The 121,350-nt window shown below is 36.5% G+C and overlaps 6 protein-coding genes across 10 annotated transcripts in view; 5 read left to right on the top strand and 1 right to left on the bottom strand.

Annotated features, from left to right (window-relative positions):
- LOC128234720 (40S ribosomal protein S19) overlaps positions 1 to 4,414 on the top strand; it is a 9,107-nt gene extending 4,693 nt beyond the window's left edge. Inside the window, exons 4-5 of the mRNA XM_052949149.1 lie at positions 3,810 to 3,924; positions 4,289 to 4,414. Coding sequence (XP_052805109.1) covers positions 3,810 to 3,924; positions 4,289 to 4,385 — 212 coding nt within the window. The 3' untranslated portion in view covers positions 4,386 to 4,414. The remainder of the gene's footprint in view (positions 1 to 3,809; positions 3,925 to 4,288) is intronic.
- Positions 4,415 to 9,073: 4,659 nt separating this feature from the next.
- On the top strand, positions 9,074 to 19,647 carry LOC128233645 (uncharacterized). The gene is made up of 13 exons (XM_052947426.1): positions 9,074 to 9,627; positions 10,106 to 10,752; positions 11,014 to 11,222; positions 14,067 to 14,238; positions 14,545 to 14,771; positions 15,044 to 15,225; positions 15,640 to 15,736; positions 16,169 to 16,352; positions 16,630 to 16,755; positions 17,045 to 17,178; positions 17,341 to 18,133; positions 18,520 to 18,676; positions 19,381 to 19,647. Exons 2-13 carry the CDS (start codon positions 10,155 to 10,157, stop codon positions 19,529 to 19,531), a joined length of 3,030 nt encoding a protein of 1,009 aa, XP_052803386.1. The 5' UTR covers positions 9,074 to 9,627; positions 10,106 to 10,154; the 3' UTR covers positions 19,532 to 19,647.
- Positions 19,648 to 22,963: 3,316 nt separating this feature from the next.
- LOC128234807 (ABC transporter G family member 20-like) lies at positions 22,964 to 42,132 on the top strand. 2 transcript variants are annotated; one of them, XM_052949331.1, is made up of 20 exons: positions 22,964 to 23,098; positions 23,643 to 23,878; positions 24,113 to 24,272; positions 24,599 to 24,753; positions 25,146 to 25,253; positions 25,342 to 25,441; positions 26,034 to 26,108; positions 27,174 to 27,254; positions 27,462 to 27,673; positions 28,313 to 28,475; positions 29,000 to 29,109; positions 29,526 to 29,599; positions 29,940 to 30,055; positions 31,352 to 31,422; positions 32,195 to 32,283; positions 32,795 to 32,898; positions 34,950 to 35,022; positions 35,292 to 35,378; positions 35,809 to 35,913; positions 38,018 to 42,132. In XM_052949331.1, exons 2-20 carry the CDS (start codon positions 23,688 to 23,690, stop codon positions 38,122 to 38,124), a joined length of 2,181 nt encoding a protein of 726 aa, XP_052805291.1. In that variant the 5' UTR covers positions 22,964 to 23,098; positions 23,643 to 23,687; the 3' UTR covers positions 38,125 to 42,132. The 2 variants fall into 2 exon arrangements, with proteins under 2 accessions (XP_052805291.1, XP_052805290.1); XM_052949330.1 differs by lacking the exon at positions 22,964 to 23,098 and having other exon boundaries at positions 23,415 to 23,878.
- Positions 42,133 to 48,989: 6,857 nt separating this feature from the next.
- On the bottom strand, positions 48,990 to 61,483 carry LOC128233525 (uncharacterized). 2 transcript variants are annotated; one of them, XM_052947231.1, is made up of 7 exons: positions 61,284 to 61,483; positions 57,806 to 58,114; positions 57,194 to 57,343; positions 55,529 to 55,654; positions 54,987 to 55,265; positions 54,235 to 54,363; positions 48,990 to 52,569 (listed from the first exon to the last, which is right to left on the bottom strand). In XM_052947231.1, the coding sequence occupies exons 1-7, from the start codon at positions 61,387 to 61,389 to the stop codon at positions 52,517 to 52,519; spliced, it is 1,152 nt and encodes a 383-aa protein (XP_052803191.1). In that variant the 5' UTR covers positions 61,390 to 61,483; the 3' UTR covers positions 48,990 to 52,516. The 2 variants fall into 2 exon arrangements, with proteins under 2 accessions (XP_052803191.1, XP_052803192.1); XM_052947232.1 differs by lacking the exon at positions 54,235 to 54,363.
- A 6,040-nt stretch (positions 61,484 to 67,523) lies between these two features.
- On the top strand, positions 67,524 to 90,700 carry LOC128234352 (zinc finger and BTB domain-containing protein 11-like). 3 transcript variants are annotated; one of them, XM_052948548.1, is made up of 3 exons: positions 67,524 to 67,599; positions 79,319 to 79,544; positions 85,340 to 90,700. In XM_052948548.1, the coding sequence occupies exons 2-3, from the start codon at positions 79,356 to 79,358 to the stop codon at positions 88,346 to 88,348; spliced, it is 3,198 nt and encodes a 1,065-aa protein (XP_052804508.1). In that variant the 5' UTR covers positions 67,524 to 67,599; positions 79,319 to 79,355; the 3' UTR covers positions 88,349 to 90,700. The 3 variants fall into 3 exon arrangements, with proteins under 3 accessions (XP_052804508.1, XP_052804509.1, XP_052804510.1); XM_052948549.1 differs by lacking the exon at positions 67,524 to 67,599 and adding an exon at positions 67,605 to 67,657; XM_052948550.1 differs by lacking the exon at positions 67,524 to 67,599 and adding an exon at positions 70,226 to 70,276.
- Positions 90,701 to 106,443: 15,743 nt separating this feature from the next.
- On the top strand, positions 106,444 to 120,757 carry LOC128235110 (uncharacterized). Its single transcript, XM_052949846.1, has 4 exons — positions 106,444 to 106,913; positions 113,144 to 113,227; positions 118,788 to 118,888; positions 120,400 to 120,757. Exons 1-3 carry the CDS (start codon positions 106,723 to 106,725, stop codon positions 118,876 to 118,878), a joined length of 366 nt encoding a protein of 121 aa, XP_052805806.1. The 5' UTR covers positions 106,444 to 106,722; the 3' UTR covers positions 118,879 to 118,888; positions 120,400 to 120,757.
- The last annotated feature ends 593 nt before the right edge of the window (positions 120,758 to 121,350 follow it).

The following is a 121,350-nucleotide window of genomic DNA, read 5'->3' as shown; positions in this document are numbered from 1 at the left end:
CAAACATATTAAAGTAGAGATAATCAGATGAAGTTGCAAATATAAGTTAAACATGCACATTATAGACATTTTTCTTTGGGTTTTTACTAAATGCAACAAAAAATCTGTTCATAGGCTCCAGGCCCCTTCCCTAAATTCATGAAAAGAAAAAAACCTAACTGTTCTAAATGTGTTCTAAATGATGATATGTTTGATCTCTATGCTTACTGAGAGCTAAAACTGATTTAATGAGTCTGATAAGAACACATTGAGAACTTGATTCCATATAAGAGCCTGTTCGTCCTGCAGAATAAGTGTCTGCCAATTTTAACCTCCTCGATACAATGATGTATGCTCAACAGCTCCTGCGAATATGCTAGATGATGATAGATTGGTCTTGATTTACAAAGTGAGATTAATTTTAACTGATTTAATTCTGACACTGGCATGTGGAGGCTGTGATTAAGTGATTGTAGGAACAATTGTGTGTAAAAGAAAGTATAAAAACTCTCACTTGAAATCAGGATTCATTCTGAAATTAGTAATTTAAGTTTAACGTGTTGGGATTGCAATGAAAGTGTTGATATCATTCAGTGGCATACTTATTACTTTACGAAATAGAAGCCAGACCCACTGGGAACACAATCATATATTGAGTATTCCCACTTGGTCACTCTTGGATGCAAAACTTTAATATATATAATAGGTATTCTTTGTTTTCATTCTTTGTACTCTTTATAATGCAGCAGACATCAAAAGTTGAGTGAACTGTGAATTTGGCAATATAGTCACATTCCTAAGTTGTTTTGGCGGTGTTCTGTCTCGATGATGTCACCTTTCCCTGTAAGTTATTGTACTTTCAAAGTGTTCTAAATGATGATATTCTTGATCTCTATTTATAGTGAGAGCAAATACTGATTTAATGAGTCTGATTAGAACACATCTCAAAAGTAGGGCTGTTAATAGTACATGTAGATGTATAATGGAATATGCAGATGAATGTGATTCAACAAAACATTTTAAGCTGCATCCCTACACAATGTTTTCAGCAAGCATACCAGGTGATGAAAAAATCAGTCTTGATTTGATTCAGTGAGAGCAAAATAACTGATTCTGATACTGGAATGTTATGGCTTCCAAAGATTTATCTTGTTATTTTATGTTGATGAATGCATGTACTTGATTTAAGACCATTTTATTATACATGTAAATAAAAACAAAATACTTAATAGTCCTATTTAAAGTTTCTCAATGGTCGAAGTTAAACCTGGAAGGTTTGCTTGTACAAGACTTGCAAAAGAATAGTGACTGAAACTTTGTGAGCTTATATACCCTTGCAAATAACAGGCATGCCAAATGATGATACATCAGACTTGATTTACCAAGTGAGAGCTTCTATAACTGATTTAATTCTGACACTGGCATGAGGTACTGTTATGTGCTGTCAATTGAACAGGCTTAGAAGGGGTAAAATAGTTAGCTAAGGGTTACACCTTTTTCAAAAAATGGTAGGTTTGGTAGGCTTTTTTTGTGGTTGTTTTTTATTATTAGGCTTTATATTAAAACTTAATTCTTGTCATTGGAGAATGATGTTAAAGTTACCTTTTGTATCAATCTTGAAAGGTTTTAAACTACATATTATAACATACTCTTAAAAAATAAAATATATATATATATATAATATATATATATATATATATTGTGAGTAAGGTCAAGTAACCAAAATCAAATGTATTTTTTTAGGCCTGGGATGGGAAAACCTGTTCTGAAAAAAATATTATTGTCCATATATTTTGTATAATACTATTGTTTTCATTCATTCAAAGTCTGACATGAATGTTGCCAAGAAAGTTACACAATACAAGTAAACTGTTTCGCCTTGAACAAACAATAGCGCCACATGCCTTTTAGTTTAAATAATAATAAAAGCAGTTTAATTTTTACGAAGAAATGTTTCAGGGTTGACAGTGAAATAGGTGTTGTCTGGTAACTGTAACTACTTAAGAAATATAACACACCACTGAGGGTCATATGACATATGGACCGGCCAGTCAGCCCCCGAAAGTGTATATGGACCGAGGTGTTAGCCGAGGTCCATTCACATCGGGGGCTGACTGACCAATCCTTATAATGCCATATGACCTGAAGTGGTGTGTTATATTTCTTATAATATACCGAACATTTTTTATTATCATTCAATATTTTTATAGCGATTTAAATGTGTTTTATTGAACAAAGCTAATAATGTTTACTTGCGACAATTTTTCGCTGTTGTGAAAATAGCAACCGCTGACGTCATAAAACTGGATTTCCATCAAAATACAGTGATATACAGACCGATCGTGTTTATATATACAAAGAAGGGACACATTTATGTGAGGTATAATATAACATTATATTCCCCTGATTGAGTTATTGTAAAAACAATTTCGTGCAAAAGAATCCCTGACAAACTGCAGGGATGCCAGATGATGATACATCAGACTTGATTTACCAAGTGAGAGCTTCTAAAACTGATTTAATTCTGACACTGGCTTCAACTAAAAGATTAAATTTAATATTCTTGACTGAAAAACAGTATAATTCTATGGTATTTTCTTTATGACGAGAAGTTACAGACTTCTAACTTAAAAAGTCTACTTCTTTTTGAAGCAAACTGCATTACAATATGTGTTTAAGTAACTAAATTGGAACTTTATGGTGTGGGGATTGCTATGAAACTGTAAATAATTTTTATCATGCAGTGGCATTCTTTATTATATGACGTAAAAAAGAAACCAAACTTTAACAGAGAATAATCATACTAATATTGAGTTTTCCAACTCTTCGTCTCTCATGGATGCAAAACATAGTATTCTTTATATTTTAACAAAGGTTAAGGTCACATTCCAAAGAAGTCTTGTGCAGTGTTGATCTGTCTCAATATTGTAGCCTTTCAATAGTGATTATTGTATTTTTTCTATTGTTAGTGTTCTAAATGATGATATTCTTGATCTCTATTTATAGTGAGAGCAAATACTGATTTAATGAGTCTGATTAGAACACATCTCAAAAGTAGGGCTGTTAATAGTACATGTAGATGTATAATGGAATATGCAGATGAATGTGATTCAACAAAACATTTTAAGCTGCATCCCTACACAATGTTTTCAGCAAGCATACCAGGTGATGAAAAAATCAGTCTCGATTTGATTCAGTGAGAGCAAAATAACTGATTCTGATACTGGAATGTTATGGCTTCCAAAGATTTATCTTGTTATTTTATGTTGATGAATACATGTACTTGATTTAAGACCATTTTATTATACATGTAAATAAAAACAAAATACTTAATAGTCCTATTTAAAGTTTCTCAATGGTCGAAGTTAAACCTGGAAGGTTTGCTTGTACAAGACTTGTAAAAGAATAGTGACTGAAACTTTGTGAGCTTATATACCCTTGCAAATAACAGGCATGCCAAATGATGATACATCAGACTTGATTTACCAAGTGAGAGCTTCTATAACTGATTTAATTCTGACACTGGCATGTTTAGGCTATTCTGTTTACATGAATTTAATGTGACCATTTACCAATTGAATGATATGCTTATGCGATAGTTTAATGATTTTACCATCTTGATTTGTTGACTATAGCTCAATATTGAAGTCATTGAAATATTTGAAACAAATCCAGTTATCAAATTTGGCAATGATTTCAGTTTTTAAAACATCAAAATTGTGTTAATCTCTTGATCTCCTTGACATGAATTAAGTGTGACCATTTATCAACTGAATCATATGCTTTTGTGATAGTTAAATGATATGACTATCTTGATTTGTTGATTAAAGGTCGCCGTAGGCGCGGAACAGCCCCCAGCCACTTCTGCAAGGCTAACGGCTCAATCTCCCGCAGACTCCTCCAGAGTCTTGAGGGGCTCAAAATTGTCGAGAAGGATCCCAACGGGTAGGTAGCACAGTCAAGATGAGTGTTTTTTTACGCAAATTGTAAGGAACATTATATTTGTGAAGGTTATTTTAGTTTGAAAATGTTGACAAGAACAACATGCTAACATGTATTTATTAATCTTATTAATCTTCAATGTTTATTGAATCAAAGTTGTCAACTAGGTTAATGGCAGCATTATGTTGTACATTGTGACTGAGAGGTATACATTACTTTTATGTAACTGTGGAATGGTAGATATTTTATGTAACTTTGTTTCCTTCATCAGTGCAGCTCTTTCGGGGATATTCTGGATTTTAAATATATGCTTTGATAGTTGTTGGTTTGAAGTATTTTGTAAACTTAAGTGCTTGTATACTTTCAGTGGTCGCCGCCTGACCTCCCAGGGCCGCCGTGATCTTGACAGAATAGCCGCCCAAATTGCCCCAAAGAGGGCACCATCAGCACCCAAAACTGTTTGATCTGTTGTAAATAAAGAGAAAAAACACTAGTCCCCATTATATTTCTACATAAGAAACCTTCTTTTGAATGGTATTTTGTTACTTGCTCAAAATTACTAGTCAAACAAGCAAGTGACAGTAAGAGAGACTGAGAAATGTGAAAAGGTTTCATTGGCAATTGGTCGTAGTGGCATAAAAATGATTCGTACAAGCCCTCGAGACTTGGAGAATGTACAATGCATTTTGTAAGTTGAAAAAATACTTTGTCATTAGAAGCATTCATCTTGTTAGCCATAATTTCTCGTGACCAAGTTCAAGGAAGATGCAGGAATACCATTTGGTTGTTTCTTTGCACACACGCTTAGTCTGGGTTTGCATTTTTGTCCGATGTGTACTTTGAATCTACCATACGTATTAAAGGGCATTGCTGAATTTTCAATTTCATATTGTACTTTCGAGTGGACGTGCAATATTCCATTTGAAAGCGCCAGACCAAGGTCAATGTTGCTAAAATCAGTAGGAGGTTGAAACATCGGTTTCGATGCAACTCGGAAGATTGATGCACTAGATCGCATACAAAAACATCTGATTGGAACTTGGTCAACGAAGGGTTCATGTCACAAGTTTAGATTGCTCGGTATCCAATCGTGTTAAAACCTGCACAACACATCAATAAGATGCATAATCAGTTCTATTTTGTATAGGATATAAACGACTAAAGGAAATCCTTTAAATAGTCTGGGATTCCATTTTAGAACTTGGAAGTATAAACTTGTCATCTATTTTGGAAGTTCTGTTAATGGCATGGTCTAGTTTGCAACCAGAGGCCTCTGGTAGTAGTGCTTCTAACTGATAACGCGGTGGTTTAACAACACTGCACCATTTCATAGATATATTTTCTTTCAGTTACAAATTTATCAGGATTGAAAAAGACGATCAATATTGGTCGAAAGATAGTTCGTGTAAAGTATTGCGGACACTCGTTAAATACATTGAAGGGTTTATTTTTATTCTATTTTGAGTAGTCGCTATTGAAAGGTAGTTAATTTAATAAGAAGTAATAGGCTTAATTTCATTGTCGTTTTAGGTTAAACTTCATGACGTTTTGGGAAACCCAATATGTTTGTAAAAACGAGAAAATATTTCACTTTCCAACGCGATAATTTCTAGAAATGAAAGTCATGATGGGGTGACAACTCTGTAAAGTTGAAGATACGCCAACAAACTGTTTGCTTCCGAAACTGCATGCATTTTCTACCTGGACGCTCGAGCCCATTTCGTACGTACAGATGATTATCGATATAAGAATTTGAAAACCGACCATTTTGGAAGGTGATTTTGTGTACATACGTGCACTTGAATCGTGCGAGAGGGTTTTCTATTTTCGTCTGCACGTTAACTAGCCAGCAACTAGTAGAATGGGCATAGCCGTACCTCCTACCAGATAAATTACAAAGCTATTCACTTTTATACCGGTCACACACCGCTCAGATAGTAACGTAGTAATCCGCATCGAAACGTACCTCAACGTATCAATCCGTACCAGCACTGGGTCAAAACATAATTATTCAAGACTTACCAGCCTTGCAAGTTACTCCCTACTGTTTGACCATACATGTGATAACGTCCCGGACGTCCGGGATTGTCCCGGAAATCGTATCTCTGTCACGGAGTCACGGAGGGTGCATGTTTGTCCCGGAAAGTCATAAAAAAAAAAAACGAAAAAAAAATATCGGAATCGGAATCGATTATCTTAATTTTACCAATGTAAGTCAGCTATTTTGCCTGTCCGGGACACTGGTCGTAAAACACAGGACATGTTGACACTGATCCGTTAATTGGTACGTGTGTCGTCGAGGTCATCGTCAATCACCCGATAATTGATCTATCGGCCTATTGTTGTGCTTAACGAGTGGGGGAGGGTTCTTGTATACTAATTCATTGTTTTCATATGGATTTGTTTGGTCTTATGAATGATAGCTTTTAATTGATGAATTGATATTTTTCACACATTTTACCAACAAACGAGCATGAAGGTAAGTTCAAAGAAAGTGACAAAATGAGTAAAAAACCAAAATTAAAACACGGAAAACATCCCATATTCCTTTCAAATTTCAAAGTCGATACGTCGTTATACTTTAAACAACTTACGCGTGTATATGGAATTTTAGTGTTTTGACCTTTTTTCCGAACTATCGTGTGAATTTTTACGTATTATTACGCCGAAATAAAACTGACGATATGGGGTTTACAGGTGGTTATATAGAGTGCTTTAATCACGTGACCATGGTAAGTCACGTGATCCCTTTATACAGCCGAATGTTGACACGTCTCTATCAAAATTATATGCATCTCCAAACGGAAAAAAGCTCATCGACTGGAAAATCTTCTTTATCGTCTGGAAAATATTGTGTGTCATAAATTGCAAACGTTTTAAATGTGATGAAAAAATAAATATTTTGTAACGCATGTTCTCAAAAGCGCGGGAAAACAGGTGCCCGTATAGTTGTTTATTTCCTGTTTTGATGAAACCGAAAGTAGACTGCATATCCTCCTGGTTAGCACTTAATTTAAAGCCTGGGAAAATATCTGGTGGTTTTATTTTTTCAAGAAAATGCAGAAAAAAACAACCATGTCAAGTAAAAAATACGTTTTGGCAGTCACAATAGGTACATTTTCCCGACGTTAAAAATGACTAAAATAGCCCCAGATATGCTATAGAATGCAACACAGACGTTCCCCATTTAAAAAAAATCCGGGGGGGCATGCGGACATTACGACGAGTGTCCCGGAATCGACCCAAGAAATTATCACATGTATGTGTTTGACCATTCACAATCCGTGGCGATTTGGGCGTAACTCGCGGACATATCTGTGAACGTGACAGTACAATTTTACCGCGCTCTATTTATTGAACGTTGTCCTTGAAAACTTGTACACCACAATTACGTAACCCGCACCCGTCGTGATTGATTGTACACCACAATTAAGTAACCCGCACCCGTCGTGATTGATTGTACACCACAATTACGTAACCCGCACCCGTCGTGATTGATACTATTGACTCGTACAGAAGCTTTTATGTGTAATTACATAATTCGGGTTGTGGATGCCGTAACTATAACATACCAATATTATGTGAAAGGGGGATAAGTCTGTCAACTCCAAAATTATCTTTAATATTTTTTAAAAAAAGTGAGATAAAATTGATTCAAACTTTTGGATAACAATCCAACAATAACTCATTTACATGTTTAAACTTTTTGAAACATTGTGTAAAGAAATGTTTATTGGATTTTCCGTTTGACCATTTGTACCGCAAAATAAGTCAACACCAGAAAAGTCGCATAACACGCACAATTCAGGATATATTAAATGTTAACGATATTTTGCAATTATGATTTTACTTCTTGTGTATTTATTCTTGAAAAAAAAAACACGTGAAAATCATGAAAACTAACGATTACCCAGCACATTTTATTGTATTCCTCTAAACTCACTGATGTTACCTCTGGTTGCACATTACTGATAGAAAGAAATAAACATGCCAAATATACAGGTCATTTTTAGTCCTTTACTGGAAAAATGTCCACTCCAATAAATGCTAGCTAGGTTGCCAGATGGGACTACAGGCTTTCCCCCGTCCGGATAAAAATGTACGCTGCAATAACTCGAGCCATATGCAGCTGGAACTTGGTGTGTGGGTAGAGGGCATTTACTAGAATGTGCCCATCATTTTCTATTGTGAAGCAAAAAAAGTGTTTATTAAACAACTGTGAAAGAGAAGCACAAGTGGTAGCGACGGTTACAGGGGAAGTCCGATCGGGTTCTGTGTGCGTCACCTAGGTTCATGCGCAATGAATGTCCCCAAACGAAGGCGTAGAGCCACAATGATGTTTGAGGTTTGGTCCTTATGAGATTATGCACGTCCTTATATTTTGTCGGACGTAGTTTGAAGATGCTATGACAACTGAAACAGTGTGAATGTCCTCTAATCCACCCGGAAACAAAGGATCCTGGGATAACACCAGTCGGAAATTATGCTTATATTTAAAAAAAGAAGATATTGTTAGTATGCATGGGAACGGAACAATTGTATTCAATACTCAGCGACTTGTTCCTAAAATGTGGCTATCATAGTAACATATTTGAACTTCAAGGCTTTAATTTTGAAAGTTTTAGTCCCTTTTAGGGAAGTAATTTATATGTCCAAATGTCCCTTGGTTCACTCGTTCCGACTGCCTGGTTTTAATTTTACAATTACATTGAAGTTCTGTTCTTTTTCTCGGGCTTTGAAAATGTACGTGCGTTCGTTTTGTAAGATATCACATTCTTGAGTCTTTTATATGACAGCGTCGTCTAGAATGTCGATAGTTAGATATAACATTTCTTAACTATAAGGGATTATTTGGTGTTCACTGAAACCAAGTTTTAATATGAATACGTCATAATTCAATGAAGCACTTTGTAAGTTATTGAGACTAGCGGTGTTGGCGCCGTCCGCTCGCTAATTAACATCGACTTAACGTCGTCCCGGATGTGTTCAATTAAGACCTAATATTAAAGCACCGCATAACCGCAGGCACATTATTCTATATCCGACGTATTCGCAATATTACTTTATGAGACATCAAAATGTCTATTAAGAATGTTTTAGATCCTATATCCCGGGGATTTTTTTTTATCAGCTCACTTAAAAGCACGTTTTGCTTTTATCATGAAATACGTGACGGGAATAATTCCATGTAATGAGCGATGTACATGTATTTGGAAATACGGGTCCATACATTCTGGAAAATGTTTGTTGCAAAGGTATTTTTGTTTTAAAGTGTTTGAAAGACCACATTTACGGGCATACCCAAACAACTAAAACAAGACATTCCAATTTAAGACAAGAATACAATTTTAAAACCCGAGGATAAGTTCTTGATTCATTGTTTTGAAATGTAACCGAAAAGAAGAACGTGTACCTTAAAAGTTTAACCAGTTTATTAAAACTAAAACAAACGGCATCAGATGGCAATGCAACCGGAAGCACGGTCCACCACGTCACTTTCATTGGTTATCATACTCCTGATTTATGGGTCTTTTGGAGCAATGAATCAATTGATTATTAACCGCGTTTCCAGAGAAGCGATTGTCGTCTGCTGATGACGTGACGTCAGCGCTAGGTTTGCCATCCCCAATATGGTGATTATTACAAGAATGAGATAAAATGGAGCTAATATCATAGCTGGCTAGGATATCAACCACTGTGTTTTGGGTATGTTCTTTTTACTTACTTAAATATTTGTAAACATAGTTTTTTTGTGTAGAATCTATGAACAATTCATTAAAGCTGAAACTTCTCTTAAATATGGTAGAATTGCCATGTTTTCCCCGATATTGGCACCACTGTGGCTTTGTTTCCATACAACACTGGTAGAGAATTACTGTATTGATCCGTCTATGGTCAAAACAAATACACAATGCCCTCGGCATTCTTTATGTGTCAGGTACTGCGATTTGGGCCCTGCCTCTATTTGTAGTATCTTTTCGGAGTCCGTTACAAGTCCATATAACAGTGTACAATCAATTACCTGAAACACAACACTGCTTACCAAAAACGTGAGTCCGGAATAAATAAGTTCTGAGAAATGGTCTGTGTAACTTGTGTATGTTAATTATTTGGATATACCTGATATTTTTAAAGAAACGTGTTGTTATTAACATACGTACTAAATAGTCCCTTTTGAACTTAGGTAACACGATTAAACAAGGGTCTCGAACTCATGTTAGACCGGAAGCAGAATGCCTGCGCTCGAGAACGGAGACGGCTCGCTGGACATGCGCGTATTGTATAGCAGAGGCGGCAAGAAGAACGGTTACCATGGTATCGGCGCCGACATTGATCATTCGACGGGATGGGACGACGACGATTCCGACGAGGGTGAAGTGTTTATGCAAGGTTCCAGACTGGACAGGTCGTCAGCATCTAAGCCGCTAATGTTTCCCCGTGCTCGGGCTAAAACCCACGTGGGACACGGGCCATGTGCTCGATGTCGGCCTATTGTTAACGCTGTCTGCTGTTTCTTTTTCTTGGTGCTTTCGTTAGGGTCTCTAATGGGCCTTGTTGTCTATTTTGTAAATAAACATAATCATAAAATCAACAGCACATTGACTACAATTGAGCCTGGTCCTGTTTTGCCAGACATTAAACAAACAAGTGCTTTCGAGTTTATAAAACAACATAAGATGCCGGATTTTAGTGACGTTATCGGGTGTGATAACGTCAAAGTCGAGGACGTTTGGACGATGGGTTTCCCGAAACTGCTGACGGAATCTGCGTTTCGGCCGCTGGATGTCAACGGGGACGGTGTACTTGACGTCATTCTTGGCTTTGCAACAGGTGTGGTATTTGAACATATTTAAATTTAAGAGTATCAGATATCGATGGAGCGGCCGCAAAAACTACATGGGTCCATTGTCTAAGAATCTTTTCTCATAATCAACAAGTGTTCACTTGTTTCATGAAAAAAAAATCACTTTTATTTTTTGTAAACTATTTATTTTATATGTTTGTCATAATGTCTTTTTGAATTGTGTTATATATATATTGATAGTTCTTAACATTTGAATCCAATTTTCAAATTTCACTTGACATCTGTAGGCTCGGACGGTATAAAGGTGCCTGGTATCGTGTGTGACATTTACTTCGACGGCCGCTATCCGTGCTTCGGTGGGCTGCTGGCGCTGGAGGGCGGCACCGGAAGGGAGATCTGGCGCCACTACACCGACCACGAGCTGTACGGTCTTAACTGTGAGGCTGACCTTGACCAAGATGACGTCCACGACTGTTTAGCGGGAGGCAGAGCCGGGGTATACAAAATTAAATCTTTAGAATACAAACCTCATTGAAAATTTATTTTTGTCTGTACATTTGTATAAAAATATATTATTCCTGGAGGCGTGCAAAATGCACGGATCTCTATTTGGGTGATTGTCATAACTTCGACTTGACTAACTGACAGTGTCGAACGCCGGGTCACTATATACCAACTGACAGTGTCGAACGCCGGGTCACCATAGCCCAACTGACAGTGTCGAACGCCGGGTCACCATAGACCAACTGACAGTGGCGAACGCCGGGTCACTATAGACCAGCTGAAAGTGTCGAACGCCGGGTCACCATAGACCAACTGAAAGTGTCGAACGCCGGGTCACCATAGACCAACGGACAGTGTTGAACGCCGGGTCACTATAGGCCAACGGACAGTGGCGAACGCCGGGTCACCATAGACCAACGGACAGTGGCGAACGCCGGGTCACCATAGACCAACGGACAGTGGCGAACGCCGGGTCACCATAGACCAACTGACAGTGTCGAACGCCGGGTCACCATAGACCAACTGACATTGTCGAACGCCGGGTCACCATAGACCAACTGACAGTGTCGAAAGCCGAGTCACCATAGACCAACGGACAGGGTCGAACGCCGGATCACCATAGACCAACTGACAGTGTCGAACGCCGGGTCACCGTAGACCAACTGACAGTGTCGAGCGCCGGGCCACCAGAGACCAACTGACAGTGTCGAACGCCGGGTCACTATAGACCATCTGACAGTGTCGAGCGCCGGGCCACCAGAGACCAACTGACAGTGTCGAACGCCGGGTCACTATAGACCATCTGACAGTGTCGAACGCCGGGCCACCAGAGACCAACTGACAGTGTCGAACGCCGGGTCACTATAGACCATCTGACAGTGTCGAACGCCGGGTCACTATAGACCATCTGACAGTGTCGAACACCGGGTCACTATAGACCAACTGACAGTGTCGAACACCGGGTCACTATAGACCAACGGACAGTGTCGAACACCGGGTCACTATAGACCAACGGACAGTGTCGAACGCCGGGTCACTATAGACCAACTGACAGTGTCGAACGCCGGGTCACTATAGACCAACGGACAGTGTCGAACGCCGGGTCACTATAGACCAACTGACAGTGTCGAACGCCGGGTCACTATAGACCAACGGACAGTGTCGAACACCGGGTCACTATAGACCAACTGACAGTGTCGTACGCCGGGTCACTATAGACCATCTGACAGTGTCGAACACCGGGTCACTATAGACCAACTGACAGTGTCGAACGCCGGGTCACTATAGACCAACGGACAGTGTCGAACACCGGGTCACTATAGACCAACTGACAGTGTCGAACGCCGGGTCACTATAGACCATCTGACAGTGTCGAACACCGGGTCACTATAGACCAACTGACAGTGTCGAACACCGGGTCACTATAGACCAACGGACAGTGTCGAACACCGGGTCACTATAGACCATCTGACAGTGTCGAACGCCGGGTCACTATAGACCATCTGACAGTGTCGAACGCCGGGTCACTATAGACCAACGGACAGTGTCGAACACCGGGTCACTATAGACCAACTGACAGTGTCGAACGCCGGGTCACTATAGACCATCTGACAGTGTCGAACACCGGGTCACTATAGACCATCTGACAGTGTCGAACACCGGGTCACTATAGACCAACGGACAGTGTCGAACACCGGGTCACTATAGACCAACTGACAGTGTCGAACGCCGGGTCACTATAGACCATCTGACAGTGTCGAACACCGGGTCACTATAGACCAACGGACAGTGTCGAACACCGGGTCACTATAGACCAACGGACAGTGTCGAACACCGGGTCACTATAGACCAACGGACAGTGTCGAACGCCGGGTCACTATAGACCAACTGACAGTGTCGAACGCCGGGTCACTATAGACCATCTGACAGTGTCGAACACCGGGTCACTATAGACCAACGGACAGTGTCGAACACCGGGTCACTATAGACCAACGGACAGTGTCGAACGCCGGGTCACTATAGACCATCTGACAGTGTCGAACACCGGGTCACTATAGACCAACGGACAGTGTCGAACGCCGGGTCACTATAGACCAACGGACAGTGTCGAACACCGGGTCACTATAGACCAACTGACAGTGTCGAACGCCGGGTCACTATAGACCATCTGACAGTGTCGAACGCCGGGTCACTATAGACCAACTGACAGTGTCGAACACCGGGTCACTATAGACCAACGGACAGTGTCGTACGCCGGGTCACTATAGACCAACTGACGGTGTCGAACGCCGGGTCACTATAGACCAACGGACAGTGTCGAACGCCGGGTCACTATAGACCAACGGACAGTGTCGAACGCCGGGTCACTATAGACCTATTGACAGTGTCGAACGCCGGGTCACTATAGACCAACGGACAGTGTCGTACGCCGGGTCACTATAGACCAACGGACAGTGTCGTACGCCGGGTCACTATAGACCTATTGACAGTGTCGAACGCCGGAACACTTTAGACGGCAAATACTTTTTTTGTTTCCGAGGCATGTTTCACAACAAAATAGAAAGTTAAGTATATAAAGTTTATTTTGTAAAATATATCTTATCATAAAGGAAATATATCAAATTAAATCAATTTCAGCATGTCTGCATGTTTCTTTGTTATGTAACAAAATATCTGGTATCATAATTATAAACATATATATATATATATATATATATATATATATATATATATATATATATATATATATATATGTTTATAATTATGATACCAGATACCAGATATATATATAACGGTCCTTAACAAATAGCCAACGCACGCTTAAATTTGGTTGTAGGCGTTTGAGGCGGTGAGCGGACGGACGGGCGAGCGGATATGGACATTCGGGAAACAGGAAGCTAAAAATGAAATTATGAACCTGTACACGGCGCAGCTCATACCAGATATGGACGAAGACGGCGTGGTAGACATCCTGGCCATCCATGGTGGAGACCCGCTTCAGGAGCCCGGTACGCGCGTCTCCTTGATTAAACAATGCTTAATGATGTGTTTACGAAGCTGCATATACCAATGTTCTGCCAAATCGCCAGAGTTCTGACGCTCAATTTGCAGATTGTTTTACTGTCATTTTCGTGAGAAAATATGTACTTGGGGAAAACATACTTGTGTTAGTTTTGAGTATTAAAACGTTTTGGATGTGTTAACCATAATCAGTTGTTGGATAAAAAATAATAATTGTGGCATATGAAAAAACGCGCGATTATTTAGCGTTTCAGTTTTATTTCCGAAAACATAATTCAGTTCATTGATTGCAGGCAGCGAGTACCGACTATCTGGCCGTATCTTGCTGATGAGTGGACGAACGGGGCACGTGCTGCAATGGCTTGGAGTGCCAGACGGGCGCGAGTCGTACTATTCCCCTCAGGTGTACACCTGGCCGGACGGGTCGCGCCTTGTACTGTTTGGCACGGGTGGAGAGACGCACGGGGGCTCACTCTGGGTCATCAAGCTGAATGACCTTATTCGGGGTGATATTAAAAAGGTTAACAATGTAATGTTTTGATCATATGTATATTATTATAAATGCATTGGAAATAAATTAAAAACAGACAGACACTACTTCTATTAGTAATAATCTACAGATGCTTCTGCAATTTGGCCATTGTGCATAAAGTCATTTTCGTAAACAAAAGTTAGAACAACTAAATCACAATGTTTTTGAAGACGTTAACATGACGTATAGAGATTTAAACGAATATGGCATTTTTAATCATTTAAATATTTTCTTTTTAAATACATACAATTATATACAAGGCGCGGGCGTTATACACGGACAAATTCAAGGGTGTGATGACGCCACCTGTGCTTGCTGACGTCACCCAGGACGGGGTGGAGGATATCATACTGCCCATGTTCAACTCGTCCGTCCTCGCTATTGACGGACTGGACTTCCATATCATTTGGAACTACACGTTCCCCATGTCCGAGTCTTACCAGTACGTGAACACAAGATTCTGACCTAAACGTCAGTGGTTATTAATGGAAGCGGTATACATTGCATTTAAGCTGTTGTACATTTTCAACATTCTTGATTACTTTTAATTTCTTTTTATGTGTCTTTTTTAAATTGAAAAGGTAAAATATAAGCTTCTTTTCAATGATCTGACGTTTATTATGACGTCATCTTACCAAACATATATCTTTTACTTATTTGTACAAAATTCCTCACAATATCACAATTTGACTGACACTCGGGGGCAGTCGGAAACGAGTTCCTAGGTTGCCAATAATTACTGGTATTTCAAAGAAAGCAAACTTTTGCAGAGTGTATCCTAATAAAATAACTTTATGGAATATTCTTGTTGCATTAAAATCGGTTGTCAGAGTCAAGCCTCTACTACAATTTCCAGCACCCCGTCCCCCGGCTACTATAACGACGATGACGTGCCCGACTTCTTGGTGAAGAACGCCCGCGGACCGGGATTTCCAGTCTACTACTACTCACAGGTATTCATTATCGCTGTTCATTATTTTACAACTATTCTAGTGATAGTTCTGAGAGAATGATTATAAGCCAAACAACGTGTTATGGCTCAATGGAAGTGGGCGCACACTCTGCAAAAGTATGGTACGTTTGTCTAACGACGCCCGGGAAATTCATCCATACGTGTAGGTGACCAATATGGTCAATGGCTCAATAGATCACGCGTCAGTTCTTTTAAACTTTTTAAGTGATTGATGCGTCATAATGTCGTCGAGATAAACGCAATACCATCGGCAATAGGAAATGGATAGTCTTTGTACGCTGATTCTGAACGGATTGAAAATGGAAACGCATTCGGTATTAAAAGTTAATAAAAGTTTTTTTTTATATGTTTACGTGTTTACCGGCCTTTAACTAATCGTTGACGATAAACTGTTCCCGGCTATTTCTCTTAGACAACTGTGCTGGATGGGCGGACGGGGCGGCCACTAGTATTGCCGGCGATGCAGGACGCCGTGGGTGCCCAAGCTTCTGGTCTCACGGTGAGCATGGAGGGTCGCGGGAACGACCTCTTCCTGTACTGGGCGGCGGACTGCCTCAAACACGAGGGACAGGGAGGCCAGTACCGCTTTATTGAAGGTAAGCTTGGAATTATATTGCGAGGCGAGTGTATGTATGCGCATGCGCACGAAACTAGTCATTAAGTCAGGGAATGCCAAATATTTTTAATTCAGTACAAGTTATAAACAATACCAACCCGTTACATTGAGTACAACATTACTTTAGGTTGGTTCGAACTTCCCTCCGTTACAACGTTGATTCTCTTAAAAATAATAAAATGATGCCTTTAAAACACTATTCTAAAGTTGCAAAAAAGAATCATGTAAAACCGAAGCCAACGTTTAATACCTTCCAGGAACCAACGTTCACGAGCAGAGCCGCTCAGATTTCTGTCGGCTGCGCTTCAAGACGAAGGGTTACAGCAAGATATTCGCCATCAGCAGTAACATCCGTCCACCCGGAACTACAGTATATTATTCCGGTAAGACTGGATTTGATTGAAGTTCTTCATTTAAAATTCATATTAGAGCGGATGGTTCAGCTATCAGTTGAAAAGGGACTCTGTCCCGTTTATAAAAAGAATGTAAAACAGAGTCAATATTGCTCTTCAAAATACCTTGCAGCATTATTCACACTAATTAAGTCACGTTCATTGCTGCATTTAGAGTTTTATGAGTGGTCTTGTATATGTACACAGTCAGGAAGAAATTTCTCGCTCGGCAGTTAAACATTTACTGTGTCACGTGATATGATTTTCTTCTTTACTTCAGAGGAACGCAAGGCCGTGGAACATGACAGCTGGCAGAACACGACCCAGATGGGGATTGACTTCGTCCTGGCGCACCCAGAGTACCTGCCCGAATACAGGAAGTTTACCCTCCTAGACGCCGACGAGGAACCGGAAGTAAGGCCATCAGTGTTGGTATTGTACCTCAAGTGCGCTAATAACAAAACCTTGGCTGATAATAACTCACTAAATCTATTAGTTTCAAGTGTTAAATAGTTTTACTTTTATTTCTTAATGTAATCATAATTGGTATTTTGTTCACAGCTTCTGATATTTTAGGAAGACGATATTGACAACCTTCAAGATTTGATGACGAACGAAGGCACTGAATCTCTTTTTGAAACACCTGTGCTCGATGATTCAGAGAGAACAACGTATAAAAAGGGGCCTTCAAGACCGGTTTACAACCCTGATTACAGAAAACCTCGACCCTTCGGGTTTGAGGATCTAGATTATGAATCCCCTTATAATTCCGACCCCTACAATGACATTACGGAAGAGGAACTTGAACCCAGACGCCGGGGACCAGAACTGGGATCGAGGGGACGGAAACCCCTACAGGAATATGGGGATTACTTTCAGACAACACAGCGCACTCCAAACTATGGACAGTTTGGTAGAGGGCATCCAACTGGAAGACGAAAAACATCAGGACGATACGCAAGTTTGGTTAGAAATGAAGGTGAGGTAAAACCTATCGCTATGCGTGACACTAGTGACATGTTTAACCGTGATATTTATACTAACAATAGACAAAGAAGAAAAACAGATTCAGTGCAAGGAAAAACTAGCTTCAAAGGTCATTCCAGGAAAAATAATAAGAGAAAAGGCCGTGTGCGAAAGCGTCGTCATGTGGGACCACACGACGAAGATGGCCTACAGCGTCTTCTGTCAACTGGGAGTTTGATGCCTACGTCACTGCCGGTGGAACACCCAAACTACAACAATTCCATAGACTTTGTGTTTGCGACTTACTGGTTCTTTCCGGCTAAAACAAGAGCGATTCTCCCTGAGGACCAGAAATGCATAGAAAAGAAAATGTCGGAGGAAACGATTCGCTTTGACCCCAAGAGTAAGTTATTATACTATATTCAGATTTTTCATGAAACTTAAACACTATAATCAGTATATCATTGGTTTTAAACATACAGACTAGGAGTCATTCGGAACTCCTCGGCCATTTTATCGAAAAAAACGTTGTTTTTGAAAAAATGGCCGAGTCGCTCCGAATGACTAGGAGTGTTTTATTTGAAGACCATGTTTAACCTCTAAAAATGATGTACACATAAAAAACTGATCCCGCATCTTGTGACAGTAACTTAGGTATGGAACCACGACGCTTATGCTTACGGATGGATAATTGTGACGGAGCGTCGCCATGGCCTTTATGACGGAAGTGGCTTTAATATTGTAGAAAATGTCGATTTAAATAAAGATTTTATTATGTAACTACCAAAGGTTTGTACTACGGTATGGACCACGACGCATACGAGCACGCCATCACGGACGAGTGTGTGACGGAGGGGCACCACGACCTCCCGGACGGAGGAACGTTTGAAAGCCAGACTCGCTACAACCCATTCAACATCCATATGGGTCAGATGACCGTCTACAGGTATGAGATCTTACAGTTTCAGACAATATTCTTATCGCGCATTGTGGTTTTCAAATTTTGTATTTCACAAGATGTTGATTCAAAATGAGAAATGGTTGTACATTCTAATAAGCATGTATATAGCACATGAAGGATCGGTTTAAGCATAAGTTGTGTGATTTCATTTGATATTTGATTTTTTAGATGAAGGGACTCACTCATGTGTTGTAAAATCATAATGCACTTTTTATTCCGAAATAAATTGCGGCAAATCATTAACAGTGTTAATTAAAACTAAGATACTGTCAGATGGAACTCTTTAGGAAATGTTAATATTGTGTCAAATATCGTCTTTAAAGACCACCATTTTCAATATTGTTACTAACGGGATTCAGCGATTCGTTGCTGTGTGATTAGTTGATTGACATTATCACGTAATGTTATCAATGTATTTTAAAAGGTCAAGATATCCATCCCTGTTGTATAATCCGCGGCTTAGTGGATAAGTATAATGATAAAACTTATTTTTGGTCCAAAACACCAAGTCCCTCTAATCTTTCGTTTGGAAAGGCATTATTTGTTTGTAAATATATAGCGCACTAGGTTATGTCTCGTGTGAATTCTAATGTACTAGCTTATTTTTGTTTGAAGGTTATTTCATTGTAAACTTGGCAAATCACTGATCATTTGAACATAAAAAGTGGAAAATTTCTTTTTGTCAACAGAGTACGTTTGACATGCACGTGTAGTAACATGTCGTCACTGGCACGAAGCGGACGGCGATGCGGGCGCGTGCTACCGTTTCCACGACAACAGTGGACTGGGTACATGGGTAACCATGCCAACAGTCACTGGAAACCAAGACATGGGGACTGACATAATAGTATCTGATAGATGTATTTAAACCATGAAGTCAATGTTATTTTAAAATTTGTTTGTTGTATTGGAGTGTTTTAAAAGGTTTTAGTTTGATTAAATGAAATGTATGTGTCTATGTTATATCATGTTATATTACAGTTGGTTTCTCATTCAGGTTGATGAATTGAATATATTTATAATAATATGTGTATATATAATATGCGCTGGTGTTTAACAAATTACAGCAAATGATCGAGTGGTGTATACACTCGATATCTCATTATGTCTCCCCCTCTCTGGGGGAGACATATTGTTTTTGCCCTGTCCGTCAGTCCGGTAGTCCGTCAGTCCGTCAGTCCGTCCGTACGTCACACTTCGTTTCCGATCGATAACTGGAAAACCGCATGACCTAGGATCACCAAACTTGGTAGGGAGGTTGGTCGTGAGGTGTAGAGGATCCCTATTGTTTTTGGGGTCACTAGGTCAAAGGTCAAGGTCGCGGCGACCCCCAATATAAAAACATTTCTGCTCAAAATCTTGAGAACGGTTTGACCTAGGTTCACCAAACTTGGTAGGGAGGTTGGTCATGAGGTGTAGAAGATCCCTATTGTTTTTGGGGTCACTAGGTCAAAGGTCAAGGTCGCGGCGACCCCCAATGTAAAAAACATTTCCGCTCAATATCTTGAGAATGGTTTGACCTAGGTTCACCAAACTTGGTAGGGAGGTTGATCATGAGGTTTAGAAAACTCCTATATTTTGGGGGGTCACAAGGTCAAAGGTCAACGTCGCTGTGACCTCTAATGTAAAAAAATATTTCCGTGCAATATCAGGAGAATGCTTTGATCTAGGTTCACCAAACTTTGAAGTGAGGTTGGTCATGATGTCTAGATGATCCCAATTGTTTTGGGGGTAACAAGGTCAATAGTCAAGGTCGTGGTGACCTTCCATGTAAAAATCATTTGCGTGTAATATCTTTATGTCTCCCCCATTCATGGGGAGACATATTGTTTTTGCCCTGTCCGTCAGTCAGTCCATCAGTCTGTCAGTCAGTCAGTCAGTACGTCACACTTCGTTTCCGCCCAATAACTATAGAACTCTTAGACCCAGGAACTTCATACTTGGTATGCTAGTTGGTCATGACTAGTAGATGACCCCTATTGAATTTGGGGTCACTAGGTCAAAGATCAGGGTCAACGTGACCTTGAGGTGAAGAAACGGTTTCCACTCAATAACTAAAGATCCTTTGGGTGCAGGAACTTCATACTTGGTATGCTAGTTGTTCATGACTATTACATGACTCCTATTGATTTTGAAATCAAAAGGTCAAAGGTCAAGGTTACCTTCAGGTAAAAAATGTTATGTTGGCAGTGACCTTAAGCTTAAAAATGGTTTCTGCTCAATAACTAAAGAAAGCTTGTACCCAGGAACTTCATAGTTGTTCATGACTAGTAGATGACTCCTATTGATTTTGAGATCAGTAGGTCAATGGTCAAGGTCACCGTGACCTTGAGGTGAAGAAACTGTTTCCGCTCAATAACTAGAGAACGCTTGCAACCAGGAATTTCATACTTGGTATGCTAGTTGGTCATGACTAGAAGATGACCCATATTGATTTTGAGATCACTAGGTCAAAGGTCAAGGTTGCCATGACCTTGAAGTGAAGAAAAAGTTTCCGCTCAATAACTAAAGATCCTTTGGTTTCAGGAACTTCATACTTGGTAAGCTAGTTGTTCATGACTAGAAGATGACCCCTATTGATTTTCAGATCAAAAGGTCAAAGGTCAAGGTTACCTTCAGGTAAAAAATGATACGTTGGCGGTGACCTTAAGCTTAAAAATGGTTTCTGCTCAATAACTTAAGAACGCTTGTACCCAGGAACTTCATTCTTGGTACGCTAGTCGGTCATGACTAGTAGATGACCCCTATTGATTTTGAGATCAGTAGGTCAAAGGTCAAGGTTGCCATGACCTTGAGTTGAAGAAATGGTTACCGCTCAGTAACTAAAGAACACTTGCACCCAAGAACTTAATACTTGGTATGCAAGTTGGTTATGTAGATGATCCCTATTGATGTTGTGATCAGTAGGTAAAAGGTCATGGTCACGATGACTGTGAGCTGAAAAATGGTTTCCGATCAATAATTGAATAACGCTTGCGCCCAGGAACTTCATACAATGCAAACTTCGTTTACATTTTCCATGATTAATCAACAACACTTTCTTCTCTTCACTATTTAATATAATCGAATAAACCAAACTTCACTGTTGGTTTGTCTCCAGTCCAAAGTTACAAATTTCATGTCCATCATTTATTTTTTCTCAGCTACGACCACACAATAGGGGAGACAAGCGCTTTTTCAAAAAAGCAATCTCTAGTTTCTAAACAAATATATCAAACAACAAGGTCAATCGTCAAAATACTTTCAAAAGACACACTGCTTCCACAAATAATTCAGTCATTAGGCAGGAAGGCTTCGAACATTTGTATTGTTAACTAAACCTGCTTGACTGAAAATTCCGTGTTTGTACGCTCATTTGTTAGAAATGGATTGTTATGTAAAACAGTACATATATTATTAATTTCATGGTGTTGTGAAATATTTTGAATGTCTGTTTGAACACTCGTTTATATTGTGTCTACAGTGTCTACAGTATTCACTCTGCATAAATCATAAAATGTGTTAATTGAGTGTTTATAAACATATATTGTGCAACTCTTTATCGTAAATGAAAACCATATCATCCTGTGTATTGCGGCAGTGAATTAACACAAATAAAAACGTTATCATTATTGTTGATTACTATTTTTACAATGCACAGTGTTCCAATGTTGCTTAATTACCACATACTCTCCAATGTGAATCGACCGTGACCGTATTCCCCAAAACGCTGCAGCTTCACACCGAAGATGTTTAAATTGTAGCATGCAGTTACTCCCTCCCTATCCATGGCTTTAAGGGGTGGTCCTGGGATATTTGGAGTACATGTATGAGTACTGTCTCATCCACGCTGCTGTCCATTTCATGTCCAAAACCTAGATAACCCTCTTGCATTCACGTTTATAGCTATATTTATTACTCAGAGCATTTGAGTGGATTTTTAAACAAAGGCACGTACATAATAAGCGTGTGAACTTGTATACGAAGAAGAGCGCACGTGTGTGTATGCACGAATTTAAGTGAGTTTATCTACGCTACAAGAGTTTCTCCTAAGAAGCAATGAAGATTCCACAGAAACAGAAACATGGCTTTAGGTTAGTCTAAAATAATAGACGTGTTATACGGGATTCTTTGCCATATCAAAAATCGTAAAAAAATCCGTCAACTTACAATTATTTGGACTAGGCTTTAGGTGAGAGAACTTACTAGTAAGAAAATCGTACTTGTTTGGTTTTATATCATAGTGGTACGTATCCCAGGGTTGTGCGGTAAGGGCACTAAAACGAGGCCTACTTTCACTATTACTTACTCGCTTACGAAGGATTAATGTTTATCTTTCCAATTTACTTTTAAATTATCACGTATCGTTGACTGTATAGTCCCTACGAAAATATTGTTCCTATAATTAGTGGTTTACATCGAGTATCCGTTAAGTATCAATCTGATTACTGTTTTATATGGATGTTTCTGATTCGCCCCTACATCATTTCGCACCATCTTTTCGAACCAAATTAATTGTAAATTAATGTACGATTTCTAAAAGTTGCGTTGATTTTACCTTCTTAAATTTTACAAAGAGATAACTCTAATGCACAATGCATTCTATTTATATCGGAGCTACATTGTGGTTTGGAGATTTAAACCTGATATTATTTGATTTGCAAGTTATTTTAGCCCGGGCACAGATGACATTCTTGAAGTGGCCTCAGCCCCCCCCCCCCCCCCCCCCCCCCGCCCCTCTTCCTATACCCCGTACACACTTTATTAAACTGTTGAACTGACTGTGATCGATTAAAACATAACACAGAACTCTCAATATTAACAATAAAAATTCTGTCTCAGATTTGTGTCCACTTATCTCTTGACATTCAACTTTACATGAATAAATCTTGTGAGGGATATATAGGTGTCCATGTATATATAAGTGGTGTAAAATCTGATTTTATAAAAAAGTCAATAAATTAATTTTCAGAAAGAAATACAAAACTGAAGTTTATTGTCAAAAGTAGTTGTAGAAATGGCTGCAAGAGTGGATTTAGACTCTGGAAGTCTAGCAGAGCGTAGACCCTCAGGTCCAAGACGATCATTGGCCAGACTTAACAGATTTCGTCAAGAGCCAGCAGTAGTATGGGGAAGACAGATCACCAAGTCTTATGGAAAACTGCAAGTTCTCAACAGCCTGAATATCAATGTACCGAGGGGTTGCATGTAATTCACTTTGATTTATTTGCATCTTTTGAATTAGTAAACCCTTTTAATGAAAAACTCATTCATTGGCTTTACTGTTGTTTCTATGCTATAAAACTATATTATAAACTTTGTAATATCAAACATCAAGAAATTTAGTGACCCTAAAACAACTGATAACTGCAATGTCAGTGAAAAACTCCATTTGCTTGATTTTACACCAACCCTCTTTCATGTTGTTTATCTGCCATCTAGTTATGGCCTGCTGGGTCCTAGTGGTTGTGGAAAGACGACCCTACTGCGGAGTGTTCTAGGACGTTTACAGGTGGACAGCGGTCATGTTGTGGTTCTGGGAGACAAGCCCGGAGCACATGGTCACAAGGTGCCAGGCAGTATGGTTGGCTATATGCCACAGGTGAGTGCCATAGAGGTGTAAACGTAAAAAATAACATCTTCTTATAGTTGTTTCTTTATTAGAAAATTTAAATACATGTAGCTTGGACTGTAAGTGTTACTTGTGTAAGCCTACGTGTTTTATGTGTATCCCTGCTGAAAATAAAACATCTATCAGTTTTAAACAGTTTTTAATATTTGCATAAAAGTTGCAGGTATGTGGAATTTAAAGAAAGCATTAAGATTTTAATGCATTAAGTAAATTAAATTGAAATGGAGAGCTACTGACTGTTTTTACATGATTTATTCTACCATTTCATGGTATAAAATATTGAATAACATTTTTAGGAGACGGCCCTGTTTGTGGACCTGACTATTGCTGAGACACTGCAGTATTATGGTCGGTTACACAAGATGACCTCACAACTCATACAAACACGCTCTGACTTCCTGGTAGAGTTTCTGTCGCTGCCCGATAAACATCGACTTGTCTCACAACTTAGGTTAATAGAACTTCTTATTTGATTTAATTGTCAATACTTTTTCAATTACAAGCTTAGTAATTGAAAATATACACCACAATATATTTGTTAGCCGTAATCATGACTATAATAGTTTTTTTATAAAAAATACGATGTATACATAAATTACCATTGAGGCCCCAAATTTTGACCACCAATGTATTGAGTTTCAAAGATCATGGGTTTTAGACTTGACTTAGCCCTGTGAGGAACAATTGTCTAAGAATGTTGGACATATATTGTTTAATTTGTAGCATAACCATAGTCAAAACTAGGCAGATGCTAAAGCTTACTCTGTGGAGAACCTAATTTTCCACTTTTAATATGCAAAAAAAGTATATCAATGTTTAAATATTTTAATTCTCCATCCACAGCGGAGGTCAGATGCGGCGTGTGTCATTCTGTGTGGCTCTACTTCATGAACCAGAGCTACTTATTCTCGATGAGCCCACAGTAGGTGTCGACCCCTTACTCAGAGAGAGGTCAGTTTTGTTAAGGTTCCCAGTTATTGTCATACAATCGCTGCATTTATATTTTCTTTTACTGATATAAACTAAAATAAATTTACAGGATATGGGACCACCTTATAAATATCACAAGCCACACAGGAAACCAGACAACCATAATTCTCACCACCCACTACATCGAGGAGGCCAAGCAGGCAGATAAGGTGAGCAAAAAAATGGCTAGAAAACTACAAAAATATCTGTTTCAAGATTGTTGCTACCGTGACAATAACTGTTTGGATCACAACCAAAATAGTTTAGAGTTAGAGCAAAGCTTTTACCTCAAGAGGTCCCAAATCAATTCACAGACTGACTGTACCATACCAAAGATGATACATGTAGAAAAGTGGTACTGGGGCTTGAGTACTTATTACTAGGTATAGCCAGAAAAGATGTCTCCGAAATTGACGTTTCATTCTAGCAGAGTAGTTAAAGAAAGGGTCTATTTGAAAATAGCTAGGGTGTGACTGCATGGTGTCTATTCTGCTCAGCTTATTTTCATTCAAATACATGTACGAATACAATGTACCCCATTTGATACAATTAGTTATCACAGAAGATATTAATTTGAATGAAAACATTATAACCTCCAAAACACAACATTTTCATCTTCATATATTTATTTACGTCAGTTTTTCAGAACAATGTGTTTTTGATTTCTTTCAATTATAAAAACAGTCATGAATGATAAGATAATAATGTTGAATTGAGCTGTGGTTCGCCTCTAATATAGCAGTTCTTATTTGCTTACTTTAGGTTGGGTTTATGAGATATGGAAGGATTTTAGCAGAAGAGGAGCCGCTGAAGGCTATAGAGAGGTTCAACATGACTGTAAGTGTACATATATCAATACGGGTATGGTATAAGATACTGGGTAAGAGGAGCCACTGAAGGCTATAGATAGGTTCAACATGACTGAGTGTAGTGAGTGTACATATATTTATATGGGTATGGTATAAGATATGGGATAAGAGGAGCCACTGAAGGCTAAAGAGAGGTTCAACTTGAATGAGTGTTCATATAAATGTATAAATACTGGTATGGTATAAGGTACGGGGGTAAGAGGAGCGACTGAAGGCTATAGAGGAATTCAACTGTCTGTGAGTGTACATATATAAACTCTGGTATGGTAAAAGATACAGGGTTAAGAGGAGCCACTGAAGGCTATAGAGGAATTCAACTGTCTGTGAGTGAACATATATAAATACTGGGCTAGTATAAGATACAGGGGTAAGAGGAGCCACTAAGGGCTATAGAGGAATTCAACTGTCTGTGAGTGTACATATATAAATACTGGTATGGTAAAAGATACAGGGTTAAGAGGAGCCACTGAAGGCTATAGAGGAATTCAACTGTCTGTGAGTGAACATATATAAATACTGGGCTAGTATAAGATACAGGGGTAAGAGGAGCCACTAAGGGCTATAGAGGAATTCAACTGTCTGTGAGTGTACATATATAAATACTGGTATGGTAAAAGATACAGGGTTAAGAGGAGCCACTGAAGGCTATAGAGGAATTCAACTGTCTGTGAGTGAACATATATAAATACTGGGCTAGTATAAGATACAGGGGTAAGAGGAGCCACTAAGGGCTATAGAGGAATTCAACTGTCTGTGAGTGTACATATATAAACACTGGTATGGTAAAAGATACATGGTTAAGAGGAGCCACTGAAGGCTATAGAGCTATCAGTACAGGTCTGGTACAGTACATGAGTCTGTGATGCCTGTGTGCACTACAGCTTATTCCATACTAACATGAAGCTGCATTTTGTTGAAGTTAGCAACATGTTTACAGAGCCTTGAGTTGTCTGTGATACGTGTGTGCTCTGCCGCCTACATGGTTTTATAATGTGATTCCCTACCTTGTTCAATGCTGTCTTGTGTTATGCAGAGCCTTGAGAATGTATTCCTGAGGCTGTGTGAGGAGGATTGTGAGGGAACTCTGCCTGAACCCAGGCTGCCACGTAATGAGGTAGAGACTCACTATGTAATTAATAGAATAATGAATGTCAATGCATTAATGACAGCTTTCAACTTACAGCTTAAAAATTGAACGATTGACCCTTAATTTTTTTAAAACTTTCCTGTAATTTCTGCTGATCATTTATTTCATGGACAAGTATTTAGAGTTTTTTTTAATATATACAAGAAGGTAGATTTTTCATCTCCATTTCTGTAGTACTCCAAGACCAGCCTGAACACCGAAGATGAAGATAACGTTAAGCCTGTGATTGATGACGATGACGAGCCCCTCTTGGATGTGACAATGGGTGGGGACCTGGAGCCCCCTCTACCCGCTCACAGATTTGCTTTCCCCATTGGGCTTCCCAGCGCCAACAACATCTTTGCCCAGTTTATGAAAAACATACATTTACTCAGGAGAAGAATTGGGTTGGTTAAAGAGACGGGCCAGTTTGGTGTTTAAATGAACATTAATATTATCCAGTCTTTATTATTTAAATTAATATTTAACATGTACATGTAACTTTTTATTCAAATACACGGGTCAAAAACATTTCTAGAGAGCGCTGGTGCATTTTATTATTTTTGTTTGCTTGTCCTGTATTGACTACTCATGAACTTTGTGCACCCCTTCAGTAGAAAAACAAACAAAGATGCCACTAAGGTTGCTCTTGTTTCAAGAAGAGAAAAAGTATACTTTTGACCACGTTATAGGCAATCATTGCAGGGATTGCCAAGAATGAGTTCATACATTTTATTACATTATAGGCATCTCACTGTATAGACTGAGCGTCCAAAAGATAAAGACCACTTAAAAATGTTAAACATACTTGTTCATTGATATACTTTAAAACTTTAACAAATACACATATATAATTCAATTCAATTCAAAAGATAATGTTTGATGTGGAAAAAATTGTAATTGTGGATCTGTGAAAAAAATGTCATGGGTTGTTTCTATTGGTTAGATCCAATACTCTTAATTGTGTAACATTTTCAATGTATGCATTAAGTGAAGAAAATAACACAGTACAATGTTATATAGACCTCCTCATTTCTTCTCGGCAGATTCCTGTTGTTCCAGTTCATGTTGCCGCTTGTGGAGATCGTTTTGTTCTGCCTTTGTATTGGCAATGACCCCTTCGGCCTCCATCTTTCCATCGTCAATGAGGATACCGGACCCTTGGGTGCAGCCTTCCTCTCTCATCTAGATAATCATTCTATTGTGCAGGTGTGGAACTGGAAATGAATCTTTACGATATTTGACATTCTATTAAAAAACAAGAGCACCACTGAGTGATGCTAACACCCATCTGTATGTTGTTTCAGTCTTAAAAGTATTAACTTTATTGTGTATAAATTTAACTTAAATCCATGGAATACTTTAATTTCTATCATTGTTTTTTAAAACTCTAAGATCACATCGTGTGCCAACATTCATCTGACCTTTTTTCAGTCAAACAAGGGGCATGACTGGAACAATTTAAAGCCATTGTTGTGGGTCTAAAGAAGTGCTACACATGTGTGCATTGTTACTCACAAAATATGCGCCTTGTTTCATGTTTCAATATTATGAACAATTTTCGATTTAGCCTTGGGTTTTTTGGTCACATGAATGGCCACTATAATGATATGGGTATATACCAATATGATGTTTTGATGTTTTTGCACATTTAATTTTGTTATTTCCACATTTTTCATTTATACCGTAGGTCAAATATTCTTTAACGCCTTTCTAACATAATTTAATTCCAGGACAATTACACTGGCCGAGGTTGCGCAGAAGCATACCATTCCGTAAAGCAGGGTGAATCATGGGGAGTTATACATATCAGTGAAAACTTCTCCACAGATCTCCAAATAAGGTGGCTATGAAGAATATATCTGAGGTTACCATAATGCAGTTAAATCTATGTATGTGTGAGGTTTGGACGAACAAATGTATGATGACATGGATTCATTAGATACTCTTTATTTGTAGAATCTATCACATTTACAATCTTGCATTTATACAAAACTTGTCTTTTCCTGGGTGTATGTCAATTTAATCTAGGGTAAGAAACATAAGCTGAGTGTTTATGACTTTTTGCTTGGGTTTATAGTTTCTTAACAATAAATATTGTAACCGATGTTTATTACATATTTATCAGTATTCATTTTGAGTACTAGTTTGATTATTGTTGTGCAGCAGACATCATAGCATAAACAGCTACTGTTAAAATTGTATGCAAATGTTAAAAGAATGTGTTTTTTCTACTAAAACAAAACTGTTCTCTTGTAGATTCCTAGGAGGCATGAATATTAGTGATTCTGTGATCAATGGTAGCTCTGTGAAAATACAGATGGATTCCACAAGTAGGCAGAATATGTAAATTTGCTATAACGTAAATTGTTTTTTTATATAATCTCTTGGTTGAAATGATTTCAGTTGTGTTATAGAATCCTTACTTTAGTTTTGTGTCATATGACCTTAGAACCATTACATCTACATGCATATACAATAAACACAGTGTTAAGTCTAAGATAAGTCTTAGATAAACATGTTTTCAATGCTTCCAAGTTAATTTCATATATAATATCCTTTTTTATCAAACAACCAAGTTTATGAAGTTGTATTTGCTGTTTGTTGTAAGCTCTACTTTCTTTGATTATTAAACAAAAGGCTTGTGGTTGATTATACAGACTTCTGTTTCAGATGAACAAATAGCGATAGTCTTAATAAAGAAGATAACGGACGGGTTTGAAGCATTTGCAGGTGAAACACTGAAAGCATTTGGGAAGAACCCGAAACTGGCTAGTTTACCTATATTGGTAAGTATATAAGATTTTCTTATTAATAGGAAAGCAACATTTTCAAATAATGCCTTCATACAAAGAAAAACATATCAAATATCATTAAAGAAAATAGATCAAAATCAGTTACTGGTATGTTTTAGATCAAACTTAGGTTTCAAGGTTTTTCAATATCTGGTTAAAATGATTTATTTTAAGACTTAGGTGTTGAGAGAGTTATGGGAAAGTTGCGCATGGCATTGTACAGCTCATTACGGCATTGTACAGCTCATTACCAGCTTATGTTTATGTTTATAGTAAATGTCAAGTGCTGTATATTAAACTAAAACAAATGCAGCTCAGCCTGTTGCTCGTCATTGTCATTCAAAGTCACGGTTTTCTTCATTTACCAGGTATATTAAATTAATGCAATGCATTCTGGGATCACATTAACACATGAGTGTTATGTTATCTATCTTAATATATTGATCGAGATTCCATGAACATAGAACACGGCGATTGTTTATGATACTTTGTCGAGGGATTATTCACATGTTTGTAATTAATCAGATTTTGGGCATTGTGTGTTTTTCTGTGTTTGTATAAGAAACATTCAAAATGACTCAATGAGTGTTTGAAATTATTTTACTTTCATAATCAGTGTTAAGTTTCTTAAAAAAAAGGGTTTAGTTATAATTCATGCTGTAACTACCTGAGTAATTGAAATTATACACAAGAGCATTGTGCAGGTTGTAGAACTTCAATGACGAGAGTACAGGGTGTAGTGACGAGAGTACAGGGTGTAGTGACTGTTTTGTACCATATTTTGTTGAGAACAGTGTTCAATAACTAGATGGTGGTATAAGTAAATAGCATAGTAATTTTGCACAAGCTCTTTATTGCACAGTAAAAGCCATGCCTATTGATTATCATTGACATTCTGATATGAGAATTAATGAATGAACAAAAAAGCTTTCCAATGTGATATAAACGTCAATGTATGGTAGGTTTACCAGGTTTATCTCTGGGTTGATTTCAGTTTGTATACTTACTGTTGGTGGAAGGTGGTGTGATTTTCTCCTAAAATTACATGATTCCATTAGTCTGAGGCTCTGAGCACGGAAAGGCATGTTTTTATGAGAGGTGGGTCAATGGTGAAAAATGGCTTTCGGTGCTGCTCCACCTACCCGGTATGCTAACTCAATGAAATATAATCAATATCTCATTGAAACAAACAGTTGCGCTATGATATTATTTAAATTTGAAGAAAATATGAGCAAATTAGTACATGAATGTAATAGCTGTTAAAATTTATTGTTTGACTTTTTTAAAAAGATGGAGAAATCAGTGTATGGGAACCAAGATGCCACTTTTACTGAGTTCATGGCCCCTGGTGTAATGATCTCGTGAGTATGACTTGTGCTAGTGTTATATTGTTATAATTGTTAATTTGTTAGCTTGGTATTAGAATAGTTATGGATCTGAATAGCTTTGTTCATTAACTGAGGTTTGTAACGAAGATTCACATGAAATACTGTAGAAATGCATGGTTAGGGTAAACATTATATGGAGTATTTGCAATTATGTTAAGAAGAATAATTTACCCTTGTTTAAAACGTATGCGATGACCGGATTATTTCCCTCTAAAACTTGTTTCCATTGGCATCACAAAGCCGTTGCCCTCTATAGTGCTATCTTCTAGAATATCAGTCAAATAAGTAGTTATTGTCAGAAACCCAAATCAAATTTTAGTGTGCGAATTAAAAAACACTAAAATAATGTGTTTAAAAATCATTTACAGATGATATGACTGACCATCCTCGTTTTTGTTATATGATTTCAAAGTGACATTTTTTCTGGCCACTGGACTGACCACCCTTGTGTTTGTTATGTGATTTCAGAGTAACATTTTTCCTTATCGCTGGACTGACCACTGGACTGACCACCCATGTTTGTTATGTGATTTCAGAGTAACATTTTTCCTTATCGCTGGACTGACCACTGGACTGACCACCCATGTTTGTTATGTGATTTCAGAGTAACATTTTTCCTTATCGCTGGACTGACCACTGGACTGACCACCCTTGTGTTTGTTATGTGATTTCAGAGTAAAATTGTTTCCTTATCGCTGGACTGACCACTGGACTGACCACCCGTGTGTTTGTTATGTGATTTCAGAGTGACATTTTTCCTGGCCACAGGACTGACAACCCTTGTGTTTGTAATGGACAAGAAGATGGGCCTGCTGGACAGGTGTCTCGCATCAGGTGGGATCACTTCATTTGTACTATAATAAGTAATTAATAGGGACCTTAAGCTTTGTTTACAGATAAACCAAATTTTACCTGGAAAATAAAGAACATCTACTCAATATCATATGATAAGCTATTAATGATAAGCTAGAATTCAGTACGGTCATTTTACTGGTTAGGAAGCAATACTGGCGAATTTATATATGAGAAGCTCAGGAATGTGCCTTTATAAGAAATTGAAACCGTGCATGTTTTTGATGTGAAGTGTTCACCTATTAATGTATCACTAGTATAGAGATTTTTGTGCTTGTGTATTTACAATGACACATGGGTTAATGACATGGAGCTAGTTTCTCGGAAAAACCCAGTTGAAACTAGTTTCTCATTGCTGCCAAGTCGTATAATGACAATACTTGGACTTTTTGTTTTAAAAACAGATGAGATAAAAAATGATTTTAACATTTGCTAGGATAAGAAAGTACCTGATTTTGTGAATGTAAGAGTTGTAATTGATGTGTGCTGACAGGGATGGTGTCGTTTGAGATCATGTTGGCTCACATGGTGACCCAGATGTTGATCGTGGTCGTCCAGGTGGCTGTGCTGCTCAGTGTTGCTCTCCTCATATTCAAGGTGAGATTGGGCTTATCAGCAGAGTTAAATCTAGCTGAGTTATGCAATCTTGTTGTTGCAATTTGGAGTTGTACAATATCATGTACAGGTATAACTTAAATGAAAACAAATACATTTTTTGTTAATGTTTACATTCCTTAAAATTTAAAGGCTTTGTATTTGAAATGATACTTGAAAATGATTAATTTTGTATACTTTTATACATATATGTATAGTTACATCACTTCATTCAGTCGCTTTTTACATGATGTCTTTATGGCTATCAGAATAAGATGCAGTGTAAAACATCTGTTTAATCGCATTTATGGAAAAAAAAATCTCTTACTTTACATATTAATCTTTTAAGTAAAGTGTTTTTTTGTTTTTAGCTCTACTGGCCAAAGGCCAGAAGAGCTTATGCGATGGTAATGTGTACGTAGTATGTGCATCCGTGCGGTCGTGCGTCTGTAAACAATTGGTCGTGAACACGATACAGTCTTCAGTTTTGATTGTATCTCGATGAAACTTGTACAGTATCTAGATATCCATTAGAGCTCGGTTCCTTTCGAAAACCAGCCAGATCCGCCCATAAATGCCTAGATTATGGGCCATGAAAGTTTTAAAGAAATGCTTTCTATTTTTAGCCAGGTCTGCATGAGCGAATTCTATTTTTAGCCAAGTTTACATGTACATGTAAATTCAAGTCTAGAGTTAAGGGAGACAATTTGCAAGTCTAGGATTTTGAGAGACAATTTGCTTTTTGCTTCTGCAGTTGATTTTGTGAATTACTCTGCCTTGTTCTTGTTGAAAGCCCAAAGGCCATTTTTTAGCTTTAAGTTCTGTAGTTTGCGCATTCATCTTAAAGTGACACTCTTATTCAAAATCAATGCACATACAAGTAAATAACAAACATCCATTTTATGTGTTAAATATTTTACTACTTACTAAATAATGCATTTATGGATTATTTTTTTTACTGATATCAAGATTGTAACCGTGTATTTAATAGCTGAAAACGCACAAAAATTAAATGATTGGTGAGTGCTAAAATATTTACTGATATCTCCTATCGTCTCATAAGGTAGAAATTCCGTGTTTCCTGCACCTTTCTTTCAAATTAAAGTGGTCCTTCATAAGAACCATTGTTTTCGACATTTATTCATCCTTTTTGGTGTATTACAACAAATGTATTAATTGTGGTAAATCTTATATGGGAGTAAGAGTGCATCTTTAACAAAATTGGTTGTGAATGTTTAAGTTATGCACCTGGTGTCATTACTGGCCACACCCAGGGTTCACAGGTTTGGTAAACATAAATCTGGAAAGGTTTGAAAATCTTTTTGTGTGTTCGTGCATCCATCTCGGCACAATTGATTGTGAATGTTTGTTCAAATTGATCAATGTTGTCCTAGGATGCCCTTGACTTTGACCTTTTGACCAATTTTTTTTAACTTTTAAAACTACAGAAATTTTTACTATGAGTACAGTTTTGAAAGCATTTTTTTTTTGTCAGATGACTTTTACTTGGCACATATTAAAATAGTTCATGCAACTAATCTGCTTACAATACTTTCTGGGCTCAGATGTTGAACGTGCTACGTTTTCAGGTAACCCAAACACAAAACATAAACTATATGTCTGTTGCCTTTTACCCATACATACATGCTGTAGATTGATATGACCACAAAAGCCATGCCAGTAGAGCATAGGCCCTTTTGGGCCTCTTGTTTTAAACATCAGTCTCAGACTTGACAAAAGGTTATTTAGTACTATGCTAGTACATGTATACTAGTTGCTTATATGTAACATCTTAGTTACTCATCTTTTAAATTCACATAAAATTGTATGCAAAATACAAACTATGAGATGAAATTTCATATGAGGTGGCATAAAGATATTAATGGTAGAACATGCATTCCCACTTTCCTGTGCCCCTTTGAATTCTAAACCAATTAACCCTTAAATGGAGTTATGTCTGCCTTAAGCTGTCCTGTCCTGTTATAGGCGAGACAAAGAATAAGGCTCAAAGTTTCCTTCTTAACTTTGTTTCATATTTCTGTATTCATTTCCAGGTTCCATGTCTAGGTCCTCTGATTTGGGTGATACTATTGCTGCTGATACAGGGGTTTCTGGGCATGGCATTAGGTAAGTAGATTTATACTCTAGTCTCTAGTGATGTAGAAACACCTATTAAAATTTTGTGTCCTCTACTTATGAGGACTTTTCCTTGTTTGAATAAGTTGATCTACCAGTATCCTTGCTAATCTGGGGGAGAGTGCATGTTGAGCATGGTTCTAAAAGCTAAAGGCTTTTGTCACAATCAAGCTGAACAAAATGTAACTACTGTGTAATGTAAAGTTTGACCACCATTTTGTAGCATATGTTTGGTGCATGTGTTAGTGACCATGTTGCAGGTGTGTTGTACTCAGCCATCTGCAGCGACGAGAACTCGGCTATACAGCTGGCCCTGGGGTCGTATTTCCCCTTGCTGCTCATTAGTGGTAGGTATACCTTGACAGCATACTGTTGTATTGGAATGAATGCCTTCAAATCATCTCATTTAGTGAAAGATGTAGTTTGTCCTCTTATAAGGGACCATTTGAGGTGTGTGCAAAACATATACATATTGAGTTTTAAATCATTTCTTTAAACTCATGTATTTAAAGGTACATATTAAGAAGAAATTTTGTACTGGGTGTTTAATTACTGTTATTGTACATAAAATAGTTATAATTATAATTTATGAGCCACTGGTCAGCCACTGATCTTATATAGGCAGATATTGGACAGTAAAAAATGTAGCATATATAGGAGAAAAAGTTCATAGTGTTAGAAAAAAAAATCTGCTGTGATATATGAGAAAGTCATAATATTTGTTACACTTGTGTACATTTATTATGTATAACAACTCTAGGATTAGGACCATTTCAGGTATTTTATGGCCAATGGAAGCTATGCCACACTGGCTGAGGATTGTGGGATACATCTCTCCTATGACGTTTGCTTGTGAGGGAATGAGATGTATTCTGGCTAGGGGTGAGGATTTATGGAATACGTGTTGTTGGGTCATGTTGTTTATGAGCTGCAAGTGAATTTGAAACTCATATGTAGATGGCACCATTTAAAAATGCCGAACCTACAATTTTGTTGGTTTTGTCAGGAATTTCTATTTCTATATCTGGTCTTTACTGAAAATGCTCGATTCACAATTCAGTAGTATAGGACCAAAGTAATAATGTGTCGAAATACCAAACACTCGTTGCACTTGCAGAGGATACCATAACTTGTGTAGTAGTTAAGGCATTTTTTGTTATATTTCTGGCAGTTATTTTTGGCTGAAGCTCCATGCCTTCTTGTTTACCAAATAAAATAATACAAATAAACCTAGTTATAAAAGGAAAACTATGGTATTTCTTTAGTATTAAATCTTCTTACTAAAGGAAGTAGTTGCTGATTAATTTATTGATGACTGTTTTTATTAGCTCGACTATTCGCAGAATAAGGAGAGCTATACTACTCACCCAAGCGTCGGCTTCAACGTCGGCGTCACCCCTTGGTTAAGGTTTTGCGTGCAAGCACACGTAGGTTAATATCTCAGCAACTACTTGAGGTATTGAGACTTAATACAATGGTACTCAACCATCCAACCTACTTAATTAACCAAGTTTGATAACTCTACTTTGCATTTAATGCCAATAATAGGCCTTTATTATTTGACTTAGAAGTTCTGGTTAAGGTTTTGCGTGCAAGCACACATAGGTTAATATCTCAGCAACTACTTGAGGTATTGCATTGAGACTTGATACAATGGTACTCAACCATCCAACCTACTCAATTAACCAAGTTTGATAACTCTAGTTTGCATTTAATGCAAATAATAGGCCTTTATTATTTGACTTAGAAATTCTGGTTAAGGTTTTGCGTGCAAGCACACATAGGTTAATATCTCAGCAACTGCTTGAGGTATTGCATTGAGATTTGATGCAATGGTACTCAACCATCCAACCTACTTAATTTACCAAGTTAGATAACTCTAGTTTGCATTTAATGCAAATAATTGCCCTTTATTATTCGACTCAGAAATTCTGGTTAAGGTTTTGCATGTAAGCACACATAGGTTAATATCTCAGCAACTACTGGATGAATTGCATTGAGACTTTATAAAATGGTACTCAACCATCCAATCTACTTAAATAACCAAGTAAGATAACTCTAGTTTGCATTAAGTTCAAAAAATGTCCCCTTTTTTATTCAACATAGAAATTCTGGTTAAGGTTTTGCATGTAACCACTTTTAAGTCATAGCTTCAGCAAATACATCATGTATTGCATTGAAACTTTACACACAGGCTCCCAACCATTTTACCTTCTTATTTAATCAAGTAAGATAACTCTATCTTTCATATTATATACTTTTTGCCCCTTTATTATGCAAATTAGAAATTCTGGTTTAGGTCTTGCATGTTAGCACACATAGGATAATATCTCAGCAACTACTTGATGTATTGCATTGAGACTTTATACACTGGTATTCAACCACCCAACCTAATTGAATAATTAAGTTAGATAACTGTGTTTTGCAAATAATGGCCCTTTATTATTACACTTAAAAATTCTGGTTAAAATTTTGCATGTAACCACATTTATGTTAATATCTCCGCACATCATGTATTGCATTGAAATCTAATCTAACAGTGATCCATGCATGTTTCGCCAAAACTTTTCAATCCTTACACTGAAAAGTGGCGGAATAGTCGAGCGTGCTGTCTCTGTGACAGCTCTTGTTTTGGCTGGGATTGGCTCCCATTGTATCTGTTAAACAAATGTATATAAACATTTTTTTTCTAAATGCTCATAAACACTGTTGTCATACAAAATTAGTTGATTGTTGATGTTGTCTTGTATATGTCATATTGCTTTTTCCACTGACAGCAATGCGGATTTTAAATGATTTTGTAGGTGTGGCTTTTTTTATTTTTTGCAGACTCAGCGAAAATTTGGTTGCTTCTGGAAATTATGTTGTTGCATTTTTAAAAGGTGCCATCGATATATACATGTGAAAAAAATACCCTAGGGGCACATTAAGATTGAGTATTTCTTTTAAATTAACCAGGAAAAATCATTCATTGTTTGCCTTCCAGGGCTGGATATTACTTACTACATGGTGTGGCGTGGCTACCTGGTGTCTTCAGGCTGGTGCGTGTTCATCGTCATCCTTGGGGGAGTCATTCTCAAGGTCAGGGAATGACCACAGATATGGTTTCCTCATGTAGAGGAAGGACGGACAGTATTTGATCCTGGACAGCAGATCTCATCAGAGCTTTGTAGGTTGCAGGTTGACAGTCTTTCACAAACACAAGTCGCTTTAGAGTTTTTCAAATTAAAATTATATTTGTAAGTTCTTAGGTGTAAAAATGCCCCAAAAGAAGGAAAAAGTTTGCTTTGCAGAAGTATCCCATTGCAAATCCATTTAAAAGCTAAAACTGCTAAGAAACTTTTTGATTAAGCATGATGATTTGAACCAGGGGCTGGTTTCATAAAATATCTAAACTTGTAGGTTATCGCTTAGTCTATTTTATGAATTGCATTTTTTTGGTAAAAGAGAACCCTTATCTTTAATGGTAGAGTGGTATAGTGGTAAAGATGTACCACTCTTTTCTCACTTGACAAACCCCAGCTGTGTGGCTTTCAAGGGACTTCTTATGATTCAAGTTTCTTCGCAGTCAATGGTCTGAGACTGTTCTTGCTATTTTGATAACAATCCTAACATAATAAATCACTGTGAATTAGGTTAGAAATGTTCATGCTGTTTCCTAACTTCCATGACAAAATGAGATAAAAGATTGATGTTCCCCTTACAGTTCATACTTATGTCCATCCCTAGCAGACATTACTCATGCACCCAAAAGAGGGCATATTAAATAGCACCATCAGTCCGTCCAGGTTTTCCGTTTTCTGGCAGTAACTTTGTCATGCAGGAAGGGATTAATTGGCACATGTGTTTGTTACATAAAGGTGACATATCAACTGCTAGACCTACGTCCCTACCTCTTACTGCATTACTCCTCAAGACTTGAAGCCAACGATCATTTGTGCCGGCATATGGTTAAAAGTTTATGATAGATCTTCCTTACTGTAGTCATATTAGTAATTGTAATCCATTGACATGGATGGTACTTTAGGGGCATTCCTCACTTACTGTAACAGCTATTGTTTTTTATTGTTCTGTTTGCAATGGTCTGACGAGATTATATCAGTCGGTCAATAGAAAGAAATTAGATTCTATGACTTTACACTTACACCAGCAAAGAGATCATAAAAAGATTCTAATTACCGGTAATTTTATTGTATCAACTGGGCCACCGCAAATGCATAATTTTTGATGGATGAAAATTCCAGATTCATAGATTGTTATCTTTGTCTTGTTATTGTTTTTTGTGTTCTACATGCATATGTATCATAGTCAAGATGTTTCAAAGACATGTGATATTTATATAAAGTGTGATATCAAAAAGAATCTCGAAGTTGCTATCTTCTGATTTTAGCATGATTAGCATCATTATTCCCAGTTTGTTGTGTAATCTCATCAAAAGATATATATTCAAAAAAATTATAAGTATCTTCCATGGCCGAGAGTGTAAGATAGGTTCATCCCGACCCTCGCGCAGGGTGTTTTGCAGAAACGAAGTTTACCGAGTGCGAGGGTCGGGACAAACCTATCTTACACGAGCGGCTATGGTAGATGCTTTTTCTCCCACCTCAGTTAAACAAAATAAAGTAAAAATGTGTTTTTTTGCTGGAACTCTTTTGTGCTTAGTGAAAATAATTGCGTATGGATATGCGATAATTCGTGGTTGTCATAGATATGCGCGCAGCGATTCCGATTATATTAATAGTCAAATCGGTCTTTAAATAGTCCTAAGGAGAGTGAAGCATTATTTCTTGAATGGTGCGTGAAAAATGTTTTATGGTGACATTCGAAGTGAGAAATAATTAACTAGCGTTCTAAATATTTCCATGATGCTACAGACAGTCTTCAAGAAGGGAGGTAATTACAATGTGGTGACCATTAAAAAGGAGTTCCATACGGGCATTTTATCTTCGCCCGTGGGCAAGATAAGAAAATCTAGCATGGTTAAATAATTGGATCTACTTATTTGAGGTGGGAGAAAAATATCTCTAACTTAGTAAAGAAGATGGTATTTTATAAATGGATTAATTTCTGATGACAGCATTATATGATAAACTTGACTGGGATTTAGTTTTCTGTTTTATTTCACATACTGACATAGGAGGCCTATATGTCAATGTTTTGATATTCTTTTTCGTTCCTCTGACTTTTCCAAAAGATAAAATATTGATGGATTTGGATATATCGATGGATTTGGATATGTCGATGGATTTGGATATATCGATGGATTTGGATAGCTGTATTGCAAACCTTGGCCAAAACTAAAAAAACACACAATGATTTAAACATTCTGTACATGTTATAAGAGACAGTACGCACATCTAAAGCAAGGCCCATAAATCTGGCTTTAATGTCGAGTTATGCCCCTTCTCCGACTGATTAGAAACAGGCAGTTGCTCCATGGCACTATTGTTTTTGTAACATTTAATTAATGGCAGTCTGGTATTTATTTATTTTTTCTTTTCTTACCAATATTATTTCACTGAGTGCACTTTTAATCAGCTTCATTGCTCAAACTTCTTTTACTTAAAAATCTCAACTTTCGACTTTTTTCTTTGGGGGGGGGGGGGGGGGTGCATATGCTAAGCAAGTTTCCACACACGCTCCAAATTTCAAATTAATTATTAATTGCAATACAATAGAATGTGCTAAAGATAAACAGAAATTTCTGTTTGTACGAGGTTTTAATCTGCTATCTGCGAGGGTCGGTTGCAAAATTCCAAGACTGACATTGCCCAAAAGAAGTGATTAGACATCACATAAACTAAAGTTGGACAAAATATGCTTCATGACAATTCCATGTTCCTATTTTATAAAAGCACTAGGGGCGTCATTTTGAGGTCATGTGAAATGTTGTTGATTACTTCAATTGATGCAGACTTGCTACATGTATTTCATCAGGACTGATGCCTATTTCTTTTGAACCTTCTTAACCTTAAATGTTTTTTTAAATCAGCTATTTCGCTTTTATACATGAATGTTTATGTTGTTATAAGCCATGTTATACCTAACAATGCCTTTTTTGGGGTAACCATAATGTATTTCCAAGACATTTTATGCTTATAGAAATTTACAGAGAATGTAATTTTTTGTTAAAACATGTACTTTTTTACCAGTTGTAAGTTTTCAATTTGATTCAATGATAAATAAAGACCACTGCAACAGCATTGCTCCGTGCCAGTTGACGTTTCAACAATATTGCTCAGTGCAAGTTGACAGTTCAACAATATTGTCGTCACTTCAAATAAAACCACCTTGTTTTGATGCACTGCATAATAAAATGTAGAAATGGAAATTTTATAACATATATAGCAGTATACTTCATAATTATGAGCTGTTTCATATCTGTACAAAGTTTTATTGAAATACAATGCACTGTTTTTGTTTTATGATGACAATCTGGGAACTTTACTCCTGTCCCTCGTACACAGATCTTTGGGCGATGGAACTGTAAATCGTTCTTCAACCAATGATTATCTATTTGATTTTGCCCTAGGAGAATTTCATGAATCATGCATATTGCGTAGACGATAATAGGTGACATACAAATGATATATTAAAGTTCATGTTTATAATGCTGATTATTCATTTTCACTGTTATTCACTAATTTATGTATTCATACATGTATATAGATTTATATTTATTGGCCCATTTGTTCAGAACTTTGTAAAATCTAACAATGTGATTTACAACATCGATGTTAACTTTTAAATGTGATATATTTTGTGATATGCTCATATAGTTAAATAAAGCAAATACAGCTTTAATTGTTATCTCAAATTTTATCAGGAATACGTCAGATCATAAGTGAATGCAAGAAATTTAGAGGGTAGTCCAGATTTGAAAGTTCACAGCGATGATGTTATCAGCGTTGTTGACTATAAAAAAGTTCTAAACAATCAGCCCATTGTGTATGGATTTGTACTATAGTAGTAGATGTGATTTAACAAGACTTACCAAAGTTGATGCTGTGAATTTTGTCTTGTATTATACAGGTGTATTTTCAAATTGTTAGCAGTATTTTATTGTTGAGATTTATTCTAATAAAACCGTGTTAACTTTCAGACATATTTATCTTAATTATCACTTATTTAAGAAGTTGTTAAACATGGTGCATCACAAGGTCTTAGACAACAAGTCAATTTTAAGATTATTTTAGTTAAAAATTTCTTTCCAAATTAACTAAAATATTAAATTAAGGCCTCCAAATCTTGGCCAAAATTCCTTGTTCTGTCTTATCACTCACCAGTTTGACCTTCTGTACAGACAAATTGTGATGCAAGCAGGCCATGTTTACCATTGGAATTATTACAGTATCATGTATTGACCGAGTTGAACAGTTCGGTGGAAAGCCTAACTGGATATCAAGATATTGCCTGTGTATCATGGCAGACAGGTGGATATCATGTCCGGTAGCGTCATCTGGGATGTCACATGTTCAAGTCCTCTCTACATGAAGCATATATTTCCCTATTGTTACCTAACTTTTAAATTCAACTAAGTTTCATTGCACTGTTGACAAGAGTAATGACCGTTGGAATTCTCTCCTCTCTCCAACTTACTAAGCAATTCTTATTTCATTAATATACCAAACTTGGTACTAATGTTTAGTGGTAAAATATGTTATGCAAGTTTTATAATGAGCCAGGTCACACCAGTCTTTGTCCTTATGCTCCAACACTGTTACAGTTGACCTAAGTTACTTTATCACTTTGAAGTGAGACGTAAGTCATTTGAAAGTCACATTTTTGCTTTCTTACTGAAGCATTATTTATGCATAGTATCTGGACAACATCTAGATCCAACAATTCACTTCAGAGCTCCCGCCCTTGAATTGTCAACATTTGACCAAATGCACTTTCTTTCTTGAGCATTTCTAATCCAATATTTACTTATCAAGCCAAGTATTTTAATGGTGTAATATACAAGCTGCTCAATAACTACAAGTGTAATATCCAAGCTGTTCAATAACTAGCAGCATAATATCCAAGCTGTTCAATAACTAGCAGCATAATTTTTAATCTGTTCAATAACTAGCAGCGGAATATCGAAGCTTCAATAACAAGCAGCGCAATATCCACGCTGTTCAGTAACTAAGGAGCATAATTTCCAAGCTGTTCAGTAACTAGCAGTGTAATTTCCAAGTTGTTCAATAACTAGCTGCATAATACCCAAGCTATTCAATAACTAGCAGCATACTATCCAAGCTGTTTAATAACTATCAGCGTAGTATCCAAGCTGTTCAATAACTAGCAGCCTAATATCAAAGCTGTTCAATAACTAGCAGCATAATATCCAAGCTGTTCAATAACTAGCAGCGTAATATCAAAGCTGTTCAATAACTAGCAGCATAATATCCAAGCTGTTCAATAACTAGCAGCATAATATCCAAGCTGTTCAATAACTAGCAGCGTAATATCCAAGCTGTTCAATAACTAGCAGCGTAATATCCAAGCTGTTCAATAACTAGCAGCGTAATATCAAAGCTGTCCAATAACTAGCAAGACAGTCACTCTAGAGATATCGACTACTGAATTGTCAAAATTTACCCATTTACATTTCTTACCCAACCTTAATCAAACTTGATGAAAATGTTTTTGGGTATAATATTTACGTTTTTGTTCTTCCTTATTGTGAATAAGTGTTTTTTTTCATTTGTTTACTCCTCATATCTTCCACTACACAGTTTATATACATGTTTGGGCCCATTTGACACTTACCTAGTTGAAACCAAAATATCCTGCTACGAGGGCTATTTTTTAATTGGCTGAATCCATCTTTATAGGATGGGGAAATTAAACAAGAAGAGTTCTTTCATAAATTATTTAATACTATTTTTATTTTTTTAAACACATGAATACGAAAGCCATTCTAAAAGCAGATAAACACTATAATTTTATATTAATCATTCAAATGCCATTACATGACAATCTCTTCATTTGTACATAAATTCCATTATTTAGTTTAAAAAGCAATAAAGTTATTTTATTATTTTGAAGTAACATCCATCATGCAGTAAAACAGTTGTCCAACTACCAAAAAGGCAATGAGTACATTTTTCTTGCAGTTTCTTTACTAGAAAGTTTCTTTACATGAAATCTTACTTTATATTCTCAACAAAAACTTAAAAGATGTCAACAAATTCATAAAGAGTCTATGTATTTTTTGAATGTGTATCATACTTTCAAAGTTCATGTGATGATATCTCACAAACCAATGATTCCATATTACAACTATTTGGTCAAATACATTTATTTTATATTTAAAGTCTTAAAAATAAAGCTGTAAAATATACAACAACAATTTGCATGAGGAAATAACAACAGACATGCCTGGGTAAAAAATTCAACTTAAAATGATAAATAATGATGTTTTTTTACAAAATAAAGAACATCCGGAGTAACAAAAACATTTCAAAAATATAAAAAGTAGAAAACCTGATAATTGTTCAAAAGTCATTTTCATGGATACCAATTTCAGCTGGATTTTGCACCAAAATCGCTTGAATCTATTCATTTAGTTTGAATGGCAATTTCATTGTTTAAAATCGGGAGCTGAACAATCCAGGTGAACTTTTGTAGTGTAATTGTGGTAACGGGTGGTAATCGGTGGTATCCATGAAAAGGCCTGTGATAAAGGCCTATACTAGGTGGGGTTCTACAGAATTTATGTATACTATCAAGAAAGAAAAAACCTCTGTTCAATGCATCTTATTTATGATAAAATTGCCCTAATTAACTGTTTGTGGCTGTTTCCTGACTGAATAATGATAATGGACCTATTATCGATCTGCCACATTTGTACAGAACACTGAATTTTAATTTAGTAGTAGCATGTACATGTATAAACTATATCTAACCTTTTTTATTAGCTTCAATATTCTTTAAATAATTACGTTAATTTTGATAATTTAATTGTCAAAAAGGGTTAGCATATATTTGCCAGGATATAGATACATTTCATTGCAGCCATTTAATTCAATACAAATTTAATTATTGAAAAAAAAACATGCAAAAAGTCTCAGAACTTTAAATCAGAAGTATAATGTTAGCAGATCAATGCCACAAAAACACTTTATTTTGAGAACAAAACATTTGGTCAAGGCTCAAGAGCCACATGTACACATAAATATGTATGGAAAAAATTATATGAACAAATAGTGAAAACATATATAAAATGGGTGACTGTAAATTAGAATGTACTACCGGTAGTAACTAAGCAGTATACTGGTGGTATTATCCTGAGGCAACACTTTGTAATTATTTATTATATTCTAAGAACAGCCTTAATTATAAGTTCATTTTCTATATTCAGTAATATTTGACCAAAATATGACTAAGACACACCTGACATTGGTTATTGCTTCAGTCATTATTTTTGTTATGTTACATATTGAACAATGAAAAGAGATCATTTGGAAATAAACAAAATAGAGTATTAGTACAGCTTTCTGATCTTGGCGGTTTTATTCAATTATGGTGGATTTTGCAGATTTGAAATCAGACGACTAACAGACAAATACAAGTCCCTAATCAAAACGCAGTACTATCACAGACCTTTAAACCATGGTACTATTAACACTTTCAAAATTTGGATTACTGGTTTAAATTGCTTATTGCAGATCTATGGTGTAAACATAATACACAGTCATGAGAAAGACAAGTATATGAACCTAACATAAAACTAAAAATGCATTTGTGACACCAGTGATATATAATCTCCAGTCTGGTGATATTACAACTACAAAATTAATGGAAATACATAAAATCCCTTACATTTATTATATACAGTCATTCACAAGGTGTTTTTAGTAACAAAAGACCAACATATATACTAGTACTAAACATCACATGATTACCACTCACAAAGAAATGATTAATGCACCAAAAATATCACTAAGTATCACAATGGGTATGAAAGTTAACTTCAATAGCACAACAGACAGTTGACAAACAATTATAATACCAATTTATTGAATGACAAAAAAGTAAGAAATTGAAGTGATGGATTTGCTTTAAAAAATCGACCTTGTCCTATAAACAAGTCTAGTCAAAAACCACCAGATTGCATGGGCAAAGTTAGGGGGGTCGTCTTATAAGCGGGTCGCCTTGTAGTTGGGGAAATACGGTAATTCATTTTTCATCTAGTCTAGAATATTAACATTCTTTGATTCCCCTCCAAAGGTTTTTGATACGTCAGTCTTAATTACCCCTTTAATGCATGTTTTGTTTTTAAACAATTCCTTTCTCTTGTAGATACTTTTAAATTTCATTTATTATTTTATTACAAAACATTCCACACAATTTGTTATACACATAATATAATGGAAAAATTACATCCATAAGCCCAGAAGCCAGCAACTTCACAAAACACCATGTTTAAAGGGCAAGACAAAAAACCTCTTTGAGACATGTGTCACTTATTTGTCTGTGAATCAGATTTCAGACTGACACTATTGGGATCTTTAAACTGTGTGTGTATGACTATTGAGAATGGTTAGTAATGGTGCCTTACAGAACAAGGTCTGTCTCATTATTATAAAGTTTGTAGACCATCATGTCAAAGTTCTTGAATGATTTTCATGCGCATTGTGTTTGATGAGGTACTATTCTATTTTAGTGATACCAAAACATCTAAAATCTACAAATACAAAAGTACATTCACAGCTCACTGCGTAAAATCGTACTATCTAATGTTGAAACATATTAAGTAATCATCAAGAAGGTTGCAGTGAGCAAGTTTTTTACATAATGAGTTCTGTCTAAGATTATAGAGAACCAAATTATGATGTCATGTCTGTTGAAAACTGCAATGGAAATTACTGAAGGCCGATCACTGGAAATGTCGGTTATAATCTTAAAACTAATAGTACACATAATTTAATAGTAAAGTTATATGGTATTTCAACAGTAGAGAAAACAACAGCTTAAAACAATAACAATATTAAACAAGAGGCCCAAAAGGTCCTATGCTCTACTGGCCTGGCTTTTGTGGTCATATCAATCCAGAGCATGTATGTATGGGTAAAAGGCAACAGATGTATAGTTTATGTTTTGTGTTTGGGTTACCTGAAAACGTAGCACGTTCAACATCTGAGCCCAGAAAGTATTGTAAGCAGATTAGTTGCATGAACTATTTTAATATGTGCCAAGTAAAAGTCATCTGACAAAAAAAAATGCTTTCAAAACTGTACTCATAGTAAAAATTTCTGTAGTTTTAAAAGTCAAAAATAGTTGGTCAAAAGGTCAAAGTCAAGGGCATCCTAGGACAACATTGATCAATTTGAACAATCATTCACAATCAATTGTGCTGAGATGGATGCACGAACACACAAAAAGATTTTCAAACCATTCCAGATTTATGTTTACCAAACCTGTGAACCCTGGGTGTGGCCAGTAATGACACCAGGTGCATAACTTAAACATTTTGTTAAGATGAACGCAAACTACAGAACTTAAAGCTAAAAAATGGCCTTTGGGCTTTCAACAAGAACAAGGCAGAGTAATTCACAAAATCAACTGCAGAAGCAAAAAGCAAATTGTCTCTCAAAATCCTAGACTGGCAAATTGTCTCCCTTAACTCTAGACTTGAATTTACATGTACATGTAAACTTGGCTAAAAATAGAATTCGCTCATGCAGACCTGGCTAAAAATAGAAAGCATTCTAATGGATATCTAGATACTGTACAAGTTTCATCAAGATACAATCAAAACTGAAGACTGTATCGTGTTCACAACCAATTATTTACACAATAGCATTTTTTTATACTATCAAGGGCCATAATCTAGGCATTCATGGGCGGATCTGGCTGGTTTTCGAAAGGAACCCAGTTCTAATGGATATCTAGATACTGTGCAAGTTTCATCGAGATACAATCAAAACTGAAGACTGTATCGTGTTCACAAGCAATTGCTTACAGACGCACGGACGCACGGATGCACATACTATGTACACATTACCATTGCATAAGCTCTTCTGGCCTTTGGCCAGTAGAGCTAACAATCTATATAATCAAATTAAAGCAACAACATTATTCACGTATATATGGGAATTATTTAAAAAAATGTACAAGCTGTCTGTAAATGTACAAGCTGTCTGTAAAGTGTGATAACATTATGTACACAACTGACATAAGCCACAACAACATGTTTAAATGCAACGGAAATAAAAAAATTAGCAGTATATCAGACTCGACCAGATATAATAATTATTTTCTCAGATTGAGCAATTATTTTTTTTGAAGCAAACTCACAACACAAATACAGAGCTTGTCTAGGCAGATCTACGGTACCAGCTATCTTGTTATATTGTAACTGAACTAAAGTTGTTACATCAATATATCTGGATACATGTACATTCAAAATATGGCACTGGCCGGTGATGGCAATATTAGAAAAAAACGACGAACATGTGTGGAGCTATTTAATACATGTGTATACAGTGCTCCCCTAACACAAATTTTCTAGGAAAAAGCAGAAGTTAAATTACTACAATGTGCTGGTAGAAGTTGTAGCATTATTATACTCAAGAAGAGGAATGTTGCATGGTAATGTGAATATGGATCTTCAAATATTTTATAATGTCATTGCCATATCTATATACAAGGTTCATTTGAATCCCATTAGAACATTCCCATATGTGGCCAGAACAAGCAACCCTTATGGCAAAATATCGGATCAAGGGGAGACAACTAAATACATATTTATTCAGGGTAGGATTCTTATTATATCTATATTTCAAGTTAAATTTCAATCCCCAATCAACTTTTAAAGATATGTTCTGGACAAGCACACATTTTTAACAAAATATCAGGTTAAGATATAAGGAGATAACTAAAAGAATGCAGGGCAGGATTATGGATTCTTAAAGGCCTAGTTTAATCCTTCTATAAGTGCCCCCCCCCCCCCCCCCCCCAACTGTGTACAGTACACAACCTCTGTGTATTGATCTTAATCTAATTGCCTAATTGTCTTAACAGATCTCCGATCTCAGTATCCTGTGCAGTTTTTGAGGTTTTATAATAGAAATGGACCCTAAATGGCCGTGAGCCAATAAACAAATACACAGGAAATTGGCCGCTACTGTGACAACAGTATGTATGCAGGAGATGCACAGCAGGGGATTTTCATTTCCAACATTCCTTAAACTAGGCCTTTAAGCACTAAAAGGATGCAGGGCAGGACTTTGGATTCTTAAGCACTGCACTTTTTCTCATTGCCTTCATCTATTTTAAAGTTTAATTTCCATCCCTTTAATACTTTTGAAGATTTGACCTGACAAACTACCATTTTTGAAAAATATCAGGATACGGGAAGTTTAAGGGTAGATAACTACAATAATTTGCAGGACAGGATTATGGTTATTGTGAACTGCACTTTCTGTTATTGCTATCAATCTATATACCAAGTTTCATTTGAATCCCTTTATAAAATTAAAAGGTATGGCCTGGACAAGCAACCTTTATGAACAATTATGATATATTATTATGGGGAAATAACTTAATTAATATGCAGGATACCAATAGGATTATAATTGTTTGGTACTACAGAAATGATACCCCATAAATGTCCTCCAGACCATTAAGGATCACCAAGATTTTTGAGGTAATGATCTGTGTATTGATTGTGACTCTTCATTTTTATGTGACTTATGCCTAGTACCATACATGTGATAACGTCCCGGACGTCCGGGATTGTCCCGGAAATCGTATCTCTGTCACGGAGTCACGGAGGGTGCATGTTTGTCCCGGAAAGTCATAAAAAAAAAAACGAAAAAAAAATATCGGAATCGGAATCGATTATCTTAATTTTACCAATGTAAGTCAGCTATTTTGCCTGTCCGGGACACTGGTCGTAAAACACAGGACATGTTGACACTGATCCGTTAATTGGTACGTGTGTCGTCGAGGTCATCGTCAATCACCCGATAATTGATCTATCGGCCTATTGTTGTGCTTAACGAGTGGGGGAGGGTTCTTGTATACTAATTCATTGTTTTCATATGGATTTGTTTGGTCTTATGAATGATAGCTTTTAATTGATGAATTGATATTTTTCACACATTTTACCAACAAACGAGCATGAAGGTAAGTTCAAAGAAAGTGACAAAATGAGTAAAAAACCAAAATTAAAACACGGAAAACATCCCATATTCCTTTCAAATTTCAAAGTCGATACGTCGTTATACTTTAAACAACTTACGCGTGTATATGGAATTTTAGTGTTTTGACCTTTTTTCCGAACTATCGTGTGAATTTTTACGTATTATTACGCCGAAATAAAACTGACGATATGGGGTTTACAGGTGGTTATATAGAGTGCTTTAATCACGTGACCATGGTAAGTCACGTGATCCCTTTATACAGCCGAATGTTGACACGTCTCTATCAAAATTATATGCATCTCCAAACGGAAAAAAGCTCATCGACTGGAAAATCTTCTTTATCGTCTGGAAAATATTGTGTGTCATAAATTGCAAACGTTTTAAATGTGATGAAAAAATAAATATTTTGTAACGCATGTTCTCAAAAGCGCGGGAAAACAGGTGCCCGTATAGTTGTTTATTTCCTGTTTTGATGAAACCGAAAGTAGACTGCATATCCTCCTGGTTAGCACTTAATTTAAAGCCTGGGAAAATATCTGGTGGTTTTATTTTTTCAAGAAAATGCAGAAAAAAACAACCATGTCAAGTAAAAAATACGTTTTGGCAGTCACAATAGGTACATTTTCCCGACGTTAAAAATGACTAAAATAGCCCCAGATATGCTATAGAATGCAACACAGACGTTCCCCATTTAAAAAAAATCCGGGGGGGCATGCGGACATTACGACGAGTGTCCCGGAATCGACCCAAGAAATTATCACATGTATGCTAGTACCATAATTAAATGTTTGTCCCATAGATGAGAATGTTAAGGTTTGGTCAAAACTGTGCATTGGTTTCAATTGGCTGTAAATCTTTGAAAAAAGGTGCAGATATACACAATTCAATGGTAAAGATCAGTGACAAAGATTTAACACTGAGCTACCAAATTTTAAAATTGCTTGCAGCACATACCTTTGATAGAAACGCAAGTATACCATTATAATTTTTACAACAATACATAATTATGCCATCATTCATACAAGGCCTCAACATAACAGTCCTGGTGGACAAGTATGGGTACGTGAAGCTGCAGTCTCACAGATTGACCTTTTTGACAACTTTTATTTTTTTGCCTTGGAATGAGCCAAAGTTAGTGTAAATGTCTCAAAACTGGTAATATAAGACTGCTAATAAAAGATCAGATCATATTTTTTTCGCTTAAAGAAGAAATGAAATTTTCAGCAGTTTTTCTAACAATTTGGATCTGTTCTATCGTTTATGACTAAATTAAAAGCGTTGATGCAAAAATCAGCTGATTCTGAGACAAGAAAGTTGTCAAATCGTTCATTCTGTGAGAGTGCAGCTTTAAAGATTTAATTGCCCTGATCAAAAATATATATCCCACAAAAAAGTGCTATATTTTTTTTGCTAAAAACATTTCACACACTCCTTCCTTCCTGGATAATCCATAGCAAGTCCATTTTCATTAAATGTGTTTACTTTAAAAAAAAAAAGTAGACGAAGCATGTCGTTGTAAAATGATCATATGACATGAACTATTATGCTTTTGTATTATCAATTTCAATTGACCTCATTGTTTAAACCAATAAACAAAAACAGAATCTTAATTTTAAACTCAAAACGTTTTTTAGTAAATCTATACACTCTAGGATCCCAAAGTAAAATAAACATGCAGAATTATTCTTTCCCAATCCTTTCAGCTTATTGGCACATACACAATTTTAGCTTAGATATGTGAGCATCAGCACTTAGCGTGGATTTAAAACAATCCAGCTAGCTGTTTCTGTTTAGATATTTTCTTGAACACTTGTTTGCTTTAGACGACATGAAATGTTGAGCCCTGCTTAAAACAAAAATAATTGCAAATTGCACAGAAATATCAGGATTTTTTTCTCAGATTCATTCTATCTGAAATTCATACTTTCTAATCATACATCATCTGCTGAACACTTCTCATGGTACATTTAATTTTACACATTATTTTCATCTGAGTGGGGACCTTTGATCACAAACTATCATTAATGGTAAAACGTATCCAGACATAGCTAAAACCTAAATTAAACTTAAAGTACAGAAGAAAAGCATATAAATAAATAAAAGTGAAATATGGAAGAAAAAAATCAAAAGCAAGAATGTTATCGAATATTGCAGAAACATTATCAAACTTTTGTTGTTGTCCCTACAAGCATAACAGACACATACATCTTATCAAAATCAATAATGAAGAATACAAACCAGTACATTCAACTCATAAAATTAATAAATGTACATTTGCTAAACTTTTAACAAACAAGCCTCATAAAGGTTGCATGATCAGTGTCTCCTCAGCATTATCCACCTTCTCATTCACTTTTTTTGGAGTCCTTGGACATTAAACCTTCAGTTGTTGTGTTTCCTAGAATTAAATAAGAATTTAAATGTGACAGTCATGTGAAGATACCCAAGATTGGGCCTCTGGTCAAAAGATGACCTTGATTAGAGCACACAAGATGTTTGTAAAACATCTATGCCCCTCTTATGGCAGCCAATAAGTCATTTCCCGTTATTTGTGTCTGTGGGGTAATTTAAGGTAATATGACCTTGCAAAGTTTGAGGACTGTAGAAACAAGCATCTGTAGCTATCAATATGACATGCCTTTTGTGTTCATGGTCACCATCACCTTACATTTGACCCACTGACCTAAGATCAATAAGGGTCATCTGCTGATAAGTTTAAGGACTGTTAAACCAAGCATACTCTATGTATCAATCAGACAAGGTTTGGTCTACTGACCGATGGACTGATATGTGCATATGTGCAGTGTATAGCATCACTGAAACCAAAATCAATAGGGGTCTTCTTTCAATGACTAATGGGCCTACCAAGTTTGAAAACTCTACACAAATTTATTCAAAAGCAATTGATCTTAAATAAAAAAGCCTATAATGATTTTAGCAATGTTCACTACGGCCTTAACCTTTGACCTATTGACCCCAAAATCAATAAGGGTCATCTACTGACCATGAGTATGACCAACGTGCAAGTTTAAAGACTACACCAAGAAATTTGGACAGTGCATACAGTTATTCACTGTACTTGATATCGTCCTTCAATAATTTTAATTACCTATTTTAGTTTTTGAAGGTACCGGTATAAGCAGTGAAGTTTTGACACACAACAAAGTATACACTTTTTATAAATTTCCACAGTGTCAATGGAGACCATAAACATGAACTTTTGATCCCCTCTCCCAAATAAAATAATTCTAATTGTTAGCAAGTAAATGTCTGCTTCCAAATTGATGTTAGAAGAGCCCTCTAAGAAGCTTCTAAAACAAGTCAATTTTGCATCTGGGCAGGATGCCTTAGTTTATCCCATTGAAGGCTTAAGACCCCTTGATGAAATGGTTTCAGCCCTTCAGCTGCCAGGTCAATCACATCCCTGTTTTTGTGTGGCCTGAAGCATGACAGACATATATGGATTACATTGTCTGTCAAAGTCATATTTTTGTTTCATACGTTAAAATCTTATTGTTGAAGTTTTGGAAATAAAAACAAAGTTCAAAATTCTTCCAATATTGAAGTTTGTTTAGGTAACTGTAAACATTGTCCAAAGTTCAATGAAATAGTTTAAATAATCTTTTTAGGATATTTTCAATGTTTTTCTTTTGGTAACTATGGCAACCACAAATCTGATTTTGGACCACATCAAATGAAGGAATATGAAATCAGACAATAACAATTTCCCTGAAATTATAGTGAAATTGTGTGAATGATTTTAGATATGATGGATTTCAAAGTGAGTTTGATTGAAATTGGTTAAGTTGTTAAGACAGAGAAGTTATGTTATGATTTTCCTTTTTACATGATTTTTTGTTGCAAAATATTGAATAATAATGTCTTAAGTAAAATAAATATTTTATCTTCTTAACTTTTCGATATCATATTTAGTATGGAAATGACTGTCTACTGTTCTAGAATTGATTCAAACAAGTAATTCATTTAACATTAATTACTGTTGACTAAATCTAAAACCAACACCATAACATTATCCGGAACTCATTTTTCCATTCACCAGTACCTTCTTCAGGCTTTTTGCAGGAGGGCTTTTTTTTCCTCCTCAGTAGCACAATGAGCGCAACCACCACCGCCACCACCACCGCCAATGAACCCAGCACAATCCCCACAATCTCCGCAACTCCCAAACTGTCTGCAAAAAGTGATTTCTTATCATAATCATAGAATTATAAAACTGTCCTTACATTGTTCACTGACCTGCATATTGGTCTTGTGCATTAGAATGGGCAGTATCAATATCAGTATGAAAGTGTTTGAGGGGTGGAAAACCTTGCAACTATATCCACTTGAATTAAGGCTTTCTTTCGGTTTATTGTACATTGTAATAACCTGTCAAACACAATGCACATTAAACTTGCACATAAACACACAACATTTCTTTTTACATAAATGTTTTTCTTGAATTGAATGGTGTACTTTCCACATGTACAATTAATAATAATAATAATAATAGTAACATGTTGTTACTGTTTGGGCAAACATGGTACCAGTACTACCACTATCAGGCTTACAAGTGCCTACTAAGAAAATTACACTAAACATGAAACTATTATATAAATGTATCTTAAAATCCTTTCCAATAAGTTGATTAAGAATGTTTGCAAAAATTTAAATCTTTAACTAAAACAACATAATTTGTAGGTTTTTTAAATAAATTATCCATAATAAACATTATTTTATTTTAAATGAGTTCCGGATAATGTTATGGTGTTGGTTTTAGATTTAGTCAACAGTAATTAATGTTAAATGAATTACTTGTTTGAATCAATGTATAAGGGCAAACTCGTATGTCGATATACGGTTCTATAACATTTCCCCTGAATGATATCTTGACTGAGATGGGCTCCATTGTCCTGTTCACGAGGATGGTGCTGATGAGCATGGATCCTGTGGAATTCTTTACACCCAGTAAGGCATTTCCCTTGCTGGTCCACTCAACTGAGAGGTTGTGCCACTGCTTGACATCACTGTGTTTGACGGTCAAGGATACATTGCAGGAGCCACCAAGTACCTCTGTTGATTTGGTCTCCACTCCTGAAATGATTGTGTTATTAAAAGGGTTCTCCTCGAACACACAACCTCTTCCTAACTGGTATATAAGATAAATTCTAGACAAGACTGGTTAACATATATTGCTATGACATTTTGGATGATGATGATGATGATGATGATGATGATGATGATGATGATGATGATGATGATGTTCATGATGGTGATGATGATGATGATGATGATGATGATGATGATGATGATGATGATGATGTTCATGATGGTGATGAATATTTTCTTTCCCAAACCTATGAAGTCCCTAGAGATCACAAGGGCTGAACCACTAGCCACTGCTTGATCCGTGATGTTGTCATTGGCACCAAGAGCTGTTTTATTGGCAATACGACATCTTCTTGTACTGACATCACCAAGGGCTGAAATTTTTAACTTCCTAGTTGGTAAAAGTTGGTATTCCACTCATTTGGAAACTTCCTGTTATTGAAATATTGAAATGTATACAAAGTAATGCATGGTAAACTAGAAGTGAATCATGTTTGAATTGCCTTGAAATATTGCCAAGATTTTAGTGATATTTATAACTTGAAGTTGAGACCAATTAAATATCATTTTATCTAATCTGAAGCTGGAAGCCCTTCCCTTTACAAAGTTTAAACAGATTGCAAGAAATGAATATGATACTAACAACATTTGAAAAATATTTAAAGTCAGCACATTATAGCTGTCAGAAAAAATATAGTAAATTTAACATTACATGTACATGTACATGGGTATTATGAATATAAGATCAGAAGTAGAGTGATAGGTTCAACCTGGACTGGTGTCTATCATCAGGCAATTTTTATTTTTGTCATTACTAATAATCAACTGCTTCTTTTTACAGACAGATAAGTGATTCATGCATCCATTGATCAGAACTAGCAGCCAACATGATATTGATTTGAATGGTCTAAACTATTATGCATGCATTGCTGAACACTTATTGCCAATCTGAAAGTATTTTACTTGGGCAAACTTACATTGACCTAAAGCAACTGTGCACCAAATGATCAATTAGCAAGAAAAAAAGAACATTGTCAAAAACTGACATAAACTTGGTATTAATGTGTACAATGCATTGAAACTTACTAACTGTAGTACCATAGTTTACAATTTATTTAAATTTAGTAGTTAATTCGAATTTTTCCATAAAAAAAGATTACTGGGTATGTCTACCTGGTAGAATTCATTCCTTATGCGTGATCGGCTAGTCGATGTTATCACGTGATATTAACGAGTTAGGTATATAGCTTTAATATACCACTCGTTAAGAGTAAGCCTTCATAGCTCAGTGGATACGACGGAGGGCTCGAACCCAGTCTCCGACACAATTTTTTTTTTACATTTTGGTACTTTTTTGACAATTATGATATCAAAGCGTAACACATTCTATTTAATAATTGTCCTGGGATTTGTTACAGAAAAAACCCTTTTTTGGTGCCAATCTGGTTTACAGTCCCTTTAATATTTGTACTCATTTTCTCAATGGGAAAACTCAAATTAAGTCTAAGAAGTCTAACTCATGGCTGATTAGTGGTTACAATTTTTTATCAATTTAAGTACAGAACATGTTTGTTCACATTGCATTTTTTTCTGGTCACTATTTCCACAATATTTTGTGTCAAGAATAAAAGAGCTAAAAAGAAGCTTATAAACAAGGGCTCCACAAGTGGTTTATAAGATGCTCTGTTTTCCTCAGGTAATCAAAGGGCATAATTTGACACATATTTATAGACTTATCAAACTTGAGTATGAATTGTCATGCAGTACCAAGATTCAATATTGTAATGTTTCTCAAGCCTAAGTAATGCACGACAGCATTGATTCTGTTGCTAACGCAGTCTATGACAATACTTTTACTTTTCCATTCACACAACAGATAAACTTAAAATAACTGTTTAACATAATAAACTTACAGTCAAGTGTGAAGTCCCAGGTGTTGGATTGTGATGATCCACCTTCCCAATTGACCACAAGCCCCTCATGAGGCTTGTCAAGACATTGTATAGACACCCCAGTACCGACTTGTACTAATGGGTTTTTTTGATGAGCCATGGTCTCTGTGTCTGCAAAAATGATAATGAATGTTCAGATAATTATTAAAACTATATAAGTATGATCTTTATAAATGATGCACATACCTTTGTTTGAAGATGTTGGGCACCTTATGCAACAGTGTTATGACATTGATTCAACACAACTTTACAATCTCAACATAACTTAACAGACTTAACATAACTTTACAATCAAGAGCTAGACATAATCTTTGTTAGTAATTTTCTAAAGAGACCAAAATATACTAGTAAGTATTCAAAGTGCTCAACTTAGTAACTATAAATTAAGATTACATAAAATAATCTATAGCATTAAGTATTCCTTTTATTCATCAATGGCGGTACAGGTAGTCCTTCGACCACCTTTTTCCATGCTTTTTTCATTATTTATTTCATTTAAGAGTACAACCGAGAATTCAGAAACAGAAATCCTGACACAACAAAGACTTATTCATTTATATTGGGTTGCATTACCTGTCAAGATCTTTACATAGGTGCTAGCTGTATAATTTGGCCGTGGTTTCGGACCCTCCTGGGCTTGTATAGTGCATGAATAGTTTCCGTAACCATTTTCATCCAACACCTTTTTCAACAAAACACTTCGCCGCCCCAGTTCTCCAGATTGTGGTGAATAATCTTCATTTATAAAAATTCCATTGTGAAAGATTTTAAAGTTTATGTCTACGTAAAGTTTTGAAAAATTTGCCGGAGCACGGCAGGTGAGATTCAACACATCGTCTTTCCTCTTCACTGGATCAACGGGTAACAGGACAGCACTCTCAGCTATACAGAAAAATAAGTGAAAGAAGTTGTAGAAAACTTGCCACAATTATAAAAAATAATTGTTTTATCAATGCACTTGGATCATACATGAAAAAACAGCATAGTAACGGAATAGGAAGAACAATGTGCTCACCTTTAGGCAATACTGGTACAAAATTACAGGCATTGAAGGAAGGTAACTCAAGACAAGATTATCATGTCTTGGCTTACATCAATTCAAATAGTTAGATGTTTTATGATTGCATGTTTTTAAATTTCACACTATTTTTATATTTTAACATTTCATATTTTTGTTTACTTTTGTCTATTTGCAGGAAAAGAAATAGTAAAAATTCACAATTCAAAGCGACATCTAACATTTATAGTTTAGCACTGGGAAGTTTTGAGTACTCAGTACTAGTTTAAACCAAGAAAGTTGTATTCGTTGTATAGGCACTTTACACTTGGAACCAAAAGTGTCTTCGTACAGTGCTAAGGTAGTGCAGCAGGACATCCTTGTATCTCACTCTGTTTCTTCAGCTCTGGTTATACAGATTTATCTAGATGTGAATGGGTATGAAGTCACTTCTATCTCATGTCATTCATGGCATTTAAGAAACAATTTTGCAATTCACATTGGTGTTACAGCAGGGTCAAGCAATAATGCAGCCAGTGGAAACATTTTTTTTCATTTGGCTGAATTCAAATATTATAATTTGTCTTGTACAAATTAAATACACCAATCATAAAAGTTGAGATAATGCTTTGTTTATTTCAACTCTGTTTATCCCAGCCTGAAGAAGCATTCATGGCGGTAATACTGCATGCTGATATCACTTATATTGCATAAGATACAGGTTTATAAGTTAGATCATGTATTACACATTTTGAATACTAAATTGGTTGTCAGGCACAGGATGTTATTACGAAAGTTCAATATTGAAGTGACATGCAAAATTAACGTATCAATATTACAGCTAGTTTATAATACTATTTGTTTTCTGAAACATAAATTTTAGATGGGTTCCAGTTTTAATAACTCTAGTGAATGCATAATTATAGAAATGTACAGTTGACTATACCGACAATGAGTGATTAAGTTTGGTTATGTTTTTTATTTCATTTCATTTATACCAAACATAAAATAATTATTATTTTGACCTTGAGTTAAAAAAACAGTTAAACACAGTGTTGGTGTTCCAACAAGCAGAGTATTTTATTTGTCCCACAGTTATTATTGACAGCTAATATCTATTGCACATAGTATTAAAGCGCAATAAGTTAATACTGCACTTGAAAAAAATTAATGAAAGTGGTCAGTATAAAACTTTTCAAAGGTGAATATAACAGATCAATATTTCATTCAATTTGTCCACAGATGAGACATAACCTTAATTGGCAATCAAACTCACAAACAATCAAACAATCAGTCTGCTCACAAAGATCAGCTAGGCCAGAGTTAAAACTTTAGTCCAATTATGAAATGTAAAAGCTCTGGAAAACTGTACCCACCACACCATGCAACGAGAATGAACAAATAAGGCACTTATGCCGTGTATCTTCATTGTTAACACATGACATTTAGATTAACATGATAGTTTACTGCATGTCTATAAAAAATGTCCTATAGACATGATGTCCATGAATATTTTCGAACTATTAATGATTAAGCACATCCAAATGCTTGAACGGTTTAAATGAACAAACAAAGTCCTAAATCTCTTGGTCGGTTGGAGTTTGAGATTTCTTACACTTTTAGTACATGGGAAACCCAGTAATGTGAATTCTGGGCTATATATATATATATAATACTGATATGCTGCAAATAACCAAAACTGAATCCCTTAGTTTAGTCAACTGTACATTTCAATATGCGTTCACTGCTTAGCCTAGTGATGTCATAACTGGATCCCATAGTAATGTTATACCCATAAAATGCATCATCATCATCATCATCAAAATCACCATCATCATCATGATCATCTTCGTCATCATCAATCAAGTAGTACGTTCTATTGTTTATCTCACATGTTTATCCAAAAATAACAGGTGTAAAGATGATATTTAACACCCTATTTTAAAAGATCTTCAAATTGTCTTTGATAAACATGGTACAATTTATTTCTTTTGATGCATTTAAGATTTTCATAAAAAGCAACAAGCGTGAAAGTGAACAAACCCTTAAAAAGAGCAGCCTTTTCAAACATCTGAAAGGAAAAGTTAATGAATATGAAACCTACGACTTTTGTTGAATTTGAACAAGTATTTAAACAAAACTGAGACCTTTTCAAAGTTGGATGAAAATGAGTCCTTGACATCCATGAAAGAAATATAAGCATGAATCCAAGGCTGACAATTTTAACTAATTTTTAACAAGCAGCTTGTGATGGTAAAAAAGTGCAAAAAAGAAATTGTTTCAAGTTATAAAGATATATATATATATATATATATATATATATATATATATATATATATATATATATATACATAGTAGTGTTTTATAAAGAGCCAATGGTATTCTTTAATATATTGATTAAGACTATTTAGCATTGGATACTGTATAGTTTGTAGTAACATTAGAATAACATAGTGTACTGGTACATAGTTTCTGGCAATGCATTACATAATTGATAATATTATCTGGATATTATATAATGATGTGAATATATATTTGTACCAACAAACTACTAAATTAATAAAGGTACTTATTCAAGCTTTAATTTATATCATGTGTAAATATCATATTTGAGCTTACTATTAGTTAATAAATGTAAAATGAAGTTGGTGGTACTGTAAAGCTTTAATAACTCTATTGAATAATTTAAATGTTTTGCACTCCGTTTTACCAAAGTCAATTAAAAAATCTGTTTTACGTACATTTATACAAAAAAATTGTTGAGTGAGACCCTTTAAGAATACAGTAAAATATACAATGTAAGTTATTATAAATGAATTAATTTATGCATGCTGAGCCTGATGGATTTATTTTTCAATTTTACTAGACTGATATAACCTACACCTACGCAGGCGACGTGGTTTATAGTCATTTCGTACGAAATCACTATCCAAAGTGTACGTTTTAGTAATTTCATACGAAATGACTATCCAAAGGGTACGAAATGACCAAAAATCGGAGGGTACGGAATGACTAGTTCCTGGCGACGTAATGATAAACAGAATTGATACTTACGGTGGGCGTTCAATGCCCGGACGGTGTTATCATATGCCTCATATATAATCGTTAAACATAAGATCACAGAAAATAAAGCATTACTTCTAACACACATTTTAAACATTTTCAGTTTATGTCTTACGCATGGAAACCCACTTTCTTTTTTGCATGTCTATTTAAAGAATCGGAAAACCCTAGACCTAATCTCTGAATACATTCGGAACTCCTCGGCCATTTTCCAACGGGCACGGTCTAAAAAGCATACCACAAAGAGATATAGTAACGCATACAAGAAAAGAAAGAGAGAAAGGTAATCAAATACTTCCAAAATGCACCTTTTCGGACTAAACATTGCTTAAAACAAAAGTAGGGACAGTGTTTATTGGTCAGTGGTTAAACGTATGTAATCAAGCAAAATCGCATCATCATAACTGCAACTAGCAGACCCATAGACATTTACGACTGGTATCGGAACATTAAGCCTGGACTTAAATGATACCACAGTCACAGGTTATCGGGCCGTAAATAAGTAGCTGACAGTACATTTAGTTTGGTACGCGTTGTCAAGAACCAGTAATGGTAACGGTGTCTACGGGTAGGTCCAATTCAACTTCGAAAAGTGATAGACGTTATTAGAAAATTATCTTTTAAGCTTGAAAAACAATGGTCTCTCCCTCTTCAAACTTAGAGACTTATGAAAGCGAAAAACAATATAACACTAATGTTGGTTTGTAAACGTTATTAATCTTGACTTTTGAATGCTCCGCCGCCGACCATCTTTACCAAAGTGTGGGTGGTATAATTACCACCTTGTTATATTTGGGTTTGTACCGCACAGTCATCAAATATAAACTCCAGTGGAACTAAAAATTGGCGCGTAAAAAGGGCTTTAGCATCTAAATTCAAGCAACTAAAGACGCCGACTTCAGTCAATACATTTATTACAGCATTCATGATATAGATTGCATAACATATATAAAACGGTTGAGAATCTGTCTTTATATGTTTACCGTCTCCATCCCTGCTCAGTCCAGGAATAAACGACATCATGGTGGGCATTACCTTCTGTGAAAACTAGCGCATAATGAACTTACGATATTAATGTGATATTGCGACCAAACTTTTCAGTCGGCAAAATAGTTTGACAAATTTATTTGTTTTTCATTCAGAGTCAGTGACATGTAAAGGTCCTCGCTCATGTTTTTGGACCAAACGTAATTTTAGTGGCGGGTGTGAACCCACGCCGATAAAGTCAAGAAAAAAAAGGTAACCGCGACGCCTTAACCGCTAGGCCGATTTCAGTTATACATCAGAATTGGATAATTGCGTATTTAATTTACTACCAGGGTATGCCAGCTAAACAATATGCATCCCAACAAAATGCATTGGACATATGTTTAAGGCTTAAAGAAGCCTTGACATCACCAAATACCTCTGAATCGAATCACCCACATACTATTTATTCCCTGTATGTTTCATGTACATGTATCTTAATAATGATCTCAAAATATGTCAATCGCGTACAAAATGAACATATTTACATCAGTTGTTTTTTAAATAGATATGCATTATGCTACATGCTCAAGATATTGGACTGAAATTACCGAGATAAACTGAAAAATATTCACATACTTTTCGTTTCATTCGGCATTACATGACACAATTTGTAGCAGGTCGATAGCCTGTCAACGCTTTACGCGATTTGATTTGATTGGTAAAAGTGTATAATATTCGTTTGTAATGGTTAAAAGGTTGTTAGTATGTATACTAACACAAGAGAATGGTTTTATGCGACACACAGTTTACAAATACTAGTAAAGTCTAACAATCTCATTAAAAATGTCAAGTAATACTAATAGCCGATTTAGGCAATATACTTACGAGTGAACTACAATCACCAAAAACCTGATTGTAGGATAACATGAAGTATTGTAATTTCATTTAAATCATTATGAATTGATATTTTACGCATTATTAGCATTTAATTGCATCATAATTCGATTCATATTTTTCCGGGTTTTGACGACTTCTCAGAGTTTATTTCCAGGGAATAAACCTGTCCGAATGCGATGACCCACATTCTATTCTTAACTTCAATGTACATGTAGATATTATCGGTCCTCGGCCAAAGCAAAATCTATATAATAATACATGTATTTATTTAAATCAGAACGCGTTCATTTTGAAACTATTTTAGGATTCTGCTTTTTATTTTGCGTTCTGTAACTCGCCAATATTAAAATAATTGCTTTTTGTTCAATTTCAATTGCGAACTATATTACACGAAACGCAGCTTATTCGAACTATACTAACCGCATTACATAGACAACTCATTACAGCGCTATTTATAGCTAGCAAGCTAAATAATATGCAGAACGCAGTCCGTAGCTATAAGAGCAGATTGCTCACTAGGTATTTTCGATGTAAATGTTAATGTAAATTAGGTCGGTGACCATCGCAGTTCTAACCGCGCTAGGGCTAATACGCCCTTGCGCGCATTAATTCGCCAAAAGTTAAAAATGTTATGTCGAGCTTTCCCAAACGACTGGAAAATTGTAATTAAATCGACTCTATATATATATAGTAAACACAAAAGTCAAAACGTGTTTAAATCTTAAATACGGTCGAAAATAACGCTGTATTTGAAAAACCCTTCATACATAAATACTGGCAAGAAACATTTAACAAACCAATCAACTGGCGATCATGGTATTTTATTTTACATTGGATAATTCCAGAAAATAAAGTTAAGCAGTTCAAGTTGTTCAAACTACTACATAACATCATGGCTACAAATCTAAACCTATTCCGCTGGAATATCTCAGCAAGTCCTCTTTGTAATCACTGCAACCAAGTCGAAGACTATGACCACTTTCTTATATAATTGCCCGTATCTTTCATTTTTGGTCGAAGATAAATGGCACCTTTAAACATTGTAATATACCTAAACAGGTGAAAAGTATCGATATACTTATGTTACGTGCGAGCCAAACAAACACCAGGTAACCGAGCTTTCTGGCGTAATGAAACAAACACCAACAGATCCCTTCAGGGAAAAGCATGGTCGGCCCTGAAGGGGTCCACTGGTCTTTATATACACTAACTTCTCTATTCTCACATAGCCCGGACTTTGCTAATTTGCATATTACCAGCCAAGTTTACATCCGGTATGAACGTACTTCCGTTTTATACGGAATATTATTATGAACGTACCTCCGCCGCTGTAGACCTCCGCCGCCTACAGGGGGCCGTTACACTTCAACCATCAGGAAAGCAGAGCTTTAAAGATTGTTGAAGTTCCAACTTATTATGCCTCACAGGATAGCTGAGCTTTCTAGCAATTAAGTGCATAGAAGTGGAGACTATGAACGCACATCCGCCGCATACAGCGGACCGTTACACTTATAATTGGATATAAACTTGAATACAAAGAATATAATATTATCCTATCTCAAATAGATCACTGTATTTACAAATCGTACTTTTTATCTGAGAGAAGGCAGAAAATTGTTAACCTAGATGTGCATTGTTATATGCCGACCTTTTGATTATCCAAACATTATATAAAAGTAAAGGAATTCATTGTGACCTTTTCTCAATAAGTTCATTATAAAATTCAAAAGCAACTAAGAAAATCCTGTTAAAAAAACATGTTATATTAATTTTGTAAATATGCAATTGCAATGTATTAAGATGAAAATAGTTGTATATCATGATTTTCTTGTTCATTATTTGTCATGTTTATGATTTGTATATGTTTTGTATGAATAAAAGGATCCCCTCTTAGTGATTCAAAAAGAAAAGAAAAAATGTTATGTCGATCTGCCAATGCGATTTCCGAGATACGATTATATAAGTCTGCAGGCCTTAAAAACTCATTACAGCGCTATTTATAGCAAGCTAATTAATATGCAGAACGCAGTCCGTAGCTATTAGAGCAGATTGCTTACTAGGTATTTTCGATGTAAATGTTTATGTAAATTAGGTCGGTGACCACCGCAGTTCTAACCGCGCTAGGGTTTATACGCCCTTGCGCGCATTAATTCGCCAAAAGTTATAAATGTTATGTCGATCTGCCGATGCGATTTCGGAGATACGGTTATAATATTCTGCTGGCCTAGCGGCCTACAGCCTAAACACTATATGACTCAATGGTCTGGGCAGTAATAGCATTTGGGGCCGCCATATGGGTTACACGAAAATATTCATTTTCGTATTGAAGCCATCGAAAACCGAGCTATGCGTTTCTTTTTAGGAACAGAAAAAACTCTGCTGTTGCGGGTGATATGGGCTGGGAACCAGTGTTTGTTAAACAGTTGAAATGCATTACAAATGTTTGGTGTAGACTATCGGGTATGGATTAGTCAAGACTAAATTTCAAGATTTCTGAATATTGCCTTTTATCTGCCAATATGGCATTTTAGAGTAAAGACTATTCTGTTTAATTTTCATTGTGGAGATTATGTACACTTCACTAACCCTTTGAACAAGAATATACTATTAAAACAATGTTAAATGCTGCAAGGATGTACACGTGGGTCGATGAGTTGCTTGTATCAATATATTGTAGTATGGCTAAAACTCGTCACCGTGGGTGGAAACAAATAGATTGTATCAGAAAATTAAATTTGACTGTTAAAGTGAACACTATGTTTATATATTAATGCCATTTAGTCATAGATCAGCACTCGAGATCTAACCTTATTGGCGCAACGCAACTTCTGAACCCCGTTTCATTTATGGTCGCATCGCAAAATTAGACTGCGACTTGCAACCTTGCTGGATTTGCGATGCGACCATTAATGAAAGTGGGCCCAGCAGTGGCGTTGCGCCAATAAGGTTAGAGACAGGTAGATATGAAAGGCTATAATGACGTTGCGTACGATGTTGGCTAAAATCAGAGTCAAAATAGGACAAACACTTACTAATTAAAAGGTAGAATTAATGTACTTTTTGTCGACATAAATATTATAGAAAACATACAATAGATAAACAAAATACAGAAGTTTTAACAAATCTGGTCGCGGGAAAACACAAAATCTTACTTTTTCAACTTGATATGTCTTTCGCTTGCCGTTTTATTACCGGAAATCTTGAACTGCATATGATTAAAACTACGTCATATACTGTATAGTTGACGTCACGTCACCGAGTCTTCTTTTTTGGCCGAAAAAAATAATTTTATTAATTTACCAAGCCGCTAAACAATGCGCATTGGTAAATTATGTTACATCTTACTTGACGTTTTTGTGATGTTTTCTATTGCTATATGTCGAATTAAATTTATACTAATTAATAAACCTACATGCAATCCCATTTACTATTTGGGCGACAGTTTTGCCTTTCTTGTCATATAAGAATATCAACAATCGTATTTCTATAACAAATTTCATGAAGCATTGAGTTGCAAAAAATTAACAAATTCCCGATGTACGCCAACAACGTACGCAACGTCTATATGTTAATAATATAAGATCTGTCCAATTTGTAGTATTGAGATAGAAGATGAAATGCATGTGCTACCTAACTGTTCAACATATACTGAAATTCATCAGTTACTGCTTCAAAAAGCTAGTAGTGTTAAAACAATGTTTAACTCATATAATGATACTGAAAATGGCTTTGCTCTTATCAGATGAGAGAATTGTAAAATATACTGCCAATCCTGCCTAAATTTAATTTGTTAAAACTTATAAGGAATATTTTATACTACTAAATTAGAATTGTTTGTGTCATTAATGGGTCTCTAATGTTTTTTCTGTTTTATATTCCTTTTTAACTGTGCATTTGCTACCTTTTTAATATGAAAATAAAACGATAAGGTATATGTTTGTTTTTTTGCATTTGGGGTTTTGACCAAAAACATGGATTGAAATTAAGGGTGCCGACTTGATAATATCCACTTTGCACCTCAATTGTATCTGTAGAACGGATGAAAAATGTTTTTACTGTTATAAATAAGGTATTTTCGGCCATTTGTTTCCTCTTACCAACCATTTCACTTTTGATAAAATTTGATCTAAAAGACTCAATTTAAATCCGTCCTGTAATTTTTCAGTAATTCAGTTAGTCCATGCACTTGAGTTAATGGCGTGTCTGTTTTGGTGAGGACTTTTACAACGCGAAAGTTCTCAACTTCCTGTTGATTTGGTAAGAAAATGTAAACATTCGGACAGGACATTTCACTTTTGATAAAATTTGATCTAAAAGACTCAATTTAAATCCGTCCTGTAATTTTTCAGTAATTCAGTTAGTCCACGCACTTGAGTTAATGGCGTGTCTGTTTTGGTGAGGACTTTTACAACGCGAAAGTTCTCAACTTCCTGTTGATTTGGTAAGAAAATGTAAACATTCGGACAGGACATATGATACATCGCGACCTATGTTTCAAAGTTAGACATAAAGGTTTCTGTTTCAGTCTATAAATGCCGAGTATTTCAATGAAATGTTCTTGATACTCTGTTTTGCTTTGTTTCGCCCTCTATCTGCATCGACCGCGTTTTATTTTTGAATGGGCTAAAAGATAGATCACCAAGTCTACCCACATAAGGGTCGAAACGCAGAGATTAGCGCAGCCAATATGACACATACGGAAAAGGTGTTAAGGGCCATATTGTGGGTTTATATTCATACCCTGACTGTTTCATATCGTCTGATTTTTTGATCATTTTGTTACCTTCAGATAGTCATTTCATACCCAACCTATAGTCATTTTGTACCCTATATTTTTATATTTAATGTTATTTTTTCATATGAAAAACAATACTGGCTAAGGTCACAAATTCAAACACTCAATTTTTTTAGCTCTACTGGCCAAAGGCCAGAACAGCTTATGCGATGGTAATGTGTACGTATTGCGTAGTATCGTAGTAAATAGGTTATTTTCGTATTTTAGTCATAACGGCGGCTTCCGGTATAAACATTGTGGCTCAAAGTTTGGAAATTAAATCTTATTTTTGACAATAAATATGTTTTGAGCATGCTTGAAGTCATTGTTGATCGTCGCATGCACTAAAGGATCATTATTTAAAGCAATCATTATGCAATAAAGCATGTGTATCTGAGACTGGTAGCGATTATATTGCGTAATTAGTGACTCGTTTTGAATGTACAGTGCTCTAGCTAGCCCGTTTTTCAATGGCGCAGCGCCCGTGCCCCTTTTCTGGCCGCCCTGCCCTTTTTTGAGTATTGCCCTTTTCACAAATGCTCTAATAGCACCAATTATCCTGTAAGTGCCCTTTTTACTATTGAAATCATTGCAAAAGATTGGCAGCCCTTAATCCGCTGTTATAATTGAGACAAATTACGTAATACTTATGACAATTCAGTGTTCCCGCTAGGTGTCACCATGCCCACATTGACTGCTTAAAATATGCCGCACTACCCTTTCATCTTCCAATGTGCCTTGTCCAAGTCATATGACAGGTAATTGTGTATATGTGTAGTGAGCAGACGACCTGTGTATTCATAATCGGTCATCTTTTAATCCAATAATTAAGAATAGCCAAATAGGGAAACATCGGCAGGAGGCGGAGCTATTAAATGTCAGCCAATCAGAATATACATTGAGAATTCGTTCATTCAATGATGAAAGTTCGTAAAATGCGATAGAAAATGCGAAGGGATGGTGAAAAAAGTTGTCAAGCACAATTAAATCTATTAAAATAATTGTTAATTATATTGTACAGACGAGACTCGCCATTTAAACATTGTTGATTTGAAGCAGACGGTCACTGCCGAATTAAACATAACAAAGGTGGCGCTAACACAATCAAATACGTCACTTTTTCAGTAAATGTTTTGAAAGCTTACTTGTAAAATATTCATGATGACAATTTCTTTGTTTCCCACAAATATATGTTGATGCTTTATGTAGCTTTTACCTATCATGTCTACGATCATATCAAAAATCGCAGAAACCGCCATTTTGTCAGAACAAATTTCGGAGTTAATTTATCAATGTTTTATGTTTTATAAGTGATTTTTTAAGCAAGGGCAGTGATTTTTATTGTCATTTTATTCTAAAACATTAGCATATTAAACATTATTTTACCAAAGACAATTAAATAACAGACAGGCTGAATGTAACATTCGTACCCAATCCAGATCGTACCAAACTAAGTTTCGTCCCCTACATATTTGTTTTTTTTGTGTATTTATTTATTTGATTGCTTCAAATGTTTACCTGTCTTTGTTTTTTTCTTTATTTTACATGTTTTTTTTGAGAAATATCTGACATTGCACTAAAGAAGATTCAAACAAGTACAATCATACTACTATTCAAATACACCCTTCTAAATTTTGAGAAAAAAACACCATTTTGTTCAAGTCTGGAAATCATGGAAAATGATTTTAATTGAGTACAGTATGAAAACAAAACAAATTATAGGGGGAGACCCCCCCCCCCCCCCCCAAAAAAAAAACAAAAAAAAAAACTTGTGACAGGGGTGGACCCCTCCCCCAATTGCCCCTACAAGACTCATGTAGCTTGCCCTTTTCAAAACTCCACCCTGCCCTTTTCAAATCCTGGCTGGAGCACTGATGTAAATCGGAATGATCAACTTAGTACTATTTTATTCAAGTCATAATAAAAGGGACCAAGATTTTACCTCGTTACGACGATGCTGAAGATGAGATGTATACTGAACTGGAACATGATTCATTGTTTGGTCCAAGTTGATGCATCAAGCTCATTTTTGATCAAATTCTGACAAAACAACAGTTTTGAACAAATATCTTTTCACGAATAGCGATATAAACACTGGTCTGGATATACCTCAACATAATAAGCCTAAGTTTATCACCTTATATTTTGTTTTTATTTGCAGCATAATCCGGGATTGTAATGCGCTAATGTCAATTGTAACCACTGCCCGCCCACCCTTCGGCTTTATTCCAGGGGTATACCGGGGATAGCAGAGGCAATGGGCTGTGTTTTTACCTTTCAGGTGGCCCCGCAGTGCCTAGTGGGGCCATTTGGCAGGGATTTTACCAGCAGTGTGTCCCTGCAGGTCGGGTATTTTACCCTGGTTTTGAGAGACTGGAAGTCAAAGTCCCCGCTATTCCGGACTTGGGGGGGGGCATATACAATTGGCTGGTGCATAAAAGCATCTAAATAACCAAAAAAAGTACTCTGAAAAATACCTTTGTTCTTTTTGTTTTAATAAGCACATGTCATTGCATTTCCTGTGATAATAAAAACAAAATTTAGTCTATGTTATATGGAGTCTGATGTTTGATAATGCCTGTGTAAGTGATCATTTTTTACAAATCCAAAATCAATCCTAAGTTATGTCTAAATACAGTTGCATATGATGTTAAACTGATTCAGATAGATTTATATAAGTCGTTTCAAACTTTTTACTAAAAGCAGGGTTGTTTATTATTATGAATGATCGTCATATTATATAAGAAATTAATTTTATCCATATAATAATGTTTGTACTAAACACGAATGAATTAATAGTATGTATTCCGACATTTTCCCAATGTCCATTAGAGGTTCAGTTCAAGATGACATTAAAATGGGTTTAAGGGCAATTATTTTGAACAATCTTTCTTATTCATATTGAATGTAAGGAAAAATATATTTTTCGCTCTTCGCTCGCTTCGGTTTTTATGAAAACTGACAAAAAATTATTTATTTATTTTTTCGCTCGCTCGCACCAATTTTTTTGGGCAAAAATCCAAGGAACTAAACATTAATTTGGTGTAGCCTAATACATGTTTTAATACACTCAAAGTTTCAAAGTTCTAATTAAACACACAGTTTAAATCTTACATACTGTGCATATAAAACATCAATGAAATTGACTATAAAACATGTTTACATGTATAAACTACACTTTTTATCAGAGATATATTGAATGTCACCCAGCAAGACATTTGTTTAGCTTTAAGGGTATGCTAAAGCAAAAGTGAATGCAGAACACTTAAAACTGACCAATATTAAAATGCAAAAAAAAAAGAAGAGAAAAAATTGCACTGTATTAGGCCAAAAAAAAAGTTCTTGCTTCTGGTCACCCGACCGACCGTTCTTTTTACCCCCTGACCGTTCTTTTTTTTTGCCCCAAAATTGATTTTTGTAGACCCGATTCCGGGAGAATAGTAATGGATACGAAAAATAAACCATTCTATCTGACAAGGATATTTAAACAGGGCTTTCAATGGACCCTACCACTCGTGAGATATCGTCAATGACCCGAAGTTCGCAAGTGTCACCTTTGACCCGAGAGAATTTCAGTGTAAGAGTCGTTAGTCCTGAAACTGAAGATCAATGTTTGTTTATTCAATTAAAGTGTCTTTAAAGTAAACACATGTCGTTTGCAATTAACGCCCCAAGTGACAAGTGAACAACCCTGTCCATTAACAGCAGTCAAATTTAATGTCGTGAATAACTCCGCCATTATGTAAATGGATATCTTCGGCAGTTTTAGCTATCTAAGAACAACAATGTTTCTATATCAACAATTGAAATGTTATTTAATTCAATTTTATCTATTAGCTAAAAATAAAAGATAAATCTTGGAAGTATGTAAATGCATAAAAAAAATAAACAATTTTCGTCTAGCTCTCCTGCGCATGCACATGGTCCAAAAAGCGCGGGAAATAGGTGCTTTTACATTTACTTCCTGTCAATTTTAATGAAAGTGAAAGGAGAATATTTGATGTAAATACTGGTCAATCTACAGTTAAGTTCTATTACATAACATGTTGATTGCTCTGCCATTTTTATAAAGGAACAATAAAGGGATACTGGCTATAGGAACGCTGAATGTTTACCTCCGGAAAATTCCCAAGGTGAAAACAAAACTAAAAGTAAAAGCGAGAAAAATGTTATCGCATATTGGGTTTTAACAAGGATGCATCAGATTGAGAGAACAAATAATACATGCATCCTTTTTAGCTCGACTATTCGAAGAATAGGTGGGCTATAGTATACTACTCTCCCCAGCGTCGGCGTCGGCGTCTGGTTAAAGTTTTAGGGCAAGTTAGGATTTTCACTTATAAGTCCAATACCCTACATTCAATTGACTTAATACTTCACGCACTTGTTCAGGGCCATCACATGATGAGGTTAGATAACTCCATATCATTCTAATCTTTACACAGATTATGGCCCCTGATTGACTATGGAACTCAGGTTAAAGTTTTAGGGCAAGTTGGAATATTTATTAATAACTTCTATATCCTTCGTTCAATTGATTTAATACTTCACACAGTTGTTCAGGACCATCACACAATGAGGTTACATAACTCCATATTATCCTAAATACAAGTTATGGCCCCTGATTGACTTAGGTTAAAGTTTTAGGGCAGGTTAAAGTTTTATGGCAAGTTGGGATTTTCACTTAAACTCCAATACCATTCATTCAATTGACTTAATACTTCTCACAGATGTTCAGAGCCATCACACAATGAGGTTAGATAACTCCATATTATCATTTATACAAATTATGGCCCCTGATTGACTATGGAACTTAGGTTAAAGTTTTAGGGCAGGTTGGGATATTGTTTAATAACTTCTATACGCTTCATTCAATTGACTTAATACTTCACACAATTGTTCAGGACCATCACTCAATGATGTTACATAACTCCATATCCTTAATACAAGTTATAGCCCCTGATTGACTTAGGTTAAAGTTTTTAGGCAAGTAAAAGTTAAGGGCAAGTTGGGATTTTAATAAAAAAACTTCTATACCGTTCATTAAATGCACATAATAAAATTCAAAATTATTTACGACCATCTTACAACAAGAAAGATAACTCTGTTTTAATCCTAAATACAAATTATTGCCCTTGAATTTTTTTTATTTTATTTTTAATTTCTTATGAAAGGCATATTTGAATATTCTTAACCACATTTTCATAATGGTAAATCAAGTTATTTGAATGACTTGCGTCATTGTTTGGGCGGGCTGGTGGGAGGGCAGCATCAAAGTCACCTTATGTATCGAATAATTTTAGTTAGGTTTGACATAAAGAGACCAAACTTGGTATTATTACATCGTTATTGTATTCTAAGACAAAGCGGCGTAGTCGAGCCGGCTGTCTTACGACGGCTCTTGTTAACTCAACACTTATCGGTACAACTTCGATAACATTGAAATATATCGGCAGTCTTCGTAACAGTTTGCTACGAACATCTAACATATTTCGGTGGCCAGTACAGGATGTTGCTATTTTTAGTAACGAAAGGTATTTCCCCGCTATTTATAGGTTCTACATCATAGTATTTTGAACTAGATGATTTATATTGTTGTTTATTATATAAATAAAATTGGATGCTTTTACAACAAACAAGTCTCAAGTCATTTGATCCTACTCAAGGGAGCTGATAGTACTGTGCTATTGCTTGCAGACAATACATTCAACATTCCGATCCAAACGTTTAAAAAATATAAAAAAATCCCTACCTACCGACCCTTAGGATTTTGAGGCCCATGACCAGAAACAAGAACTTTTTTTTTGGCCTTAAAACAATACATTACATTTTCTAAACATTGTTTCAGTTATTTCAATATTGGAAAATGTCAATAAAGTGAAATAATTACCGATTTTGTAAATAAGGAAGTAACATTTTAACAATTCCTAAAAAACTAAAAACCAAACTAGACCTAGATTTTAGTTTTAATAACCCTTACCATGCGGGGTCCTAGTTGTGTGTAACCCAATCCATGCTTAGTCTGGATATTTTCGGACCGGGATATTTACCATGGGATGTTCACCAAATCCATTTCAAATTCAAATCTTACAGCAAATAACCACATCAGTACATAAAAATCACATAGCAAAATAATAAATCTATTATGTGACTTAACTTTATGTACCAATGATAGTCAGTGTGTGTATACTAGTGATGGGCAATCAGTTGAGTTTTACAATCGATTATCGGTTACAATCGGGAGACCATCAACCGATTAGACATCGGCTATAATCAGATATTATAGAGCAGTGGTTGCTAGTGATATACTTGAAGGTAATGGGTATCACTTCGTCTCTGTAAGCTGAATTTAATGTATAAACCAAAGAATAGAACTTACATATTTATTTTTCAAGAAACTAACAAACATAAATCAGTAAAAAATATATTTTTAAGTTAAAAAGAAAAAACATTAAACTGAAATGTATACATCGGAAATTTCAAAGTCACCAGTATGAATCTACCAGTAAAAGTTTGTTTAGAAATATTGTCTGGTCAATAAGATATGGGTTCATTCTACATCTCTTCTTGCTCATCACCTGTGATCTAGTTACTGTATACCTTTTTTGCGTAAGCCTTTTCGCAAAGGCAACAATACGCCTTGCTTATGTCAAGGCTTTCTTTGGTTGGAGGTCCTGGTTTGATTTTTCTATATGCAAAAAAGAGCCAGACTTTGGATTTTGCTTTTCCACCCGGATAATTGTACGGCATATCTTCATTGTCGTCTGCCATTCTTATGAATTGTACCCAAAGAAAAATGAGCGGAAATGTCGGCAAGATTGTAAATGAATACTGAATTACCTCCCTTGATAAATTTGTTTGATGTTCCGCGATAATCGCTTATGATAATTTACAATCGATTATCGCCGATTTTGAAGCTTTCTGATCAACTTTCGCTTATAATCAACATCGGCCCATCACCAGTGTATACCACGTAAAAGATTACGTCATATATGCTCTGTCGGAAGGCAACACTTTACCTAAATTAAAGACTTGAATCAAAGATAACTTTTCATTAACTACACCAATTTAAATTAAACAAAGGGCAGTCTATGCCGTTTAAGGAGCCCCGCCTTCGTAACAGAAGTTTGATAAGATGATTAGTTTCATCAAACACTTCGATAAACCTGTTTTCAAAATAATGTTTTGACAGTGCTCCGTCGGACGGCCGTATTGTGAAAAGGTCTATCGAAGTGTTTTAAAAAACTAAAATCTAAAACAAACTCTTTTAAAAGACCGAAGGCGGGGCTCCGTGAGCGGCGTAGACTGCGCTATATTTCATTTAAAATGGTGAAGAATTAGTGAAGTTATCCTTGTTCAAAGTCTTAATCCGAAGCAAAATATTGCCTTCTGACGTAGCATTTATGACGCAATTTATCACGTGGTATACACACACTGATAGTTAACTGACAGAGAAATCCATAATAATTTTATTCACTATGTATCGGATATTTTCATCTTCTCCCAACTACGCCATTTTGTGTATTCATGCGTTCACAGGGCATCTATACTTTATGCTTGTTTATTAGCTGGATTTTTCATCGAAAAATTACGGGTTATAAAATGGTGAAAACTGAGCGGGCGGGCGGCCATGCGTTAACAATTTTGCGTTAAAGTTTTCATTTTATGTAATAAAATCAAGTGTTTTTATCCAATGGTAATCAAACTTCATACAATGGTAGAGCATAATGAGAGGAAGTGCAATGTACAATAACCATAACTCTATTCTTGCTTATTACTGAGTTATTGCCCCTTGTTACTTTTTTGACCAGAGTATAACTTGAAAAGTACTGGATGGAATTCGTTGGAACTTGATACAATGGTAAAGCACATTAAGGGGAAGTGCAGTGTACAATAACCATAACTCTATTCTTGCTTATTACTGAGTTATTGCCCCTTGTTACTTTTATTGTCCGGAGTATAACTTGAAAAGTACTGGATGGAATTCATTGGAACTTCATACAATGGTAAAGCACAGTGAGAGGAAGTGCAGTGTTCAAGAACCATAACTCTACCTAAACTAATTACGGAGTTATTGCCGTTTATTTGTGTGTTTTTTGCTGTCATTTTTTTTCCAGACATTAACTTGCAAACCACTAGATGGAATTTACTAAAACTTCATACAATGGTAAAGCACGATGAGAGGAAATGAAGTGCACAAGAACCATAACTCTATTTCAGCTTATTACATAGTTACTGCCCTTTGTTACTTTTTTCTTGTCCGAAGCATAACTTGAAAACTATTAGATGGAATTCAATAAAACTTCATACAGTGATAGATCATAATGAGAGGGAGTGCAGTGTACAGGAACTGCAATTCTATTTCAGCTTATTACATAGTTAGTGCCCTTTGTTACTTTTTCTTGTCCGGAGCATAACTTGAAAACTATTAGATGGAATTCAATAAAACTTCATACAGTGATAGATCATAATGAGAGAAAGTGAAGTGCACAAGAAGCATAACTCTATTTCAGCTTATTACATAGTTACTGCCCTTTGTTACTTTTTTCTTGTCTGGAGCATAACTTAAAAATTATTGGATGGGATTAAATAAAACTTCATACAGTGATAGATCATAATGAGAAGGAGTGCAGTGTACAGGAACCGCAATTCTATTTCAGCTAATTACAAAGTTACTGCACTTTGTTACTTTTTCTTGTCCGGAGCATGACTTAAAAACTTTTAGATGGAATTCAATAAAACTTCGTACAGTGATAGATCATAATGGGAGGAAGTGAAGTGCACAAGAACTATAACTCTATTTCAGCTCATTACATAGTTACTGCCCTTTGTTACTTTTTTCTTGTCCGGAGCATAACTTAAAAACTATTGGATGGGATTAAATAAAACTTCATACAGTGATAGATCATAATGAGAGGGAGTGCAGTGTACAGGAACCGCAATTCTATTTCAGCTAATTACAGAGTTACTGCACTTTGTTACTTTTTCTTGTCCGGAGCATTTCTTGAAAACTATTGGATGGAATTTAATAAAACTTCATACAGTGATAGATCATAATGAGAGGAAGTGCAGTGTACAGGAACCGCAATTCTATTTCAGCCAATTACAGAGTTACTGCCCTTTGTTACTTTTTCTTGTCCGCTGCATAACTTGAAAACTACTGGATGGAATGTAATAAAACTTAATTCAATGGTACAGCACAATGAGAAGGAGTTCAGTTTGTTCAGGTATCGTTACACTCTCTCCTCATAAATCGCCTGCCCAATTTAGATACAAAATCACTGGGATGTTCCTTGGATGGCGCCTTTTCAAAAATGTTTGAAGAAATTAATTCCATGCAAAATGGTTGCCATGGCAACCAAAAGGAAAGTTCTTGACAAAAACCATGAGCCTAGAGATTCAATATTTGGTGTGTTACATTGTCTAGTGGTCTACTACCAAACTGGCCCAAACCCAGGGGTCACAAGTTTCTTACATACATTCATTTTAATAGGGAAATCTTTGAAAATCTTCTTGTCTCATACCGCTATGACCAGACCCATAATATTTTGTATGTTTCATCATAGAGTGGTCCTCTATGAACTTTGTTCAAATCATGCCCCTTGGGTCAAAACTGACTCCGCCCCGGGGGTCACATGTTTCCTATAGACTTATAGGAATTTTGAAAATTGTCTTATCTGAAATCGCTTGGCCAAGAGCATTGTTATTTTGTATTAAGCATCATGCAGTGGTCCTCCAGATTACTCAAATTATGCCTTAAGGGACAAAACTGGCCTGACCCCTTTTGACCTACTTTCTTATTTTTGAAGATACAGCATTGAAATTTGAACCGTTTACAGTTTTGAAAACAAATACCATACATGATAGATACTTATAGTTCTATGGTAAAATTAACAGCACCTAGCCGTTTGTTTTCGAAATAGTTTTCAGTAAGGTTAAGGTAGTTCGAGAAGAGTTTTGTTTCCGCAAGTAGTATGCATAGCCAGCATAATGTTCAATGAATGATAAACATAGCAACTTCTGTATTCATTCCAAAAGCGTTAACTTTTTATATTACTTCAAGCGCAAAACATACTCGATAGCACCACTATTACTCGACAGCGCCACCACTAGGGCAACAGCGCCACCACTTTTATAAATATGTGCATTTTTCCTTTTTAAGAAGTGCTTATCAATTTTGTTGTGTTTCGGCATAGGTACTATACATAACAGTTATGTTCGCATGCCTGAGAATGTTCTTACGGGGTGTGTAAGCACCGAAATGTACTTGCTATGCAATCAGATCTTAAAATATGCACAAGTCCGAAAAAAAAAACCTGGCACCACAGTTTGTTCGAAATATGTCCGTTAAATGAAATTATCAAATAAAATATAAATCATACTCAGGTTTGTTCATGTAAACATAGGGCACAGCTCCACCACGGAAGTGTCGACAGCTCTTTTTCTTTGCACCACCGTAAAGTGGTGGAGCTGGCGTTTAGAGGCCGTGAAGAAAGTAATTAAAAAAAATAATGAAATTTTGTGGATGAAATTCATTTCCGGGTTACAAAAAGGCATATATCTTTTTTAAAATAGCTGCAATCAACACTAAATTACAAGACATAATTGATTGGGCAGTTCCGATAAATTTAACACAAAAACATATTCTTTTTGTATGAAGACATTTCCGGGAAAACGTAAGTGCTTTTTGATTGGAAATCTGATAAAATATTCTTTTGTAAAAATGCTCAACTCCTCATTATAGCTTTTCATGTTGCATCAGATATATGAGTCATGCTTATTAAATATTGAACCTCAAAACTAAATAGAAGTTGATTTTTTAAAACATTTAAAAATTTAGTCCCTTAATTGACTTTTGCATCACTACCGAGCCTTAAAACTCATTCAGGTGAGAAATTTAAGGCCATCATTTGTATTTAAACAGTTCACCATTCACGATGATTCAAAAAGCTGACTTTTTCACAAAAGGTAAAGGTCATAATAAATGTGGGAGGCAGTTTTTTAAAAAACCACGGCATGCTAAAGCATAACCATTTTTCCCTTTAAGCAAACAGTTTAAATCCCCTAAATTGATGATCAGTAAAATGAATAGTCAAAAATATGAAATACAGACTATGTTTGTCACAATAACCCATCACAAGATTGTAGGTGAAAAGCCTGCCAATGACCTATCAGAGATCAGTATCTGCTGCATCAAACATGTATACACCCTTTGGTTTGTAAATCAATAAATTGGGCCACTGAACTTAACCGGAGTTATTTTGTCGTAAGACATCTGTTACAGTAGTGGAAACACTAAATAAAACTTTTAAAAAGTTTATTGCTGCCCTGTACCCTGGGCCTTTATTATCATTGTTTCAATTTCAAACTTCTTTCTACATTACAGTGGCTTTCTCCTCCTGTAGTGCTTGGTTTGTGTGGTTATGGAGACTTCAGCTGAGGACCCTGATGATGTGTACACGTGTGGTGTTTGCTACGCCAAGATCAACATCAGCGACCTGACCAACCATGTGTTCCTACACGATGACTACTCAGCCTTCTCGTATGATGAAACTACAAAGATTATTGAACCAATCACTGAGGCAGTCAAGAATAACATAGTGAATGTTGAGGTTTGTTGCCTTCAATATTTAAAATTGATTTTTATCCCCCGCCTTGAAAAGGCAAGGGGATATAGTAATGGTAGCGATTGCGTGCGTGCGTGCGTGCATCCGTCCGTCCCACATTAATTTCTTTGCATCTCCTCTTATGTTTTTTAGCTCTACTGGCCAAAGGCCAGAAGAGCTTATGCGATGGTAATGTGTACGTAGTATGTGCATCCGTGCGTCCGTGCGTTCGTGCGTCCCATGCATGCCTAGATTATGGCCCTTGATAGTATAAAAAAATGCTATTGTGTAAACAATTGGTTGTGAACATGATACAGTCTTCAGTTTTTATTGTATCTCAATGAAACTTGTACAGTATCTAGATATCCATTAGAGCTCGGTTCCTTTCGAAAACCAGCCAGATCCGCCCATGAATGCCTAGATTATGGGCCATGAAAGTTTTAAAGAAATGCTCTCTATTTTTAGCCAGGTCTGCATGAGCGAATTCTATTTTTAGCCAAGTTTACATGTACATGTAAATTCAAGTCTAGAGTTAAGGGAGACAATTTGCAAGTCTAGGATTTTGAGAGACAATTTGCTTTTTGCTTCTGCAGCTGATTTTGTGAATTACTCTGCCTTGTTCTTGTTGAAAGCCCACAGGCCATTTTTTAGCTTTAAGTTCTGTAGTTTGCGCATTCATCTTAACAAAATTGGTTGTGAATGTTTAAGATATGCACCTGGTGTCATTACTGGCCACACCCAGGGTTCACAGGTTTGGTAAACATAAAACTGGAAAGGTTTGAAAATCTTTTTGTGTGTTCGTGCATCCATCTCAGCACAATTGATTGTGAATGTTTGTTCAAATTGATCAATGTTGTCCTAGGATGCCCTTGACTTTGACCTTTTGACCAACTTTTTTTAACTTTTAAAACTACAGAAATTTTTACTTTGAGTACAGTTTTGAAAGCATTTTTTTTTTGTCAGATGACTTTTCCTTGGCACATATTAAAATAGTTCATGGAACTAATCTGCTTACAATACTTTCTGGGCTCAGATGTTGAACGTGCTACGTTTTCAGGTAAGCCAAACACAAAACATAAATCATGTGTCTGTTGCCTTTTACCCATACATACATGCTCTGGATTGATATGACCACAAAAGCCATGCCAGTAGAGCATAGGCCCTTTTGGGCCTCTTGTTATGCAATTTCTACCAAACTTTCACAGATTGATGATCATAAAGTGAAGCACCGCATATTGTCGGGCTTTTGCGATTCGACCATTTTTGAAAGAGTTATTGCCCTTTGTTTATTTTACATTTAAAATTGGTTTCTTCGCAACTCCTCTTACATTTTTCATGCAATTTCTACCAAACTTTCACAGGTTGATGACTATATAGTGAAACAGCGCATATTGCAGGGTTTTGCGATTCGGCCATTTTTGAAACAGTTATTGCCCTTTCTTTATTTTACATTTAAAATTGGTTTCTTCGCAACTCCTCTAACGTTTTTCATGCGATTTCTACCAAACTTTCACAGATTGATGACTATATAGTGACGCAGGGCATATTGTCAGGCTTTTGTTATTTGACCTTTTTTGAAAGAGTTATTGCCCTTTGTTTATTTTTTCATTTAAAATTGGTTTCTTCGCAATGACGCAGCACATATTGTCAGGCTTTTGCGATTTGACCTTTTTTATCCCCTGCCTTGAAAAGGTGAGAGGATAAAGTAATGGTAGGCACGATTCTGTGAGTCTGTGCGTGCGTCCGTCCGTCCCACATTCATTTCTTTGCATCTCCTTTTACATTTCTCATGCGATTTCTACTAAACTTTCACAGATTGATGATCATAAAGTGAAGCAGCGCATATTGTCAGGCTTTCCCGATTCGACCATTTTTGAAAGAGTTATTGCCCTTTGCTTATTTTACATTTAAAATTGGTTTCTTCGCAACAACTCCTCTTACGTTTTTCATGCGATTTCTACCAAACTGTCACAGATTGATGATCATAAAGTGAAGCAGTGCATATTTTCGGGCTTTCCTGATTCGACCATTTTGAAAAGAGTTATTGCCCTTTGCTTATTTTACATTTAAAATTTGTTTTTTATTCGCAACAACTCCTCTTACGCTTTTCATTCGATTTCTACCAAACTTTCACAGATTGATGATCATAAAGTGAAGCAGCGCATATTGTCGGGCTTTTCTGATTCGACTATTTTTGAAAGAGTGATTGCCCTTTGCTTATTTTACATTTAAAATTTGTTTCTTCACAACTTCTCTTACGTTTTTCATGCGATTTTTACCAAACTTTCACAGATTGGTGATCATAAAGTGAAGCAGCACATATTGTGTTTTTTTTTTGTGATTTGACCATTTTTGAAAGAGTTAGTGCCCTTTGCTTATTTTACATTTAAAATTGGTTTCTTTGCATATCCTCTTACGTTTTTCATGCAATTTCTACCAAACTTTCACAGATTGATGACTATATAGTGACGTAGTGCATATAGTCGGGCTTTCACGATTCGGCCATTTTTGAAAGAGTACTTGCCCTTTATTTTACATTTAATATTTGTTTCTTCGCAACAACTCCTCTTACGTTTACATGCAATTTCTACCAAACTTTCACAGATTGATGACTATATAGTGACGCAGCGCATATTGTCGGGCTTTCGCGATTCGGCCATTTTTGAATTGCTTGGCATGGAATTTTTTAACAAGCCCTGCTCTATAAAATTCAATATTTTAACAAGCCCAGAAGATGTTATGTCTCCCCATTCTTTTTTTTGCCCTGTCTGTCAGTCAGTCCATCAGTCACTCAGTACGTCACACTTCGTTTCCGCTCAATAACTATATAGAACACTTAGACCCAGGAAGTTCATACTTGGTATGCTAGTTGGTCATGACTATTAGATGACCCCTATTGATTTTGGGGTCACTAGGTCAAAGGTCGAGGTCACCCAAGTGTTCTTTAGTTATTGTGAGGTAACCGTTTCTTCACCTCAAGGTTACCTCTCAATAACTAAAGAACACTTGCACCCAAGAACTTAATACTTGGTATACAAGTTGGTTATGTTGATGATCCCTATTGAGGTTGTGATCAGTAAGTCAAAGGTCAAGGTCATGATGACCTTGAGCTGATAAATGGTTTCTGATCAATAACTGAATAAGGCTTGCGCCCAGGAACTTCATACAATGCAAACTTCGTTTATATTTTCCAAGATTAATCAACAACACTTTTCTCTTCACTATTTAATACGGGTGAATAAACAAAACTTCACTATTGGTTCATCGCCAGTCCAAAATTACAAATTTCATGTCCATCATTTATTTTTTCTCAGCTACGACCACACAATAGGGGAGACAAGCGCTTTTTCAAAAATGCAATCTCTAGTTTTACCAGTGCAGGGCTTGTGGGCTTGTTTTAATTTCGACCACTGGTGAAGCCCAGATACAGCAGAGCTATGGCCATTAAATGAGTCACAATCATTATAAAGAGGTGTGAATTTTGTCTTGTTCATATATTGATGAAATTATTTCATTAGTTTAATCTAATAATATCATTTCAATCATAATTATATTATTTTAATTATGGTTATAGGATATGCAGTTTCAATAATTAATTGCAGCATGTATTTGAGGTCTTAAGCCATTTGGTAGTCTGTGTCAAAGGTGTTATAGTTTGAGGAGATGATATTTTATAGTTATATTAATATCTATAAACTTTTAGCTTAGGCCACTCCTTTTTTATTTTTTGGTTTACAAGAACTTTTGGGAAAAATGTCCACCGGGCGGTCGAAAAAAAAAAAAAAAGGAAAAAAGTCACAAAATATACTCTTGAAGGGTAAAAATCAGAGAACAATATAAAAACATTGAAAATTTATATCATTTACATGACATTTTAAATTTTTAAACTGCTATTAATGCATGTTTTAATACACTCAAAGTTTCAAAGTTCTAATTAAATACACAGTTTAAATCTTACATACTGTGCATATAAAACATCAATGAAATTGACTATAAAACATGTTTACATGTATAAACTACACTTTTTATCAAAGATACATTGAATATCACTCAGCAAGACATTTGTTAAGCTTCAAGGGTATGTTAAAGCAAAAGTGAATACAGAACAATAAATTGAACAATATTAAATTGAAAGAAAAGAGAAGGCAATTTTACGCATTAAAATACAAAAAAAATTGCACTGTATTAAAACAATACATACTATTTTCTAAACATTGTTTCAGTTATTTCAATATTGGAAAATGCCAATAAAGTGAAATAATTACCAATTTTGTAAATAAGGAAGTAACATTTTATGAAGACATTTGAGCTTTAACTTTGTGAAAGCAATTCCTGAAAAACTAAAAACCAAACTTGACCTAGATTTGAGTTTTAATAACCTTTACCATGGTGGGTCCTAGTTGTGTGTAACTCGATCCATGCTAAGTTCGGATATTTTCGGACCGGGATATTTACCATGGGATGTTCACCAAATCCATTTCAAATTCAAATCTTGCAGCAAATTACCACATCAGTACATAAAAATCACATAACAAAATAATAAATCTAGCATGTGACTTAACTTTATGTACCAATGATAGTAACAGAGAAATCCATAATTATGTATCGGATATTTTCATCTTCTTCCAACTCCGCCATTTTGTGTATACACGAGTTCACAGAGCATCTATACTTCATGCTTGTTTATTTTTCATTTTAAAGAGTATTCCTTGGTTACAACAACACATCTCATTTATAGAGAAATATCAAGTTCATGACACATTGAAATGGACTTATTCAAAATAGTTTTCGTGTTATTTTATCTAAATGTTTGCACACAACTCATGGCATTAGTATTAAAATGTCATTGAGAAATGTGTTCAACTCTTTCATTGTTTTTACTCTACTATTAACCCAAACATGAATAAATATGTAATCTAGAATAAACACAAGCTTAACATTGACTCAATAACAAGTATTTCCAAACCATTTTGTGATTTCAAATCCATAAACACCATCGACCGAACTTGTGAAACTAGGTCACCGGTGTCAACTTAGAAATTTTACTTTCGATTTCACCACTCACACTTAGTGCACTGTTATTTGATATTTAACCATAAAATGTTATAAAATGTTTTTCTCACACATAATTTACAGATATTTGTGTCTACTAATTCGATGGCAGCCGCTGACATTTTTATTTTTTATCTATAAACAACAATATTTCCATGACCTAAATTGGCGGGGAATAACAACAATCACGTGACAGTTATTGTTTGTGTCGGCTGTTAAATTTGCCAATGTTTATTGCTATTGTTATTTTAACAACTCCTGCATATTTTAATTAATTATTTCATACAAAGAATGACTGCTGTCGTCAATTCCGTCATTGCCATCAGCGCTGCCATAACAGTTGACTGGCTTACATGCTATCACTATAAATTGGCAAATACGGCCACGGAACAACAAACCAGTCGAGATCTACTGCATTCGTACTCTTATCTGTGCGTTTTTCTTTCGTTTTCGCACCAAAATCAATACGGTCGGGAAAATAATTTTGAAAAAATAGTGAAATTCATTTTTTTATTTTTTTTGTACTTTTCGGAAAATTAGACCTGCCGGTTTTGTAAACCAATTTATATAAAAGTAGTGGCCTTAGTATCTTTAAGAAGATGATTAAACTTAGTATAGTGATAAACTTGGCATAAAGCTAGATAATTTAGATATTATTTAGGTAGTTGGTAGGAAAAAGTTTAAGATCACTTCTCAAAAATTGCAGCATTTCTAGTCAAATTTTAATCTGGTTATGTGCTACATTTCAGGTTGCTGATTCTGGAGATGTCCATAGCCAGGCTTACAACTTGGCCACAACAGCATCAGCCCTGGTGGACCTGGGGACAGGGCCAGACCAGCAGGGAGCAGCGGACCAGCAAATCGGCTCCGATCAGGTGGCTATCATGTACGACCACCAAACACAGCAGGACGATAACACAGTTGTGACACTCGCTGACGAAAAATCTGTTCCCCTAAGTGTTTTCCCAAATATGTCACAAATTCCTGTTTCTCTTACTAATTTCAATGTCCAGATAGGTGGGGCTTCTATTTCCTCTTCTGTTGTCCAAGAGCCTGATATTTCAGAAAGAACAAGTCTAGTTGGTCTTCAGTTGAACCCATCCGATGATTCCAAGGTTCAATATATAACCATTCAGAAGCCAGATTCCAACCCACAACCGGCTGTCTCAAAGGAATCAATAGCACAAAGCAATTTGTCAGCATACCTTAAAGCTACAGTTCCAACTGTTAGCAAGTTGAGCACATTGAATGAAATTTTTGTTTGGAATAGAGGAAGAAATTTGAAATCAGGAGAAACAGTGACCAATGTCCAGGCACCTATTATAGAGAATGGAGTAAGCAGACTGGCTGAATGTGCAGTTGTTTTCCTTAGACATGTTCCTTTAGATAGAAACTCAAACAAACGTTTTGGTGAAGCAGAAACATCGTGTGAGGAGGTTCCAAATGTAGATGGTCTCGATGAGATGGCTATTGAGATGGTTCTTGATTCCAGGAGGCATATGATGAAGAAGAAGCATGGAAAGCCAGGGCGTCAGATGGAAGTTTACAAGTACAAAGAGACTGGAATGTCTGACACAATTGCTAAGGAGCTCAGGAAGTCAATGTTGAAAGACAGCCCTGCAGTTGCTAAGTACCTCCAATCCATGAACATTCCAAATGATGATTTACAAGAATTAGAGAGTTATGCTTCACAACAACAGCAGCATGCGCAGAGTGGGGATAGATTGGTACATGGTACCTCTAGTCAAGGAAGCCAAACCTCTGACATTCCTTCAGATAATGCCATACAAACACAGTCAATGATGGTAATGACTTCGAATGGACAGGTCTACACAACTCTTGAGCCAGTTGGAAACAAGCAAACTGTACATACTGATACATCAAATTTTGATGCTGTGAATGCTTTAGTTGAAGCTGCAGTTCAAATGGAAAATGATGATAATACAAAAGGGCATGTTACTATGGACACTGAGCCGATAGAAAATAATGATTACATCATAGTAGAGCCACATAATGATGATACAGAGGTGATTACTGAGGATGGAAATGAAAAGATAGCCATGAGGTCAGATGAGATAGCTGAGATGGACACCGAGACAGCTGATGTGGAAGGAGAATCAGAGGTTAGGCCAGCAGGCAACATTGAAGAAAATGTAGGTGATCAGATTGTTGGCACAATTACAACAGATATTGAAAGCATATCAGATGATATAGATTTGGCCAAACTGGATGGCACATCCGTTGCATCTAAGGATCCCTCTATAAAGCAGGAAATTATTGAAACACCAGTGAGAAAAAGCTCTAGGTTGCAGATCAAGAAAGAAGTAAAAGGTTCACAAAGTCCAAAAACCAAAGTTGTCAAAATAAGGATAAAACAGAAGTCTGGCACTAGTCCAAATATTAGTAACATAGATGTTGACACCCTTGGAAAGAAATATGGATACTTTTGTTCAATTTGCAATATAAAGCTTCCACCTGAGACTGTTTTGAAAGAACATCTTGAGTCACATAGAACAACAAAGAAAGTTGCTGTCGAGAAAAAGACAGAGCAGTCAAATAAAGTTCTTTTGTATTATTGTTCCCTTTGTAACAAAATGTTCCCGAGTGAAGAAGAGCTGAAGATACATTGCCAGCAACACAAGGCTTATCATGATTTTGATGCAGAGGCTGAAGAGGATGAAGTTGAATGTACAGCAGTTAGACAAGACGATTTTGAGGCAGATAGATACTGGGAAGAGGGGGAGTATGAAAACCCTTCTGGAACTGTGGTTACTGTCAAACGACTAAAGACTAGGGCAGCTGTGAAAAAGGTAGAACATTCACTAGTGTGTAATATCTGTGACAAGGAGTTCTACAACAGGAGTACCTTGTATGCTCACAAGAAGACCCATGGAAGGGTGGAGGATAATGATTTCTCCAAGTGCCCTAAAGGGTGCGGCCAGAAGTTTAAGAGCGAGATAGAGGTTGACTTGCATGGACCTTTTTGTGTGAAGAATATAGAAGGACCGAGAGAAAGGGTGTGCAGTGAGGATGAAGATGAAGGGCTGAGGTGTCCCTTCTGTAGGAAGGACTTTGAAACAAAAGCAAAGAAGAAGTTTCATTCCTTAGTCTGTCAGTCTAGGCCTGAAGAGGAGTGTCCTATTTGTAACTTTAAGTGTAGAGGGCAGCTTGCTATGAGTAAACATCAAGTGAAGACCCATGGTATAAAGCCATATAAATGTAATATATGCGACAGAGAGTTTAAGCTGAAGGGTTCTCTCAGGGATCACATAAAGTCAAGTCACACTGATGCGAAACACACATGTGAGCATTGTGGGAAGAAATTTGTCAAGCTCAATGTATACAAGCGCCACTTGTTTGTCATACATGGTGGCTTCAGGTACCCGTGCAACTATTGCCATAAGAAATTTAAGGACAAACGTTGTTGGAGAATTCATGAGAATTCCCACAAAGGAATGTACGAGTATTCCTGTGTACAGTGTAGAATGTCATTCAGCAAAGCCCCAGACTACAAGATACACATGATCGAGGTGCATAATATAGAGGGAACTGAAGCGTTAGAGCTGAATAAAGAGGCCAAGAAGATACGACAAAAACTGTGCAAGGTGGCTTGTTCGTATTGTAAAGAGAAATTCCCTCTTGAGGGGGCATTTCTACACCATCTTCAGAAGGTCCATAACCTTAATCAGACAGAAGCATTTGAAGAATTCAATAAAGTTTGCCCTAATGCCCAGTTTGATGTATTGGAAACGGAATAGTGTTGAAATTGACTATGTATGTTATTCATATGATGCTTTACATTTGTTGTGGGGTGAGCTAATCCCACATTTAAATGTTTCGAGGCAATGACGCTAAAATCAAATTACTGTACTGGTATGAATTGGTAGTCAAATAGAATTTTATATACTTTTAATTGTAAATTCATTACCGGTATGTCACCTAAGAATGCAAAGTACCAGGTGGTTTCATATATCAAAGGGGTGCATGCAAGACTTAAGTAAATACCTGAATTTATAGAAGGGCTTAATATGGTCTTGCAGGCACCCCTCAGTTTGAAAGTTGTAAGATCAACATCTCCTGTCTAGCTCCTGGGTGATACCAATCTATTATTCCTGTTCTTGACACCATACGATTATATTTCGTTTTGGGGGGTTAATGGCTTTTTACAATTTTGTTTGTTATTTTTTGTATTATTATTGTTTTGATTAATTAAGAGTTAGCTGAATTACTGTTGATGGAGAATGACTATTATATGTAAGTGTTGTTGATAACTTGGCACCGCATTAGAGATCAACTGTTCATTGAATAAATTAATATTTTTTTATCATTTGTATCAGCTATATTGATTATTTATTCCATTTTGCATATTTGACATCTTTTCAATGACAGTTTTAGCAGTTGTAATGTCTTTTTATGCATTTTCATATTAAGCCTATATCCATTTTTATTGTATGGAGCATACATGTATTGAATAATTTTTATAAAGGCTGATTCTGACATTATTTAGTTATTTGTCTGAAACTGTTCGCACTATTCAATTAAGGTGAATTATGTTCTATCAAAAGACATATTTATGTTAAAAAGATGTAAGCAGAGATAAGAATCTTTATGGTAAGAAAATCACATGTTTGTTTAGAAGATGGTACCAACAGTGTTTGTTTTCATTTTTAGCTCACCTGAACACGAAGTGCTCAAGGTGAGCTAGTGTGATCTCCCTGTGTCTGTTGTCCTTTGTCGTCAACAATTTGACTGTTTACTCTCTAGAGGTCACAATTTGGGCTCAATCTTAATGAAACTTGGTCAGAATGTTACCCTCAATAAAATCTTGGATGAGTTCGATATTGGGTCATCTGGGGTTAAAGACTATGTCACTAGGTCAAATTAAAGACAACGCTTGTTAACACTATAGAGGTCACATTTATGCCTGTATCTTCAGGAAACTTGGTCAGAATGTAAATAATAATAATTTCTAGGTCAAGTTCGAATCTGGGTCATGCGCGGTCAAAAACTAGGTCACCAGGTCAAATGGACGGAAAAGCTTGTAAACAATCTAGAGGTCACATTTATGACTGTATCTTCATGAAACTTGGTCAAAATGTTAATATTATTAATCTCTAGGTCAAGTTCGAATCTGGGTCATATGCGGTCAAAAACTAGGTCTCCAGGTCAAATTGAAGGAAAAGCTTGTAAACAATCTTGAGGTCACATTTATGACTGTATCTTCATGAAAGTTGGTCAGAATGTTTATATTAATAATCTTTAAGTCGAGTTTAAATCTGGGTCATGTGCGGTCAAAAACTAGGTCACCAGGTCAAATCATAGGAAAAGCTTGTTAGCACTCTAGAGGTCACATTTATGACTGTATGTTCATGAAACTTAGTCAGAATGTTTAAATTGCTTACCTCTAGGCCAAGTTCGAATCTGGGTCATGTGGGGTCAAGAACTAGGTCACCAGGTCAATTAATAGGAGTGCATGTTAACACTCTATAGGCCACATTTATGACCTGAACTTATGGAACTTGATCAGAATGTTATTCTTGATGATCTTAAGGTAGAGTTTGAAATAGGGTAATCAAAGGTCAAAAACCAGACCACTAGGTCAAATCATAGAAAAACTTTGAAAACACTGTAGAGATTACATTCTCTCTTTGATCACCATGAAACTATGTCAGAATGTTTGTGTTTATGAAGTCTATGTCAAGTTTGAAACTGGGTAACCGGAGTTCAAGAACTAGGTCACGAAGTCAAATCATAGGAAACATTGTTAAAACACCATATTTTCTACTTTATCTATATGAAACCTGGTCAGAATGTATACTTATTACAGCAAGGTAAGGTTTGCAATTGGGTCATCCGTGATATTAAAAAAAACTTGGTCACTAGGAAGGATCTAACCCACTGTCACAATTGCCCTCTCCCTGAAAACACTTATTTCACACTTGAATGGGATCAGGTGAGCAATGTTAATTTAACACTTTACAGTTCAATGTATGTTCTATGGGTATGCCATGACATATTGACATCTGTATTTTTCTTGTAAATCCTTAGATATATTCACCAATTTTGAAATTATATTTCAAAAGATGGACACTAATAAATTGTAAACTGTTTTATAGTGTTTTTTTTTGCTGTATACTTGATTGTGTTGTTAATCGAGATGGAAGGGGATACTGATATTTTAGTATCCATGTGTTATTGTCTGGCCGTCGATCGCCATGTCGTATTTGCTCCCTATTAATTCCTCTTAATGGAAGATGCTCACCAAATCGAGCCATGTGCAGTGTGCATGTTTTGGTGGCATATATTGTACCTTCCAACTCGACCACTGCTGAAAGGATTTCTAAATAACATTGCGCTGATGTTTCATGTCAATTACCTTCAAGGCCAGTCAAGGTCACAAATAAAAGTCAAGGTCATATAGCCATCTTCCGTTCTACCGAAGCGTATTTAAACGTTCAATGTCATACATCTGACGAGGTACATTTAAGGTCAAGATCACACCATTCAAAGGTCTATTTCGAGTCTGCTCCTCAACTAATGGAAGCGTTTTGAGATACCTTGACAAAAATATTTACCGCTTCGAGACGTGATGCGGATGGTATATTCCGACCTTGTTCTCAGTAAAGGTCAAGTGCACAGGACTCAAAAGCCAGATAGCAATTTATTTGCTGGTACAATTGATAGAACTTCTGTTAGATAATTGATCAATGACACAGACACTAACGTATAGTGATATGAATATCTAATGAAAGCATTATCTAAGTACTTATAAACATGGTTATACTTCTTGGTCAATGATGTATTACATCAAATGTTTTTAATTAAGACCCCCTTCGAAGAAGAGTGGTTATATTGCTTTGCACATGTCGGTCGGTCGGTCCGTCCTTCGGTAGACCAAAGCTTGCACGAGTGTTAACTCGACAATTCCTGGACCTATTGTCATCAAACTTGACATGAAGGTTGGACCTGACCAGTTGAAGAAATGGATTTAAGGGTCAAAGGTCAAGGTCACAGTGACCTTTAACGTGAAAAGGTTGTCAAAGCTTGTCCGAGTGATAACTCATTAATGCCTGGACATATGGTCATCAAGCTTAACATTGAAGCAGGGCATGGGCAGTAGAAGTCCCCTATTGATTTTAGGGTTCATCAGGTCAAGGGTCAAGGTCACAATGACATTGAATACTAAAAGGGTGTCTGAGGGATAACATGAAAATGTCTGTTCCTATGGCCCTCAAACTTGACTTGGAGGTTGGGCCTGACCAGTAGATGACCCTATTGATTTTAGGGGTTATTGGGTCAAAGACAAAGGTCACAGTGACCTTGAACGAAAACTCGATATTTCCTGGAACAATGGTCATCAAACATTACATAAACGTATACTTCAACATGACTTTAAGTGCACCATCTACATTTAGACTAGACGTATACTTCAACATGAAACTGAGTACGCTATCAATATGTTGAGGACTAGACGTATACTTCAACATGAGACTGAGTGCGCCATCTACATGTAGGCTAGACGTATACTTCAACATGAGACTGAGTGTGCCATCTACATGTGGAGTAGACGTATACTTCAACATGAGACTGAGTGCGCCATCTACATGTAGACTAGACGTATACTTCAACATGAGACTGAGTGCGCCATCTACATATAGACTAGACATATACTTCAACATGAGACTGAGTGCGCCATCTACATGTAGACTAGACGTATACTTCAACATGAGACTGAGTGCGCCATCTATATGTAGACTAGAGGTAAACATAAGCATGAAACTGTGTGTGCCATGAACTTGTACATTAGACGTATACTTCAACATGAGACTGAGTGTGCCATATATGTAGACTAGACGTATACTCCAACATGAGACTGAGTGCGCCTTCTACATGTAGACTAGACATATATTTCAACATGAAACTGTGTGCTCCATCGGCATGTACACTATACGTAAACTTCAACAGGAGACTGAGTGCGCTATATATATGTAGACTAGTCGTAGATTAGACGTATACTTCAACATGAGACTGAGTGCACTGTCTACATGTAGTCTAGACGTGTGCTTCAACAGGAGACTAAGTGCGCTATATATATGTAGACTAGACGTAGATTAGACATATACTTCAACATGAGACTGAGTGCGCTGTCTACATGTAGTCTAGACGTGTACTTCAGCGTGAGACTGGGTGTGCAATCTCTATGTAGACTAGACATATACTTCAACATGAGACTGAGTGCGCCATCTAAATGTAGAGTAGACGTATACTTCAAGATGAGACTGAGTGCGCCATATACATGAATAATAGACGTATTATTCAACATGAGACTGAGTGTGCTATACATGAAGACTAGACGTATACTTCAACATGAGACTGAGTACGCCATCTACATGTAGACTAGACGTATACTTCAACATGAAACTGTGTGCTCCATCTGCATGTACACTATACGTAAACTTCAACATGAGACTGAGTGCGCTGTCTACATGTAGTCTAGACGTGTACTTCAACGTGAGACTGGGTGTGCCATCTATATGTAGACTAGACGTAGATCAGACGTATACTTCAACATGAGACTGAGTGCGTTGTCTACATGTAGTCTAGACGTGTACTTCAACGTGAGACTGGGTGTGCCATCTTTTTGTAGACTAGACGTAGATTAGACGTATACTTCAACATGAGACTGAGTGCGCTGTCTACATGTAGTCTAGACGTGTACTTCAACGTGAGACTGGGTGTGCCATCTATATGTAGACTAGATGTATACTTCAAGATGAGACTGAGTGCGCCATCTACATGTAGAGTAGACGTATACTTCAACATGAGACTGAGTGTGCCATATACATGAAGAATAGACGTATTATTCAACATGAGACTGTATGTGCTATACATGTAGACTAGACGTATACTTCAACATGAGACTGAGAACGCTATCTATATGTAGAGTAGACGTATACTTCAACATGAGACTGTGTGTGCCATCTACATTACACTAGACGTATACTTAACCATGAGAGTGAGTGCGTTGTCTATATGTAGAATAGACGTATACTTAAACATGAGACTGAGTGCGCTATCTGTATGTAGACTTGATGTATACTTAAACATGAGACTGAGTGCGCTATCTGTATGTAGACTTGACGTATACTTAAACATGAGACTGAATGCGCTATCTGTATGTAGACTTGACGTATACTTAAACATGAGACTGAGTGCGCTATCTGTATGTTGACTTGACGTATACTTAAACATGAGACTGAGTGCGCTATCTGTATGTAGACTTGACGTATACTTAAACATGAGACTGAGTGCGCTATCTGTATGTAGACTTGACGTATACTTAAACATGAGACTGAGTGCGCTCTCTATATGAAGACAAGATCTATACTTCAACAGGAGACTGATTGCGCCATCTATAAGATGACTAGACGTATACTTCAACATGAGACTGAGTGCGCTGTCTACATGTATACTAGACGTATACTTCATCATGAAACTGAGTGCGCTGTCTACATATAGTCTAGACGTATACCCCAACATGAGACTGAGTGCGCCATCTATATGTAGACTAGATCTATACTTCAACAGGAGACTGATTGCGCCATCTATAAGTAGATTTGACGTATATTTCAATATGAGACTGAGTGTGCCATCTACATGTAGAGTAGACGTATACTTCAACATGAGACTGAGTGCGCCATCTACATGTAGAGTAGACGTATACTTCAACATGAGGCTGAGTGCGCCATCTATATGTAGACTAGATCTATACTTCAACAGGAGACTGATTGCGCCATCTATAAGTAGATTTGACGTATATTTCAACATGAGACTGATTGCGCTGTCTATATGTAGACTAGACGTATATTTCAACATGAGACTGAGTGCGCCATCTACATGTAGAGTAGACGTATACTTCAACATGAGACTGAATGCGCCATCTACATGTAGACTAGACGTATACTTCAACATGAGACTGAGTGCGCCATACATGTAGACCAGACGTATACTTCAACATGAGACTGAGTGCGCCATCTACATGTACACTAGACGTATGCCTTTACATCAGAGTGAGTGCGCTATCTATATATAGACTAGACGTATTATTCAACATGAGACTGAGTGCGCTATACATGTAAAGTAGACGTATACTCCAACATGAGACTGGATGCGCCATCTATATGTAGACTAAACGAATACTTCAACATGAGACTGAGTGCGCTCCATACATGTAGAGTAGACGTATACTTCAACATGAGAATGAGTGCTCCATACATGTAGAGTAGACGTATATTTCAACATGAGAATGAGTGCACCATACATGTACAGTAGACGCATACTTTAACATGAGAATGAGTGCGCATAAACATGTAGAGTAGACGTATACTTCAACATGAGAATGAGTGCGCCATACATGTAGAGTAGACGTATACTTTAACATGAGAATGAGTGCGCCATACATGTAGAGTAGACGTATACTTCAACATGAGAATGAGTGCGCCATACATGTAGAGTAGACGTATACTTTAACATGAGAATGAGTGCGCCATACATGAAGAGTAGATGTATACTTAACATGAGAATGAGTGCGCCATACATGTAGAGTAGTCGTATACTTTTACATGAGAATGAGTGCGCCATATATGTAGAGTAGACGTATACTTTAAGATGAGACTGAGTGCGCCATACATGTAGAGTAGACGTGTACATAAGTAAGAACTGTGTACGCCATCTAGGCATGCGCTGTGTTCGTACTGACAATCACAATCAAGTTAGCATTTGCTCTATTGATCTATGCGAGGTTTCCGTCTTGCTGAGCCCTCCTAAGGACCCCTGCGTTATCGTTTGACAAATGTACCGCCAGTCAAACTCCCCGCCTGACAAGGTCTTCAGAGGGGGTCCCATCTACATGTAGACTAGACGTATACTTAAACGCATGAAAATATGCGTTCACAGCAATAACTACAGAAAACAGTGGGAGTTACTGTTTATTTCAATAAACATACTAAGAATAAAGAAGATTAGCTAGGTCATGCTTGAGACGGACACAATTCATTATAAAATGCAAATATTTTAATAGCAAGTGTACATTTGTCTTAATTATATATGTGTACCTACAATGGTATGGAAACTTATTTTAACATAATGAACATTCCTTAACATGTGAAACATTTATTCATTGTCTGTCATAAAAATAGTACCAACCAATAACTATTTAATTATGTCACCATGGTAACAGATATAATAATACTTAATTAATGCTCATATATAGATAATGGTCAAATCAGCGAAGAAAGCCGAAATATTCGGCCATTATACTCATCGCTGTCAGTTGTAGACAAGTGATTAACGAGAAAAAACACTAGCGCTGACATGCTCTCAAACATAAAAACGGGAATTGGGACGTTATGATGTGTATGTGATAAGAGTTTTTTGGTGTGTTTTTATATTGATTTGTATGTGTTTATGAATGTTTCTGGAATTATAAGAAATGCTACGGATATTCGCTGTTTGCCTGTTTATACAAAGTAGGTTGATTAATAATAAAGATATGTAACACATGTATATAAAGATCAACATACATGTATTTGCATGTATCTAAAACAGTTATTTTGTATTTTGGTATTTTGGTATCTTTTTCTAGTATCCTATGTTGCCGTGGCATCCTTTAATAAAGGATATGGCTCTAATGTAAATACTATTAATTATTGAACAAATAACCACCTAGAAATTATTTGTTATGTAATTAAACAGGTATCACAAAACGTTAACAAAAGTGTTTTACTTGTTGGAGAAAATCAGTAATTAAAGAGGATAATTTTCCGACAAGTATCGACTTTCCGACAGACGGGCCTCGCGGTAGCAGCGAGGCCCTTACAATACAATACTATTTTACTATAGGTATTCAGCCATTGTTTGTAGTGGCTCCAATTCAATTGCTTTGACAACGAAAGCTCTCTTTTTGGAGTAGACCATTCATGTGTTTTCTCTGGTCTAATATTAATTCATCATAACTCAATATTTTTGCTCCGACCACTTCAAACAGAAACGGGCATCAGCATTATTTTACCATTAACATAATTTTTAAAAAAAAGACCCAAGACGTCATCGAACATAGCAGAGAACCTCACTCACATATTAACAAAGCAAATATGCTAAGAACGGTGAGCGACGCAAAATGATATTTTATGAAACCGGTATATATCACATCAAACTTAAAGGTACAATGCAGATTGCGGGCATAAAACACATTTTGGGCGTTTTTGCCGAAACTGCAACATCCGAGGCATTTACCTGACCTTTAATTGCATATATAAAACTAACTATATATACACATCATTATGTAACTATCATGTAAGTAAAGGACATTAAAACACACTCCTGTTGATTTCATATGACATTTTTAATTAAGATGTTTAATTATGTCACGGAGGGCGGTATTTAACTGTTAAATGATTGCCATTTGAATATTTTAGCAGATAATTTGCTATATATTTTGCCGGCGGCCATGCGTATTTCATTGTTATGCGCATATTCATTAGCGATGCTAATAAAAAAGAAAATCGAAAAGGTCAGGTGTAGTGTACAGGTCATTATGCAACAAAATTCCCAATCTGATACTATAACATATAATAATTCATACACTCCGTTATGAAACAATGTGCACATTTCAATATTGGAAATATAACATGTTTAGAAAAATGGTATATATTATTTTTAGAATCAAACTTTTGAAAGGGTATGAAAGCCATAAAATGAACATACCAACTTTGGAAATCAGAAAGGCCACGTCCTTATGCTCATACTGTTTGAAGTGAATTATGTAAAACAGTGTTTATACTGTGACCATATAGGTTGTATTTTAGAATAAATTATGAATAAAACTAATTCATTGAGCTTTCCTCACAGCGACGCCCATGCGAAACAAGCCACTTTCAACACTTATAGAACATTACTTTTATTTTACAATAAATGAACAAACGAACACGTATAGAAGAACATAATTTTGATATAGACACGTTTTTCGAAAACCAAAACTTCGTAGCCTAAGAAAATATTTTTTTAGATAAGTTTCCTATAAACAATATGCTGAACTAGACTAAAGATGTTGCACTTGACTAGAAAATTAATTGATGACTTGGGTAGTAATATACAAAGCCACGAGCAATGAATGCTTCAAAGCCCATCAATGCTAAGCCAATCTTCAAAAGAAGAATAACAGGATGAACATACTGGATGTGCATGTTTTGCTGGCTTGGTGTGGACGTTTACAAACAAGGTGGTAACTGAATTCATTTTAATACAAAATAGCTGTCGTAAACTGTCATAATAACAGTTAATCACATTTTCGTTTCTGAATAGTGTTAGATTGCAACTGTATTTATCACAAACATATGAAAACAGTTTATATGTTTTTTTGTAATTCTATACTTGTTGGAAAGAAAATATTTCAATGCAACGTGGCAAACACGAACATTTAAAATAATTGATTGAAGAAAAGCGACATGTTCATGTAAAAATACACATATGATATTCCAGATGCTTAATTGTCAGCCATATTTTATACATTCTTTCATGATGGTCATGTTTGTAAATGCCAAGCAAAGCGCCTACTAGACGAATGGTGTCACTTTTCTCTTGCTTATCACATTTTATGGCCTTAAAATGAAGAAATCGTTATGACAACTTTTCCATGCATGATCCCACTTTAAGCTGTTAATGTCAGTTATGAATTTTGTCAGTATGACCCTGTGTCGTGAGTGTGTTTATTACTCGGAAAATACATTCTGTCGGAACCATTTGTAATTATCTCAGACCCCAAACATTCCCCATTGCCTCTGGTTTTGCAGGTACAACCCATCCTTATCTTGGGAGTTTAAATCATGTCGTTATTCTTGAGTTATTGGATATACGGAGCCATTGGTTGGTATAAAAAATATTTGGTTTCCAGCCAGATAAGTGTCTTATGTTATTCTTGTAATGAAATTTGATTAAGTAATAGATAGATGACATGAATTGAAATATTATATTAATAAGAATGGGCGGAGTGAGCGTAACTTCATCCTAAAGACTTTAAACCAGGTCATCAAACAGACTTAAACCTCATTGGCTGATACACTGTCGCCGCAAAATCTGACGCAGGGATTGTGTATCGGATGAGTGGGAGTGGGCGGATCTTTAAACACCCGCGAAAGTTGAAATTCTTAATGATTAAGCCTAGAATTTAATGATTGCTTATCTGCAGTTTCATTGGCTGTAAATATAGTTTATAATACAACCTACATTTTAGGCCAATAAAATTGCAGAAAGGCAACCATTAAGTAGTAGACATAATCATTAAGAATTTCAACTTTCGCGCGTGTTAAAAAGCCCTCCTACTGCCAATCATTCGATACACAATCTCTGCGTCAGATTTTGCGTTGACAATGTGTAAGCCAATGAGGTTGTAAGTCTGTTTGATGATCAATGAGGTTGTATTCTAAGTCAGTTAAATGGCAAAAAGTGAATTCTTAATGATTAAGATGGACTCGTTCGCTACGCTCACTCCGACCATTCTTTATAATTACTAATTCACTTCATGTCATCTAACTATTACTTGCATTCTAAATAATGATTTATTTATTCTGCTTGGACTTATTTTTGCGCAGCGATAAAGTAGAAGTGTGTGACACGTAATTACCATGATAAAAGGGTTTCAAGTAAAGAAAATGCAGCGCTCTACTAACCATGCTAACGCTCCCTGTTATAAGTCAGATGCTATATGATTTTAATTCAGGATAATTTTCCGACACAGAACGAGAGTTGTCTAGTGGTGAAGGTATCCGTCTCTTGCCGTGATTCGAAGCAGGGTGTTCGATCTCCATTAGGGACGTTCTCTTGCACACTCATATAAGGACCTCAGTATTAGGTTTGACACTGGAAACGGATTCGAGGGCGATTTATATCAGCTCAGTAAAATATGTTTATGCAAATAGTAGAGTCAATGGTCAGTCAATATTTGAATTATAAAATTAACAATGACAGTACCATAGCACAACATAAACATAGCAAGAGGAAATAATAAATATTATCCTTAATAAATGCAGTAGGTATATCTGAACCCGAACGCATTTAATACATACATCAATAAGACAAAAGATTGTCAAACGCTTTTTAAATCTGAAAAAAAAAACAGAAAAAAAAAACAATAATAAAAAAATAAAAAAATTACCGTTTCCAAGTAAACGGGCCATTCTCATGTTTTACATTTTTGAGTTAAGTGAATATTGAATTGTGTACCTCTACTATTGTTTCTTTATGTTTGAATTTCTAAGTGAGATTGTAGTATATGAAAAGTGGGGAAAAAACCTTAAGAAAGTTTAGACAGGATGGATAAATTAAGCTGCGCTGTGTTTTAACACATTTTTTTAAAAACTTTTTATTGAAGAAATGCTATGATATAAAACCCTTGCCGCATTCTTATTAATATGTGATATTTGTTTTATAACCCACATCATGAGACGGTATGTTAACTTTTTATAACACAAAAGTTTGATTTCATCTTTGTTATGTATTATCAACGTTATAAGCTTTATTTATGACAATATTTACGGGGCAGGAGTGATATAACGCCATACACTACTTTGCATATAACAAGTGCAATTGCTATGTAAATAAGGTAACCGCATTACAGAAACAATGAATTCATACGCGATGTCAAAAGCGTAAACAAACATGAGAAATAATCAAAATAAATCATGTCGACGTCAAGAACCGCTTCTCCACGGTGAAACGAATGGTTAATAAGGAAGGGCTGGATCCAAACAGACGACTTTCTGATCACAGCGCCAAAATACCACGTCTAGGTATTGAAAGACAACATTGCTCATGCAAATTAGCAAATATCGGGACACAACAACATTGCACCTATATACATATAGCGACATAAATCCAAGTAAACACAAGGATATATTCAACACCTTGTACTCCAGTGAAAATACACCGTCTACTTCAATGCAAAATGCTCAGTCTATGCAGTTCGCCAGCAATGCTGAAGTTCACACAGTCACTGATTCAATATCAAATCTCACATTTTCTTGTGGAATTTACTGTTTTTCCATATGCACATCCATCAAAATAACAAAAATTCACCAGCCACTCAGCGAATTCGCAATATTGAAAGCGATTGTGCCACTGACCGTTGAACGGTATTTTCAAAATGCCATCGCTAAAAATAATGTGCACACTCGAGTGATTATTAATGACGTCACGGAGTTATGACATTGTCCTTATAATGGATTTAATTAAAATGGATTGAAGTATTAATTTTGTTATTTGTAAGTGAAACCTTTAACAATCGGTTGATAATTGAACATGATTTATGTTTTTAATGTAAATATAAAAAAAATGTTTTTTCTACGTCGGACTATCTTCTTTCCTGCTGATGAAGCATCCTTTTAACACTCAATGTAATTTCTTCGCCCTAAGACACGAGAATGTGTATTGAAGAAACTTTTTTCTCTCACCTCAAATAAGCAGATCCATAAATTTAACCATGCCAGAATTTCTTATCTTGCCCACGGTCAAAGATAAAACAAGAACCTGTATGGAACTCCTTGTGGTCATCACATTGTAATTACCTCCTTTGTTGAAGACTGTCGCCTGTAGCATCATGGAAACCATGTCTTGTCACCATAAAAAAGTTTTCACGCACCTTCCAAGAAATAAAGCTGCACTCTCCTCAGAACTATTTAAAGACCAGTTTGACTATAGCATAATCTGAATAACTGCGCGCATATCCATGACAACCTCGAATTATCACATATCCATACGCATATATTTTCACTACGCACAAAATAGTTCCAGCAAAAAATACATTTTTACTCGGCCATGCGTATTTCATTGTTATGCGCATATTTATTAGCGATGCTAATAAAAAAGAAAATCGAAAAGATCAGGTGTAGTGTACAGGTCATATACAACAAAATTCCCAATCTGATACTATAACATATAATAATTCATACACTCCGTTATGAAACAATGTGCACATTTCAATATTGGAAATATAACATGTTTAGAAAAATGGTATATATTATTTTTAGAATCAAACTTCTGAAAGGGTATGAAAGCCATAAAATGAACATACCAACTTTGGAAATCAGAAAGGCCATGTCCTTATGCTCATACTGTTTGAAGTGAATTATGTAAAACAGTGTTTATACTGTGACCATATAGGTTGTATTTTAGAATAAATTATGAATAAAACAAATTCATTGAGCTTTCCTCACAGCGACGCCCATGCGAAACAAGCCACTTTCAACACTTACAGAACATTACTTTCATTTTACATGTTTACTTGATTTTGTTTAACTAAATTGGGAGAAAAAGAATCTATCTTACACTCTCGACCATGGAAGATACTTATAATCTTTGATCTATATTTCTAACATAAATGAGTTTTGTTATAAAAAGAATATCAAATGAGTGTTTATTTTGTATCAAATTTATTTAAACTCGTCATTTAAAGAGATAAAATCTCGACAGAGCCTCGTTTTAAATGACGATTTTAATGAATTCGATAGAAATAAATACTCATTTGAGATCCTCAGTTTATATTATTGCATTGGTATATTAGTATCCAGCTTCATACAGCAACTATATAAGTTTCTTGATATTACACCTTGTGTCAAGATTTTCTGACATAAGTAAACTGCAGCAATGCATAGTTATTCTTTGCTTGATTGTTGGTAATGGTGAACCTTTGACAACTCTGAAAAAGAAAAAAAAAACAAGCTTTAATGTCACTAAAATTACAGTTCATGTGACACCAAAGCAGGAGTTCATTCCCGTGAAATCGCTGTGTACCAACAGACCCATCAATAATATGGATCGGTTTTCTGTTTTAAAAGCATTATACTGTATTCTCAGTTATTAAAATGGTAAAGACATATTATAGGCTCGGATATAATTGTGCAACATTCCACTCAGAATTCTTTGTGCCATTATGAAAAACAAACGAAACGGTATAAACATATTTTTCTCAGTATGAACAATTTTAAGAATTAATATTCGGAAAATTTTGCACCGGTACAAAAAAGGAAAACATGAAAACTGCTGGAACATGAATTCGTTGCTCCGTTTGTTATCTAAATGATGTACACTGGCAGACACGCTAATCGCAACAATGAATGAACTAGACGCTCTAAGGTAATCATCGAACTCAACCACTAACAATACAAGTATATTTGATATTGTTTAAGTCCAAGGTGCACCAAAATGTGATTATGTGTAGCGCAGATGCGTATCGTTATAGTGCATATTGTGCTTGCTGTCGGGCCTGTCAAGAAATGACTGGCTACGTTTTAGCCCAATCCTACTCAAGTGATGACAGTTAATGTGGTATTTATTTATAGCTTCACCATATGAAGATGTGACCAATACTTCCGAACAGTAGTTTGTTATATAAATAACACTTTCTGTTCTCATTTTAAATCAGATATTTGTTTCAGCTTAATGTACAGAAAAATCTAGATAAGATGACACATATGTTCGGGGATGTTTTATGTGGTACCAGTGTGTGGGGGGTGGGGGTGGGGGGGGGGGGGGTTCGTTATTTCCATTTTAGTTCAAGCAAACTAACAACACTGCATACATATATTTTACATTTTCTATAAAGCCTTATTTGCTAAAGTGAGTTGGTACAGTTCATAACGGGTTCGCTTTCGGTGGTCTTATTTGACTGAATGCTAACTTCTAATATGAGCCGTATGATTAATTTCAGTTTTTTTTGTTATAAATCATCCTGAAATAATTACTAAGACATGTTGACGCAAGAGGATGCACCTAACTAGTGCTAATGAACCAAACCTATATTGTTCAAAGGTCAACTAGTGTTGGATTCATTATCAATAATCGAATCGAAATGGACACCAATAACCACCAATCGATCACCGAATCCGAAATTATAGAAAGGGTATTTCTATACCAAATTTGGGATACAAATAATAGTTTTTTACAACAACTCTTTTCCTAGTGTCTTATATATTTCCGAATTTGCCCAACATCACTTAAGATTAAGAAAACATTCAAAACACAGATATCTTTTTTGTACCTCCATATCACTAGTTTGGATATAAAATGTTATGACTGGAAAAATGTGTATTATGTTCTTTGGTGAAATAATGAAGTAAGATGAAAATCGATTTTGGATAATCACATCGAATATCGATGTTGGGCGCCCATCAACAAATACTCGAGTTTCGCTCAGCCACCGCACTCGTTCATGACTCAATCAACAATTGAAAAACGGAAAAGTCCCAAGAACAATTTAGAAAATAGATATGTAAGACACATGCATCAGGCCAAACACGGTCATATTTATTCTGTCAGTGAGCACTTCAATTTATATAAAATGTTTAGTCAACGTATTTACCCTTTTAAAAGCGACCAGTAGTTTATTACTGGTGTTCATAATTTATCATTGGAGTGAGTGCATAAACGAATGTCGTTCAGACTCGCCCTACTCCTGTAATGCATGCGACCCACGGGGAAGCGATCAAAATGAATTATTTCCTAATATTGATAATTGGGTAATGTATTTGCAGCATTCAGTAGCGGCATCGCTTCAACGCGCTCCCAGGAGTGGAAGACCATCCAGAAGACCCTGTCGCCGCCTTCCCCCAACCGGCCGCGCGTGCGGACCATCATGGATTCCATCAGGGCCGTGGAGGCGGCTAGGCTGCGGGCATCAACCAATAACTACAACAGCTACCAGCAGAAGGAGCTCAACACCCCTGTGACATTGGGACAACACAGCGGACATTCCGCCAGGGATAGACAAAGTGATAGATATCACTCTAATTCCTTGCAAAAATCCTCAGCAAACGTTTTAGAGCGTGTCTCGTCAGTCCAACGAACAATTGATTCTATGGACACTTTGCCCAAGAACTATCAAGCCATTTCTAATATTGGTAATACAAAACAGAATAACAATAACAGAAATAACATTTCACCGACTACCTTCGGTGTAAATGAAGAGGCAGTTATGCTAGGGACACGTGACACTAATGTTGTCGTCAATGGTGGTGCTATTGCAATATACGCAATGGATACACATGGCCACCATGACTTTAAAAAGGAGCGCACGTTTCCCACTGCACAAAGCAATATTAGAAGGACTAGTACAGCCGGGTTTCGCGTGCTCCCGAATGGCTCAATTGTCAATTTTGGCCGTTCAAGTACCATGCGTTCAGATAGTCGACCAACAGTTAAACCACAAATCAGGCAAGTAACGGAAAAAAGAACAACACCAGTATCTTCGGTTCGGAAGCCAATTTTCTTTCTGGAACAAAACGAAGGCCTAATACCAACTTCAGGACAGGCTACTACACTCCAGAGATACCAAGGACCAACCGAAAGCAGTAAGTTTGACGGTCGTGCAAACATATTGCCGACAAGAGCAGGTCACACCCCCGTTCCTCTTGTGCAGCCTTTCACTGATAGAAGAGCAGTTCCGAATGGAGTCGACGACCCGCAAAGACAAATGATGGCTGACCCAAGAGGAGAGTTTTTACGTATTGTAAAAGGGCATCTATTTGGAATGAGTAAAAAGACACCATTTGCGATACAATTATCAGACCTTTCAAGTAATACTTCAATTAGCGCAGAATTATATCAAGCGCACACACCTATACCACCGACTACGAGAGAACAGACAACGACACCAACTACAACAACCACCACCACTACAACGACACCCAAACCAACTCCACCTAAACCAACTCTGCACCCAGACGAAGTGGCTTTCTACGGCCAAGGAGGAGGTAAGAATAATTCGAAGCTCAACATAACTTCCTTAATACTGAAATAGTTAGAAAACATTTATTGGAAAAGTAATACATTTATTGAATGGGTAATGATAATAATTCTAATTATTGTATTATGCTTGTGACAAAATAATGAGATGGTTGCGTTGAACGGTATTGATGGAAACCCCGATTTACAGAACACATGAATGTACATTGTACTATAAGTTCTTCTACAATTACTACAGTACTGTTTGTTAATTTTGTTCAATGTAATTTCATTTTATGCAGCACAGAGTTTGACCAAGATGTTTCAACATTTGAGCAGTATATCGAAGGAAAAAGCATAAATACAACTTGCGTGTATAACAACTCGAGCGTATCTACTGTAGGCCAATAAATCAATTAAATTAATTGCTAGATTTTCATCCATTTTTTTAAATGGGGTGGGGTATACTATTTATTTATTATTTTTCTTAGATGACTGTTTCACCGTTGAATATTATGTTCATGCTCTTTCTTATTGCTCTAGGGACCTTATACATGCACATACCTCCTAGACGAACCAAGAACACAATCGTAACAAATCTCCTTTTTTACATGTGAATGTTAACATCGATATCGGTTGGTATAAATAAACCCCGTTACCGGACAGTACCGGACCGATACGCAAATACAGACCCCAGTTCAGCATTTTTGAAGAAGTGGGGGCGGACGAGGATGAAAAACTAGAAATTAATTTATAGTTGCCTAAGTTGACCAAAATTAATACGAACTATTCTTTTTGAACTTGTAAGTGGTCTAAACCTGTCACCACCATACGTACAACCCTTGTCCCGCTGACAAAAAGATGGTTAATGTTGTGTTTAGTTACGGGCGGTCTATACCTTGACCCAAACACTTCACAAACTACACACGTTTATATAGTCAGAGATGTGCCTTTATATGCGCAGCCAAAGTACCAAAACTCAGACCTGATTTAGACGTAGTTACACGCTTGATGCAGCATAAACTTAGATTGTTTGGTATTTCTTCTCAATTCATTTGCATATGTCGTAATTAAGTTGGGATTTGACAGCCTCATGTACTGTCAAGACAGGGCTGATTTGTTTCATCCTCAACCGCTCTCTACGTAATTATCATCGTTCTCTTCTGTCCCGCGTCACTGTCATCAGCACCTGATACATTAAGCCCACGGATTTTGTTGCATTTTAACACAAGAAGTATACACTTGTTCAGGATTACTTTTTGGAACTGTTTTCAGCGAATTGGTCCCTTCAAGGGTTGATACGCTGAGAAATATAACATTTTTAAACGGAAATAAAACACCTGGATACTTTTGACAAGTTATGGTCATAATGACGTGCTCCCAGGGTTTTCTGGTGGCCTCAATATTCGCGCTGCTAACACTGGTGTGTGTTGATGCTTCAGTGCCTATCAACATAACATACCGGAATGATAACCACGTGTGTCCAAGCTCCCGTGCAAGATGGCAGGACTTCACCGTGTACTTGGAGACGAAACCGAGGCTCTGCATGATGTAAGTAGAACCAATAACCCAACCCTAAAGGCGTTTTGCATCATTTTAATCACTTTCTCGAAATTCTATTAGTCTTTCCATGGACATTATCTTATAAACCCTGAACTTTTTTTTATAAAATATTTATGCGAAAATATGTGTATGTGTGTGTATTTTGTGGTGTTTGTTAGTCATTTGAGTTTGATTATGAGAAAAGCGTCACTCCAGTAAAAGTACCAGACCTATCTTTATTGCAGTGGTCAACTAATTAACACTTCCTGATTCCACAAATAAAGCTTAAAAAATATCGTTATATATGATATAGCTACATACTTTTCAGTCACTTACCGGTCTTGCATTTTCGCGGTTCATAAAAATATCTTAGTATAGTATTTTCTCCGAATTCTCTGAAACCTGTTGTATGCATTGGCTTGGTGATTTAGAATAAGAAAGATACATACAAAGAACAGACCCTTGTCGTGGTATCAGAGAACCGAAAACAAACATTATTTAATATCATAAGTTGAACCATAAGACATAACTTAAAAAAATGGAGTCAAAGATTAATAATTTAAATATGTTTTTATATATCTCTAATTTTCTTTTACTAGTTTTTCTAAAGTTCTTATTTTCATGTATTGAACCAAATTTAAAAAAATGATATAAACAAATTGGTGAAGCTGTCCGTCTTGTCTTTGGGAAGTATATTTTTAGTTATGCTCGTGACATCTTTTAGACATTAGAAAAATCGTGTTTTATGTTGACATTTTAATACATTTGTTTATATATAGCAGGGCACACTTGTATGTATGCAACGAACCGCGAATATAGTATGTTCCATTGTAATTGTCGGTATTTTAAAGGCCCAACAATCATTCCAAGTGATCTTGCTTGTCATTGTCTGTATTTTCACGCCCAGGCAATCATTCCAAGTGATATTGCTTGTCAATGTCTGTATTTTCACGGCCAGGCACTCATTCTAAGTGATATTGCTTGCCATTGTCCGTATTTTAACGGCCAGGCAATCGTTCCAAGTGTTCTTGCTTGCCATTTTCCGTATTTTAACGGCCAGGCAATCATTCCAAGTGTTATAGCTTGTCATTCTCCGTATTTTAATGGCCAGGCAATCATTCCAAATGTTCTTGCTTGCCATTCTCCGTATTTTAACGGTCAGGCAATCATTCCAAGTGTTATTGCTTGTCATTCTCTGTATTTTAACGGCCAGGCAATCGTTTCAAGTGTGATTGCTTGTCACTCTCTGTATTGTAAAGGCCGAACAATCGTTCCAAGTGATCTTGATTGCCATTGTCTGTATTGTAAAGGCAAAACAATCGTTCCAAGTGTTCTTGCTTGCCATTGTCTGTATTGTAAAGGCAGAACAATCGTTCCAAGTGTTCTTGCTTGTCATTCTCTGTATTGTAAAGGCAGAACAATCGTTCCAAGTGTTCTTGCTTGCCATTGTCTGTATTGTAAAGGCAGAACAATCGTTTCAAGTGTTCTTGCTTGCCATTGTCTGTATTGTAAAGGCAGAACAATCGTTCCAAGTGTTCTTGCTTGCCATTGTCTGTATTGTAAAGGCCCAACAATCGTTCCAAGTGTTCTTGCTTGTCATTCTCTGTGTTGTAAAGGCAGAACAATCGTCCCAAGTGTTCTTGCTTGCCATTGTCTGTATTTTAACGGCCAGGCAATCTTTCCAAGTGTTCTTGCTTGCCATTGTATGTATCAAAAGGCCAAACAAGCAGTTTTAGTGCTTTTGCTTGTCATTTTCTGTATTTAAAGGCCCAACAGTCGTTCCAAGTGTTTTTGTATGCTATTGTCTGTATATAAATCCCCAACAATTCATCTTTTTCAAAGCGAAGTATTCATTTCTTTAAATATCAGGGCGTTGTATTTTCTTGCTTGATAATGTTACTGTACAATCGGTCTAAAACAAAAGTGTGCTATGAGTATTAACTTCCTAGTATTCAAATCGATAAAGGTAGCATGCCGACTAAAATGAACTGAAACGGTGCAGTAAGCATAAATGTGTGTTTGCTGCGTGTTTGTGTGTTGTAACCTGTTTTTGTCCTCGGACGAATAACATGTATCTTTCGACTAGTCTAACAAACCTTTATCGAAATGATAGTTTATCCAATGTGATGACAGGTATTTTGTCAACTCTAGATTAGATTTCTTTGGTAAATCATCAGTCAGCCGTTATTAATTATAATCAGGTGAAACGGTAGATTTAAACATAGGCTGTGTCAGTTGAAAAAAATCTCAAATACCTAGCTGATTTAAGGCCTATTAGTATGTAAATTCCAATGGTTAAATGCGACGTTTACTTTGTTAAATACATGCTAATAAACTTAACCCATTTTTATACTTAACCTAGGACTGCCTTTGTTCCTTTGCTTCCTGATGTGTTGTGGCTTTATACAGTGACACCGCAAACATCTTTTCCTTGTGTGATTCACCCAGTTCATGTTTTTGGTGCTTGTATATTCACATTTGCAAATTATAATGTCCAATGAGTTTCATATTTTAAAGCAAAATAAACGCATGTTGCGTATCGTGCATTTTGCGTATTTAATTTGTCCTAAACAAACGTAGATTTGATTCCAAGGTATGCTACACATGGTGGATTTATCACATTATGTTTTACTGAAAAATGTCCCAATATTCTGCTTAAAATCATGTCTTTACCAGATAGTAAGTAATTGCAAAATTATGTATAGAACAGTTTACATTGAACGGAGCGAAGCTGAAGGCATTCAGTGTTTGTGGGCTGACTGGGAGGTCACTATAATGGCAGGAGGTGCGAAGTGCTTTTATTCGTTTACAGCACTTTATAGCTTGGAACTTTGAATTCAGACGACAGTCCTATAAGACTTGGTCACACTCAATTTGTTTCAGAGGGCCTTATGAAAAATAATGAAAGGTCACCAGTTCTTTAAACCTAAACTGCATGTCAAAAATTATACGTTTTAAAGGCTTGCTGGTACTTATATAAGTGAAGAAGGCAAGTACTTATGAAAGGTGTGCTAATATAAATGACCGCTCTCCATTACGGCGACACTACGCCGACTACATAGCCGTCATTTGGTCGGGGTATAATGGCATGTGTTATCATTACCCATCTAGCAAAACGCCTCTTAGAATCAGTTCATCATGCAATTACTGTCCCCTACGGCGACGCTAGACAGACTACATGGTCGACATTTAAGATAACGTCTTCTGTCTCCGTAATGATCATGGTAGAATCAGTTCATCATACAAATTTTGAGTTTGACCGCTTATGTATATGCATGATATAAACACTATGTAGCTGAGGAGCGACTCTTACAATATCGATTCAATTGATTGTGAGCCTGAAACATGAATACGAACGCAGCTGATAGCTCCTTCCATTTAAGCATTGCCGTCTGTGAATATGATGTCCATTTCTGCCCCAAGTATTCAAAGTTATTCTTTGGGTGGAGCAGAGTGGAGCGAGCAAATACAGTGACTTCAAAGGAATATGTGAATAAATTGTTCTCAACTTTAATACAACATATTCCCCCAAATGTTTGAATTATTGAATTACCAATGACACTAACTACTGAAATGTGACCGGCATAAAAAAACTATTGCAAGCAGTGGAGAAATGAAGCCAGAACATGTCAGATTTTTGCGCTAAACGTGTCAAAATACAACTGATAATTAAACACTTAATGGGCACAAAGCTCTGTAAAAAAGCTACAACTGTCGTTCTTAAGCCCTCCGATAGCATATAAACTGTTCGGAAACTAACCATTGTCCAGCTTAATAGAATGAAGTGTGTCAAAAATATCACTTTACTGTTTATATCAAAATCACTTTGTACCTGTGTGGGATTTGAGATCTTGTCAACTGGCACACGTGTCTAAGGAATGGTTGTTGGTGCTTTAGTTTAAACCAAAACGAAATGAAACAAAAGGCAGGCCAAAATAATGATGTGTTCCTATTCATGTGAGTGCAATAGAACAAACACAGTTGTTTTGTCCCGGCCTCATACACTCTAAATTTCCATGCCGATATATATCATGCACTATTGTTTCTTTTATCAATATATGCGTGTATAAGACAATCAGTTTTTCAGCGCCAGTTAAAAAATGATTTATAATGGAAATTATACAAGCTATTGTCCTCACAGTTAATTAATTATATCATAATGAAAATAATTAGTGTGAAAGTATCTCTTTGAATTGGCAGTATCAAAATCAGTTAAAACATAATATTTGACAACCGCCTGTCATTGTGACAAAGTGAGCATCGGAAGTGTTCGAATGTGTCATATCGGTGAAACAATTATTTTAGTATAATTAGTTATACAAGATGCTTACATGTCAACCAGAGGCTACTTAAATTTGTCTCCTTGACCTTTGAATTAGGTTTTAAAAGTCAGCATCTAATGTAATAAATGATAATGAAAAAAAACCACACCGGATTTATATAGCCACGTGCCAACAATATTGTTAACTACTTATCCGCGTCAACAACAGCACCAGCACCTCCATTATCACCATCATCATCATCATCATCATCATCATCATCATCACACAATGTTTACTTATTTTTTAGATACTGTAGTATTTCAAAGAAGTATGTTTTATTTGTGTTCCTGTTTTTTCTGGCTGTTCGAAGGCCGTTATCCCATCATTCATTGATAATGGTATTGTGAAGCATGTGTTTTGTCTGTATTGTGTGTACCCTGTGTGGCTCTCGTTCAGTGTCTGTAAGATCGTAGCCTACTACATTTGACATGATATTTGCTAAAGATTTGGCAACTTGTCTTGTCCCTATAGTTTCATTGTATGAGTGAATCGTCGGCATTTTAACAATCAATCAAAGCTCTTTATGCCATGGAGGTAATTTAAGTATCCATCTTATTCGAGATAGTAAATGCAGTAAGTTCTTTCTTGAGTACAAAATATCATTACTGTTGCACGGAAAATCCATATTGCCGGTAATAATTTAGGGTTTAGACATATAAATATTGTTTCAGCATTTATGTAATGGCTTTGTTTTCAAAAGCCTTCTCGAAATCAATAAATCGGATAAATAGTGATAAAGACTGTAGGATACAGCTTATGACACCTTAAAACATCTAAATGTTCTCAGGGTTTGCCTAAAGCCTCGTTCAAAGTCAACTTTAATGTGAAAAGTGCTAGTTCTAAATAACTCCGGCCTTGCCCGCAACGAGTTCGCAACATTCATACCATTTTTATGATCTCTTGTTTCCGAAGTAATGGACAACCTGGTTTCACTATGTATGAAAATAATAACAACACTTGTTTGAATTGAAATAAGGGCATTTATTCTAGAATGCCGGAAGTTTAAAGTTATTTTTCCATATTTGGACAGGTTTTATAAAATTCATTTATCATTCATATTATTCGTTTTCCAGTTACTGGGGTTTCCTTTCTAATCACAATCCACCCGTTTTATTAGGTATCCACAAATATGCGAATTTTAACTGACTGTTATACACATCAAAAAATATGATTCTGGTATCATTTAAAAGGGTTTTATGTGAAGAAAGAGAAATAGGCTAAACAAATACCGAAAATAATAAACCAAACCAATTGTTTTGGCCTACAAAGACTGCAAAATATCATTTATTTAAAAAAAGTTGACATAAAGAGCAAATACTAGTATACAAGCTGTAATTACTTATCAGCAAAGCAAGCAATTATCTTGCAAGTGGTACACATAATGTATATATTATATTGTAATGTCGTCCGGCATCAACATTTAACGTTAAGGTTAATGGACCTATCAGAGAACTAACATATTTGTGGGGCCTTAACTTCATTATCATGACATTAACTCTATCTGATATTATGCACATTTATCTAAGCTACTTAGGTAGAGACGGGTTTGTCTGATTTATCACTTATTCATTTGTGTTTTTTTGTTTGACATGAATCTTAAACAAAATTCCAGCTGAAGCAAAAAAAAAATCGAGCTTAAAATGCCTAGCTGTATATTATGCAAGATTTTCACACAAAGTTCTATATTTAGATTGTTCGTGTTCAATTTTTTATACGTGTTTTATTTACTCTGAGTGATATTGTTAGTTTCAAAGGTATAGAAATACACATGAATGATGTTTATGAGCAAATGAATGGTGTTTAGGAGCAGGAAAAACGATGTACTTTATTTTGGTTTTTAAACTTAAAATGATGATGGTAGGTTGTACTTAAATATTTCTTCTGCTCATATGAACCTGGTGGTTTGTATATTTTCAGACAAATAACCTTCAACGCCCGGTACAAGAGGGAGGCGATATATACCGACACCTGGTGGAGCAATACAGTCGACTACATTTACAAGTAGGTTCCTCATTCCACGTGATGTTATTTAATAAAAATGTATCCTTAAAAATCCACACATGTCAACTATATAGTACCTTTCCGACTGTTAGTAAGCCTTTGTTATGCCACGGTAATGAATAGTTTAAGAATAACTGGAATATTTCAACCATGCGGCATGTAGTGGATCAATGCCAGCACATTACAGCGTATGGCTGGACATGCCAGCACATTACAGCGTATGGCTGGACATGCCAGCACATTACAGCGTATGGCTGGACATGCCAGCACATTACAGCGTATGGCTGGACATGCCAGAACATTACAGCGTATGGCTGGACATGCCAGCACATTACAGCGTATGGTTGGACATGCCAGCACATTACAGCGTATGGTTGGACATGGCAGCACATTACAGCGTATGGTTGGACATGCCAGCACTACAGCGTATGGTTGGACATGGCAGCACATTACAGCGTATGGTTGGACATGCCAGAACTACAGCGTATGGTTGGACATGCCAGCACATTACAGCGTATGGTTGGACATGTCAACACTACAGCGTATGATTGGACATGTCAGCACTACAGCGTATGGTTGGACATGCCAGCACATTACAGCGTATGGTTGGACATGCCAGCACTACAGCGTATGGTTGGACATGCCAGCACATTACAGCGTATGGTTGGACATGCCAGCACTACAGCGTATGATTGGACATGTCAGCACTACAGCGTATGGTTGGACATGCCAACACTACAGCGTATGATTGGACATGCCAACACTACAGCGTATGATTGGACATGCCAACACTACAGCGTATGATTGGACATGCCAACACTACAGCGTATGATTGGACATGTCAGCACTACAGCGTATGATTGGACATGCCAACACTACAGCGTATGGTTGGACATGTCAACACTACAGCGTATGATTGGACATGTCAGCACTACAGCGTATGGTTGGACATGCCAACATTACAGCATATGGTTGGACATGTCAACACTACAGCGTATGATTGGACATGCCAACACTACAGCGTATGGTTGGACATTCCAACACTACAGCGTATGGTTGGACATGCCAACACTACAGCGTATGATTGGACATGCCAACACTACAGCGTATGGTTGGACATGCCAACACTACAGCGTATGATTGGACATGCCAGCACTACAGCGTATGGTTGGACATGCCAGCACTACAGCGTATGATTGGACATGCCAACACTACAGCGTATGATTGGACATGCCAACACTACAGCGTATGGTTGGACATGCCAACACTACAGCATATGGTTGGACATGCCAACACTACAGCGTATGGTTGGACATGCCAACACTACAGCGTATGGTTGGACATGCCAACACTACAGCGTATGATTGGACATGCCAACACTACAGCGTATGGTTTGACATGCCAACACTACAGCGTATGGCTGGACATGTCAACACTACAGCGTATGGTTGGACATGCCAACACTACAGCGTATGGTTGGACATGTCAACACTACAGCGTATGATTGGACATGTCAGCACTACAGCGTATGGTTGGACATGCCAGCACATTACAGCGTATGGTTGGACATGCCAACACTACAGCGTATGATTGGACATGCCAGCACATTACAGCGTATGGTTGGACATGCCAACACTACAGCGTATGGTTGGACATGCCAGCACATTACAGCGTATGGTTGGACATGCCAACACTACAGCGTATGGTTGGACATGCCAGCACTACAGCGTATGGTTGGACATGCCAACACTACAGCGTATGGTTGGACATGCCAGCACTACAGCGTATGGTTGGACATGCCAACACTACAGCGTATGGTTGGACATGCCAACACTACAGCGTATGGTTGGACATGTCAGCACTACAGCGTATGGTTGGACATGTCAGCACATTACAGCGTATGGTTGGACATGCCAACACTACAGCGTATGGTTGGACATGCCAACACTACAGCGTATGATTGGACATGTCAGCACTACAGCGTATGATTGGACATGTCAGCACTACAGCGTATGGTTGGACATGCCAACACTACAGCGTATGGTTGGACATGTCAACACTACAGCGTATGGTTGGACATGCCAGCACTACAGCGTATGGTTGGACATGCCAACACTACAGCGTATGGTTGGACATGTGAACACTACAGCGTATGGTTGGACATGCCAACACTACAGCGTATGGTTGGACATGCCAGCACTACAGCGTATGGTTGGACATGTCAACACTACAGCGTATGGTTGGACATGCCAACACTACAGCGTATGGTTGGACATGCCAACACTACAGCGTATGATTGGACATGTCAACACTACAGCGTATGATTGGACATGTCAACACTACAGCGTATGATTGGACATGTCAACACTACAGCGTATGATTGGACATGCCAGCACTACAGCGTATGGTTGGACATGCCAGCACATTACAGCGTATGGTTGGACATGCCAGCACATTACAGCGTATGGTTGGACATGCCAACACTACAGCGTATGATTGGACATGCCAACACTACAGCGTATGGTTGGACATGCCAACACTACAGCGTATGATTGGACATGCCAACACTACAGCGTATGGTTGGACATGCCAACACTACAGCGTATGGTTGGACATGCCAACACTACAGCGTATGATTGGACATGCCAACACTACAGCGTATGATTGGACATGCCAACACTACAGCGTATGGTTGGACATGCCAACACTACAGCGTATGGTTGGACATGCCAACACTACAGCGTATGGTTGGACATGTTAACACTACAGCGTATGGTTGGACATGTCAACACTACAGCGTATGATTGGACATGTCAACACTACAGCGTATGGTTGGACATGCCAACACTACAGCGTATGGTTGGACATGCCAACACTACAGCGTATGATTGGACATGTCAACACTACAGCGTATGGTTGGACATGCCAACACTACAGCGTATGATTGGACATGTCAGCACTGCAGCGTATGGTTGGACATGGTAGCACTACAGCGTATGGTTGAACATGTCAACACTACAGCGTATGGTTGGACATGCCAACACTGCAGCGTATGATTGGACATGCCAGCACTACAGCGTATGGTTGGACATGGCAGCACTACAGCGTATGGTTCGACATGCCAGCACTACAGCGTATGATTGGACATGCCAGCACTACAGCGTATGGTTGGACATGCCAGCACATTACAGCGTATGGTTGGACTTGCCAGCACTACAGCGTATGGTTGAACATGCCAGCACTACAGCGTATGGTTGGACATGGCAGCACTACAGCGTATGGTTGAACATGCCAGCACTACAGCGTATGGTTGGACATGCCAGCACTACAGCGTATGGTTTGACATGCCAGCACATTACAGCGTATGGTTGGACATGCCAGCACTACAGCGTATGGTTGGACATGGCAGCACTACAGCGTATGGTTGGACATGCCAGCACATTACAGCGTATGGTTGGACATGCCAGCACATTACAGCGTATGGTTGAACATGTCAGCACTACAGCGTATGGTTGAACATGTCAGCACTACAGCGTATGGTTGGACATGGCAGCACATTACAGCGTATGGTTGGACATGCCAGCACATTACAGCGTATGGTTGAACATGTCAGCACTACAGCGTATGGTTGGACATGGCAGCACTACAGCATATGGTTGAACATGGCAGCACATTACAGCGTATGGTTGGACATGCCAGCACATTACAGCGTATGGTTGAACATGTCAGCACTACAGCGTATGGTTGGACATGGCAGCACTACAGCGTATGGTTGGACATGCCAGCACATTACAGCGTATGGTTGGACATGCCAGCACTACAGCGTATGGTTGAACATGCCAGCACTACAGCGTATGGTTGGACATGGCAGCACTACAGCGTATGGTTAGACATGCCAGCACATTACAGCGTATGGTTGGACATGGCAGCACTACAGCGTATGGTTGAACATGCCAGCACTACAGCGTATGGTTGGACATGCCAGCACATTACAGCGTATGGTTGGACATGTCAGCACTACAGCGTATGGTTGAACATGCCAGCACTACAGCGTATGGTTGGACATGCCAGCACATTACAGCGTATGGTTGGACATGCCAGCACTACAACGTATGGTTGGACATGCCAGCACATTGCAGCGTATGGTTGGACATGCCAGCACATTACAGCGTATGGTTAGACAAAGTTGGATATTACGATCGTTATTCATCATCCGAAGTCTGGAACCCGTTGACAAGAATTAAGGCGTGGCCACAAACCACTTTGTGTACAAACCATTGTGTGCATGACTGACAACTTTAACCGATATAATTTAATTTCTATTTTTGCCATTTTATTAAATTTAAGTTGTATAATAATCTAATTTGTTTTCGATGTAGAAAGAAATTATGTGGAGGTCATTATTTTGCTAAAATATTATACAACAATTAAGACCGTTGTTTAACATTGATTTATTGTCACACAAGCAGTGTCCAGGATCTAATTGATCGACAGCTTTATTCTTGAACTGTGTGATTTTGTCCTTACACAGATATAAATAAAACACTCCTGAATATCTTCTCATTATATAAAAACACTCGTGTTTTTGTGTTCCCACATACACTGAATATTTGTTACTATCAGTAAACAAATACGTTTTCTTGCAAATGCTTTTGTGCAACTCCTTTACGTATTGCAATTAAAGGGACTCGCTCATGTTTTGTAAAATGGACTTTTTATGACGAAATAAAGTGAAGCAAATCATTAGGAGTGTTAAAATTAATATACTGACAGCTGGAACCCTTCAGCAAATGATGTTTCCTAAAATATTGTCTGTGAAGACCCCTTTTCAAAAGCGTTACTAACGGCTTTCAGCGATCCGTTGTAAGGTAATTGGTTGGTTGAATAGAGTAAAACAATGATAACATCAGTGTTTTCAGATGAATAACCAGGAAAACTTGGTCCAAAAACATGGGCGAGTCCCCATAACGCCACGCCCTTATAAACAAATAAAAGATATGTTGATATAACAGAAGAGAACAGAACAGACTGTGTATAAAAGCACAGTTTAGCAATTAAACGATGCAGGATCATTTTGAGTTTAAATAAACGTTACAGCGTAGCACATGTCATATTAATTTGATATATGATTCCTATATGAACACTTGACTCAAAATTTAAAGGCTGACTGTAAGACAGTGAGGATTTAAAACAGGCCATCCTAAGTTTACTTGTCATTGTTTTTGCATTTGTTGAAATATCCTTTGTAATCACAGTACAGTGACACTATTGTGCATTCATTCATTTTTAACTTCATAAAAGTTAATCTTGTGACGTTCATATTCAGCAAGCTATACGCTATGTAGCTGGAATGAGGCTTAAGTCAGCATACACCAGTTATAAAAGTCCCACATATATTATAAACTATATTATTGCATGTCGATTCTCCTATTATTTATTTCTTCTTAATGACTATGCTCCTTTTACATTCTAATAAAGTAACACCCGTATATCTTGAGCATGATCCTAATTGTTTGACATTGATCTATGCATGTGTTTACCTTAACCACGTTTGTTTCAGAACGGTCTATGACCCGGTAGTAACGTTCTTGGACGCGTACAAAGGCCACACACTTGATACACAGGCGTCACCGTTACAGCCCCCGTATTAGGTTACGCTAGGTGTGCCCTAGAGTAGACATGTAGTCGGCAAGCGTTTCAAGGCATTATCGTCCTCTATTACTTTGGCAACTATTATTCGAGTAAAATTCTTTGACGTTTGTGTTTAAAAAATGTACGCCTCCCCCCCCCCTTAAGTCGCCCCAAAACATACCTTTTATGTCATTGTGGGAGATAAAAGTAATATAATGCACCATTTCGGACTAGAAATTCATTGGTTAAAATGTTCCTGGGGAGTACCACCAAACCCGACTGCCAAAATTTTAAACTTTTTTTAATTTCGGTTCAGGGAGGGGTGAATGTCAAAAGGTTGTGCCCTTAAGTTACGCCCCTATAACGTCAATTCCGGGATTCGCCTCTGATATCTAATATAATCATTTTCCAGAAATCGGTTCCAAAAAAGTTATACACTCCAATGTTTAAATAAATTCAGACCTATGTTTTCAAATAAGGGGCCCCACATAGCGAGGACGATGAAGCCCACGTATAAGCGTGCAAATTAAACAGAACTCTAGAAGTGTTCAATGGGGTTTGTGGACGTAAACGTTGTTTCGTTCTTGCTGTTGTATCTAAAACCAAGCCATCTAATCTGTTGGAGATAACTGTTTATCATAATCAACTCTTCAAGTGTTCTGTTTAAGTTTTATTCTTGCGAAATTCCTGTAAAGCAATAAAAATGTCGCTTTCAGCAAGCGTTGCAGAGGAGACTGCGCTGCGTCTGTGTTAAATCGACATTGACCTTGGCTGAACTAAAGACACAAAATATTAAGCGCGAAATATGGTCATTTGTTAATAAACGACGCGTACAAGGCAATAAAGAAAATGGTTTATTGCTTATAAAACTGCGTTTTAATAACAAAATTTCGTAAAAATATCGCATATTGTATTCCGCCTGTAACTGTAAAGGTGTATCTGAGTACTCGTCAGTGTTTGCCCTACATTATCAGCCAATCAGTGGCGCTATATTTTTAAAATGTTTAGTTTCTTATTTGTGAATAATCGTTACTTATTGCTGAAGATAAAGTAAATTGCTTTAACTGAGCATGCCCATATAGTAAGATTGATACAGGGCCATAACTAATAAAGAAAGTACCCGCGACAAAACAGCATGCACGCGATTTTATGTATTTTTAAGAAAATCAATATTCATTGCGACTTTTGAGATATGTGCTTTCTGCATTGGTTGTGAAACAGACTTGTAAATGGTAGAGGGTGATAGTTACTTAACAGACTCGTACTAACCTGATACATTTTGTAAATTTACAGCTGGTTTTTTTTCCGTATAGTGGATACGTCAATTACTCTGTCATATAATCATTCATCGTGTAAAGTTTTTTATGTTGCAGGATTTAATAATTTATTTTTTTATAAATTAAAGTGCATTTAACCTATTTCAGGCAAAAATAAGTATTTAGTAGGTAAGCAATCTGACTTGCTGAACGAATCCGCTCATTTTTTTATACTACATTTGATTTAATGTCAATGTATTCAATGCTTCCAAACTGCTGTTGCAGAACTGTTTATGACCCGGAGGTGAGAATGGTGGATCTTCACTCCTGGCAGAACACGTGGTACGGATAAAGCGTCATCAGCGCTTACGTCATCGCTTCCCATCGGTTCACATTACGCCATTACACATACTGTAAAACGACGTGCAAATGAGTTTTGGTTATGAGTAGTACTATATTGTCTTCATCTGAGTTTGTCTATTATAGATATTTAGCTTAAATACGAAGAATATGATATTTATCTTATTTCACTGTTTAACACATCATGCTTTTGTTTATTGTTGTATCCTATTTTCAGGACTGTATGTTCATTTCATAAATATTTATGTTTAATACTTAAAATATAAATAAAAAAAGATTGGTATTTATTTAGTTACTCGCCATGTCGTTACATTTAAAATAATGTATCTTCAAATTAACCGTTTTCACGTATCGGCAACAGAAGAAAACACAATTTAAGCATTTTGATATTAATTGATACCTTTTAACAGGAACAAGATATTTAGGGTGGTATTTTTGTGCGCTTTTCCCCTTAGATCGTAGAGTTTCATATTTCCGTTTGAAAATAAATATATTTTATGGCTTAAACCTTTACTAACGGTTTAAGAAAAATGCATTAAACATCCTTTTTTTTAACTTAAATATAAAATCAGCGATCTGATTTTTGTCAGCAATCTTATAAAACTGGTGTCCATGGATTTTCGCAAAAATTGGCTCGTTCCAAGACAAAAAATAAAAAAGTTGTCAGAACGTTCAGTCTTTGAGAGCGCAGCTTTAAAGAGGTTTGAGGCATAAATGAATTATTATACTTTAACCTGTAACGTTGCTGCACTCTAACAGATTTACAATATTTGAAATATTGTTTGTCTCTGAATGAGCTGATTTTGCCTTCCATTCAGTCATGTAAGTTAACACACAATAGGACAGATCTCAATTGTTCAATAATCGGCCGAAAAG

Source organism: Mya arenaria, chromosome 5 (assembly GCF_026914265.1).
Source record: "Mya arenaria isolate MELC-2E11 chromosome 5, ASM2691426v1".
NCBI lineage: Eukaryota > Metazoa > Mollusca > Bivalvia > Myida > Myidae > Mya > Mya arenaria.
Note: the sequence above shows the minus strand (reverse complement) of the source record. Positions and strands in the feature narration are given on the sequence as shown.

What these genes read in the sequence shown, in the direction of transcription:
- LOC128233645 (XM_052947426.1), top strand. Translation starts at nt 10,155, where the DNA reads ATGCCTGCGCTCGAGAACGGAGACGGCTCGCTGGACATGCGCGTATTG. An exon ending in AGACCCGCTTCAGGAGCCCG is followed by an intron (nt 14,239 to 14,544) that starts GTACGCGCGTCT and finishes CATTGATTGCAG; the next exon opens with GCAGCGAGTACCGACTATCT. An exon ending in CAGTCTACTACTACTCACAG is followed by an intron (nt 15,737 to 16,168) that starts GTATTCATTATC and finishes TATTTCTCTTAG; the next exon opens with ACAACTGTGCTGGATGGGCG.
- LOC128234807 (XM_052949331.1), top strand. Translation starts at nt 23,688, where the DNA reads ATGGCTGCAAGAGTGGATTTAGACTCTGGAAGTCTAGCAGAGCGTAGA. An exon ending in CCCCTTGCTGCTCATTAGTG is followed by an intron (nt 35,379 to 35,808) that starts GTAGGTATACCT and finishes GGACCATTTCAG; the next exon opens with GTATTTTATGGCCAATGGAA. An exon ending in GAGATGTATTCTGGCTAGGG is followed by an intron (nt 35,914 to 38,017) that starts GTGAGGATTTAT and finishes TTTGCCTTCCAG; the next exon opens with GGCTGGATATTACTTACTAC.
- LOC128233525 (XM_052947231.1), bottom strand. Translation starts at nt 61,389, where the DNA reads ATGTTTAAAATGTGTGTTAGAAGTAATGCTTTATTTTCTGTGATCTTA. An exon ending in CTATGTAAAGATCTTGACAG is followed by an intron (nt 57,344 to 57,805) that starts GTAATGCAACCC and finishes TCATTTTTGCAG; the next exon opens with ACACAGAGACCATGGCTCAT. An exon ending in TTATACATTGATTCAAACAA is followed by an intron (nt 54,364 to 54,986) that starts GTAATTCATTTA and finishes CACTTTTTGCAG; the next exon opens with ACAGTTTGGGAGTTGCGGAG.
- LOC128234352 (XM_052948548.1), top strand. Translation starts at nt 79,356, where the DNA reads ATGGAGACTTCAGCTGAGGACCCTGATGATGTGTACACGTGTGGTGTT. An exon ending in ATAACATAGTGAATGTTGAG is followed by an intron (nt 79,545 to 85,339) that starts GTTTGTTGCCTT and finishes GCTACATTTCAG; the next exon opens with GTTGCTGATTCTGGAGATGT.
- LOC128235110 (XM_052949846.1), top strand. Translation starts at nt 106,723, where the DNA reads ATGGTCATAATGACGTGCTCCCAGGGTTTTCTGGTGGCCTCAATATTC. An exon ending in AAACCGAGGCTCTGCATGAT is followed by an intron (nt 106,914 to 113,143) that starts GTAAGTAGAACC and finishes GTATATTTTCAG; the next exon opens with ACAAATAACCTTCAACGCCC. An exon ending in ACAGTCGACTACATTTACAA is followed by an intron (nt 113,228 to 118,787) that starts GTAGGTTCCTCA and finishes CGTTTGTTTCAG; the next exon opens with AACGGTCTATGACCCGGTAG.